Genomic DNA, 102,429 nt, shown 5'->3' with positions numbered 1-102,429 from the left:
TAAAAGTGCGTGTTTACATTTTTGGGCTTGTTTTAGGAGCAAGAATTTTACTAACGTGTTACAGAAAAGGTGGAAAAATATTATTAAAAAAATTTTAATTTGCTTAACGTTTACCGGGTATGTCTCAAAAACATTATATTTTATCTATATATTGCAAGCCTGGCTTCTGGAACGGACATTTTAAAAAATTTTGGATATACTGTATATAAGAAAATTACCAAGGTATTAAGTTTTTACAAGCAAGCCGAATCTTAATATCCCAACAATTTTGATTAAATTTTTGTTATATTAAAATGTTTTTTCGACTGTTCCTTGGGATATATGATATATCCGTTTAATATCAAATTAAAAGACCAAATGATCAAACACAACGAAGGTCGATTATTTTCCCATTTATTACGGTTACTCAAAGAATAAAGGGAAATACTAGATTCTAGATACATACTAGAAAATGTAACGGGTAAAAAAAATATTTAGACCTGATAAATCAAGAATATCAGAATTATGCTTGAGCGATCGTACCAGTTAGTGTATCTATTAGACAATGGCCAGGATATTTTTGGGCAACAAAATGTAGCGATTAATTAATTATTAGGGAACATCCGCAAACTAGGGGAGGTCGTTAATAAATAAGGTAAAAAGAAGCGGACCAAGGTGGCTCCCTTGTGGGACACCAGATGTGACTCTGAGAATAAAAGATAGAGAATTTTTAAAGTGGACCTGTTGCGTCCTGCCATTCAAATAGCTTAAAATCCAATTTAGAAGATCAACATGGAAACCTTATAGATCAAGTTTCCTTACTAGAAGGTAATGATCAACAGAGTCAAATGCTCTACTAAAGTCAGTGTAGATGACATCTCTTTGAAGATTTTGTTTTGAAACCCTGTATTACAAAAAAAGTTAGCTCCAAGAGGTTAGTGGTTGTTGATCTGCGTGAGGAGTGATGAGTGAGGAATGAGGAGTGATAACATTTTCAAAAAGTTTTGGGATAGCCGACTATTTAGAGATTCCTCAAAGGACTTCTTCCATATATGAGGGAACTGTGAAGATTTCAGAGATGAGGTAAACAGTTTCAGTAGAGGCTTCTACAAGGCTTCCGCGCAGAATCTGAGCACATAGCCAGAGATTCCATTGGGACCTGGCGAATAGACAGGTTTAACACGCTGAAGTTCGTTAAGCAGTGAGCTTTCGTTTATAGTGGGGCAAAATATTAGATTCGACTTAGATACCGCATAAGGGTATGGCTGTTCGGAATGAGGTAAAGTTGAATATGTTGTTTAAAAAAACTTGGCGAATAGATCGGCTATATGTTGATCCGATGATGTTACGAAATTATAAAACTGTTTCGCATCCTGTGCGAACTGGAATTTACAACGGTTTAAATAATTCCTTTAGAACTGAGCATTAAGCATGGTAAAGTTTAACCGAGCGCTTAAATATTTAGATAGGATGACTGGGATCCGGAATTTTTAAATTTTATAAAGTGTGGACTTTACATATCTCAGGTGTGTCAACTCTTTATTAAACCATGGATGCTTAGACCTATTTTTAATCTTAGCTTCGAACTCTTTTGCCTTCATACCATCCGGCCAAAATTCACCAGAGCCTATGGTGGAAAAAAACTAATTAGGGACAGATATCTTGAAAGATTAAATGACCCTATGGAAAGAGAAAGTACAATTTTTCCACTTGTATATTATCGGCTTTTGTTTTGTCTTGTATATATGACAATACATCCGACGATGTTTGATCAGGGGAAAGCCGAGAAACAAAAATTTGTTTCTTTAGTGGAACCACCGCGAGGGGTTTTGGCCCTGCATATTGTATTTCTGTAGCACCAACTTGTGCCGGTAGTCCAGACTCAATGTTCCCTTGTAGTAAACTAATCGGGACAGGTGGAATCACTGGTTGAGAAACAAGTGCAGACAATTCGGAATATTTAGCAATCCCAGGGTGGGCTCCCACCACAGCGGATTGGTCGGATTGCTCCGAATCTTTTTTAGCTGCCGTTTTGCAGATTTGCAGTTACCTACCTTTTTATAGCTTAAACTGTTCTTTTAGCGCGGAAAGAAGATCATTTACTTGTCGAAAACTATCTCTACCTACGCCAAAACTCTTGATCAGTTCCTTTTTAAGCCACCTTTAGTTTGGCGCATAAACGATTTCATCTCGTCTAACCACAAGGCAAGCATCACAACAGTAATTTAGATTTTGACCCTTTGCAAGGTCATCACTTGTTCGACCACTAAATCCAGCGCACTTAGTATGCACGATTCTATCAGATAGCCAACAAATCATTTTTGGCTGCTCAGGTTTTGTAACGCAGGAAAAGGAGAGTAAACAAAATACAAAGAAAAAAAAGAAAATGCAAAAGAGTTAGCTTATTTGTTTAAACTACTGCACAAATCACAAAGAATAACCCGCGAAGCTAACGGATCTTTAATAGTTATGTTTTCAAGAATAATAAAATAAATAAATAAAAGAAAATAAATAAATAAAATAAATAATAAAAGAAAATTATTAAAAACCTTGGCTGGTTTGACAAACACAAAAAATCGGAGCGAAAAAAAACACGACCGTTTGGTTTGAGGCTAGGAAGCCAGTATTGATTAGAGATTATTACAAATCAGGGATCCGGAGGATGTTGTCCCTCCCAAATTCCTATTTAAGCAGTTGGCTGTAAATATTGCCCAGTGATAAAAGGGAACCGGCCAATGCACTATGGTCCAGAATTCGTTTTTTTTGGCATAAAGTCTGAATTTTAATGTCAATATATCGTCCTTTTGCAATTATTTTCTAATAGAAAATTGATCATATAAATAAAAACCAAAAACAAAATTGACCGAAAGCTTCACTAAATCTTTTTATGAGCTTTTAAAGTTGAAGTGTTAAACAGCTGATTGAGAGAATGCAATTCCCGCCAAATTATTTGTTTACTTTTGCACGTAGTACGATCGTTAATACGCATCCAAAAATTATAGTAAAATATGGAAAATAAATTCCAAGGTATGATGTTTTTAACGTATGTAGGTGATACATGTATAGTTGTACTGTTTTTATGTTGTGTGACATCCGATTTATGTGTATCTTAACAGAAAATTTGAACGTGTCCCCTGTGTTTCGTGGAGTATAACTAATTTTCTGACAATTTCTGACAAAAGTTAAAAACGTCAGTTTGTACCATTAACTATTGTCTTTGACGGTAAAGTAATATCTTTTGCCCATTTTTGCTCGTTTTCTTAAAAATTTGATTTTATATAGGCAAGTTCGAGTTCAGACATAGCGACCTCCTGGACATTTGGAGGCGTAACAATAGGCAAATAAATTATGTTTCGGATTACGTTTATTCCGCAATCAACAACAATAATCAGGAATCGAAAAAGACAGAAGAGATTGAAAAAAAAATAGTAAATTTTGAATTATTTATTACAAGAAAACTGGCCGAGTGTAACAGACAACTAAGCCGATTTATTTCCAAATATACCAAGTGGATGGCCTCTAAGATAAGAATTCTTGTTAGTGATATTGAAAACACCAAAACACCCCAGCAAATGGGACGCCGAAACTTATATTACCAAAATGAAGGAGAAAGATTAAAAAGGAAAGGAAAAAGGAATAAACTTAACAAAAGAGACCGACTATCACATGCAAGGAAAAATAGTCGGATCAATAGGATGAGTGATATTTTCCACAGAGCGATTGATTCCTCGGACCCACTATTATCAACAATTTGTTTATAAGAAAAAGAGAAAAAAAATAGGAAACTTCCGAAGGCAGTATAAGTCTTTTGAAAATACAGTCTAATTTTTAACCTGATCCATGGGATTGGATTCACATTCTGATTTTGATTCGAGTTCAGATTCGGAAATTTATAATGTAGAACTAAAAGAAGAAGAGGGCGATTATTTTTAAAACAACAATAAACACACCTTAAAAAAAAAACAATGAAATTTTGTTGACTCCTGAGTCATACCAGTAGTTAATATGGGAGGCAAGAGAGGGCGTGGTCGCACAGACTCCAAATTTTGTGCGCAAACTATTTGTGATTTAACAACAAAATGTACAAAGTTTCAAGTCTGTAGCTCAATTTTTAGACTTTATGCCAAAAAAATCGAATTCTGGACCACAGTGCAATGGCTGATCGTCGTCATTCATTGCGAAATTTGGCCTCAGAGTGGTCGCAGAAAATTGGCAAAACTGTCAAGCGGGAATGGACGCGACTGCAGTTAAAAAATATTAGATATGGTTTCTAGTAAGTTTTGATATAACAAAACGCTTTGTTGAACCACAAATTAACATTTCTGACCTTAAAATTTGGTAACAAAAACCTTTGCCTAAACGGAGTAAATGTCTATTACAGGCTGATACATTATATTTGTTAAATTTCACAGCATTCGAATTAATAATGGTAATTTTTTTCATGTCTAAGTTTTCATTTTGATAATTTAATCATAATTTTCTTGTTGACAATAGAAAATTTTTTTTATCATCATAAAGAGATATTCTCTTTTCTTATTTAGACAAAATACATTGGCACACGTTATCTGTAGTAGTGTTGTAAATATCGTGTGTTTGTAACGGAACCTGAAGCGTTTTGACCCATATATACATTAGGGCGCGTCCAGCGAAGCACTTCCTCCCAGGCAGCGATGGGGTCTGCGGATACAGGAACGGCAGCTGCTGCCGGAGATGTTATCGCCCAGGAGGGCGCTACAACCGGCGTGCCGGCTAAGGATGTTGTGCTAAGTCTCCGTCCAGCGAAGCAACCTCTCTATGTTACTCTTTTTCTATAACTGCCTACCTTTAAATCCCATAAGGGAACATTTCGGTAAACAATATTAATGACCTTCGATTTGCTAGCTTAGAGTTCTAGCTTAGTATTTTTTTAGTACAGTCCAGTACGACCACTAGCTGGTCAACCAAGGCCTTTGGCTCGCCCACTTTCGTTTCCGCCAGCCAGCGGGTGCATATGTATTTTCGTGGTACTCGGCCGCGAGTAGCAAACTGCGTGTTCCGCAGTGTACCCGGCTATCAAGTAAGCTCTATATTAAGGCCGAGTTACAAGCCTTTGACGAGGAATTCGGGAATCCTGCCGACGCCGTCGTCGATGATTTACGTCAGAGCAGAAAGAGCAGAGTAGAAAGACGGGCATTATCCTACGGCAGAGACCGGGGACTACTTCCCCGGAACAAGACAGAACACACCAGCCGCATTCAAGGGAATTCCTTGAAATTTTCTTCCCACCTAGGTACCTCCAGCGGTTGCACGACCAACTAGTACGAAAGAAGACCGGCCAATGGCGCATGTGTGGACTATCGACTGCTGAACACGAAGTCAAGTGGTTACAGTGCAACGGGTTAAAATTAAAGTTACGGGAGGTCCGAGAAGAGCCACAGAAGTTCCCAAACTTTACCATCGAATACGGAGAACTCTATCGACACCTCGGACATCGCCCCGCCGACCAGGATTATATCTCCTGGAAGCTGTGTGTAGCAGCTGAGCATCGGGCCCGCATTCTACAGGAGTACCACGACGCGCATTCCGAATCGTGAGACGCCACGTGCGTCAATGCCTACCGTACAAGATCAAACAGCGGCAGCAAGCAGGAAGGATGCTCACCCGACAAGTCAGCGAACCGTTCGTCATCCTATGCACAGACTTCGTGGGACCTTTGCCCCGATCCAAGGAGGGAAATACTATGCTCCTCGTCTTATTCGCAAGTTTCAACAAACGGGTCGCATTAATATCCCTACGGAAAGTCACTTTGAAGCGCAGAGGAAACTCGTGTGCGATAACGGCACCCAGGTCACCAGGAAGGCGTTCCGAGACTTTTCTCCAAGAGATGGGGATAGAGCTTCAATTTACCGCTCGTTATGACCGAGCGCCACCGCAATAGGACACGAACCCACCGGACAGCGTCGAACTGGACCTCCGCAGGACGAGTACTATATCTTCGACCCTCTGCCAGACGACCCGCAGCACGGCTAAGACTCATATCAGGTCACCATGAAGACTAGTGGGGAAGGATCTGATTCGTTTTGCCCCCGAAAGTAATGAGGGATTGAGACGACCCTGGTTTAGGGCAACACAAATACACTTAACCCGCCATCACCCCCGCCGATTCCAATTAAATACTAACATTCCAGACACGATCATTTTTCCCACTATTATTATCATTGTTATTTTTAGTATCTGGTTAATATTACGTTAAGCACAAGGTTAAATAAATAAATAAAGCCAATATCAAGCCACGTGTTCCGCATTGTACCCGGCTATCAAGTAAGCTCTAGAATTAAGGCCGAATTACAAGCCTTTGATGAGGAATTCGGGCTTCCTGCCGACGGTCGTCGATGATTTACGTCAGAGCAGAAAGAGTAGAGTAGAAGGACGGGCATTGTCCTACGGCATAGACCTAGGACTACTTCCCGGGATATGATAGAACTCTGCTGACGAGCAGAGCCGACAAATGATTCCAAACCGGTCGCCTCTAGAATTAAGGCCGAATTACAAGCCTTTGATGAGGAATTCGGGCTTCCTGCCGACGGTCGTCGATGATTTACGTCAGAGCAGAAAGAGTAGAGTAGAAGGACGGGCATTGTCCTACGGCATAGACCTAGGACTACTTCCCGGGATATGATAGAACTCTGCTGACGAGCAGAGCCGACAAATGATTCCAAACCGGTCGCCTCCAAGGAAATTCCTTGAAATTTTCCTTCCACCTAGGTACCTTCAACGGTTGGACGACCAGATTCGGCGTCGCGAGCAGCTAGATTGGAAAATGTTAAGGGGCTATATGTTAGACCTTCGTATTATGATAAGGCATACCGGTTACGACTAAGTGCAAGATCTGAAAAGGCTTTATGAGAGCGTTGCCTCTGAATATCAAATGTACATCCGACCCAGCGCTGTCCGAACCATTGGGGAACTGGTCCGGGACTAGGCGCAGTAGCACAAATAAATATCCTCTTAGCACTTGTGTACATAGTCAGGTGGGTGCCTTACCAGAACATGGATGCATAGAGCCTTCACACAGCCCACATAGTCCCTTCTTAGACCTAGTAGGAAAGAAGACAATTGGCCATTAATGGCCGGCCAATGCTGAAAGCGAAATCAGTTCCGGACACGGAACTCGTATCAACAACATCCTCAAGAGACTGAGGAACGCGAAGTTCATTTCCACGTTAGATCTACGCAATGGGAACGGGCAAATACTTATGGCCGCTGATAGGCGAGAATGCACCGCTTTTATAGTTCCCGGTTGCGGATTCAAGTTCATAGCGGCCACGCAAATATGCTGTGTTTGCCGGCCATGCAGCGACGTTCATTTTATTTAGCCGTCCGTGGGCGTTAACTTTAGTTAACTTCTCCCCCTTCAAGATGTGTAGTCCGCCCTCGGCCGCCCTGATCTGAGCAATCGCCACATTTAACTGCCTTGCAGATCTTCTAGCCTTCTGGATACGGCAGACCACGACGCCGACACAAATGAGCAGGCAACAGATTGACACCGCAACGGGTAGCACTCGATGAGTGCGATCAGCGTCAATTTCCTCATGAACGTCCGAATTGTCTCCAGGTTCCGTTCATTAAGACAATGAAGACTTGTCACACATGGTGATGAGGTGCGTCCCGTGCACCCAGATCTCAGTGCTGTTGTCTACGTGCACCTTGGCTGATGACAATCCCGTCATCCACGTAGGTGTTGGGATGCAGGCTGCTTGGTTGCATTTCGCAGTGCGCCACGCCGCTAGTGTGAAGCTTTCTGGCACATGATCTACTCGATGACAACCGGCAAAAGACGGTGCTGTGCTATTCTTAACAGTGCGGACTTCGTTATCACACTCTGCGACAACATTGTCGGTGATTCGCAGCATGGCTCCTTGGTGGCTAACGGGGAAGATAGTAACTTTTTTGCAAGTAAACTTAATTTTAGGAAACTTAATTATGAAGTGCAATGAGGTACTGGACTGTAGGATTTTCAGAGACGACACAGACATAAGGTCCCCTATGGGGTGTTGGTGGGCTCCTCAAGCCAAACTGATTTTAAGCCTGCATGGTCGAGAATGTTTGAGCTAACGGTATTAAGTTTTACAAGTGTCACAGCCAAAATTAAATTTTGCAGCTCCATCATGAGCATTCTATTTCTCGCTAACAGCGCTTTATACAAATGGCTAACGACCCTCTTGTCGTTTTGAGAATTAAGTTGACTGAGGAGTTTAGTTGATTATTCTGGTTCTGAACTTTAGTGTTGATTTCTATCTGCCTATTGTTCGCGTCGACTTGTCCCGTTTCTAAGAACCTACTCCTCTCAAGATCGCTATCGTCTAGCGTACGGGCTACGACTTTCAGCATAGAACCGAGAAAGACTAGGCTCCTGGCCACCCTGTGTTGCGTGCCCAATGCATCCAACAGATCTCGGACGTGCGCCAAATCCACATTCAGCAAGTGCTTCATTTGTGACTGTGGGAACTTTTTCGTTAAGGCAATAGTTTCCTCCACCACGCGCGCGTATTCCGACAGATTTGCGGTGTGCCTCACGTAGGCAAACTCCTCCCATACCAAGATCCGTCCATCGACAATGGGGATGTATTTGGGGCGCGTGTAATCGGTCCCTTAATGAGGACTGTGGTCCCTATGTCCAATTCGACAGCTCTTTCTTCGCACAGAGGAGTAAGCTTGTTGCCGAGTCTTCGGTTGGATTTGACCAACACCTTCTCACCGACTTCAAATACCCTGTTTTGCCGAGAGGCGTTCTCTCTGGCCCTGAGCGCGGTTTGAGCCTTTTTGATTCTATTGTAAATTTCCTCCAGTGGCTCATCGGGGTGCGCTAAGACGATGTCAGCTGGCCTTCTTTTGACAACCGAGTAAATCGACTTATTGTATTGGACGGTGGCCAACATGATTAACTCTATAGCATAATTTTCGCCTCGGCGGAGCTCCCGTTAAATTACTGTCCGACCATTTCATCAATGTGGCCTACGCTTCATTCCAGGGGGGGAGGAGTTACCGAATTGACCATACAGTGTATACGTAATTCGGTACCACCCGCCAAGCCACAAAGAAGCATTGGACAGGATGTCAATTGCGACAGTTCGGATGAACAACTGGAACTGCCGCAACAGCATTTTCGCGGACACAATTTAGACAACATAAGCATTCTTGTAAACACTTGTAGCTTAAGCTCTTATGCGAGAAATAAGTTAAGTCCAGTTCAGTTTGGAAGACAGAACAGAAAAGGCCGATTGTCTTAAATAAAATTTGGTACTGGTAATTCGCGCGATGTGAATTTCATCAAAGATCAGCAGTTGGAGGCATGTACGTGAGACAGTGTTGTCCAGGACAAGATTTTAGAGATTCCTGCTGTGTGATTAAAGATAAAGCTTTCATATCCACTTTTCCGTGATTTCCTGAAAGGGAAGAACAGGACCTTGAGGATTTCAACATTACCGCAAGCCTTCTCCGAATCTACCAGGCACGATGATCCCGACCACCGAAGATCAAAGTTGAGCATGTCAGATGCGAGCATGCCCTTTGCATGCAGTCGGCAGGATTTTCCTTAGTGTTGTCATGATGACATGCATTGCGCGGAACAGCCACGACAATTTCGGATGTTATAATTGCTACAAACGTTTTTAGTTTCGATGGTTGATGAAATAGCCGAGATAGCACTCTATTGTTGAGTTGCAACAGCAGCCATAATCGAAACGATGAGTCATCCTAGAAGCAAAGCGCCGCATACTTCGAGTAGCGGAAGCGATTGTTGATTTAATGGAGGATTAGTTGTCTTAACTTCTCGGTTCCAAGTAGATTCACTAGAAACTATATACCCATAATCCTAAATCATTGTAGATCTAATTCTGAGTTGAATGACCCTTACAGAGTTTTATGTTCTGACTATAATAGACTTTATCCTATTATCTGTAATCTAGACTCTCTGCCGCTATTAAAGCAATCGATTTTATCTTTTCTATTACATAATTAGATCCTACTAATACTAATATTTAACATAGTTATTTCACATTATATTCATTTCCTCGTTCCTGTTCTTTTTTTTATATCGCGTCTATATCTTCTCGCGAATCGAGCCGTACGATACACGGCAGCGCCCCTCGGTCCGTTGGGCGGGAGGTGTGGCCGTGGGACCCGTGCGATAAAAAAAAAAAAAAAAAAAAAAATATAGTCAAACGGGTGTAGTGTCATCTTCCGTACTTTTCGACTGTAGATGGATGCATCCGAAAATTTGTGTAATTGAATGTAATCCTTTTTGTTGTGTGCAAAGCGTGGCAAATGTAGTTGGTGAAGAATATTAAGATCGTTGCGGCATTTGTTCCGCATGTAATAATTAAAATACAACGATGCAAATATGTACAAACCTGCAGTTGTTTTTGTTTGTTATTCGCACTTCTCTGTCTGCTTCAATACATTTCGTCATTTTCTTTTCGTAACTACCGTTTGTTTAAATTTCTGCTTACTCTCTTACCAAATATATGTATGTATATAGTGACGTATTTGTGTGGTCCAAACCGGCCACTTTAATTATTTCAAAGAAAACAGTAATGCACTTTAGTGATTTTCCATAATGTATCCCAGCTGCGCAGCATCCGTTTCTAATAAAGAATTCTTTGGCAGCGGCACTCAGCCGTTCTTGTAAACATCATAAAACCTGACCCCAAGCAGATTTGACTGCTCTTTTGATCTTTGATCTTTTAATCTTAAGAACGCAAGAGCGAGGCTCTCCCGAAATACAAATATCGTTCAAATACTGAGGCTTCTCCTCAATCCAATTTGCATTTGATTTTTAGTTTTAAGCTGATATCTGAATAAAGAAGTTCAACAAAAACCTTCGATAAATAATTCTTCTCGGCGTTGTTCTTGAGATAGTACCGCTCCTATACCAAAACCTGACGCATCCGTTGTCAAATCAAATGGTCTCTTAAAGTCTGGGTATGAAAGCAGAACGTCTTCCGATGCCAAGATTTCTCTCAACCTGTTGAACGTTTCTTTCTGTTCTTTGGTCATATCGATGTCGATTTTCCTTGACTGATATTTGCTTGCTTTTCCATTTTCTCCCTTTAGGATATTCGTTAAAGGCCTTGCGATTGTCGCAAAGTCTTTTATAAAGCACCTATAGTAGCTTGCTAGCCCCAGAAATGATCTGAGTTCGAAAAGCGTTTTAGGTAAAGGGAATTCTTTTATGGCTTTGACCTTTTCAGGTGAGGTTCGTAGACCCCCTTGCGACACTATGAACCCCAAGTATTCAACGCTCTTTTTAAAGAACTTTGATTTCTCTTGGGATACTCTCATGCCTGCCTCCAAGAGTTTTCTTAAAACCCAATCCACGTCCTTAACGTGGTCTTCCTTTGTTTTGGAGAATATTATGACGTCATCGACGTACACGTAGCATATATTTGAAATTCCATCTCTTAGGACGTCGTCAATGGCCCTTTGGAAAATGCTTGGGGCATTTTTAAGCCCAAATGGTAATCTACAAAATTCGTACTTGCCGTTGTTTATTGAAAATGCCGTCTTTTCTCTGTCTTTTTCTGCCAGCTCTATCTGGTGAAAGCCTGACTTAAGATCAAGTGTCGTAAAAAATTTTGACTCTCCCATATTTGACAGTATTGTCGAAATTGTTGGGATAGGGTATTTATCGTCAACCGTTCTCTGGTTTAGTTTCCTAAAATCGATAACTAGTCGTTTCTTTTTTACCACATTTTGGTCTGTTCCCTTTTTATGTACAACCCAGGTCGGGTTGTTGTAGGGAGATTCGGATGGCCTTATTTCGCCGTCCGCTAGAAGTTGTTTAACCTCCGCATTGACGAATTCGGTCACACCCATGGGATGCGGGTATGATTTTGAGTATACCGGCTCCCCATCTGTTTTAATTGTGGCGATAGTATTTATATTGAATGGTAATGCCTCGTCTGGGTCAGCGAAGGCTTTGTGATTTTTAACTATCATTTTATCGAACGAGTTTTTAATAGCAAGAGGAACGTCTCCATCGTCGATTTTAATGAAGTTAACGTTTTCCGCCCTAGCAAACTGGATCTTTTCAGTTCCGTTACTAGTATTTAAAACATTTCCAGTAAAATCAAGTTTCGCATTTACTTGTTTAAGTAAGTCGAGACCAATAATACCGTCAAAGTCTTTAAGATTGTTCAGAATAAAGAAGGGTGTCTTTACGTTAAACACCGAAACCATACATTTTTTATCGATTTTGGTAAAACCATGAATTGACTTTACAGTAAAGGGTTTTTCCGCTGCCACGACGCCTTTCAGCCCCGGGAGTGGAGTAATATAATTTTTTGAGGTGCCTGTATCTAGTAATAGTTTTATTTCTCCTCCTGCCACCGTACGTGTAATGTAAGGGAGCAGGGACTTTACCCTAAAAAATTGCAGGAGTCCTATGCATCCAGCTCGTCCTGTATTTCTATGGCGCTTGCCTAGGCAACGGAGTCATAATCTTCTTCGTCGGTGTTTTCTTCCGGCATGAAGTTGATTTTTTGCTGAGACCGTGCCGACCGCCCTCTTTGCCATGTTGTGGTTTGTTTGGACCGGAAGGAAGGGTCAACTTCCATTGGCTCTGGCGCCGGTTGGCTTTGGCCATTACCTGCACTGTTGTGTGGGCCTTGCTTAAAGGAACCGCTTTGATGGTTTGTTCCCTTTAGAGTTCTAACAAAATGAGGGTTCTTTTTAATCGCCCCCGAATTTTTGTTGGGTTCTCCGTATGACTGAGAACTTTTCCAACCTGTTTGTTATAGGCTCTATAGGCTCTTTCCTCGTTATGTCGGGCGAACGTGGCCGCGAAAATACTTCTGTCGTTACTTGACTCAGCTTCTTGAGCTAACGCCAATGCTGATGGCAAGTCCCGCGGTTGTGCCGGAAAAACGGCAATTTTTAATGATTTCTTTAAGCCAGATATGAACGCGTGTAAAGCGTCATCCCTGTGCTGCTCATTAAGGACGGCCGCTGCGGCTGCGTCGTGTGTCATTATTGTTTTGTTTGTAAAAAGCGTTAGCTTCCGTTCTATCTCATCATAGTATTTGAGTAGGGGTAACTCTCCCTGCCTTGACAAACTTAATTCTTGTTTTATTACGTGTGCCGGAGTTTTGTCCGCATACGTGAAGTCTAAGCGCGCTATTATGGCGTGAAAATTAAATACCGTGTTAAATGAGGCTAATACAGCAGACGCTGGGCCTCTTACTTTATTTTTTAGGATTCCGACGGCCTGATAATGTCGGCTGCTACCTTCGTAAGGCGCAAATATCTTGTAGGCTGCAGTGGCGGCCTGTCTCCAGGAAACATAATTTTCCTGCTTGCCGTCAAATTCTGGAACAGACTTGACCATATCGAGCTCACTACACACAATGTTTGGATTCAATTCGATTTCTTGGAATGTCTGGATTTTCGGTTTTTTATTTTTAAGTAAACTTAACTCCCCCATAATTGCGGTCAGTTTTGCTTCGAATAGTTCTTCCTGCCTTTGAAATGCGCAGGCTATGGCAGCCTCCATATTCGCAATTTGTTCCGCCTGCATTTCTGTTGCCCTACTGTTTGACGAAATTTCAATTCTATTTATTTCTGGCACTTTTCTATGTAAAAGTTCTAGGACTTCTTCGTCTGAGGAAATGTTCCCAGTATCCCTATACATGAGACAGTTCTTTATGTAAAAAATTTTGCGCGTGTTATAGAACTAAAACAAGAGTTTGTAGAATATTAATTATACGTATTTGTTGTATTTCTTAGCAAGAGTTGAATATCAAATTAATTTGTGGTTCGCTAAAATTTCAACTCCACAACTTGCTGGATATCATTTAGTTGGTTGGTGTATTTTTATTTACTATTCTTTATTTAAATTTTCTAACACATGAGACTGTATTTATTAGCGAACTTTTGGACAAAAAGCCTACTCACGTGTTAATAAATTAATTTTATTGTCGAGGTGTTTTGCCGACGGCTTTCCTTCGCCACCAGTTGCTGCTGCTGTCGTCGCTGCCGATGCCGCTTCTGCCTCTCTATTTGGTTAAGAATTTTCCGCTTGGTGAAAGTTGGGACCTTTTCCTCTCGGGTGGTTTTTTTTTTTTTGATTCGATCTGTCCAATTTATTTAATTTTTGGTGATTTTAATTTTTTCACTTTTTATCTTTTCACTTCGGGTGATTGTTTTTTTTTTTGTTCGCGAATTCCGTCTCGCGTGAGTCCGATTTCTTCGTTGGGCGCCAATTATAAGTCGTTTGTTTAGTTTGGTTATATTTATTTACCACTCTCCCGTTAGGGCGAGGGTCACAATATTTGGGTATTTATAATTACAAGGCGTAAGCCTCGGAGTATGATTTAAAACTAACTTAAGAATTCAGTCCCGGTTCAACTCCAGGCCTCTGGTCCGCAGCAGAACTGCTGGCAGAAGGCCAGGTCAGCACTTCTGCGTCAGCCCGATCACTCGCTCCGCGAGTGCTCCGTGCGTGCTCGGGGCAATTGCACCTGTAGTACGCGATCAGCAGTTTGTTTAGTGCGCGTGCAGACCACCGGATATGGCCTGCAATTCAGCAGTTTCACTCCGTGAGAACTGCTTGTGTTAACTTCTCCGCCTTTTAAGAGGTCGCCGTCCCGGTGACCCACTTGCTCCACATAACTGTTGTCTCCTGGCTTTGTGTGGCCCCTGGTCTTTAGGTGGTGGTAGCTCAACCAAATGGTGGAGCACAATAGGAAGCCAGCAAGTATGGCGAGGGAATTGCTGAGGAGGGACCCCAAGGTGAGTTTCTCTCTAAGAGTCCCGATGTGGTGAAGGTTCCTCAGACTTAGTTCGTGGAGGAGTGGAAGGCTTAACCTATTCTGATGAGCCGTGACGTTTACAACGGCGATGACCGACACAGCAGGTTTTTTATCTGAATTCCCTAGCTGATTAATGTACCAAGTCCCATTGAGGGCTACCTTTTCGGTGTATGTTACCAGGTAGGTACCCGACACTTTCTGGTCTTTCCCTTGGTTGTCGGTTATGGTCACGTTGGCATCATTCACAATGAGAGTGCCGTGATCTACAATGGTCACCGGATCCAGGTGGCCGGGAAGTGTAGAACAGTGTGCAAAGGCCCCGGAGATTATCTGCTGAGCGCAAGTGCCATTCTGCAGTTCTTTGCAGAAAGTGGCGCCGACCGTCGTCTTGCAGTTCCCGATGTTGATGTTCCGGGATCTGCATTCAGCCACCAGATTTCCGTCGTCGAAGTTCAAGATCTTGTTGTTGTGCTGGACCGGGAAGATTGTAATTTTCTTACATTTAATCTTAGGGTTAGGGAATTTAATTAAAAAGTGTAAAATTTCTGTGTTTTGGAATACGCTTATGCTAGATACTTCTAGTAGCTCTATTAGACTAATGTCAATGGGCTGTTTGTCTCTGAATTCGCCAATATCGGTTTCGTCTAAAATTGATGGACTTACAATGTTCAGTTTTGCTAGGGTTAAGCCCATAAGAATATTTTCTAAATCTGTAATAACAATTCTATTTTTAGCTAAAATGATCTCCAGTAAGTGTGTTTCTTTATTTGTTTCAGTTTTAGAAATTTGATTCATTGTTGTTGCAAGTTCATTCAATCGTGTTTGGAATTTGATATTTAATTCTGTTTGGCTTTCCTCTGTTTTTATTAACTGCTCTTGATTGAATTCTATTTCTTCCCAATCGTTAAAGTCGGGGGTACCGGCAATGACCTTCAGTGCCGTTCCGATCAATTTAAACTCCTAGCAGTCCTATGGTGGAATCTTAGAGTGGCTACTAATTTGCGAATGTGTGTCAAGTCCGTCATAATTACTGGTGTCCGGTGGTCGTCTGTAAATGTCCTTGTCATTTTCTCTGTCTGATCGGCGTAGTCCTCGTACGTTGTTATGTTTGTCGAGTGTTGCAAGTATCCGTACGATTCCCAGATGACGATTTCATTGTCCTCTATTGGGATGTAGTCTGCGTTCGTATAGTCGTTAAGTCGTACCGTCGCGTCTGTCTTAACAGCTATTAGTATAAGAATTAGAATGGGATACCGTAACCTAAAAAGATATAAAAAGATTGGAAACGGGGTAAGGACTCTTGCGAAGATGTTTATCGTAGATTGTCCTTGTGGACCACCCTCCCCTTTATTAGGACCGTGGTTCCAAGGTCTGCCTCTATGGTTTCTTCTGAACATAGTGGGGAAAGCTTGTTCCCTAATCGTTTGTTGGTTTTTAAGAACACCTTTTCGCCAACTTTATAGTCCTTGTAGGTTCTATTTTTATTTACTTGATCAAGGGTCTTTTCCTGTGCTTGTTTAATTTTTCTGCTGATTTTTCCTTCGAATACCGCAGACTTCGAGTGGATAATTTCTATCGGTTTTTCATTAGTTACTGAGTGAATTGAATTGTTGTACTTGTTGGTTGCCAACAGAATCAATTCGGTTGTGTCATTTAGGCCAGTTTCCAGCTTTAAGCATCTGGCTATTTCTGCCAGGGTACTGTGAAACCTTTCTACCTGACCGTTTGATGTGCTGTGCAGAGGAGGGGCGTTGGAAATGGTGATATTAAAATGATTTAGCAACATTGTCTTAATGGTCTCGGAATTTAAGGATCTTTCGTTATCGCAGTAAATGGTTCTTATTTTTGGAAAGAAATTTATTATGTGTAATAGGGGAGATTTTACGTCCACAATAGCCCTCGATGCGATGGTTTGCACTGTGGCAAATTTCGAAAATTTATCAATGCACGTAAGAAAAAGGGTTCCATCTGTTGTAAAGATGTCGATGTGGAGGATTTCCCCCACATAGGAAGGTATAGGTGTTTCTGCTACCGCTTGTTTGGATGGATGACGATTGTATTTAGCCATTGAGCAGGTCTTGCAGTTCAAAGTGGTTTCTGTTGCTAACCGTAGCATCTTAGGAAAAAAATAGTCCCTCAAGATTTGTTTTACGTTTTCTTGTGCTGCTCGGTGAGCTCTGTTGTGCTCTGTTATAACAATTTCTCTCTGCTCAGTTGCATCCGTTATGTCCTGCACAAAGCTTTTCGCATGCTTGAAAGTGGTGCTTGGGAACAATTCAACTAATCGGTGCTGGATAAATGCCAAGATCGGTAGGGAGCAATGTATTGCGTTAACTACTTCAGCATTTACCACGTCTTGTAATGCATTAAGAAGATTTTCTCGTTTAGAAATCCTTATTATGTGTCTCACCTTGCTTTTAAACAAGATGAATGTGTCTACCGAAAAACTGTTTCCTTCTTCGATTATTATTTGATTTCTGAAACAGTTTACCGGGTTGTCCGTTGTGTCAATAGTGTAAGTTAGCGACTGTTCGCTGTGTATCGTTGCTACATCCGACTGTTCGTCATTTAGAACGTTTATCTTTTGGCGAGACAGCGCGTCTGCAACAAGATTTTCTTTGCCTGGTTTGTAGACCAATTTGGCGCCGTGATCATCGATAATTCCCTTCCAGCGTTTTAGTTTCGCGTTATGGTTTTTATCCGAGATGGCAAAGGTAAGTGGTTGGTGATCGGTGAAGATCCGCAACCCTTTTACACCGTATAAGTAGTTTCGGAGGTTTTTCAGTGCCCAAACTATGGCGAGGAGCTCTCGCTCGTTGGTTGCATAATTTTTTTCACTATCTCTAAGGGCGCGTGATATCATTGTGATCGGGCGGCCGTCTTGAGATAGTACCGCTCCTAGACCAAAACCTGACGCATCCGTTGTCAAATCAAATGGTCTCTTAAAGTCTGGGTATGAAAGCAGAACGTCTTCCGATGCCAAGATTTCTCTCAACCTGTTGAACGTTTCTTTCTGTTCTTTGGTCATATCGATGTCGATTTTCCTTGACTGATATTTGCTTGCTTTTCCATTTTCTCCCTTTAGGATATTCGTTAAAGGCCTTGCGATTGTCGCAAAGTCTTTTATAAAGCACCTATAGTAGCTTGCTAGCCCCAGAAATGATCTGAGTTCGAAAAGCGTTTTAGGTAAAGGGAATTCTTTTATGGCTTTGACCTTTTCAGGTGAGGTTCGTAGACCCCCTTGCGACACTATGAACCCCAAGTATTCAACGCTCTTTTTAAAGAACTTTGATTTCTCTTGGGATACTCTCATGCCTGCCTCCAAGAGTTTTCTTAAAACCCAATCCACGTCCTTAACGTGGTCTTCCTTTGTTTTGGAGAATATTATGACGTCATCGACGTACACGTAGCATATATTTGAAATTCCATCTCTTAGGACGTCGTCAATGGCCCTTTGGAAAATGCTTGGGGCATTTTTAAGCCCAAATGGTAATCTACAAAATTCGTACTTGCCGTTGTTTATTGAAAATGCCGTCTTTTCTCTGTCTTTTTCTGCCAGCTCTATCTGGTGAAAGCCTGACTTAAGATCAAGTGTCGTAAAAAATTTTGACTCTCCCATATTTGACAGTATTGTCGAAATTGTTGGGATAGGGTATTTATCGTCAACCGTTCTCTGGTTTAGTTTCCTAAAATCGATAACTAGTCGTTTCTTTTTTACCACATTTTGGTCTGTTCCCTTTTTATGTACAACCCAGGTCGGGTTGTTGTAGGGAGATTCGGATGGCCTTATTTCGCCGTCCGCTAGAAGTTGTTTAACCTCCGCATTGACGAATTCGGTCACACCCATGGGATGCGGGTATGATTTTGAGTATACCGGCTCCCCATCTGTTTTAATTGTGGCGATAGTATTTATATTGAATGGTAATGCCTCGTCTGGGTCAGCGAAGGCTTTGTGATTTTTAACTATCATTTTATCGAACGAGTTTTTAATAGCAAGAGGAACGTCTCCATCGTCGATTTTAATGAAGTTAACGTTTTCCGCCCTAGCAAACTGGATCTTTTCAGTTCCGTTACTAGTATTTAAAACATTTCCAGTAAAATCAAGTTTCGCATTTACTTGTTTAAGTAAGTCGAGACCAATAATACCGTCAAAGTCTTTAAGATTGTTCAGAATAAAGAAGGGTGTCTTTACGTTAAACACCGAAACCATACATTTTTTATCGATTTTGGTAAAACCATGAATTGACTTTACAGTAAAGGGTTTTTCCGCTGCCACGACGCCTTTCAGCCCCGGGAGTGGAGTAATATAATTTTTTGAGGTGCCTGTATCTAGTAATAGTTTTATTTCTCCTCCTGCCACCGTACGTGTAATGTAAGGGAGCAGGGACTTTACCCTAAAAAATTGCAGGAGTCCTCTGCATCCAGCTCGTCCTGTATTTCTATGGCGCTTGCCTAGGCAACGGAGTCATAATCTTCTTCGTCGGTGTTTTCTTCCGGCATGAAGTTGATTTTTTGCTGAGACCGTGCCGACCGCCCTCTTTGCCATGTTGTGGTTTGTTTGGACCGGAAGGAAGGGTCAACTTCCATTGGCTCTGGCGCCGGTTGGCTTTGGCCATTACCTGCACTGTTGTGTGGGCCTTGCTTAAAGGAACCGCTTTGATGGTTTGTTCCCTTTAGAGTTCTAACAAAATGAGGGTTCTTTTTAATCGCCCCCGAATTTTTGTTGGGTTCTCCGTATGACTGAGAACTTTTCCAACCTGTTTGTTTCTGGTTGTTTGGCCTATAGGCTCTTTCCTCGTTATGTCGGGCGAACGTGGCCGCGAAAATACTTCTGTCGTTACTTGACTCAGCTTCTTGAGCTAACGCCAATGCTGATGGCAAGTCCCGCGGTTGTGCCGGAAAAACGGCAATTTTTAATGATTTCTTTAAGCCAGATATGAACGCGTGTAAAGCGTCATCCCTGTGCTGCTCATTAAGGACGGCCGCTGCGGCTGCGTCGTGTGTCATTATTGTTTTGTTTGTAAGAAGCGTTAGCTTCCGTTCTATCTCATCATAGTATTTGAGTAGGGGTAACTCTCCCTGCCTTGACAAACTTAATTCTTGTTTTATTACGTGTGCCGGAGTTTTGTCCGCATACGTGAAGTCTAAGCGCGCTATTATGGCGTGAAAATTAAATACCGTGTTAAATGAGGCTAATACAGCAGACGCTGGGCCTCTTACTTTATTTTTTAGGATTCCGACGGCCTGATAATGTCGGCTGCTACCTTCGTAAGGCGCAAATATCTTGTAGGCTGCAGTGGCGGCCTGTCTCCAGGAAACATAATTTTCCTGCTTGCCGTCAAATTCTGGAACAGACTTGACCATATCGAGCTCACTACACACAATGTTTGGATTCAATTCGATTTCTTGGAATGTCTGGATTTTCGGTTTTTTATTTTTAAGTAAACTTAACTCCCCCATAATTGCGGTCAGTTTTGCTTCGAATAGTTCTTCCTGCCTTTGAAATGCGCAGGCTATGGCAGCCTCCATATTCGCAATTTGTTCCGCCTGCATTTCTGTTGCCCTACTGTTTGACGAAATTTCAATTCTATTTATTTCTGGCACTTTTCTATGTAAAAGTTCTAGGACTTCTTCGTCTGAGGAAATGTTCCCAGTATCCCTATACATGAGACAGTTCTTTATGTAAAAAATTTTGCGCGTGTTGTAGAACTAAATCAAGAGTTTGTAGAATAATAATTATACGTATTTGTTGTATTTCTTAGCAAGAGTTGAATATCAAATTAATTTGTGGTTCGCTAAAATTTCAACTCCACAACTTGCTGGATATCATTTAGTTGGTTGGTGTATTTTTATTTACTATTCTTTATTTAAATTTTCTAACACATGAGACTGTATTTATTAGCGAACTTTTGGACAAAAAGCCTACTCACGTGTTAATAAATTAATTTTATTGTCGAGGTGTTTTGCCGACGGCTTTCCTTCGCCACCAGTTGCTGCTGCTGTCGTCGCTGCCGATGCCGCTTCTGCCTCTCTATTTGGTTAAGAATTTTCCGCTTGGTGAAAGTTGGGACCTTTTCCTCTCGGGTGGTTTTTTTTTTTTTGATTCGATCTGTCCAATTTATTTAATTTTTGGTGATTTTAATTTTTTCACTTTTTATCTTTTCACTTCGGGTGATTGTTTTTTTTTTGTTCGCGAATTCCGTCTCGCGTGAGTCCGATTTCTTCGTTGGGCGCCAATTATAAGTCGTTTGTTTAGTTTGGTTATATTTATTTACCACTCTCCCGTTAGGGCGAGGGTCACAATATTTGGGTATTTATAATTACAAGCCTCGGAGTATGATTTAAAACTAACTTAAGAATTCAGTCCCGGTTCAACTCCAGGCCTCTGGTCCGCAGCAGAACTGCTGGCAGAAGGCCAGGTCAGCACTTCTGCGTCAGCCCGATCACTCGCTCCGCGAGTGCTCCGTGCGGGCTCGGAGTACGCGATCAGCAGTTTGTTTAGTGCGCGTGCAGACCACCGGATATGGCCTCCAATTCAGCAGTTTCACTCCGTGAGAACTGCTTGTGTTAACTTATAGTATAGTATAGTAGTATAGTCATATGACTATACTAAGTAATTAAAGAAAATGCAAAGGAAATTATTATAGCTACTGTAATTTAAAACATAAATTTTCCAAAAAGAAGTCATTACATTAAGAAAAAAATATTTCTTAATAATAATACGTAACAGAAAATAAAAATTTATAAAAATAAATAAAAATATGAAAACTGTTTATTGCGAAAGTCATATATTGTGGCACGAAGTGCGGACACAAGCGCTCAACAATCATTGCCTTATTAATTTTTCACGCGTCACAAGCGGAATACTCTAATGACAAATATTCTAATATAAAGTCATGTTTGAAATTTATTTTGTGATATTATTTACATAGATTCGGATATAGCTATTTTTAAGCTATATTTAAATAATAATAACGTTACGGCAATGCAAAACAAAAATTTTTCAAATGGTGGCACCATGATCAAAAATAATATAGATTTAAAGTCTGAGAACTTCTAAGGTGAAGGGCATATTTTGTCAAATTTACAATGCATGAGCATGCGTGTGCACACATACAGTTGTCTGCTGTCATTGTATGCATAGGAAAGAGCTGTTCGCTGTAGAGCTCTCTCGCTCTTGAACAATTCGAGAGAGCCTTGAGCCACCTCTAGCGCCACGCCGAAAAAATCGTGTGCCAAAGATCGTATGGCGTTACGCATCTTGTTATTCTAGTGTCTGCACTATGTCGATAAAAATATAGCGTCGGCCAATGTAAGAAAATGGATATGCAGTATGTCAAGAAACTGTTTACACATTGTGAAATAAGTTGAATTTTTGACTTTAAAGGTGAAACTTAAGGGTTCTTTGCTTAGTTAAACGCATTTTTTATGAAATATAATTAAAAAATATTTATTTTACTTATAAATCAAAAAACAAATTAACAATATTAAATATACAAGAAAATAAACAACAAATTCCAAGTTTACACACTTTTGGCACTATCAAGAGCAATCGTTAAACATCGGGTATTTTCTTTTTTAAACATATTCAAAAGAGTACATAAAAAAACATTAAGGTAGAGCCAAAGACACTAGAATAAATAGATGCTTAACACCATACGATTTTCAAGAGCGAGAGAGCGGAGAGCTCTACATCCAGCAGCTTTCTTCTACGCATACAGTGACAGTTGACAAGTGAATTTGTTTTTTTGCTTCACAAGTGTTTAGACTTTAAGTCTATATTATTTTTGATCAATTGGCACCATATAAAAAATTCTTGTTTTGCATTGCCTTACCGGTATTATTATTTAAATATAACATAGAAATAGTAATAGCCGAATCTCTGTACAAAATATCACATAATAATATATATTAGAAATACATTTTTTAATATGTATTTTTATTTGTTGGAAAATTTATGTTTTGGATTACAACAGTAATAACAATTCCAGATAGCAACTTTATTTTAATGAAATATTGATGAACTTAATATTAATTATGTAAAAGATAGTGTTACCAGTACCCTGTTAAAGTTTTGCAACGAAATTGTTGAAAACTCCAAATGTGTATACAAAAAATTCTACTTATTTTACAGTGTGTAAACAGTTTCTTGACATACTGTATTTGATTCTTAGATCAAAATTGATTTTGTCCCGATAATCGTCTTCTAGCACAAGTACGCACTCATATGCACGTTCACGTTTATTGTTTTTACTCACACAAGAAAGCAGATTCTATTTTTAGATTTTTTACGCTCTCAGTTTTCGCGAGTGGAGAGAGGAACGTCACCAAAAAAAGTGCAAAGTGCAAAGCCAATGTATGGCCGTTACGCATCTTGTTATTCTACTGTCTTTGGTAGATCACTCTAAGAAGTCTTCCTATGAATGCTTCTATCAAGCTTCTTTATTGTGGAAGAAGAAATTGTTTCGTTGTGTGTGGATATTTCCATAAACAACATGACCATTCAGTGATAGTTACACTGTGACATGACAACTTGGATTCGCGGAAATCAACAATTAGGTTAATTAAAGTAGTTTCTATAATATATAATATTTAGCAAGGCCCATAATATCTTCATTGCTTTAATATTCCAAAATGCGTTCAGTGTGATATAGAGAAAACATATATATATATTTTTTTTCTGTATAATATTGTAGTTATGTGTTCACAGAAACAAAACATAAACTATTAAAAGTAATTTTTTAAATTAATTTTATTATATTGACACACAAGTTATACTTAAAATAATTTTAATTAAATTTTAATTGTCATCACTGAAGATATTTTCCAATAATATTGGGCTATTATCATCATCACCATATTCCTCAAAATCAAGTGCATCATTACCACTTGGTGGGACAAGAGCGCCGTTAAATACGTCTTCCAATTGGTCTTCTAACCCCATATTTGTGGCGATTCCGTAAAGTAAACGTAATAGTACAAGTCTAATAAAATTTGGGGTGCTAACATCGTTTTTTTGTCTACTCAGCTGCCTTGAATCTTCGGATATAATTTTGTTTTTTACAGTCGAAATCATATTAATATCCTTGCCTTGAATTAGATTCTGACTTAAACAACAACAAGTTATAATTGTAACTACAGTGATCCAGAAATATTTGAGCATAGTTTAAATGTAAAAGTTGTTATGTAGACTCAAGTTTAACCTCAAATGTTCCCATCTTAATTTTATGGGACAGCTTATATGTATACATTCATATGTGTACATATATATATATATATATATATCTATGTACATATATCACATAAATAAACCGGTTAAGAAATGCATGATGGTAAGGAAAGCTTCTTCGAAATATAAATGTACAAACAAATCTCGTAACAGTTCCGTCCACCAGCGATAGTTATTTGATCTGATAGTCTAGTTCCCCGACTATCAAATACCCGTTACTTAGCTAGTAGAAATGCAAACGCGAAATTTAATCATTTTTCTGGGATTTCGATATGTACATATTGTGGAATAAAATTAAAAATAACTTACAAATTTTTCAAAATTTTGGGCTTGGCAGTTTTAGTTGGTTTGTCGGAGTGGCAATTTTTTTTTGTGAAAATGCATACAAAGTTACAACGTTAAAAAAAATATGAAATGTCTATGTCTATGTCTCCAAAATCTGCATGCTCTTAGTGAACCCTCTAGCTTTTATAGTTCCTTAGATATCGATTTGGCTTTTGATCCTAATCAAGAATATATATACTGTTAAGGTTTTATAAGATATTTTAAATAAAGAAATTAAAAGCTATCGAAATATTTCCCATTCCAAAAACCACTAAAGAAATTAAATCCGATTATGCGGATATTACCGCAAGTTCATTCCAAAATCTGTAAAAATAGCGGAACCTTTCCCCGTATTTCTATAAAAGGAGAAATAATTAAAATAAAATAATAAATAATCATAAAAATAATCATAATAAATAATCATATAATAAATCTTTTGAAAAATTTAGAGCCCTTTACCCTATTCTCATTTGCCCCTATTTTTAAAATCATTTCAAGTTACTAGTGATGTCAGCAATTTTGCTATAGGAGCTGTAATATCCACAAGATAATAAACCAATTACAACGAAAAAAATTATTGTACAATAGAAAAACAATTATTAGAAATTGATGGGGCAACCACTTTTGTCCATGTTTTTATTGTAAACTTTAAAAAATTAAATTAAAATATTTGAAAGGAAAACTAAATTACGTAGCAAGCGCTTTATCACGCGTTAAAATTTAAAAAAAATATGATAAATGAAGAAGAAAATATTTCAACAGCAGCAACACAGTGCATCAGAAAGTACCGTAAATTATATTTAAATCACTTAAAAACCATTAAATAATTTTAATAGACAAATAGAATTTATAAAAGATTCCATAAACCAAGTAGACATATCAAAATATTTCACTAAAGTTAAAATCATAAAATACTAATACGACTACCAAAAGCAAAAGGCTTGTTAAGAAAATATTTTCTAAACCACAGTAGCGAAATTTACATACATAATAACAGTGACTTTTCCCACTTTCAAGATGCGTATCATTAAACTATTAACCCAAACAGTAACGTAACAATTTAAAAAGTATAATTAAACTAAAACTCTTACGCTGAATTCGAGAAATGTATTATTACACACTCATATCGAAAAAATAAAACGACTTTTTAAAGAAACTCATTATTATTAATTAATTCAAAATATCATTATTGATTGCGAAATCTGCAATCTTGCAAAAACAGAACATAGACCACCGAAAGTAATATTTGAAAAAATCCCAGACGTCATTAATTTTTATGCTATTGACAATGAACAATATTTATCCTGTATTGACGTCTACTCAAAATTAGCAAATTTTGAAAGTTTGGCTGAATAATGAAGGAATAATTATAACCACGAGCACAACAGGAGTAGCAGATGTAAAACGCCTTCACAAAACAATAAATTGAAAAATACGAATTATCAATACTAAAGATAATAGAGAAAATATGGAAACAAGAATAGAAACAATTTTATACTCATACAACCATAAAACTAAACATAATACAACCGGACAGATACCAGTTTAAATTCTACTTTACGCAGACACGCCTGCCTATCTATGACTCGCAGATAATAAAAAAAAATTAAATTAAAAAACTTACCGAGAACAGACAAAACCAGAGAGAATGCAAAAGTCGAGTTCCCCGACTATCAGATAGAGAACGCGAATATTTCTAGGATATCTAATTTAAAAATTGATCAAAAGGTTTATATGTTTTTATTGATATGTTTTTATTGGTTCTAGCTAGCGAAATTCTGCATAGATGCGATATGTATAGGTAACGAAAAGCGAATGTTAGAAAATTTGCATTGCGAACAGCAGAACGCTAAGCCAAAGAAGACTTTCCACGTTGGAATCGTGGCTTTCAACTGAATTCCTAAGGGGTAGCAGTCACAGCTTATTCACTGCCCGCTTCGTCAATCCAGATAGTGTCCTCAGCCTATCAACTCGACTACATCTCTTCATTATGCCGACTTGTAACTGCTGATGATGTCGTCATCAGCATCTTCCGCCACCAAAGCGGATGATATCTCGGCGAGAAAGTTTTCCAGTAGCCAGCAAAGTCAACAGGCCCGGCAGGTTTGACATTCCAAAGAACAGCCCAAGTGCTATCGTTCTGCAAACCAGATCACAGGGCCATAAATATGCGCCATGGATCCATAGGACAGTCCGCCTTCGTAAAACACTTTCTTCGGTACAATACGCTGTCATGTAAAAGGCTCTTTCTTCACCAACTGGGCTCCACTTTCTGGGATTCCTGGGGGAACGTATCCACCGGGGGCAGTTTGATTGACCAGCATGCAGTGCGGATACTGGTGCTGCGGATCCTGATGGGGATGTGGGTGTTGACGCGGGGAGGCTTCTGCTGCAAGGGCTGTTGTTGCATTGCGTGTCCTGGGATAGGCGGTGGCTTTGTAGATATCATGCCACCGAGTGACCCCTGGACCTCTTTTCGGCCCGCACCCTGTAATGCTGTATGTGGCATGGCGAAAAGTGACTTAATCATTTTACCGGATCCTACTTGTTGCAATTCTGGAGATGGAACGCTCCCTGTTGCGGCGGTGATTGCTGAACTCATCCGTGCTGTTGCGATTGCTGCTTCTGGGCTGATTCTGCTTATTCCGTTGTCTTGCGATATTCGCTCCGATTCAACGCTTTCCGTTGCGCCACTAGCACCCTGAGAATTTTCTTAATTATTTGTTGAATCTCAACGATCACATTATAAATTGCAGCCGCCTTGCGCTTTAATAATGTCACCCTGTTTGCGTCAGCGGTACAGGGCAGAAACAGCGACTCGAAATTCTGTTCAAGCAGCAAGATGTGCGCAAAGATGTATAAGCCGAAACTGCAGTTATTTGGCTATGTACACGCAAAAATATAACTCCTTACTTATATATTTATATGCGTAACAAACGGAGTTGCTTTCAATGTTCGCTGCATTTAATTTGTCTGCATTTAATACTTGAACAACGCACTCAGCAACAATTGGAATTAAAGCAAGGTAAAGCTTAAAACAGCTTTTCAAGTTTTGTACTATTTATTGTTTATGCACAAATCACGTCGGGGTTTTGATTATTTATTACATATTTGTAGCATTAAAAGTCGAGGTTTATGTAGTAATTTTGAACGATATATTGTTATTGGATTTAGCCAACGAGATTCTGCATGGATGTGTATGTGCTATACTCGTATCACTAAACAACGGTACTTGGTCTGCAATTCTGCTTGCGTTGGCGATTGAAATGTCGTGAGCGTTGAATAAACTTGTACATACGAGTACAAGCGATGACCAGTAGACAGCGATAATAGGAATTGCCGCCGAAACGCGATGGGCTGTTGAACTTAGGGAAGCGTGACCGTTACCAGACAAGGGTGAACCGGTGCCGTGCTCTAAAGGCAAATGTTGTAACCTCCTGTCCCTTGCTCTGTCCCGGCCGTTCCCGCCAAACGACTGTTCAGTTTCCACTAACGCTCCACGCAATTGCCGGGTTTACGCCACCAACCTCTGCTCTGACCGGTCGCGATGGTAACACGACTGCTCAGCTCCTACGAATGCTCCGGGCAACCGCTTTACCTCCTTGTTGACTTTCACGGCTGTAGCTCCCTTGCTGCGTCGCTTTTTTTTCGCCTGTCCCGCTACTGCCTCCTTCTCGACTGCGATGCGACAAAGTTGCTTCGAGTTGTTCGATTGTTTTCTCGTTCTTATCGACTTTCAGCGCTCAGCCTGCTTATATAGACCACCCTTAGCCATTATTCCTTGATGCCTCCAGATCCAAACTCCACGGCATTACTGTTTGCATCGTCCAAAGTTCAGCTTCGTATCGGCAGGCATGTACCCTCTTTTTAACTTCATTTTTTTCAGGTTCACTCGCGCTCTCCCCATTGAATTTCTCCAAACTCTGTTCCTTTAGACTCTCAATCTCCCATTGACCAGACTCTGTTTCTCCAAACTCTCTCTTTACAAATTCCGTTTCTATAAAATCCCTTTCTCCAAACCATCACTCTTGCAATGACGTTACTACGGGCTGATTTGTTGCGTAATTGACAACAGGTAGGCCCTCGTTCCGCAGTTGACATCTGCGTTTGTGCAGAGTTTTAACTCCTCACAGTAGGAACTTGCCTCCAGTGGCGTTCTAATGTAATTTCTTGAATTTCAGCAATTCGATTGCCGACAAAGTTCGATAATGTGGCCGAGTGATTCCAATATAGAACAATTAGAGAATCGCACCATAAGTACTAGATTGGCTCTCTGTCTGCGAAGATTGATTTAATATTTTGCTAGAGTTCTGCGTACAAATGTGCTCCACAAAATTCTACCTTTGATAGAGATAGTTTCTTGTTGGGAGCAACTCTGAATTTTGGCACATTTCAGTATGCGTGCGTAGATGCAGCAGCACTTATGGAGGCGTCACAGAAGCCGTGTATCTGAAGAGTGCGCTGCCTAGAGACGATATCGTGGTATCTCGACAGACTCCAATGACGCAAGCCACGCAAGAATATGTTGTCTGAATCAATTCTTGGTGAGAACGAAAACATGAATATGTCTCGTACTTGGTCCCATTTAAGGCCAATTGGCCATTCTGTAGAATAGCTGTAACTTCCCTTTTGATTTAATTTAGTTCCACTTCCGTATTCGCTCCACCAGGTAAGTCATTCACATAGAACGGCGATTTTATGGCTTTAGCCTCAGTTGTCAATATGTTCTCAATTTGAAGGTGCTCAATGATTGCAATGGCAAAGCTCCTCAAAGGATGTATTGGAAGCTGCGATCCTCGGCTGACACGTTGATATGGCGGAACATCTTAATAACATCAGCAGTCATACTTCGCATAGCGATGTATACGAAAACGATGGAAAAATGTACAACGATTTGTCTTAATTGTGGTAGGTCGGATCTATAAAAAATCGTTGAGCGATTTCAGGACGTGGCTGATGCATTAAAAACCACTCTAAGTTTAATTGAAGTGATATTAGGCTTGAGCACGCAGTGGTGAGTAATATAATTATGTGGAGTGTTTGACTGTGGATGACTTACGACACACATGTGTCCTAGGTCTTTACATATTCGGGCTTACCTTAGGCCTCTTTCAGAGTCTGCGATCAAGAGATAGGAATCTCGCCCTGGCAATGTCGAACGAGGCTCAGAAAACGGTATTTAACAATTTTAATGGCAGTCGAACTTCCAGTTTCGCTGCTCCGGCGTAAGTAAACTCTCACCCATGCTTCGAATCTATAGGTTGCTCCGTGACAGCCGAAGCCTTTGGGAGAACTTTTCGGATATAAAGTTCAATCGAGAACGTGAATCCAAAACAGGCACCAAGTATCTCTCTTCGAGTCCGGTTGCCTGTGCCTATCCATTTCCATTATCTTCTTCTCTTCTTAAAGAAATTTATTGGCTTTATGACTTTTTTGACGCCTGGCTCGAATTATGGCTGTCGCAAATTAATGTTGTCTCCTATCAAAATGCAGGTTAATTATATCCAAACCTCTCTTGGTTGATTATGGGATCTATGTCTGAGTAGCGCTTCTTACTCAACCTGAAGATCCATATCAACCTACTTTCGAGTGACAATCGACATAGTTACGGTAATAAAAGAGAAATCAGAAGTCAACCAAACGAATTCATTGTTTTCGCAAGGCCATTTTTCGGAGGTTAAATAATTTTATTGCGAAAGCCGGAATTAAATAATTTGTTAACCGTCAATCTCTAACATACCTCCAAACCAATTTCGTACCCTTCCTCGCTATTTCTTAAAAAAAACTACGGTAACATTAAATCAAGCAATAACCGATCTATTTGCCATGTTATTTCATAAACCAAATTGTTTACGGGGAAGACAACCAATATGCCACTCTTAGGGTTATATTTTGATTATATTAATGTATATTTATGCTCTGTTTTAGCAAGAGAAGAAAGAAGGGCGAGATGAGACCTATGCGCGCATGACTATGCGCTAGCGATGTTCTCCGAACATACTCCCCTTATTGAAAGGGTTACGGTTGCAACTATATTGGAATATATGGCCAGAACGGCTAGTTCGGCGATGGCTACTCTGATGTCGCCGTCCCCGCCGGATATGACTTCCTAGATGAGCCCAAGCTGCCATCTCAACGGTGGAATGTTGTCCTCCTTCAGCAAAACTATAGTAGAAGATGAGTGATGTCAGGCTCAGAAAATTTTTTGCTAATGGATATTTTAAAAATAATTGGTAAAACAAAAAAAAAAACCTCAAAATTTATGCGGTAACAAAAATAGCACTGTTTCTCGTATTTTGCTAAAACTAAATAAAAAAATAAAATAGGAGTTCAACAAATGGATTATATCTTAAGAACTATGTTTAAAGAATCTTAATATTTGGTTGCGTGACCATTGTAGGCAATGACAGCTGCGCATCCTCTTGGCATGGAGTCCACCAAGTCCTGGTACCGTTTTTGAGGAATTTTGCTCCATGAATCCTTGATCCTCGATCACCCATGAATCCAAAGTTCTTCGATATTGTTTGGTTTGGCTTCATAAACCTTTTTTTCACGTCCGCACAAAGTTTTTCGATTGGATTCAAATCGGGTGACTGAGCAGGCCATTTCATTACTCGGATCGATTTCTGCTCAAACCACTTTCGAGCCTTCCTCCTCGTGTTTTTTGGGTAGTTATCCTGTTGAAATGTCCAAAAAAAACGATATCTGTGTAAATGTGCTGATCCATGATGCCTTGAATCATATGAATCGGATCTACTCCATAGTATGAAAAGCCCATACCATGATGTTTGATCCCCCGTGCTTTACCGTCATAAAGGTGATGCGACGATTATTTTCAGTTCGTGGTGGACGCCGAACATAAGACCGAGAGCCTTTCCAACCAAAAAACACAATTTTGCTCTCAACTGACCATAAAAATGTGGCGCCACTTCTCCACAGGCCAGTCCTTGCGTATCTTGGCATATTCGATTCGCTTTGCCACATGCTTCGCAGTCAGAAGTGGGACTTTTCTGGGACTGCACACATTAAGGTTGTTTTGTCTTAAGTGTTTGCGAACTGTTTCTACGCTTGCAGCTATCTGAAGCTCCTTCTTCAGTTCCGTCGCTGGCTTAAAAGGCTCCTTCTTGCTTTGCCGATCCAAGCGCTTGATCTCCACGTTGGATGTTAAGAGGTTTCTTCCACGTGTTTCGTTCTTTTCTACAAACAGCAATGCATTGCGGATCATATTGCTTGAAAAACCAAAAAACCGTCCCATTTTAGCGTAGGTTTTACCTTCAGAGATCATGTTTTTAATCAAATTCCTTATTTCGACGGTAAAATGCTTTCCCCGACCCATAACTAGAGAATTTTTGGTCTTCTTTCGAAAAAAATTCAATTAAAACCTTTAATGCAACTCCTTTTTTCAAAAATTGTCGAAAAAAAACACAAAGCCATCACTCCTATTAATTTTATTCAGCAAAAACGTGGTCAGTGCTATTTTTGTTACCGCCTCATTTAGCGCCCTTTTGCAGAAAGTGCCCAAAAACAAAAAGAACCGTTACATTGAGAGACTAAAAATTTCTTGCTTACAGAGAAAACATATGGTACTTATTATTCATGCAATCGGACTTTAAAAAAGAAACATTCAATACCTTTTTTTAGGAAATCAACTTTCCACCTGCAGTAGTGCTATTATTTTAATCGCAGCTGTATATATAGCTCATGAGATCTCGACATTCATATGGACGGACAGACGGACAGACTGAAAGACGGACATGGCAGTATCGACTCGGCTTTTGATCCTGATCAATTATAAATGTACTTTATATGGTAGGAAACGCTGCCTTCTGTCTGTTACAAAACTATGTATGTATGTAACGAATATGGTATACCCTATATATAGTAAAGGGTGTAATTATTTATCCTCAGAAATTTTGGCTTGCGAAAACTATGAATTCGCGTGGTTAACTTCTCTGAATTTTTTTTATTACGCTAACTATGTTGATTTTCACCACTAAAGTAGGTTTATTTCTATTTTCAGATTGAGCAGGAGGTGCTACTCTGGACAAAAACAAACTTTCAGGACTTGTTACAAGACTTAGATCCAAAAATTGACCAAAACAGTTTCGTCAATAAATTCATGTCGTGCTATAAGGAAAATAGATAGATAAATAAATAGATAGATAGATAGATAAATAGATTTTCGACTTTCCTTCTGGGGAACACATTGGTATCTGTAAAAGGTATATTAAAATCATCTAGAACTACCAATTGGCCCCAATCAGACAGTCTATGTGAGACAGATTGGATAGCGGACAAATGATTTAGATATTCTGGGAATACAGAAGACTGCGGAATGCAGAAGACTGTACGTAATATAAACAGATCTATCAGAAAATGACATATTTCTCGAGCCGGCCAAGGGCACGAAGGTCGAACGGTAACGGGAAATGCACGAAGAGGACGCACCGTGAACTAACGGTATATGAGATGGACCTTGTACCCGAGCGGGCCGTGCTCAAAAGGGGAAATAACGGGATCCCTGCGCCCTATAAAGGGACGGCGCAAGTGCAGCCCGCGGCAGTCAGTCACAACACGCGAGGAGTCGTACGTACGCAAGAACAGTCCAGGAGAGTACCGGCGAGGTCAGGACGCGGCCGCGCAGTCGGAACGGAGTCTGAAGGCGGAGGAGTGGATTCAGTCAACCAGACCGCGCGTGAAAGGAAGTAGTGAGACGGAGCGTTGAAAGAAGGTGGTCGGGAGTGAGAACGCGCGGACAAGTAACGAAAGAATATACAGTGGAAGCGTCGGGCAGCAAGTGGCCCGCAGGAATTGAAGGACGAGCACTGCAAGGGAAGAGTGATTCTGGGAGTGGTGGAGAAAATCCTGGCGTGTCTGTGAGGGTCAGTGGAGTCAGTGGTCAGCAAAGGTGGTCCCAGGCCGAGCGTTGCCTCGCGCGTGGACGATACACCCTGCCCCATAACATCCTAATCCTGGCCGGGCCCACACGTCGTCCGTTGTCAAGGAGTACACAGGACAACGAAGGCAAGGCGTTGCAGGAGAAACGCCGCAAGAGCAGCGAGATCACCGGAGGAGTCAGCCATAATACAGTAGAATAAATCGACTATAATAAGAACCATCTGCTATTCCGTTGTCGGGCAATCACACAAATAATAAATTTGGTGGGACGAACGCTCAAACTCTCTGAGCTAGCCGTTTCAATTCGTAGCGAGCAGAAACAGAAAATCGATTCGTTACACATACCTGTATATTGTGTACATACCTGGGAAGATTTTGGAGTTAAGTATCTTCGTATCTAGCGTTCCTGGGGAAAGCTACTGCCGACGAAAACTCAAAAATTGCGATGTGGAAGGTCACGAAGAGATTCAAGAGGCTAGTTGCTTTCCAGTTCGTGGCCCAGATGGCACTTGGGCAAAATCACCTCAGGACAGAGCTGCGTTTGCCAGAAAGCCTGAGAAAAGATTTAAGCCGTTCGAGACAGCATCGCCAAGACGAGTACAACTGGTTGCTAAAACCCTAGAAGGCCCATTGGAGATAACTCTTCCTGTAAAGCCTATTAAACTCACGGAATTGAAAGATTATATCAAATCCCTTCGCAATAACAAGGTGAGAATCACATCGACAACTGCTACATTAAGCTGGTGCCCCATAAAGCTTTGTTATGCTTTGAACTGATTTTCAACTCTGCTCGTCGACTGGGACACCTCGCCAGCGCCTGGAAGAAGACGAATATCATTATGCTCCATAAAAGTAGCAAGCCAGCGTAGGAATTAGACTATCGCCCAATAAGCCTGATTTCAGCATTTGGCAAATTACTTGAGAGGTGCATCCTGAGAAGATTACTCAAGTCCCGAGTGGTCCAAAAAACTATCCCAAAGTTTCAGTTTGGTTTTAGACTCAGGCATGGCACACCTGAGCAGCTATACCGCGGAGTGAACTTTGTTCTGGAGGGTTTCCATGGAAAGGAGTACGTCGTTGGAGCTTATCTGAACATCCAGCAGGCTTTCAGCTCCTTTTGATTAAAAGCTCCCTGCACGTGCAAAGAGGGTCAAAGGAGGCGTACCCCTGGGAAGTGTGTTAGGTCCAACACTGTATAGGCTGCTTACGCACGACATGTCGCTTACAGATCCCAATGACATGCTAGTAAATAAATTGTGAAACCACCCGAACCAGTTGGCTCGAAAACTCCTGAAGAGGAGATGTGTAATGGGACTAAGGGCGAATAGCAGGCTTCACCGCATTCACCCTACAGATCTGCCAAGCTGATATATTAATTAATTAATAGACTCCCTATTTACGTTAAACGTAATATGTACATATGTAAATACTCGCTAGAAATTATAAATCTCTGTGGTATAAGTTATTAGGAATAATAACATTTGTGTAAACAAAAAAAAACATATATACCAGATTCGATGAAAAGAATGTAACAATCAAAAACAGGAGACGAAACGGGAAGCGTTTCCGACTATGTAAATAATATGTATATATTCTTGATCAGGATCAATTGCCGAGGCGATCTAGCCAGGCCCCCACTAACGCCACCAAACCGCCCAAAACTGCCACACCCACATTTTTGAAAATATTTTTGACATTTTTAAATTATTTTATTAGTTTTTTTTGTCCCGCCCTCTCTAACGCTCTAAAGCCGGTCTAAAATGACACGCTCACATTTTGGATATTTTTTTGTATATTTGTTCATAATTTTATTAGATTTGTAAATTTCTATCTATTTTCAAAAAAACTTTTTGCGACGCTCACTCTAACGCTCTAAACCTGCCAAACGCGATATATGAAAGAGTATATAAACGTGGAAATGTATAAATATTAGTACTATTTTATTATGTGTTAAAAAAGTTAGAATTGATTGCTTTAAGAGCGGCAGAGGCAAAATTACTGAGAATAGAATAAAGTCTATTATAGAAAGAACATAATACTCTGTAGGGGTCAATTCGGGACTATTAATATCACCACGATGGTGAATCGGTAAACCGATTCAGTGCAATCCGAGTGAACTACGTATTGTGGACTCCAAACAGGTGATCGGACGGACTAGCGAAATAAATAAGGCTTTGGTCATTTAAGGATCATCCAATATCTTTGACCACCTTTTTATAAAATCAATCACACCCCTGGCCTTATTGACAATGGTCCATATCTTGTCTGAAAACGTTAGTCTAGGGTCCAGAAGAACACGAAGATCATCAATCCATGTTATTATGTCCAAGGAGCAACCACTTTGAGTGTAAGTCGTGCGTATTGGGTTGGCACGACAAAAGGTCATAACTTTACACTTGGAGCCATTTAAATATAATACGTTATCACGACACCATATATATATATACTTTATATAGTCATTTCCATTATGGGACCGAGAGTTAGGATTTTCAACGAAAACAACTTTTAGATATATATATTGGCTTTTAATTATTACCCAGCCTCAGTTCAATAATATCCCCAATTTACATTTGAGGTTTAGCTGTTTTCGTTTGTTTGTTTTTCCTTATTTGGCTTGCATAAGGTAGCCTGCTTCACATGACCTTTAAATTTTTTTTTTTTTGCAACTCATATTAATTCCCTAGTTTTTTTCTTAAAAGATGGTAATAATTTCTTCTCTTTTTTTTGAGTTATTTGTTTGTGTGCATTAATAAATTTCTTTTTGTTATATGTTTTGGCTTGTACCACTACTCAGCTCCTCTTTTTAGTGCTTGTACTGCAAAACCACTCATTCCACTTTGTGCTCGAAGTTGGTTTCTGTTGGCAAAGTGCCGATTTGCATTCTCTCTGCTTACTCCTTCTCTCCTTTTCCTTATTATTTCCATCTATATGTCGGCTGACACATTTAAAACGGGTATTTTTTTCAAGTGCACACAAACTTTCGGCCTCTTCTTCTTTGTCTGATTGGCAAATTTACCAAATTTTTTTAGTTAATATTATTATTACCGATATTGTCACTCGTCGCCAATGTAATGACCCGATTATTTAGTAACGTAACACACTTTTTGGCTTTCGGTGGAAGTCAATTTATTACCAATATGTCTTGCCATTGACACAGCGCGTTCCTTGGTCGACTGCACTAGAGTAAACTGTCTGCTCCCTCTCACTCTCTCTTCACGCTTTTCCGATGCTTGATTGTTGGCAATGCCGGTCATCACTGGGATCTTGGGAAAAATTTATTTCAAAGGGTTCAAAGTTTATGTCATTGAATTGAGTTGATTAATTTTTATGGTTCTGAAATTATTACACGTTATTTCTTGGGTTTTTATTATTGGGTCATAATCCCAAAGATAACAACTTGATTTACTTTTATAATAGTATTTTAGATCTTAGTCTTCTCCGCTCGTAAGTTATATATGAAACGCAAACATATTAGAAAAATAGTTTAAAAAATTTTTTTGGTTTCACCGAATCTTTTTGTCATCATCCTTAAGTGTGGAGTGATCTTAAGACTTGTCATTGTTGGTGAGTTCCACGTCTGCAACAATATATGCAAGCTATACAACCTATAAATATAGCAATCTGTCCAAGTTAATAAACAAATTTCAAACTCCAATCTCAGCAGCATTGCCTTTGTCCTTGTCTTTGTCACCAACACTTAGGGCTGCCTTAGGCTGCTTGCCTTTGCCCTTCTTTGGCGCCAATACTTAGCACCCCGGTAAATAACCAAAATTAATCAATCAACTTTTTGCGCTTCAATCAAACTGCATCAGTCAGCAAATTTTAATTTCACAATGCATTGAAATAACTTCAACATAAAGCTTTTATCTGAAACAACTGAAAGTTGGATAAAGTTCGAATAAAAAGCTTCTGGGCGAGGTTGAGTGGATCAGGATTAAGGATTAGAAGATCAGTCTGAATCTGGACGAAATCGTGAACCACATAAAAACAAAGATAAGCTAGTAATTAAGTGTCTTGTAATAGTATAAGTGAAAAAGTCTATCACAGAATAAATAATAAATATGAGAACTATTTTTTAAATTATTAAATAGTGTTACTATATTATTTTAATTTGCATAATTAAATGTATATTTTTAAATTCTTTTTACAAAAACGTCAAACATTTCAGTGACCATATCCGCAACAAACGCACTAAAGTCAAATAGAGTTTTTAAAAATCTTGGGGAACTAAGTGAATTTATTAATTTTGTATTAATGCAGTCTTAAAATTTATTTATTTTGAACTATTGGCACTATTTTATTATTTATACCATATAAGTAATAATCCGAGTATTTCGACCGACATATATCAAAGAAAAATTTTACATCATTAATAATCTAGTAAAATAAATAAATAGAATAAAAATGGAATTTATTATGTTGAATTTCCCACACGTAAATATTGATAGATTTAGACAATCTTTGAAATAAAATAGCAATAAAACAACATTTAAATTTAACTTAAAGATATACTCCGTATCCTGCAGGAAAAATGCAAATAACATGGAATTTATACCGTTCCAATTTTTAACTCTGAAGATTATGAAAAAAATGATGCATATAGATGCATTCAGTGGGAGCTCTATATTACAAAAAATTTGCAATTCTTGTAAAATATTTTGGTGTACCTTTTTCAAAATTTCTAATATGCTAAAAATCTTGAAAAGAAATAAAATCGAATTTATCGGTCAGAGAATTTCCGACGATTCCTTATTGTTTACAGCGGTCTAGTTGTTTAACAAGTTAACATTCAACAATGTCGGTTATTGAAAATGTGCCGGTGAATACATTTCGGAATTATTTAAATATTTTAAATGATTCCTCTTCTAAAGATGAACTTAAGCTTAAAGCTACTCAAGAGCTGAGTGAACACTTTGAAATGATAATGCAAAGTCCGGCATATCCGTCGTTCTTAGAAAATTCTTTAAAAATATTTATGCGGATACTTCAGGATGGTGAACCTCAGTTTATTCAAGAAAACACAATGCAACACGTAAGTTTTTAAATTTAGCATTGTATAGTCTTAAATTAAGAAATTAATTAATACTTGTTTGTAATAACTGTCTATGAATTTTGACTTTAATATAGTTATATTTAAAAAAATGAAAATGTTTTGTGTTTACATTTGTAACTCCCAATAATCAGCACTTTTATGTTTGTATAATATAGTATATTTTAAATACTTATTTATGTTTAGCATATTACATATGTACGATAGAGAGAGCTACCGGTGCCCTAGGAACAATCTTTCAAAACTGAAAACCGCTGTTTCTGATATTCAAAACGACCGTGCATTGTGTTTATGCTAGGCAGCTACTTAGTTTTGCGCGGAGAATATAAATACATTGCCAGTAAAAGTATGTTTCAACGCAAAACTGATTGCAAAAAGAGTATATTTTTATTTTCGATATAAACTTCATTTAATTTTTAAATTTTAAACACATTTATTATTTATTATGTGCTTTCTTAGCTAGTATTATGTTTGGAAAACTTGAAACTAAAGAAATTGGTGTTTTGTGCAGCTTGCTGGCGGGGTAACATACGTCTAAAGCTCTGTAAACGTCATGCTTAATTTCAAGACTGGGCTAGCTAGCGATCCTGATCAGCTCAAGTTTCTTGACCCATTTTGTCACGCCTGCTCAGCACTGTCCTCAGAGAAAAGAATAAGCAGAGGGGTTCTTTCAATGCAAACAATCCATATTCGTTGTTTGTATACAATCAATATCCAAAGCGTTGTTACCGAAATAATGTAAACAAAAGGGCAGTAAACGTAAGATTTTCAACACCAGTTTAGGTCTTCAGCTGGGATCAAATGAATAAAGACGTGAAAACTACGTCTTCATTTTGTTTATTCTTAGCGTTGACCTTGAAAGGAATTGTAGTGTTAGTAACACCATACTTGAGAACACGATCCGCTGCGTACTTGAGCTGGCTTTAACGATTTCAAAAATTCTGGAGCGTGCAAAAACGTAAAATATGTATCTTTATATGTTAAGTGGACCGTTTTGCCAATTCCCTATCCCATAGGCTCGGAAATTTCTCGGCCCACGACATGCCTACTACACCGACATTGAAAAAAATTAGGAGTATAAATGGAATGCATTACACTTTCTTATTAATTCCTGGCACGTATTACATCAACACGATCTAATTCATCTAAAAGAAGAACTAAACTTATATTTTCAAAACAAGGCTGGCATGAGAATTAAGACACAACTAGTCTTCCTGGTGTGGTAGGATGGATAATCAAAAGGCCCCTGGACCGTGCAGTAGCATAGTTTACGTACGGTAGATATAAGAATTATATTGTCATCTCGGTCCATTTTATAAGCTAGCTTTAAGCAATAAGAATGTTTGTCTAGCTCACTCACACATGTACACACGGAGCATAAGAAAATGAGAACGCGCCAGACGGGGCAGTCGGTGGCGAGCATCTCAAAAGAAAGGTCGTTATAAAGGAAGTTTAATCAGACTGTAGCATCGTTTACACTGGGCTCTAAAAACGATTACGATAATATACTACTGGTTGAAACCTGGCTTAACACTAACTTTTGCCTGTTTGCCGCACTTACTGTAATACACTCATCAAACTGTTCGATAATGACTCCATTTCGGATCAGTTGGCGGTGGCTATATCTGGCACGGATTAGAAGCCGTTTAATCTGTCTTCCTATATTCACCCGGGAAGCGACGCTGCTACATATCAGGTCCACATGGACATTTTTTTATGGACAGTCCCATGAAATTATTGACATCTCAATTTCTTTGACCACCTTTTTATAAAAACTTATTGACAATAGTCGAAATATGATCTGAAAATGTTAGTTTACGGAACCACAGAAGAACCACAAGATTATCAAACCGTGTTATTCTGTCCAAGGAGCAACCACTTAAAGAGTAAGTCGCGTGTATTGGGTTGACACGACTAAACGTCATAACTTTACACTTGGTGCCATTTATGTTTTGTAGGCTATCATGGCACCATATTTGAAAGCTATCTAGATCGGATTTTAAGTCCAAATGACAAGAAATTACCTTATAATGAAGGCATAATTCGACATCGTCGGGGTACATAATTACACGCGAATGTTTTATTACTAAGGGAAGATCGTTAATAAATAGGGTAAAAATGAGCGGACCAAGGTGGCTCCCTTGTGGGACACCGGATGTGACCCGGAGAATACAAGTGAATTTCTCAAGATGACACACTGCAAAAGGTCAGTGGTTGTTGATCTGAGTTTCATAAAACCGTGCTGACATGGTAATGTAATTGACCTACAAAGGTCCTGCAAATGAAGAGTGAAAACATTTTCAAAAGCAAGTAGCCGATAATTAAAAGACTTCTGTCATCGCTTGCATCCAATTTATTACTTTTTTATGGAGAGTGATCACAGAGGGGGAACTGTGAGGATTCCAGGGATAAAATTAAGAGTTTCAGTAGAGGCTTGCTAAAGACTTCCGCACAGAATCTAAGTACATAGCCAGGAATTTCATCGGAACCTACAGGCTTAGACAGGCTTAACACTCTGGAGGTCGTAAAACAGTGATCTTTCGTTTCGAGTGGGACAAATTATGAAATTCTACTTTGATACCGCATAATAGTAACTCCGTGATTTGTGCATAAACAATATATGTGCAAATCATACAAGGCGGTTTTGAGCTTTAACTTTACTTAAATCGCTGTTGCTGCTGAGTGCTCTGTTGAATAACAATTTGTGTCTGGAATATTCAGACAAGATTAAAGGTAGTGAACATATGAGTGCATATACATACACAAGGAGTTATATTTTGCGCGTACAGAGCCAAATAACAGAAGCTGTCGCTAATTCCTCATTGGGCTCATCTTCCCGCCTAAACGGAATTTAGAATATCTGCTTCTGCCGTATAGTTATTGTTGATGATTCTCGTGACTCTAAAATACTTAGTTCAGGGGGAGATTTCAAAGCAGACTTCACAAATGCATCTGCACTCAATCTTTGCTGATTGCATTTCTCCGAGTGATTGTGGCCAACAGTGTACAGTTTGGTTCCGTTTCAATGCTTCCGGCGAGTCAGCCCAAATAGGAGGAGTATTTGGAATACCCAGCCTTCAAAAATTTAATCCCAACGTGGGATTCCATGGCGTATTTTCTGGAGCAGCAAGGTTCTGGAGACTATGGATTTTGCCATGACAAGCTAAGCCCCAGGAAATCAGGGGGAAAGTAATTCAACATCTGTGTTGCGTAGGTCCGACCGTCTTGCCACAAGTCTCAGCCCTTCAACATGTGGCTTCTGTAATGCTCCTGGGAGAGCCTTAAAAACATGATCCCTGCTGATCAATTAAAATAAGCAAAAAGACTGGTCATCAACTGGAAGTGCAACTCCAGCAATGGTCGTGCATGCGGATCTAAGCACCACACTCTTCTTCACATGGGTAACACAGCTTGAAGAAAAGCTTGCATCTGATTCGCATCTGCACTCCGCGTAACGTCTGCTACTCTTCTTGCTCAGGATCTTCAGTTTTTTCAGTTTTGATTCAGATGGTTCGTCGTTAAATATTTCAATGCGAACTCGAACGTCTTAATACTCGACCGACATCACTGATGTTATTGCCTCCAATATTACCTAATGTCAGCCCAAATAAAACATTTGATATCGCTATACACATAAATCTACTTATTATTTCTCGACATTTGGCTTATTAGCTCAACATTTGGTTTTTGAAAAAATATGTCAAATGTAGCGGATAGTTTTTTCAAAAAATATAGAGAATAGCGATAATAAGAGGCATCCGCCATACGGCTTAGGAGTAAACCAATTAAAGCTAAATATAAAATTATTAACCGCAGGAAGTTTACCTTGCGAAAACAATGAATTCGTTTGGTGGACTTTTCTGATTTTTCTTTTATTACGATACCTGTGACGATTGTCGTCACCTCGAACTTAGTATGCGATGGATCTTCAGGTTGATTAAGATGAGCTACACTGAACAAAAGCACACTTTCATGATTGTTGCAACACATAGATAAAATAATCGACGAAGAGAGTTTCGAATACAACTGACTGACTTGCGACAATGATATATTGGGCAAGCTGTCAATAAAGTCATGTTCTGCAATAGCGAGACTTGTAAGACACCACCAGGTACAAGGTGCCAGGTACAATAATAACACCTAAAGCTATTAATTGGTCACGTAACGTAAACGTAATTGGAACGTAACAGTACGTAAAATAAACACTTTCAGTAACTTTCAGGACTCGTCAAAAAGTAACTCCTCTGAAAATTAAGACTCCACCTCTCCGTCTGGTTAGACGATCATACCTTTATATTGTAAACATACCTGGGACTTTAATCAATATACCTCCGGCTTTAATCAAGTCTCTGTATACAATTTAGTTAGGGACAAAAAAAAAAAAGCCGGTAGTCCGGACTCAATATTCCACTGTGGTGGTAAAATAATCGGGAGAGGATCACTGGTTGAGAAACCATTACAGAAAAGTCGGAATCTCTGGCGATCCCAAACTGAACTCCCTGCCGATTTTAGTCACATTTGAGGTTTTTCAGAGATAGATAGCTGATCAGCTGTGGAGTCATGTTGACCACTTTCTAGAGGCTGCAAATTTAGCGCGGAAATGAATTCATCAGCTCGACAAAAACTATCTGCAGCCATGCAAAACTGCTGCTTAGTCGTTTCAAGCCACCTTAAGTTTGGCGGATAACCGATTAGGCAATCATCACAAAAGTATTTCACCTAGTGTACCATTTTATCACATAGCCAAAACGTCATTTCTTTCTGGTCAGGCTTTGTAATCCGTTTATTTTTATAGCACACAACATTTGTATCCATATTGTACGGTTGTACCGCAAAAGAGCAGTCTGTCCGCGTATAATTTAAGATTTTGTGCGGAAAAGCGAGAGAATGGATGCACAGTGCATTTTTTGTGCAAATAACAGTTGACAACGCATGAAAAACAGATTCAAGACAAGATAGAAAACTATATTCGAGTTCCCCGACTGTCAGATACCCATTACTCAGCTAGTGTGAATGCGACCGAGAAATGTGATCATTTTTCTGGGATATCGATTGATATTGGGGAATAAAATGAGAAACAAATTTTGAAATTGCTTAACAGTGTGGCAAAGAGTTGTTTGGCAGATCGATAGAAATCTACAAAACTAATAAAAACATGAACAAATATCACAAAATATTGCAAAGTGTGGGCGTGGCAGTTCTGGGCGGTTGGCGGGCCTTCTAGTGGACGTATTTTAAATAAGCAGCGATTTCTCTTATAACTTCAGATGTTGCAGGCAGAATTATTTTCTAGGGAGTGTATTATACTAATGTTTATATTCCCGAAATTATTAGGCCTTACAATGAACAATTGTGCCTGGTAATATGGGTCAGCAAACTTACCATGTCTTTAGAATCTATTTGCTTATTCCCAGCCTCCTAGCTTTTATAGTTCCTCAGATCCCGACGTTTACACCGATCCTTATATATAAATATAAAGGATATATATATTTTATATGGTCGGAAACGCTTCCTTCTACCTGTCACTTAATTTTTATCGAATGTAGTTTACCCTTTTACACTACGATTTATGGGTATAAAAGTGACTGTGCTATAGTAGAGTTTCCCTACTATTAGATACTCGTTACTCAGATAGTGGAAGTAAGAATGTGAAAAAATTAAAAAAAGATAAAAAATTGTAGTAATGACGGTTTTGGCACGCCCACTCTAACGCCAAATAGTCTCTCAAAATCTATCGATATCACAGAAAAATTATGAAATTTTGCGTTCTGATAGTCGGGGGAGTCAGCTAAAGCATTCTCTCTTGTTAATTCTAAAGAGGTGGGACAGCCGTAAATTGATTGCTCTTCTTCCTCTTCTGTGCTTAGGGTGTGGTGTTCATACCTGAAATGTTGGCAAAAAAAATTGATAAGAATATTATGGTGTTAGGTTGACTTTGATCCATTGATGAATGCTAAGGTCTCGGAATCATTTTCAATGTATCCACTCTTTTTTTAATTTTTTTTTTAATACATAAATACAATAAATAAAGTTTAAACCGCACAGCCACGTTCTAAAAATAGGTTGCTTAACATCGAAAAAAAATCTAAATGAAAAATAACACAAAAGTATTCTCATAACATTCCCATTTTAATTTCAGATACGTAAGCTGATTTTAGAGATGATTCATCGATTGCCTATAACGGAAAGCTTAAGGCAACATGTAAAGACAATAATAACAATGATGCTTAAAATACTTAAAACTGATAACGAAGAAAATGTTCTTGTATGTCTGCGTATTATAATTGAACTGCATAAGCATTTTCGACCATCATTTAATTCTGAAGTAAGTAAAGATTTTTTATAATACTCGATATTCAAAAATTCATATAACCTGTGTTGTAGGGTTCATTTTTATTGGTAAACAAAAAATGTTTTATTATTTAACAACCGAGACTGTATAGTCGAATTCCCCGACTACACAGCTAGTGGAAATACGAACGCAAAAATTCGGCATTACGATAGATGTAATGGATTAAATGAAAGAATTAAAAAAAATTTTCAAAAATGTGTTATATGGCGTTAGAAGAGGCGTGGTGGCCAGAGTGTTTTTGGTATTACCGGTAGAAATTGTCAAAACAAACAATAAAACGAAGAAAAATCAAAACAATGTTCAAATGTGCGGTTTGTGGGTGTTAGAGTGTGCGTGGCGATTTTTGTTTGGCAAGTCGATAGAAATTTACAAGACAAAGAAAAAAAAAAAAATATAAAAAAAATACTTCAAAATTGTAGGCGTGGCAGTTTTGGGCGGTTTGAGGGCGTTAGAGTGTCCGTGGCAAATAGTTATTCACCAAACTTGCGCAGCGTCTTTGTCTCTAGAATCTGTTTGGTGAATCTCAACCTTCTAGCTTTTATAGTTTTATAGTTCATACGTAAAGTCGGCCAGACGGACATGGCTAGATGACTGCTAATCCGACTTAATCTACATCTGAGAGCACAAAACAAAATCCACCACTTTTGTTGATCAACATACCACCCCCGAAAGCAGATGAGGTAACGTTCATAGGAGTACACCTCGACAGAAGACACACATGGCGCAGGCACATTGTCAGGTCTCGCAGGCGCCAGCAACACTTTAACTTATGTTTCCAATTATTGTCAACATTGTAGACACAATTAAGCTCTCCTCTATCTTGTACTCTCCCGCACCTTCTGCTGTTCGCAATGCAATTCCATTCATTCCATATTCATGCCCGCATCGATGCAGGATCTCGCTCGCTAAAACCAATAGCGTTTGATAAATCGTTTGTAATCACTACCCACAATTAGTCTTTTCATTGCTCATAATAGCTAATAAAAAGGCATATTAACATTTTGGTGACTCCGACGTGATTCTGTTTATAAACAATATAGTGCAAATCGTACAAATCTGTTTAAAGCTTTAACTTTAATTAATTCGCTGTTGTTGCTGAGTTCGTTGTTGGAATATTTTGATAAGGCAGTGAGCATTAAAAGTAACTCCGTCGGTTACGCAAGATTGCGTGTACATATAGAGTTATTTTTGTGCGCTTACGTACCCAAATAACGAAAGCTGCAGATAATTTTTCTTTGCGCTCGTCTTCACGCTTCAACCAAATTTCGAGTTGATGTTTCTGGTGTTTCGTTGCTGTTGCTATGGCTGCTGAAAATTCTGGAAATGTTACCGCGTGATGCAAACAGGGTGCCATTTTTAAGGCGCAAGGCAACTAAAATTTATAAAAGAGTGGAACGCTGAGCGGACTCCTTAGTAAGCTGTGGCGTAATTTGATAAGTCGCTTTTTCGTGTGAGGTTGGAGCTGATCAATGAGCTTCAGCAAAAATTAAAAAAAAAAATATCAACTAGCTCAAGGAACAGGACTTTGATGTAATTGAAAGTTATTTAAGTGAGATGTTTGATGACATTCTCGTAACTCTTAAACTATCATTTAGGGCGGGGGGAATTCCAAAAATTCGCTGGAGGCTATGCTGCTAACTGGCTAGACTTTTATTCTATGTTTACGACGATAATAGATAGCCATCCTGATCACACAAACGTATGAAAGCTGCAGCATTTCCGATGTCTCACGGACACTGCCTTGGAAACCATTCGCTCACTGGAAATTACGGATAGAAGTGGAAGTTTTACAGATTATCTAATCGGCATTTGGTTTTTCAGGCGCATGCCACTGAGATTCTGGGGCTATGAACTTTCCAGAGTGGTTCTGATTCAATTCTTCGTGAGCTGTCGGATAAATTCAAAACAGGATCATAAACGCTTCTCAGCACATATCACAAACTATTTAACGAATGTTACTCTGCGACTAAAAAACTATAATTGCAGGAAAAAACTTTTCCGATTTTTTTATTTTTTGAAAAGAAAAGATTTATGTTAATTAATAATAAAAACGCTAACAAAACCCTTTTTGATAATGCATTTAGTAGATGTATTCTTTTGAATATGTTAAGGAAATTCAAAACCCGAAGTCCGCCGATTGCTCATACTTGTAAAATCGTGCACATTCGGGTACAACCCAAACACTGTTGCCTACACACAGTCACACAGTCTGCAGAATAAGCATATTTTTAAGTTTTATTATAATTTTACAATGTCCTCATTTAAAATTATATGAAGAATATGAAGATGCACTATATTACAAATTAAAACAATATACAATTAAATAATCGCAACACTAATATGTAAAATAAATAGAATTTGAATTGACCTAATGATTACCATATTTGTTTTTGAGAAAAACACTGACCGATTATATTATAATTCTTGTAGTTTTGAATAAAAAAAATATTATTATTTTTGTGTTCTGGATTGCGAGTCCGAGCTTTGAACGTGGGAACGTGCCGATGGTGCGAGGGCTTAAGCAAGGAATGTTTAAATTAGGCAACGGATGTTTAGTCTACCAGTGACTTATTTAGAGTTTGGGTTTATTCCACTCAACCTTGCCTTGAGGATCATTTGACATTCTTGGAGTGTAGGGTGGTGTTTGGGTTGTACACCCAAACATTGTACATTGTACATGTACATGTGGTATGTGTATTATTGTGTAGGCATGTGCCAGTCGCTATATTTTTGATCACTATAGTAATGGAAGAAGGGCAGCAGAATTTAAAGAAAAGGTACTTACGAAAACCAAACGACGAAAAGGATGCTGTTGGTTTATTACGTTTCTATTCAGTTGTATTTTCAGTATTGAGCCGTCAAGATCGTCAGTGTTTTAAACAACGGAAATGACATATTACACATTGCTAATTGTAACATAAATGTAAATATGTAAACGGTATTTAATTATTTGCCAACACATATGTAAAAAAAAATATAATTAATGGCAATAATTTTTAAATAATATTTTAGTAGATCATATTGCAACGAAATTGACCAAAACTCTATATATGTAACGTCGTTTCGTAGATTCCGCCCTTATAGCACAAGTACGAACGCATATGTACCCATTATCTCGTTTATTTTTTTAACAAACAAGCAAGAAAGTGCATTCTATTTTTACCATTTAAAAGAAAAGGGTATACTAGATTCGTTGAAAAGTTTGAAACAGGCAGAAAGAAGCGTTTTCGACCATATAAAGTATATATATTTTTGATCAGAATATAGCTATTGATCTGATCTCTAAAAGCTAATATTATTAATATTAATATTAAGCATACAGATTCTAGAGACAAAGACGCATCGCAAGTTTGTTGACCCATGGTGACACGCCCTAAAGCCGCTAAAAACTGACACGCCCATATTTTCGAACCCTTTTTCGATATTTGTCTATAATTTTATTAGTCTTTTAAATTTCTATCGATTTGCCAAAACAGTTCTTGCCACACCCACACTTTGGAACAATTTTTAAATTTTTTCTCATTTTATTCCCCAATATCTTTTGATATCCCAGAAAAATTTTCGCATTCACACTAGCTGATTAACGGGTATCTAAAAGTCGGTGAACTCGACTATAGCATTCTCACTTGTTTTTGCCTAAACATTGTGTCATGAAAAAAGATAGCACCACCACCAAGCTTTGCGTCGATGTTCTGATGGCTGGTCTATTTTAATTAAGGAGGTGGTGTTCAATTGTATCATCCGTTTTGGAAGGAATTGTATCTTGTTTTGGTCGGCCCAGTAATCACAAACTTTAATATATTTATTCAGCTGTTGTGCAAGGAAAAGTTGTCCTGGGACAAAAGCCTTCCCTTGGAACACGATTCAGAAGGGCAAGATATATGCTGTAGTTATTTGCTGTAGTTGATGCCAGCATCAACTGTGGTGCTTCAATGGATCCGGGAGGAGACCTTAAGATTTAACGCGTTTGTAGCAAACCGACTGGGAATTTAGGAGTTGATCGGTAAATGGAATGGTGCTACATTCCCAATGCTCGATTGCTCTCGAGGAGCTCTTCCCAGCGAACTTAACGAGTTCCCTTTGTCGGCCCATGGACTGCCCTTTCTGAGTAACCCCATAACTGAATGACCACAAACAGTAGTAACGGAGAAGCCTTTACTACTCGTCGAAGAGCCTTGCTTGTAAAATATCGGTGCACTGATATTGTTGAACGTTCCAAATATGTGAATTCATGTGCTTCTTTGCAGGGTACGTTTGGAAACATTCATAAGTTATGCAAGCGAATTCGACATTCTGGTTTTTTATTCTGTAGAATACACACTGATTGAACTTAACTCAAAATACAATCGATATCTTACGTACCGCAGATTCTTATCCCTCTCATTGTGATAGCTCAAAATGCAGAAATTCTACCCGACAAAAATAATTTTGCTTTTACAGATTTAGTGTGCCGGACTTACATAAACATCGAAATCCTGTCACGATTATCTCTAACTTCTAACGAATCTAATTGAGACTTGACACCACCATTTACAACCTTTTACTCTTAATCTCCGGCTTCCTGAAGCTTGTTTTCTGTCTTTTAATCATAATTTTTAAACTTCTTATTTATATTTTAGATTCAACTTTTTTTGGGATTTGTTAAGGAAATCTATACAAGTCTTCCTAACCATCTTACATCTATATTTGAAACATCGAATGATATTTGGGTTACCGATTTAAAGGACTTAAATTTGGAAGTACTTTTATCCGAAGCATATTCTGTTAGAACTATCCATGTTGAAAAGGCACTGGATTCAAATTCTCAACAACAAATTGTAAGTATTTGTAGCTAATAACTGTAAATACACAAAATATATTAAAAAAAAAATGTTTCCACAACCACTTCTTAGTATGAGTATTTTGTAGAGCAGAACAAGAGAATATGACATAGTCGAGTTCCCCGACTACCAGCTAGTGTGAATGCGAACACGAAATTTCATACTTTTTCTCATTTTATTCAGAAAAATTACAAAATTTTGTGTTCGCATTCCCACAAGCTGTGTAACGGGCATCTGATAGTCGACTATATCATTCTCTTTATTTTCGTTGTAGTATCTCACTTAATTTAAGAAAAGTCCTATTTTGTAACAATATTTACTAATCCTTTGTTTTTCTTTTCAGTATAATCTCCTTCCTCGTGGAGTATTGTCTTTAAAAGTTTTACAGGAGCTACCTATAATAGTTGTACTAATGTATCAAATATATAAAAACGCTGTACATCAAGAAGTTTCTGAATTCATTCCTCTTATACTGACGACTATTAATTTGCAACCAACAGTAACACGAAGGTAATTATTAATTTTTTTTTCTCACGGGTCCCACGGCCACACCTCCCGCCCAACTGACCGAGGGGCGCTGCCGTGTATCGTACGGCTCGATTCGCGAGAAGATGATGATGTAATATACGGTTTGCATCCCAATGTAGGCGCCGCTAGGCAGTAAGAAGTTTTTTTTGGACCTATTCAATGTGGTATGAGTAAACTACGTATTGAGGACTCCAGACATGTGGTCCATACTAAAGGACGGATAAAGGTTTTGGTCGTGTTAGGATCAGCAAATTCCTTAGACCACCTTTTTATAAAACCAAGCACAGCCCTGGCCTTATTGACAATAGTCGAAATATGGTCAGAAAATTTTAGTTTAGGGTTTAGAAGAACACCAAAATCGTCAACCCGTGTTATTCTGTCCAAAGGGCACTCACTTAGAGTGTAAGTTGCGCGTATTGGGTTGACCCGACAAAAGGTCATAACTTTACGCTTGGAGCCATTTAAGTTTAATACGTTATCACGGCACCATATTTGAAAGCTGTATAGATCGGATTGTAAGTCCAAATGGCTCGAAATGTCCTTGCGCTGGAGGCATAATTTAACATCGTCTGCGCACATAAGTACACGCGAATGTTTTATTTCTAAGGGTAGGTCGTTAATAAATAAGGTAAAAAGAAGCGGACCAAGGTGGCTCCCTTGCGGGACACCAGATGCAAAGACACTAGAATAACAAGATGCGTAACGGCAATACCAAAGACACTAGAATAACAAGATGCGTAACGGCCATACAAATTTTTGGCACGCGATTTTTTGGCCGTTGCTCTAGAGGTGGCTCCAGGCTCTCTCGACTTTTTGTTCGAGAGAGAAAGAGCGGAGAGCGCTACATCAAACAGCTCTTTTCTACGCATACAGTGATAGCAGGCAACTGTATGTGTACACACGTATGCTCATGCATTGTAAATTTGACAAAATACGCCCTTCACCTTAGAAGTTCGTTGACTTTAAATCTATATTATTTTTGATTAATTGGCACCATGCGAAAAAATTCTTGTTTTGTCTTGCCTTAACGTTATTATAATTTAAATAAAGCTTAGAAATAGTAATAGCCGAATCTATGTACATCACAAAATAATTTTCGAAAATGACTTTATAATGGAATACTTGTCATTAGGGTATTCAGCTTGCGGCGAGAGAAAAATTAATAGGGCAATGATTGTTGAGTGCTTGTGTCCGTGCCTGACGATATGACTTTTGCAACGAACTGTTTTCATATTTTTATTTATTTTATTAATTTTTATTTTCTACTACGTATTATTATTTTTTATGAATTATTATTATAAATTATTATTATTTTTATTATTTATTAATAAAATTATTATTTTTTTTTATGAAATTAAAAAATAATTATTATTTTTATGAAATATTTATTTCTCAATGTTATGTCTTCTTTTTGCAAAATTTATGTTGCAAATTACAGTAGTTATAATAATTTCCTTTGTATTTGCTTTAATTATTTAGTATACTTATTAAGACATTTGACTTTTTTTTATTTTTTAAGATGCGCATTATATTCAGCTTTCAGTTAAATTTTTGTTTTTTGGTCTATTCCAATTTGATATTTTTAAAAAGCGCGCACTTTTGGGTGGGAAGAAAAGCGCGCCAAATTTTTTGTTTTTCCTTTTAAGTTGACTATACGCAGAGCTGATAAACAAAAAAAGCAAGCTCATAAATAAAAAAATTAGCTATATTTAAATAATTGGCGACTGAAAACTGGACGCAAAATATAAAATAAAAACAATAGTTAGAAAAATAACTTAATTGGGGAACATGGAAATGTTTTAATGTTAAACATTAAAATATTACAAGTCGACTTGAAGGCCTAATTAATATAGGACCCCATTACAATTGTAATGGCCTCCCCGTGGTGTTCCCTGGGTACCGAATATTACATATATTACAAATAATTAATTAACATAACCTAATATAAATAAAATAAAAATAAAATATAAATATGTAAACGGTAGCTAATTCGAACGATTTTAACAAACGAATTTAAAAAACTTTAAAATTATAATAGTCAGGGAATTTTTATTTTATTTCATCATATTGCTACGAAATTGGCCACAATTCCAAATATGTAAATTCGTTTCTTCGATCAGAATTGATTTCGGCCCGAAAATCGTCTTCTAGCACAACACACACACATATACGCGTTCTCGTCTCTTGTTTTTACTCACACAAGCAAGCAAATTCTATTTTTAGATTTCTTACGCTCTCAGCGTGAGCGAGCGGAAAGAGAGCAAATTTGGCCTTTACCAAAAAGTGGCTGCATAGTGCCAAACGAATGTATGGCCGTTACGCATCTTGTTATTCTAGTGTCTTTGGCAATACATTGGTTTATAGACGAGAACGTGTATATGGAGTTTTGGCAATATGATGAAAAAAATTAAAATTAATAATTCACGCCCTGACTATTAAATTCGTTTGTTAAGATCGCCGCTCGAATTAGCTACCCTTTACATATTTATATATATGTTGATAATTAATTATGTGTAATATATATGTCGCAGCGTTGGCATTTTCTTGCGCCTGATCTCCCATGTTGGCAAATAAACTTTTTGAGTGAAGCGAATACCAACCGGCGTGCGCAATCGTCTGCATGCAACTGCTCGCATTTTCTACGCATCGATCTATCCTTTACACACGCTAGCTGGACTACACTTGGCGACAGCGCGACAACGCCGTCGCCTCACTCGATTCGGTACTTTGGCGCCAGTCATATTCTACGTTGTAGTCAAATTCTAGGAATGACCTCACAATATACCAAACTAATTGCGCAGCTGCGTATTGCAAGCGCAGTGGTCTAACTATGGTAATAATGTGACAGACACATACTGTGGTCCAAATACCTTCGTAATGCGACATATACATATAACATTCATTATTTACATAAAACCATAATGAGAAAGCACTAGTTTTATTTGTGCACCTAATGCTCAAAAATACATTTTTTTATACACATTTGTTTTTTATTATTTTTAAAAATATTTAAAAAACTTTAATGTGTATGTTACAAATATTAAAAAAAAAGATCAGATGGTGAACAAAAATTCAAGAGAGCCTGGAGCCACCTCTAGAGACACTCTGAAAAAATCGTATGGTGTTACGCATCTTGTTATTATAGTGTCTTTGGCATATGTGATTTGGAGAATACAAGATAGAGAATTTTCAAAGAGGACCAGTTCCGTCCTGCCATTCATATAGCTTGAAATCCAATTTAGAAGATCAACAGGGAAACCTAATTTCCTTACTAGAAGGAACTATTATTAACAGAGTCAAATGCTTTACTAAAGTCAGTGTAGATGAAATCTGTTTAAAGATTATTTTTGAAACCCTGTATTACGAAAGAAGTTAGCTCCAAGAGGTTAGTGGTTGTAGATCTGCGTTTCATAAAACCGTGTTGACACGGTGATATGATTGATCTACAAAGGTGCTGCAAATGAGGAGTGATAACATTTTCGAAAACTTTAGGGATAGCCGACAATTCAGAGATTCCTTTGTAATTGCTTGCATACAGTTTGCTACCTTTTTTGAGAAGAGGAATCACAAATGACTCCTTTCATATATGAGGGAACTGTGAAGATGCCAGAGATATGGTAAACAGTTTCAGTGTGGGCTTGCACAAGGGTTCTGCAAAGAATCTGAGCACACAGCCAGGGATTCCGTCGGGACCTGGCGAATAGACAGGTTCAACACGCTGAAGATCGTTAAGTAGTGAGCTTTCGTTTATAGTGGGGCAAAATAGATTAAATTAAGTAAATTTCTATCGATTTGCAAAAAATTTTTTGCCTCGGCCAAAAAGCTTTTTGCAACGCCCGCTTTAACGCCCTAAAACCACCAAAAACTGTTAGGTCTACACCTTCTGCTTTTGCTGTTGTCTATACGGAAAAGGTTGTTTATAAGGCGTCTCGTTGTTTATGTTTGGTCTTTGGATCTTCGTGGGATTTATGAATGGATTAAAGGGGGTAACGAATATTTGATTGTGGTGATAGTTTTTGTTTTTATTTATATTAGTATATTGGTATATTTTGTTTATTTTGGAAATTTGGTCTTGCCTTCTTGCTGGGCAATTCGTCGTCATTCTTGAACAGTTTAAATGTCATGCCATTCTTTATTGTAGTTGACATTGCTGGCGTATAAACTGATGAAGTATTTTGGTTTAGTTATTTGGTTAAGGACACACAGGTTCTTGTGGCAGTTACCGATTGAGTCACATTTAACTGTAAAAACTACCGATTCACTTTGTTGCGGAATCAGCAACCGACACACCAATAGAGACATAAGTAATAGGCTAAGAATGGAATGGAATGAAAAGAATAAAGAACACTTCGTGGATAGAGAAGAGGCGAGGAAATTTTAATGTGCTCGAAATCAAAGCTGCTACATCGGATCGCATCAATGCTGCCACATAGGATCGAAACAATGCTCCCCATTAGATCGAAACAGTGCTGCCAAACCAAATTAATACAATAGAGCCACACAAGATCGTGTTATCGCTGGCAGAGATGGCAAATCGGAGGAAGCAGTTCCAAATAAGCAAACGTTGCTAGCAATGTCCAAGGAAATGGTTCCGATATTCGACGGTGCTTCTAACAACAAACTTAATGTCACATGGATCGCACAGCTCAACGCGGTCACAACGATGTTTAAGCTAGGTTACGATGTAATTCGCATGCTGGTGATGTCCAAGTTAATGGACCATGCTCAATAAATAATATCTCGACCCAAGTTTCAAAAGTGCAAATGGAAACCGTCAGAAGATTTTCCAAATACGTCAAAGAAAAAACGGTGCTGGCTACATAGATTCGGATGGACGATGAATCGACAAAATCAAAAAAAAAATAAAGACATTAAGTGAAATGAAAACATTCCTACAAATTACGTTGGCTTAAACGTTACCCCTTTATATATAATTGGAAAAATATTATGTTATGTCATTATCCATGAAGAAATACTACATTTTAAGTTATTAATTGTGACAAACAGATCAATGCCATAAGGAACAGGTTTGGGACGAGATTTTTTAAACATTTGTAACTTTAAGATAGTAAGAAAAATTATTGTCCAAGTTAATGGACCATGCTCAATAAATAATATCTCGACCCAAGTTTCAAAAGTGCAAATGGAAACCGTCAGAAGATTTTCCAAATACGTCAAAGAAAAAACGGTGCTGGCTACATAGATTCGGATGGACGATGAATCGACAAAATCAAAAAAAAAATAAAGACATTAAGTGAAATGAAAAGATTCCTACAAATTACGTTGGCTTAAACGTTACCCCTTTATATATAATTGGAAAAATATTATGTTATGTCATTATCCATGAAGAAATACTACATTTTAAGTTATTAATTGTGACAAACAGATCAATGCCATAAGGAACAGGTTTGGGACGAGATTTTTTAAACATTTGTAACTTTAAGATAGTAAGAAAAATTATTGTTAAAATAATAATAATTGAGAAAATTATGTAGCAAATGATAGAAATTGTGAAAAAGATTGTTCAAATGATCGATTTTCAGAAAAGGATTGTTCAAATAGAGATTCGGAAAATTATTGCTCAAATGATCTTGTTAGCATATTTGAAGATGACAGAGTAATAAATAATAACTAAAAATTTAATAATACGAAATACGTAAAATTTGAACGAAATTGTGGAAATGAGAGCAAGACATTTACTTATTATGACGACAACTTTGAGTTAGAAATACTATCAATTGAATACGAGAAGTGTGAAGGCAAAAGTCCAGAAGTCCCACCAATCAACTCAATTTTGACGAAACGAAACCATTCAACTACCCTCCAAGAAGATTATCATACGCAGAGAAAATGTAACATCAGAATTTGTTAGACGATTACATAAAAGACGGGATTATACGTGCAAACGAGTCAGAATATGCATTACCAATTGTTCTAGTTAGTTTATAATCAAACTACCCCTCTAATAGACGAACTTACCAAACCAGATTTGGTAAAAGAGGACAAGGTTCTCATTTACATGCATGATATTTTGATAGCAACAAAAGATAGTAAAAGTCATATACAAATATTTACAGAAGTGCCTAAGCGATTAGTAGATAACAAACTCGAATTAAGAATAGTCAAATTCTTTCAAAGCGAAATAAAGTATTTAGGATACGATATGTCATGAGCTGGTATTAAACAAGACTCAAGTAAGAAATTTTCTGGTATCGAAAAAAACGGATAAGTTCAGTTCCTTCTTGGATTATGCTCTTATTTTAGACGATTTTTCGAAAAAATAGAGATTCGGTGCGGCAGAGTTAAGTGTTTTAAAACATTAAAAGTGAATCTTCTAGAAGCCTCTATTTTAGCATTGTATAGAGTTCAAAATAGTGACAGATTGTAGTGCTTTTCCCCTAGCATTAAATAAAAAAGAATTAAGTCCAAGAATAGCCAGGTTGGCGCTTTCTCTACAAGATTATTAGTACATCTTAGAACATATGTAGGGTCGGTAATCTCATGCGTAATGGCATAGTTTATCGGAAGAAAGATAAGAAAGTTATCTTATTTTATGTACCGAGTGAAATGGGAAGTCTTGTTTTGTTTAATTATCATTATCAATTAGGACACGTTGGCATAGAAAAAATGGTAGAAGTGATTTCAAAGAGCTACTGGTTTCCCAAAATAAGAGAAAAATCTAGAAAGCAATATTAGCATTGAAAGACAATTTTAGGACGAAAATGTATTATTTCGGATAGCGGGACATGTATTACCTCTGGGGAATTTCAAGATTTATTAGAGAAAAATGAAATAAAACACATTAATATAGCTACCGGATCCCCACAGGCTAATGGTCAGGTCAAAGGGTTAACAGAAGCATAGGCACTATTATAGCTAAGTTGACTGAACCAGACAAAGGTCAGCATTGGGATACTGTTGTAGAAACGGTCGAATATGCGATTACCAATACAATGCAAAGATCAACTATCCAACATCCAAGTCAAGTTCTGTTTGGAGTAGATAAATAGAAGGATTACAAGAAATAAATAAAAAGAGTAAAGATATAAATTTGTAAAAAAAAAATAGAGAAAAGGATAGAAAAAACATCAATAAATTACAAGAATACAAAAAGTTACGAAGAAAAGAAAAGATCCTTATAAATACGAAAAAGAAGATTTGGTGATCAAGAAGTTTGACTCACACATAGGCGTATCTTAAAAGTAAATCCCTATGATCAAAGGACCATATAGAATAACAAAAGTTTTGCGCAACGATAGACTAGTCGTGGATGTCGTTGAAGGTTTCCAACAGTCTAGGCTTTCATAAAAGAGAGTTTGGGCAGCAGCAAAAATGCGTTCTCCCTGAGTTTAAAGCAAATGTACGCATCCCGCTTACTCTAGTATTAAGATCGTGCTTACGAACATTACTTCGTATGTCCCGTTCCGATGATCTGCAACCGACAAACCAATAGACAAAGGTAATAGGCTAAGAATGAAACGGAATGAAAAGAATAAAGAACACTTCGTTTGTGGATGGAGAAGCTTTACATGTTTGTTAACTTAACTTAAGATTTCTATTGATTAATGGTTTGTGTCTTTACTATGAGTCTTTTGAAGAGTGAAGCTTTTCAAAAGACTGGTTAAAGTTTTTCATATGTAGGATAAATATGTTACTATATATAGTAAATTATTTGTTATATTGTTGAGTCGAACTAATGTCCCGTCAGTGGACTAAGGACCACGCTAAGAAATACAGAATTATCAAAGAAATAGTTTTCTCGTATTCTTTTGATCTCAGCTTAAGACTATATATTAGTGACAAAAATCTTTCTTATACTGCCCTTTTGTTTGCATTATTTCTAGAGCGAGATCGCCCGCTAGGGATATTGATTCTATACAATGAGCTGGTGTGGATTGTGTGTTTTTTGCCACTCAGCATATTCTTATTTCTTTGGACAGTGCTAATTATGTGAATACGTCACTATATAGTTGTTAGTATAACTAGAAAAGGAAGCGGCCCCGCGAATACGCAGCTGTCTTAATGATGAGACTCCTTCCTCGCAGCGCTTCGCACCTTCTCACCCCGCGAGTACGCAGCAACTTACCGGAATGGGGACCTAGATAGACCCCTTTTATTCTGTCTCACAAAATAAATACTTTCTGTGGAGGATCCTGGACTGGCTGAGTATTTATCCTGGCCCGTTATTAGCATCCTTACAAATTATACCCGTAAGCGGGTATACTAAATTCGTTGAAAAGTATGTAACAGGTAGAAGGAAGCGTTTTCGACCATATAACGTATGTATATTCTTGATCAGGATCAATAGGCGAGGTGTTCTGACCCTGTCCGTCCGTCTATCCATCTGTATGTCTGTCCGTTTGTATGAACGTCGAGATCTCAGAAACTATAAAAACTAGAAGATTAATATTTCATATATTTAATTAGCCTTTCAAACTTCTATCGATCGAAATCGAAGGTGGAGCCAAAGTTTTAAACAAATAAACTACGATAGGTTGAGTGCTGATAAAAAAAAGAAAAACATAAAACTAAAATTTATTTTTAAAACATTTATTCTTTAAAATACATATTTGCAAAATACCAAGTAGTTCATTTAGCATTTAAGCTAAAATATTTATGAAAGAAATATTAAAAATATTGAAAAAAACATTTTTGGCTTTAATGTAATCCGTTTTTCAAAACTATCTTTTCAGAAATTCTCCTCAGAAAGAAATATATGTAGAATTCATGGGTGCACAAATTAAAACTCTGTCATTTTTGGCGTACATTGTCCGAATATTTCAGGTAAATTAATATTATTTATGTAAATGTTAAATGTATACATTAAAATTATACCTGTTACTCGTAGAGCAAAAGGGTATACTAAATTCCTTGAAAAGAATGTATCATGTATAAGAAAGCGTTTCCGGTCATATAAAGTATATATATTCTTGATCAGGATCAATAGCCAAGTCGAAGTGGCAATGTCCGTCTGTCTGGATTGAAATAATCATTCGAAAGCAAAAGACATAATGCAGCACAGCTGAATGTTGTTCGGCCTGAACATGTAACCGTTTCTTAACCTCTGTGAATGCAGCGATTGTCGTCTCCAGGCTGGCCTTGTTACCCAGCGACAATCTGACTTGGCATTGCTTACCAAAACAATGATGGAGTCTATCTAAAATTGTGGGTTAAAGGTGAGCATTATCATACTTAAGAGAACAGTGCTCACCTCCCGCATATCTGAAGCCCTGAGAGACGCACAGATTTTACAAGAATTGCCTAGTTAAGCTATGATTTTGTGCCCCATCTTAACTCGCACATAAATTGCAGCTATTCACTTGGTAAAACATCGCCTAGGTCCTAAACGAAAGTTCTCGCATGAAAGATTTCCGCAAGCACAGCAAATGGGCGTTTCAGCCTCCTACGAATAACCGCCATCAGAAGGTTCAGCTGCAATATGTTGTAGGTCTCGTATCGCCAGGAAAGACGTACAGCTTCCATTAAACGTTACCGTCCGGTTCTGTTCTCTACGACTTGCAACGGCTAGCTCAGAGAATTTTGATTTCCCGACTCAGGAGAAAACAGGGTTTTAAGTTTAACACTCGGTTTGGATTAGAATACTCGGTTTCTGCGTCGAGCCGTCATTCCTTCGTCGTCCCGCGTCGCACCGGCTCGAATGTGACCTAGGATGTTATGGTGGCGGGGCCGCAAGGTTATCCTCTGTTAGGTCGAACCAAAGCACTTCCCAGAACCAGCTTTGCCAACACCCGCGAAAGCTCCTGTCGCAAGACACCAGCCCATGACTCTAGACCCTTCTGACCGGGCCAGGTCCTTGCCCTCTTCCGTATCCTCGCTGGGTGGATACCCTCTTAGTTACTGCCCAGATGAAGTATAGGGGCCTTGTAATACGCATGGCAAATATCTGACAGTAAACGAGATATTAGACTTTCCAACGCCTCGATGATGAGTTTTCATACTCCTCACACTTCCTCTTCGGAACCACCTATATCTGGTGATAAAGACTTTCGTTATGGAAGCTGAAAGCGTACACCAGCTCACAATTGAACACCAAACTTCGTTTCATTTCACTTTGCTTTTTTCTTTTTTGAGCGTTTTCCGTTAAATTTTTTTAAGCGCTCTCGTATAGTATAGACCTCCCGTAGGTATAGACCTACTAAAATTCGATTGACGGAAAAAGTCAACGCAAACGGTGTTTTTTATGGTTTGGTTAGGCCTTTGATTGTAAGATCACGACAGTTATACTGTTCTTTGTAATTGATTTTAGAGCAGCAAAGGATTGTGAGGAGTCTTAAAACTCCCCACAAATTTGGGCGCAGGGGAGTGGCCAACAACAGCGAAGACGGCTGCGATGCAGAAAGAGTCAAGGACGGTCAGGTCAAACGGTACCGCGCTGGACCTTGAACGCCGGCAAAGCGGAGGGACCGTGAACTAACGGTACCGCTAACGGACCAAGGGGACGGAGGTCGACCGGTAACGGGACATGCACAAAGAGGACGCACAGGGAACTAACGGTACATGAGTTGGACCTTGTACCCTTGTACCAGTCAGTCACAATACGGGAGAAGCCGTACGTACGCGAGAATAGTCGATGAGAGTCGCGCGGTCAGGACGCGGCCGCGCAGTTGCGTAGTCGGAACGGAGTCTGAAGGCGGAGTAGTGGATTCAGTCAACCAGACCGCGCGTGAAAGGAAGTAGTGAGATGGTGCGTTAAAAAAAGGGGTTCGGGAGTAAGAACGAGCGGGTAAGTAGGGAAAGAATAAACAGTGGAAGCGTTGGGCAGCGGGCAGTGGCCCGCAGGAAGTGAAGGACGATCACTGCAAGGGAAGAGTGATCCTGGGAGTGGAGGAAAAGATCCTGGCGTGTCTGAAAGGGTCAGTGAAGTCAGTGGTCAGCAAAGGTGGTCCCAGGCCGAGCGTTGCCTCGCCCGTGGACGATACAGCCTGACCCATAACATCCTAATCCCGGCCGGCCCGAAGGCAAGGCGTTCCAGGATAAACGCCACAGGAGCAGTGAGATCAGGAAGAGTCAGGCATAAAACAGTAGAATAAATCGATTATAATAAGAACCATCCGCTTTTCCTCGGTCGGGCAATCATACAAATCATAAATTTGGTGGGACGAACGCCCAAACTCTCTGAGCTAGCCGTTGCAATTCGTAGCGAGCAAAAATAGAAAAATCAGTTTGTTACAGGATACATTTGGGGTCATATAAAAAGAATGCACTTCATAATCAGTTATATCCATGTCCTCCATGCCCAACTGAAAATTTATTGAAAATAATAGTAAGAAATAATGTTTTTACGGTATACATTATTATAAGTGTATTTTATTGCTGCAAGGGTAAATAACTTCGGCTAGCTTTCTTTCATGCTTCGTGTTTATGAATGAAGCAGTCTCTCGTGCGCTTCCTTTATACATAGACTGCGGACGGCACTAATTTATATTTCGATAGTAAATATTAAATAAATTAATTTATTTTAATATATCTTACTTATTTTGTGTTATTTTAGGAAGTGGTAATAGCTAGTTATTATAAGTGTATTTTATTGCTGCAAGGGTAAATAACTTCGGCTAGCTTTCTTTCATGCTTCGTGTTTATGAATGAAGCAGTCTCTCGTGCGCTTCCTTTATACATAGACTGCGGACGGCACTAATTTATATTTCGATAGTAAATATTAAATAAATTAATTTATTTTAATATATCTTACTTATTTTGTGTTATTTTAGGAAGTGGTAATAGCTAGTTCATTATCTGTAACCAGCGGAATGCTCAACCTAATGAAAAATTGTCCCAAGGAAGCTGCTCATCTCAGAAAAGAACTTTTAATTGCTGCCCGTCATATATTTGCTACAGATTTACGTCAAAGTAAGTTTTAAAATAAAAGTTGCATAATTAAAACAGGAGATGAATGCGAAATTTCATCATTCTAAGATATCCATAGATATGGGGAAATAAAACGAGAAAAAAGGGCGCTTGCACTGCGCCTTTGTCTGTTTTATAGTTCGATCTCAAATGAACTATATTTTTATACACGTTACTCGTAGAGTAAAAGGGTATACTAGTTCGGTATAGTTTGTTGAAAAGTGTGTAACCGTCCTTCCATATAAGCGTCGAGATCTTAGGAACTATAAAAGCTAGAAGGTTGAGATGCAGACACCAGAGACATAGACGCAGCTCAAGTTTGTTGACCCATGTTGCCATGCCCAAAAACTGCCACGACCACACTTATGTAAAATGTTTTCATATTTTTTTCATATTTGTATTAGTCTTGTAAATTTTTATCGAATCGCAAAAAACCTTTTGCCACGCCCACTCTAACACCCTTACCTTTCGATATTTTTCTATATTTTTATAATAAGTCTTTTAGTATTCTTTCTTTTTTCCACGCTCACACTTTTGAACAATTTTTGAATATTTTTCATTCCCCAATATTTATCGAAATCTCAGAAAAATGATGAAATTTCGCGTTCGCTTTCCCACTAGCTGAGTAACGGATATTTAACAAACTGGACTAAAACATTTTCTCTTTGTTTTCAAAATTAGATTTTCCTAATATTAAAAATTTATATTACACAAGTACTGTTAGCTTTTTGGCATCTTAATTATCCAATTAAAACTCAGCCTGTTTTTGTTTTAATTATAAATTTGATTTCTTGCGAATTTGCGCTAAGAGTAGCGGCTACAACAAAAGAGGTATTTGACTGCGAAAAAGTTCGCCGAAATCTATGCTTAGCGATAAAGAAACGAAGAGTGAGTAAAAAAGAACGACCTACGCTGCCAGCTGATATACAATATACAATGCATAGAAAAACCCAAGAAAGAGCTGTTAATTCTGCGGAAACTTATGTTACCTTCTATTACTCTTTCAATGGTGGTAAAAATTTAATTTTAAATGTTTCGCTGATTCTTAAACCATTTGATGCAATCGAATTCTTACTGTTTTATTTACTCTTAAACTTTTTTTAGAATTTATTCCATCAATCGAACAATTGTTTGATGAGGATTTGCTTATTGGAAAAGGAGTTACATTGGATTCTATTCGGCCATTGGCGTATTCAACTTTAGCTGACCTAGCTCACCACGTTCGCCAAAGCCTAAATATAGACGTTTTAATAAAAGCAGTGAATCTGTTTTCAAAAAATGTTCATGATGAATCACTTGCTGTGGGAATACAAACCATGTCTTGCAAGCTTTTGTTAAATCTCGTTGATTGTTTACGTCATCACAGTGAAACAGAGCCCCAAAGATCAAAAGCGTTACTCTCAAAACTGTTAAAAGTGTTTGTAAAAAAATTTGAATCTATAGCAAAAATTCAGCTGCCATTAATAATTCAAAAGTGGTAAGTCGGTGCATATATTTTTACAGTAGCCTAAGAAATACATTGTAAATCCATAGTGGTGCTATCAATGATTTCTAAGGTTGACAGTAAGGTATTTATCTAACCTATTTAATTTTTGTAAGGATTTTAATGAGTTTTAGAAATGAAGTAATATAAGTGCAAATAGCTTAAGCAAAAAACTTAAACAGCATGTGAGTTTCCTGACAATTGGTCTGCTTACTACTCAAAAGCAAAGCCGGTCGGGCTTGGCTGGATCGACTCGGCTTTTTGATCCTGATCAAGAATATATATACTTTATGTAGTCGAACAACTCTTCTTCTACCTTTTACAAACTTTTCAGCGCATCTATCCACCCTATTACTAAAGACACTAGAGTAACAAGATGCGTAACGCCATGCGATTTTTTGGCACACGCTTTTTTTGCCGTGGCTCTAGAGGTGGCTCCAGTCTCTCGAATTTTTGTTGAAGAGCGAAAGAGCGGAGAGCGCGAACAGCTCTTTTTTTACGCATACAGTGATGGCAGACAACTGCATGTGTGCACACTGAGCATTCGTGTGCATTGTAAATTTGACAAAATAAACGAAATTAAAAAACTTTAAAATTATAATAGTTATATCATGTTGCTACGAAATTGGCCAAAATTCCAAATATGTAAATTCGTTTCTTCGATCAGAATTGATTTCGGCCCGAAAATCGTCTTCTATCACAAGTACGCACACATATGCACGTTCTCGTCTATCGTTTTTACACACACAAGCAAGCAAATTCTATTTTTAGACTTCTTACGCTCTCAGCGTAAGCGAGTGGACAGAGAACAATTTTGGCCGTCACCAAAAAAGTCGCTGCATAGTGACAAACCAATGTATGGCCGGTACGCAACTTCTTATTCTGGTTTCTTTGTTATTACCAAAGACATTAGAATAACAAGTCGAATTCATTGTAGTAAATCATGTTAATCATGATTTAGCTTAGCTTTTCGTAAAATTTGGCTAAAAAATAAAAATTTTAAAAATATATAAGCTGGGTCGAGAAAAACAATTGACCACAATTGAGTTCTTCTGAAAAACCACTAAAAAAAATCTTTTTGGATATCCGCCATTTTCTACTGGCAGTTTTTACTATTTAGAAAAAAGTTCGGATTAAAACGGGTTTTTATTGGGGCGCTTAATCTTTGAAATAAAAAAAATTTACCTGAATAAATTTTCGAAAATTTGTTTTTATTAAATAAACGCATTATTGCGAAGTGCGTGGAACTTCGATCGAACTGAAGACCCATTTTCATAACACTTTTTATGATTTGCACGTGCTGCTCGACACCTGCCATGTTGGTTTTTGACGAATAAATGAATATAACACACCTCAATTGACATCTGTCACTCAAACAACATTACCCCAATGAGCTTTTAAAGTTCGAGCGTCCTTATTGGATAAAAAATGAACAGCAATTATTTAAAAATAAATCGGAAAAGTTAAAACTTTATATCTTTTAGCTTTTATTATACTTTTTTAGTAACATTTGTTAAATAGTTTCTGATATGTAGTGAGAAGCGTTTATAATAGTTTTTTGTAAATGTATTTATATATTTATGAGGAGTAAAAGCCGAGTCGTCCTGGCCTGGTCCGTCTGTCTGTCCTGTCCGTATAAACGTTGAGATCTCAGGAATTATAAAAGCTAGAACTCATACAGATTCTAGAGACATAGACGCAGCGAAGGTTTTTTGCCCAATGCTGCCACGCCTTTTCTAACGCCCACAAACGGCTCATAACTGACACGCTCACACATTTGAAAATTTTTTAAATTTTTATTCGTTTTATTCTTCCCAATTTCTTTCGGTATGCCAAAAAAAACCTTGGCCACATCTTCAAAACGCCCAAAACGGTCACACAACAGTTTTAAACAATTTTTAAATGTTTTCTTATTTTATTCCCAAAATATCTATCGATATCCCAGAAATTTATGAAATTTCACGCTCGTATTCCTGATAGCTCGGTATCTGATAGTAGGGGAATTATAGTATTACATTCTCTCTTGTTTTTCTTTTGTTGTGCGCGGTACGCGTCACACTCTCCCATCCTTTTAGACACAACGTTTCAGTTCACCTACCATACAGTAGGTCCGTCAGTGACTAAAAACTTTTTTTTGTTTCCCGCACTGTTTGTCTTCCACCTTGCTTCCGCAGCTTATTACTGCGGTTATGCTCCATTTGACCCTTTGTACGATTTTGTGTCCCCGTTGTACACGCGCTTTGTTTTCTTGGTTGTTGGGTCCTTGACCGCAATGGTCACTTGTGAAGTAAATCATATTACCTTCTAGGGTCCGTCATACTTTGGTTTTCTGCATTTATTTTGCTGTCGCTTCTCCTGCTGCTCTTTTCTGTAGCTTCTCCTACTTATCTACTCTGTCTTGCAGCAGACCAGCTCGGCCAATCAATATCGCTTCCGCAGATTGTAATGTTTTTTCAGCTGCTGTGACGCTTCTTCCATATGTCCCATGGCCTCCTTCTGCACTCCCTGCATCCGTTTCCATCTACAGTATTCTCCATAAGCCCCGAGCCATCTGTCACCTTGTCGAATATCGTGCCTAGTGACCTTAGCTCCCTCGCCAATATCAACTGTTCTGGGCTAAACTGTGTGGCTACTGATGTACTGCTATTGTATGCCAGCATCCGCTCTGGTACATGCTCATTCCACTTTCTTTGCTCCTTAGTTCGAAGACGATGTTTTCACCGTTCGGTTCGTCCGTTACATTTCTTCATTGCGGACGAGATTATCTTTTCCTGGAATACCCGTAGGAACGCACCTGCCGTGGCCTGCCTTCTTGCCGCCAGTTCCAGCCATCTCGAAAACTTGTCGACGATCACCAAGAGGGTAGTCGATAGTCTTCTTTACAACTACTCTACTTGTGCTTTATTGGTTTGTCATCCTGAAGGTATACCTTGTTTTGCTAGCCCTGCTTATGTTCTTGAATACTGGTCTTTGTTTGTCCACGGCTCGTCCACTTCTTCTTGGTTCTCCTTCTGTTCGTCCTAACCACCCCCTGTTATCTGCAGATTTCCGCATCTCAGACCGCTGTGTCCCGTCAGGAAATCTATTCCCAGCTGTAACCTTCTCCAGAACTATGGACAATACTGTGGATGCTTTTCCTCCAAATCGGATTCTCGCCTCGAACATTCCCATCGTCCTTTGTCTGGATCTGTTGGCCAGGTTTATGTACTCAGGCTTCCTGCGCTTCCCAGCCCTGCTCTGCAACATTTGGTCGTTCTACTCTACCGTCGTAGAGTAAAAGGGTATACTAGATTCGCTGAAAAGTATGTAGCAGGCAGAAGGAAGCGTTTCCGACTATATAAATCGGATATATTCTTGATCAGGATCGATCTAGCCATGTCTGTCTGTCCGTCCGACTAACCGTCTGTCCGTATGAACGTCTAGATCTCTGGAACTATAAAAGCTAGAAGGTTGAGATTCAGCATACAGATTCTAGAGAAAAAGACGTAGCGCACGACTCTAACCATTTTTCGAAATTTTTCATAATTTTATTATTTGGTCATGCCCACTTTAACGCCCTTAAGCCGACAACCGGTTACGCCCACACTTTTGAACAATTTTTAAATTTTGTCTGATTTTATTCCCCAATATTTATCGATTTTTCAGAAAAATTATGAAATTTCGCGTTCGCATTCACACTAGCTGAGTAACAGGTTCCTGATAGTCAGGGAACTCGACTATTGCATTCTCTCTTGTTTTTATATATGTTTGTTGGTTACATTCATTATTTTTCTTTTGTTGTGCGCGGTACGCTTCACAAACTTACTAGCTTTTTCTTCACGTTCATAGGGACAACAGATCCTGTTTATTTAATGTACTAACGTTTGTTGGGTTTTTTTTTTCTTCTTTAAAGCAAAGGACACTCAATTTCTGGAGCTATAGTAAATTCATCTGGCAACGTTTCCATGTCACAAATTAACGCGCCAGATCTAAAAGACGTACGTATTAATGAATGTGATGGAAATCATACTAAGTGAGTTATGTTATTTTAGGACATATCCAACATCCAAGTATCTGCATCTGGATCACAATGGATTTATTCCGTAAATGTCGCTGAATTTCGAAGCTTAGTAAAAACTCTTGTTGGTGGAGTAAAAACAATAACTTGGGGTTTTTTTAACTCAAAGGTAAAAGAATTTATTTGGTTCGTTTTTTTTTTTTTAATATTTTTGTATAAAGTTTCAGCTAACTGACACAATTCTTGCCAGCCATGAAAAAATTTTTGGACCTGAAATTGTATGTTCTTATATCGACTTGGTTTACTATGCGATGGAGGCTTTAGATATATACACTATAAACGTTAATCCAAATCAACAGAGAACTTCTGGATTGATTTCGAGAAGTAAAGAAGAAAAAGAAGTCTTGGAGCACTTTAGTGGCATAGTAAGTAATATAACGGAATATATTTAGCTTGAAAATTTTTTTAACATTTATTGGTAGATGCTCAAATGTGATAATATCTTCCCTTTATACCCGTTACTCGTTTAGTAAAATGGTATACTAGATTCGCTGAAAAATATGAAACAGGTTGAAGGAAACGATCCCGCCCATATAAAGTATATACATTCTTGATCAGGATCATTAGTCGAGGCAATCTGGCCCTGTTGGTCCGTTTTCCAGTCCGTCCGTATATATATAAAGTATATATATTCTTGATCAGGATCATTAGTCGAGTCGATCTGGCCCTGTTGGTCCGTTTGCTGCCGCACCCTTTAGATCGGATTGTAAGTCTAAATGACAAGAAATGCATAATTTAACATCGTCTGCGTACAGAAGTTCACTTGAATGTTTTATTACTAAGAGAAGGTCGTTAATAAATGAGTTAAGATTAAGCGGACCAAATTGGCTTGGCTCCCGTGTGGGACACCTAATTGTGTGATTACCTGCAAAGGTGCTGCATTTAAAAAAAAACTTGGGAAAGGCGACGATTAACAGGTTCCTCTGTAATTGCTTGCATCCAATCTGTTACCTTTTGTGTAGAGACGAATCAGAAAGGACGCTTTCCATGAACTGTGAAGATTTCAGAGATAAGGTAAACATTTTAAGAAGAGACCTTCCCAAGTCTTCCGCACAGAATCTGCGCACACAGCACACAGAATAGACTGGCTTAACACGCTGAAGATCGTAAAGTATTGAGCTTCGGTTTGGTGGGACAAAATATTAGATTCGACTTAGATACCGCATAAGAGTATGGCTGTTCGGAATGAGGTAACGTAGAATACGTTGTTGGAAAGATCTTGGCAAAAAGATCGGCTACTGCCTGATCCGATGTTACCGTATTACTTTCAAAAAATAGCGATGAAGGGTACGAAATTGTTTTGCTCTTAGTGTTAACAAAAGTATAAAACTATTTCGGATCCTGTGCGAACTGAAACTAAAAAAGGTTTAAATGGTTCTTGGAGTGGGTTTTCCATGGCTGTTTGTAATGCTTCGGAGTAGGAGATGCACTAAATTTGTCTGCTTTGGCGAAAACTACGTCTGGCGTTGAATGACGCGTTTGGTTGACGCAAACCTATCGCTCGTCTCATGCGACTCTTTAGCTCCTTATAGACCGCATAGCCTCTGTAGTTTGCCGTATTTTTGCAGTTTGTGTGGTTCTTCCACGGTGATCCTTCAATGCTATAACAACTGCAGCTTGAAAAGTTGGTGTCCTTTGTTTTTTTATGGCTTTGATATCTATTTCGAGCTCGATCTTAAAGTGTGGTTGCGGAGCTTTGTTCCTGTTAAATATGTTGCTAACCATTTTTGCAGCAGAATCCCTTGTCTCTAAGGGCTATTTGAATCTCAGAGGGGCGACGTCGGGTTCGATTCCTTTTAGTACAAATAGTTTTCTTCTTTTATTTCCTCTTTCCTCTTCTTTTTTGTTTCCTCCAGATATTTGGACACAGTTCGAAAGTGTTCTTCGTATTTCGTTACCTTTGGTTTCGTGGATGTTTCCTTTAAGAAGCGGAACAATGGAAATTTTAGTCCCCGACCAGGGAAACAATTTTGTTGACTAGGTCAACAACGCCCATTCTAACGCACACAAACCCAAAACTGCCCCGCCCGCACTATTTTAATAGTCTTGTAAATTACCACTTACACTAGCTGTCGGTATCTGATAGTCGGGGAACTCAACTTTAGCATTACCTCTGGTTGGAGTTTTAATTAACGATTAATGTTTTTAAAATTATAGTTTGCGTTGTTTGTATAGTTTGTATTTGATTCTAAAAGCTCCAAAGCCTTGGCGAGTAAGCATTCGATTATATATATAAGCTCTTAGCAAGGGTCCTTTTTCTATGATAACCAAAGCTAAGCTTACATTATTTTAATTATATTTACTAATTGCTTCTTTTTATTTATTCAACAGTTTTTAATGATGCACTCCCAAAACTTTCAAGAAATATTTTCAACTACAATTAATTTCTTGGTGGAAAGGATCTACAAAAATCAGTCCTTACAAGTGATAGCGAACTCCTTTTTAGCAAATCCTACTACTTCACCTCTGTTTGCCACTGTGCTAGTGGAATATCTATTGAACAAAATGGAAGAAATGGGATCCAACTTGGAACGCTCCAACTTGTATCTGCGGTTATTCAAGTTGGTATTCGGCAGCGTAAGTCTTTTTCCGGTCGAAAATGAACAGATGTTGCGTCCACATCTCCATAAAATAGTCAATCGATCCATGGAATTGGCTTTGATATCGGAAGAGCCGTATAACTACTTTTTACTTCTGAGGGCATTGTTTAGATCGATTGGAGGAGGAAGCCATGACCTATTATACCAAGAGTTTCTGCCACTTTTACCAAACCTTTTAGAAGGATTAAATCGCCTGCAGAGTGGATTTCATAAACAGCACATGCGAGATCTTTTCGTGGAACTCTGCCTTACAGTTCCGGTCCGCTTGTCATCTTTACTGCCCTATTTACCAATGTTAATGGACCCTTTAGTTTCTGCGTTAAACGGATCTCCTACGTTAATAAGTCAGGTAATTACATATGTCTTTAAATTTTCAATTATTTTTTCATTATGTTTTGATACCGCTATAGTCGAGTTTCTCGACCGTTGCTTAGCTAGTGGAAATGTGAAAGCGATTATTAGATATTGAGGAATAATATGAAAAAAATGTGTTTTACATTGTAAGTGTAAGGAGATGCGCGGCCAAAGTTATTTTGGTATACTGATATACATTTAAAAGACATACAATAAATCGAAGGAAAATCAATACATTTTTCAAAAGTGTGGAAGTTTTGGCGTTAATTGGGCGTGGCATAAATTTTCTTTTTTGCAAATCGATAAAAATTTACAAGAATTGATAATAAAGTGAAAAAAACACACAATTTACCAAAAGTGTATGCGTGGCAGTTTTGGGTGGTTTTTGGGCATGCAAAATGAGTAAACAAACTTGAGCTGCGTCGCATGCTTAATCTCAACATTCTTGATTTTGTAGTTCCTGAGATCTCAAATTTATGGGAACGGACGGACACACGGACATGGCCAGATCGACTCGGCTGTTGATCCCAATCAAGAATTCTTTCTATGGTCTTCATACTTTTCAACTAATGTGACTAGACAAAGAGATAGATTGCGGAAGGGGAGAACTATATAGATAACGATGATATTGCTGCACAGGTGCAGTAAAGTTGAACTATGTCTCCAACGTTGGCATGCTTTCACATAACAATGCGGCTTGGAGACACGACAGGTATAATAATTTAAAATTTTGATTTGGCATTCAAAATAGAAAATTCAATATTGAAAACATTTTTTATGAAGGCTCATTAAATATGGAATGGTTGAAAATGTAGTGCTAGGCAGGTGTAGGTTTGGTAGGGTAATGGTGAATAAACCCTATTACCAGATTCAGTTCTATAACCGATACTAGTTTATTTGTAGTGATGCTGTTTTAATAGTTTAACCAATGACCAATAAATTCATATACTCTAGACTGGCTTAACACTCATATTACAGTTAAAAAAAAGTCTCATCCAAATATATCATTAAACATAAACATGTATAACATTTCATTTTGGATGTGTAGCCAGAAGTAATATTACTATACAAATACTTTTTATCGATTTATTTTTTTATATGATGATTCTATATATAATTTCTATTAGAGGTTTAAACGTTAATTAATTAAACAGAGCTTCAATTAATAGTCCGGTTACATATCGAAAGTCGTTCTTAACGTTAACAAACCTTTTGAGCAACCTTTTGAAAATATAATTTCCGATCTCTGAGCCTCGAACATCTCGAAAGACCTGGATTAGCTTTGGCAAGCGAATAGAGCTTGGTGTATGGAAACTGTCATCCACCAACCCCCTTTCAACTGTGACGAATGCGAGCAGTCAGCCGGTACCATAACCGATTACGACTCTATTATTATGTTTGCTACCTCGATTACTACCCAGCTAATCCTGGATTTGAAAACTTGAACGACCTGGCTTACCCTAGTTAGGCGGGCAGCGTCGGTCAGAAGATTTATACGTATATTATTTTTTTTATTTTATTTTTTTGCGCGCAGTCCCTTGTTTACACTTTCTACACAACCAACCGACCAACCGAGGGGCGCTGTCGTGTATTGTACGGCTCGATTAGCGAGAAGATAGATGCGTTATAGAAAAGAATAGAGTAACCGCGGAAATATATAAATATAAATAAATATTAGTAAGACTTAAAAATAAAAAAAAAGATAGTATTGATTGCTTTAAGAGTGTCTGTTTAGCTAATAAGAACCGCGTTTGCATTTCCATTAGCTGAGTAACGGATATCTGATAGTTGGAGAACTCAACTATAGCGCTTTCTCATTTGTTTTATTTTATTCCATTTTCTATGTATATGCTTGTTTTTTTAATAATGGAATATAATCAGGAAACTTTAAAAATTAAACAAATATTTTGAAATTTTAACAAAAAATATTTAATTTCCACAACTTTTTTTTAGGGCCTGCGAACATTAGAGCTTTGCGTTGACAATTTGCAACCAGACTTTTTGTATGATCATATACAACCAGTGAGAGCTGCTTTAATGCAAGCATTGTGGAAAACTTTAAGAAATCAGGATAACGCCGCCTTGGTTGCCTTTCGCGTTCTAGGAAAATTTGGTGGCGGCAATCGAAAAATGATGGTGGAGCCACAAGCTTTGTCATATATTGTAAACGACAAGCCTACCATTTCCATCGTAACTTATTTTCAGGAATACGAAACGCCAATAGATTTTCCTGTCGATGAGGCGATTAAGTCCGCCTTTCGAGCATTGGGATCAAATTCTACGGACCAGTTTTATAGGAGGCAAAGCTGGGAAGTAATCAGGTGCTTCTTAGCTGCTTTTATTAGTTTGGATGATGAAAAACATATGCTCCTGAAACTTTTTACACATGTAGATTTTGTTGAAAATAAAATTATGAATTGGTCTACGTTTCAACATAAAGTCGGAAACGAAACTGTACGAGAAACGCATCAGACAGCCCTCATAGGTATGTTGGTTGCATCAGCAACAAAGGACTTGCGTGATTCAGTGTGCCCAGTAATGGCTGCTGTTGTCAGGCATTATACTATGGTAGCTATTGCACAACAAGCCGGACCTTTTCCACAAAAGGGCTACCAAGCCACGCATGGAATCGACCCCATGATATTAATAGATGCTTTGGCCTCTTGCATGGGTCATGAAGAAAAGGAGTTATGCAAACCCGGAATAGCTTGTATGGGTATTATACTTGAAACTGCAACAAATATTATGGGTAATAAAGACAGAGCGTGTAAATTGCCCATAATACAGTATCTAGCTGAAAAAATGGTATCCTTATGCTATGATCGGCCATGGTACTCAAAAGTAGGCGGTTGCCAAGCTATTCAATTTTTATGCAAACATATGTCTTTGCGAGCCCTCTTTCAAAATCTCTTTAATTTTTTAAAAGCTTTCATGTTTGTATTAATGGACCTAGAGGGAGATGTTTCTAATGGTGCTATTGAAATAACAAAAAGTTATATGAAAAGCATGTTGGAAATTTGTTTAACACCAATAAACGACTGTTATAAAAATATAGATCTAAAAGATTTACAAGTCAAAGCCACTTATGAAGTTATTCACGAACTAGTGCGGCACATCACAAGCCCTAATACCATTGTTAGAGAAGAATCTATGATACTACTTAAACATATTGGTACAATACAATCCAAAACCGTTTCTGAAGTTATGGATCCGCATAAAGACGTTCTCGCTGACATTATACCGCCAAAGAAGCATTTATTGAGACATCAACCTGCAAATGCGCAAATCGGACTTATGGATGGCAATACATTCTGCACAACTTTGGAGCCACGACTTTTTACAATTGGTAAGCTAAATTAATTTAGTAAAAAGGATTTTTGTTTTTAATATTTATACCTGTTACTCGTCGAGTATAAGGGTATAGCAGATTCGTTCAAAGCGTTTCCGACTATATATAGTAAATATATTCTTGATCTAGCCCTGTCCGTCTGTCCGTTTAGATCTCAGGAACTATAGAAGCTAGAAAGCATACAGATTCTAAAGACAAAGACGCAGCGCAAGTTTTTTGACCCATGTTGCCTCACCCACTCGAACGCCCACAAACCGCACAAAACTACCACGCCCACACTTTTTAAAAGAAGGTTGATATTTTTTCACATTTTTATTAATCTTGTATATTTCTATCGATTTGCAAAAAAAAAAAAATTTCCCGCGCTGAGTAACGAGTATCTGATAGTCGGGGAACTCGACTATAGCATTATCTCTTGTATTTATTTGCACTTTGCAAATAATTAACTTAATTCTGAGTTTTCTTGTATGAAGACCAAGTTTAAAATTCTTTCTAACCTGCGATTTTATTTGATAATTTTCAGATTTGACGAATACCTACCACAAATTATTTTTTCACGAGTTACTAACACTAAGTGAAGCCGAAGATGCCACATTAGCAAAGTTGGACTGTTACAAAAACGTTCCGAATCTTATACCACTTAGGACTAGTGCGTTGCGAGCTTTAGCAGCATGCCACTATATAAGTGATATCGGATACAAAGAAAAAATAATAAATATAATTTTTAAAGTAATGGAAAGTGATAAATCAGAACTTCAGACAACTGCGTTTCTTTGCATGAAGCATTTTATAACTGGAGTTACTCTGGAAAAAGAAAAGGTATGCATTTTTAGGATATTTGAAATATTGCCAATTTCACAATAGACATCACAACCTTATAAAATGTTATCGTTTTTAAAAACATGTTCAAGTTTATGGCAACCGATGATAAAAGCGAAAGATTGAATTAAATGTTACCAAATAGTCTAGTTTCCTTAATTCTTAAATTCTGAAACGGTTCTAACAACTATTGCTGAGCTAAGCTTAAATATGTTCATTTTTTACAAACTCTATCCAAACTCTCTTTCTCCAAACTGATCTCTGCATTTGTACAGAATTATCCATTTCCTCATAATATATAAGTTAACGCAAGTTGCACTTGCATCAGGGTTCTCGGCACTCGCTGCCGCATACCTCACCTTGATATGACAACCAACATGCTGTGGTTCTCCAAATAATAGTCAAGATAGTTAAGAGGGTTCGAGTTTACATTTAGCTTTATTTTAAGATTCAGTTCGCGATCTGCTAGCGGTTCCGTTATGTGTCCGTTCGAGACTGCCTTGCTCTTCTCCCGTCCCGCTGCTTTTATATACGCTTCCCCCGTTGACCCCTCACCCTGAGTGCGACCAACGGCACTTGTTCCGAATGCACACATACACAAACATGTTACTAGACAGGCCCCGAGTCGCCTGCTGACGGGGCCCGAAAACACGAGAGCCGAGCGCTGGTGAGTCCGTAACTTACACAAACATGTTACTAGACAGGCCCCGAGTCGCCTGCTGACGGGGCCCGAAAACACGAGAGCCGAGCGCTGGTGAGACCTGACGAAGGGCGCAAGAAGAGGGTTCGTAACTTATATGATCAATATCAACAAAGTCGGAGAACTTGATTTGTATATTGTATATGATCACCGCTATTTGTGCTCTCCGGGTGATAAAAGGAATCGTGTATTTTTCTGCTTTAAGGCATTTTTCTTTACATTCATTATATAAGAATAATTACATTTTTATATTTTTTTCAGATACAATCTGCAATGCGCCCACTGCTCTTAAAATTGGGCGACCACAGAAATTTATCAATACCAGCAATAAAACGGCTATCTTACTTTACTCAGATCTTTCCTCAAATGTTCAATGAGAAGTTAAGCGAGCAAATTTTGCAACATTGCTCTAAAATTATGGAAATATTTGTTAGTGAATACAAATCCACAAGTCCAAACGTTAATTTTTTTGCATCATCGAAAGGTGGAGAATATGAACAGAAAATTGTCATACTAATCGAAATGTTTTTCTATATATCAGCATCAGTAAAATACATTGAAAAGCTGTGCCAACTTGTCTTAAAAACCGAGAAAAACCTAATGATTGAGGCATCGAGTCCATATCGAGAAGCCCTGATTAAGTTTCTTCAACGATTTCCAACAGAAACAGTGGATTTATTTTTAACGGAGTCTCTTATGATAGATCCGCAATGGAATCGTCTTTTTATATACTTGTTGAAACACGAAACGGGAGTATCATTTCGAGCAGTTATTAAAAGTAGTCGGTATAATAATTTAATACATTATTTAAATACACAGACAGAATTTCCAGAAGCACTCAAATATGAGATTCAGCACCAAGCCGTTTTAATAATTTTTACATTAATGGAATCAGACGATCAATGGATACCAACACGACAAGATATTGTTGACGCCCTTAAAAATTGTTGGCAGAATTATTTAAGTACATTAAGCTCTGAAGACGTTCTATGTGATCTATGGCATTTGATTGGAAAAATACTTTTGCATTATTTTTCTAACAATACAAATGACATTGAACTGCTGTTTCAATTATTAAGGGCTTTATGCTTTCGATTTATACCGGATGTCTATTTCCTGCGAGACTTCTTGCAACACACGGTAGCACAAAGTTTTACAGTTAACTGGAAACGAAACGCGTTCTTTTACTTTGTTGAAAACTTTAATAACAGCTTTTTTTCAGAAGAGCTAAAAGCGAAAATAATTACAGCAGTCATAATACCCTGTTTTGCTGTAAGTTTTGATAAAGGTGAAGGAAATAAACTAATTGGGGCTCCTCCGACCCCGTATCAAGAAGATGAAAAAAATATTGTGTCCGTTTTTATCAATAAGGTGTTTGACCCAGATAAACAATATGATGATGCAGTAAGAATTGCTCTGTTACAACTAGCATGCTTATTGGTAGAACGTGCATCTCAGCACATACATGACGGAGATGCTAATAATAAGCGCCAAGGTAACAAGCTTAGACGCCTCATGACCTTTGCCTGGCCCTGTTTGCTGAGTAAAAGTTCAGTGGACCCTACTGCACGATACCACGGTCACTTATTACTTTCGCATATAATCGCAAGATTGGCCATCCACAAGAAAATAGTTTTACAAGTATTTCATTCTTTGCTGAAAGGACATGCATTAGAGGCCAGATCTATTGTTAAGCAGGCACTTGATGTTCTAACGCCAGCTATGCCGTTGCGAATGGAGGATGGAAATACTATGCTAACACACTGGACAAAAAAAATTATAGTTGAGGAAGGTCACGCTATGCAGCAGTTATTTCATATTTTGCAGCTCATTATTCGTCATTATAAAGTATGAAAAAAATTGTTTTTTTTTAAAACAACAGTGTAATTAGTTAATTTTTATTGCAGGTGTATTTTCCGGTTCGACATCAACTAGTGCAACACTTGATTAACTATATGCAGCGCCTTGGGTTTCCTCCTACTGCATCTATCGAACATAAAAAACTTGCCGTGGACTTAGCAGAAGTTATTATAAAATGGGAGCTTCATCGTATTAAGGATGATCGAGAAACTAAAACAGATGGAACCGAAGAGGAGTTAATACAGGAAAGCTCAGTAAAACGATCAGGGATCGATTTTGTTGAAACTCGAAAAAAGTCATTCGATATTATAAGAGAAACAACAGTCCAAGGAAAGTAAAAAAATTATCGATTTGCCAAGTAACTTTTTGCTCACTCTAATGCCCTAAAACCACCCAAAACTGCCACGGCCATATTTTTGAAAAATTGTTGGATATTTGTACCCGTTACTCGTAGAGTAAAAGGGTATAATAGATTCGTTGAAAAGCATGTAACCGGCAGAAGAAAACGTTCCGGCTATAAAGTATATATATTTTTGATCAGGATCAATAGCTGAGTCGATCTAGCCATGTCCGTCTGTCCAACTTACCGTCCGTCCGTATAAACGTCGAGATCTTAGGAACTATAAAAGCTGGATGGTTGAGATTCAGCATACTGATTCTAGAGACAAATACGCAGCGCAAGTTTGTTGACCCATGTTGACACGCCCACTCTAAAGCCCACAAACCGCAAAAAACTGCAACGCCCACACTTTTGAAAAGTGGGTTGATAGATGTAGAAATCAAAATATATTTACTCACGCAGCAAATGGTGTAACAAGAGTTATTCATTTAAAATTAAAAATTCAATATATTTGTTAACTACTTGACTTGCCCCCAATCTTATTCATTTCATAATCTATTTAGCAAAAGTATCAAGTGGTATGATTATGAACATAATATAGATCCATATAAAGTACTGAAAGGAACAAACAACATAACCTTATAAGAACTGATAAAGAAATAATATATAATATTTTACTTTTTTATTTATACAGGAGTGGGATCACATACTAAGCCTGATGACATACTGCGATCAATAGACAAATCCTACTGTGATACGGTTTTAAATTTCTTGATACGTTTAGCATGTCAGGTTAATGACCCGCAAGCGCCAATACTTTCGCCAGGGGAAAGTTTGTCTCGAAGGTATGTATTTATGTTGTACCCATTTCTTATATTCATACCAGGAATGCCGCGCACAAATTTATTTAAACGTTAAGTACGATCACTACTGAATCATTGTCATCAATCTCATCACTAATAAATAAAAAGAAACAAAGAATTGACAGATTGTGTGCATATAAACGTCATTCTCATCCATCCTCTTCCTACCTTGCCTTATATTACAAACGATATATTGACTGTCCTGCTTAGCGTCGGTCCGACAATGCGATAGAGCGATAAAAATATAGTGTGAAACAGAATGGACGAGGCAATAATAAAAAAAAAATAAAATTATACCAGAGCTATTCAAGAACTGATTTTAAAAATTCGAATGCTCTAGCAAACCTTTAGGATCTACGGAGCTTAACAGGTTTGGATATCGATAACTTTTATTTTCGTATTTTAGTCTTTCACGTCTTTGTGTTTGGCGCTTTCTCGAGAGACTGTCTAACTGCAGATCGACAACGCTTTTTATGAACAAATGGCAACAGTGTTTCATTAAAATTACTTATCTAAGGCCTAAGTCTAGCCGGTTCTAAAACGCCTCTAAATTTTGAGTTAACTGGCAATTATCAATATCAACTACTTCGTATCGATCCTTATAATTGTCATTATCATATTAAAGTGCTCAGAAAGCTCATAAACTATAGTTCCATTTCAAACGAAATCACTAGGAGCTACTTGGGTCCTTCTATACACTGGGTTATTAATTTCATATTCCACTTAATTAAGTAATTTTTACCAATCGGACTAACTAGAAGATTCTGTTAATTTCCCTAGCATTGGTTTACATCAACCGGGACATGCTTTCTCTTTGAAATATGGAGTGCATGAAACGGAATACAATGCTTAGGAATACTATCCAAGGTTCTATTGTGTATAGATATCGGCACTGAATGAAATTCACAAAAGGCGCTTAATGAAATGATCAATATTAATTCTCAATGCTCGAAACCAATGCTCATATCCTTAACGCACTTATCTGCTGCCAAGTGTAATAGTTTTTCGTAAGATTTTCTAATTAGCTGTTCTTTCATGCAAGCAAGTATATACAAAAAATAAGAATCGTCCATGTTCTTTCGACATACTAGTTTTTTTTATTATTTTATTATTATTAATAATTAAAATTATGTTGAATTGGACAATAATTAAATGGGTTGGGGTGACATTTGGGGTGGAGGTCAAGCCTTCACAATTCGCTCAACAAGCCGGTGGCATTGCTCAGTTGTTCAATGGGAGAGTCTGAAAACAAACGGATGAGCAGGGATCAGTACGGCCTCGTACAGTACAAAAAGAGTTCTGCTCATAATACTCTTTTGAGTATTTTGGATAGGATTGCCAACAAACTAATCGGACGATAGGAGGTCAGATTGTGTTTAGATTTTTCAGGCTTGAGGAGGAAGTAGCCTCTGAAATCAGAGTGGGGGTAACATTTTCCGTGCTAATCCATCGATTCGATCGGGACTTGTTGAGATGCATTTTTTTTTTTTTTTCATATGAACAGCGAAATAGCCGGAATGGAGGTCAAGGGCAGCCAGGTTAAACGGGAAATAGTGGAACTTGGAGGCCAGCGGGAAGACCGTGCCAAGGGCACAGAGGTCGAACGGTAACGGTGAACTTTCGATACATTCGTTGGACTTTGTACCTGAATGGGCCGAGCGGGCGCAAAAAGGAATTAACGGGATCCCCGCGGCATATAAAGGGACGGCGCAAGCGAAGCTCTACGCCGTTAGTCGAGGAGAGTTTGTCTTTGGTTCATGTGGTAGTCGCACGGTTAGGACGCTGGCTCGGTCACCAGTCGGTCACTAAGAGATCAGCAAGTAAAAGCGGCAGTCAGTTGAAACGTAAAAGTGAGAACGGCAGTAAGCTAGAAATCGCAAGTAGGAACGCGCAGACAGTGAATAAGGAGTACGGGAGTAAGAACAGGTGGTCAGCCGTTTGAGAAACGTACGCGAATAACCAGTCTGTGTGCAGACTCGGGACAGCATAAGAGGGACGACGAAGGACTAACCCCGCACAACAGACGGCGAGGACTTGAGAAGTCCATTAGCGAAACGGGCTGACAATAAAGCTAATTTAATTTGAATCCCTGTCTTCTCCTAGTTCGGACAAACAAACAAACTCTCTGAGCAAGCCATTGAAATTCGTAGCCAGCAGAACCAAAGAAAACAGTTCGTTACAATATATACCTCATGAGGTTGGAAAGCTTCCTTCTCCCGGTTACATACTTTTCAACGAATCTAGTATACCCTTTTATTATACGAGTAACATGTATAATTCGATTATATTGTGGGTAACAAGTCCTAAAGATTTGTATACCCGTTACTTACAGAACTATTGATAAGGATCAATGGCCGAGTCGAACTATCCATGTCCTTCTATCCCTATGGACGCCTCGATCGCAGGAACTATAAAAGCTAGAATGTTGAGATTAAGCACGCAGCTTCCATAAATACAGAAGCTGCTGAAGTTTTTTTTTAACGTCCTCAAACCGCACAAAACTGCCACATTCACACTATTAAAAAATGTCTTGATTTTGATTGATTGATTTTCTTGTAAATTTTTATCGGTATACCAAAAACGCTTTGGCCGCGCCCCTTCTTACACATACAAAACATCTAACATCTATTGATACTCCAGAAAAATTATTAAATTTAGCGTTCGCATCTGCACTAGCTGAGTAACGGGTATCTGATAGTTTGGGGAAGTCGACTATAGCATTCTCTTGCTTGTGATTTAATTTACTAAACCAAGTTTTTTTATAATTATGATAGTAAAACCAACAACTTTATTTTCAGGTGCGTTATGCTATTAAAAATGGCGATGCGTCCCGAGATCTGGCCTCAACCATTTGATATTAAGCTTAATTGGCTTGATAAAGTTCTTGCTACAGTGGAAACTCCGCATCACAACTTAAACAACATATGTACTGGAATAGATTTTCTAACATTTTTAACTACTATACTAAATCCAGATCAGTTGGTGTCAATTATACGACCGGTTCAGCGAGGCCTGTCCTTGTGTATAATTCATCAAAATACACGAATAGTGCGGTTAATGCATATGTTTTTAACTCGAATAATGGGAATTTTTCCACCTGACGCCCAACATAAGCATGAAGATCTCGATCTATTATATAGCGCTGTTAGTAAAATGATCGCTGAGAACCTAACATTTTACGAAAAGAGTCCACAACCGAATGCTTCTTCGCTTTTTGGTACCTTAATGATTTTGAAAGCGTGCACTACAAATAATGCAAGTTATATTGATCGAATTTTAGTCCAGTTTATAAGGGTATTGAATCGTCTTACAAAGGATCACATAAACGCCATTGGTGGTAATACTGTTATTAGCCAATCTCCTGATTCAAATGCTTTACCTTTAGAACTCCTAGTTCTCTCTTTGGAATTAATCAAAAATAGGATCTTTGTAATGAGTGTGGAAATCAGAAAACTTTTCATTGGCACCATTTTGGTTAGTCTAATTGAAAAGAGCACGGAGGTAAAAATTATAAAATGTATAATTAAAATGCTCGATGAATGGATTAAAACGAAAGAGCCAAATGTTATGACCCAAGTTCCTTCTATTCGCGAAAAGTCTGCCTTGCTGGTAAAATTAATGCAAAACGTTGAAAAGAAATTCACTGATGAAATTGAGCTCAATATACAATTCTTGGAAATCATAAATTTTATATATAGAGATGAAATCCTTAAGCAAACTGAGTTAACAAACAAACTGGAGGGAGCTTTTTTAAACGGATTACGTTTTCAAAATCCAAACGTACGCTCCAAATTTTTTGAGATTTTAGACTCATCAATGCGGCGTAGACTTCACGATCGATTGTTATATATAATTTGTTCCCAAGCTTGGGACACAATTGGTTCCCATTATTGGATAAAACAATGCATTGAATTGCTTATTTTAACAGCCAATACAATGATGCAAATTCAATGTTCAAATGAACAATTTAAAATACCCAGCATTACTTCAGTCATTCCAGTAAATTCATCAGAAACACAGGAAAATTCCTTTGTATCCTTCTTATCCTCTCATTCCGAATCTTTTGATATTATACAATCTGTTGATGATAAAGACGACGTGTTTGATATCGATTTAACACTTGAGTTCACTGCTGATCGCAAAGAAGATTGTCAACAAATACTACCAAATCGACGTGTTACTCTGGTTGAACTAGTTTACAAGCAAGCTGAATTTTTAGAAGCAAACCGAAATATTAGGACCGACCAGATGCTTGTCGCCACATCCCAGCTATGTCATATTGATACACAGTTAGCTCAAAGCATATGGCTATCTATGTTTCCACGTATTTGGAGTATATTCACTGAAGATCAAAGGTGTAATATCACAAAAGAACTGGTTCCCTTTTTATCGTCTGGAACTAACGTTAATCAAAAAGACTGCTATCCAAGTACATTAAATACTTTTGTAGAGAGTTTAACCAAATGTGCGCCACCCATATATATTCCACCTAATTTATTAGCTTACCTAGGCAAATCTCATAACCTATGGCATAGAGCTATACTTGTTTTAGAAGATATGGCCGTTAATCAATCAATGCAATCCAAGGATAGTGATGGCGGTGAAAATCAATTCTCTGACGTGGATGTACAACAATCAAATAATATATTTGATTCACTTTCAAAAATGTATTCTTCGATGCATGAGGAAGATCTTTGGGCTGGCCTATGGCTTAAATTTGCACACTACCCGGAAACAAATATAGCTGTTTCTTATGAGCAAATGGGATTTTTTGAAGAAGCTCAAGGTGCCTATGATCTGGCAATGACCAAATTTAAACAAGATTTAAGTAACGGCGTAGTTAATACATATGTTAATAGTGAATTAATATTGTGGGAAAATCACTGGATGCGGTGTGCTAAGGAATTGAACCAATGGGACATTTTACTGGACTATGCCCAAACTAATAAGGACAAAAATATGTTTTTGATTCTGGAAAGTTCGTGGCGCGTACCTGATTGGAATTTGATGAAAATCGCGCTGGCTAAAACAGAACAATGCTATTTGAAACACTACGGCTTTAAAATCAACCTTTACAAAGGGTATTTGAGTATTCTCCACCAAGAAGAAAGACAAACAGGCAACATCGAACGATATGTTGAAATTGCATCCAGCTTATGTATTCGTGAGTGGCGTCGATTGCCGAACATAGTTTCACATATTCATTTGCCGTATCTTCAAGCATCACAACAAATTATGGAGCTTCATGAAGCAAGTCAAATCCACCAGGGACTAGCTCAATCGCGCAATAATTCACTCCACGATATGAAAGCTATCGTGAAAACATGGCGTAATCGTTTACCTATTATTTCTGATGACTTATCGCATTGGAGTGACATATTTACATGGAGACAACATCACTATCAAATAATAACACAACACCTAGAACAACAATCGGATCAAGGAAGTACAATGCTAGGAGTTCACGCCTCAGCACAAGCTATAATTTCTTTTGGAAAAATAGCTCGGAAACACAATTTGACTGGTGTTTGTCAGGAGACATTATCCAGGATATATACAATCCCGTCTGTTCCGATTGTGGATTGTTTTCAGGTAATTAAATCAAAAAATATGGAGTTCATATATTAATTAAGATTTGGAGTTCCCAAATTCATATCTGCAAATAGAGTGTGGTAGCGCACTGATCGTCCGACCGCATTTTGTTCTGAGAAATGCCCTAAATTTGCTTTTATTTTAGATTCGTTGAAAAGTATGTAACCAGCAAAAGGAAGCGTTTCTGACTATATAAAGTATATATATATGATATATACATGATCAGGATCAATAGCCGAGTCGATGTAGCCATGTCCGTCTGTATGAACTGAACGTCGAGATCTTAGGCATAAAAAACTTTCTAAAAAAAAAGGCTGAAAGGTTGAGATTTAGTATACACAAACCGCCGAAAACTGCCACGCCCAAATTTTTGAAAAATGGTATATGTGTTCATAATTTTTTTAGTCGCTTAAATTGCTACCGATTTGCTAAAAAACTTTGCCAACGGTTATCTGTTATTCGGGGAACTCGACTATAGCATTCTCTCTTGTTTATTTGTTTTTCGGAGAGGGTCTACTAGATTTCATTAAAAGTATTTATTACGTGAAGGGGCTTATTAATCTTTTTGTAATATTTTAATATTTTACGTTCATAATGTACTTAAGTATTCTATCAATATGCCAATATAATTTTACCCACCGACTTTTGCTTGTGCCCAATCTATAATAATTTCTTAAATTTGCAGAAAATTCGGCAGCAAGTTAAATGCTACCTGCAAATGCCATCAACATCTGGAAAAAATGAAATTAATGAAGCTTTGGAAGTAATCGAGTCCACCAATTTAAAATACTTCACTGGTGAAATGAACGCTGAATTTTATGCTCTAAAGGGGCTATTATTAGCACAAATAGGAAGATCAGAAGAGGCTGGAAAATCATTTAGTGCTGCTGCTCAGCTTCATGATGGCCTTACCAAAGCGTGGGCAATGTGGGGTGACTATATGGAACAAATATTTTTAAAAGAAAGGCAAATCGCATTAGCTGCCAATGCTTTAATTTGTTATTTGCATGCAAGCAGAAATCAAATTGAAAGCAAAACCCGAAAATATATTGCAAAAGTTCTGTGGTTTCTGTCTTATGATAATAGTACTAAAATCCTCATAAGTACTTTGGAAAAGTATGTGCCCGGCATTCCGCCCTCTTATTGGCTACCATGGATTCCTCAGTTGCTCTGTTGCTTAGAACAGTTCGAAGGGGATGTTATATTAAATCTCTTAAGCCAAGTAAGTAAAACAAATGTGTCATTTATGTATATTCCATTTTAGGATTAAGATCTCCAGTCAACTTAATATAGTTTCGTCCCCTTAATAGCTAGACTGTTTATGTTAGGCAAACATTTTTACGGCTTTTAAAACACATCATTGCGTTAAATTAAGAATTTTCGTTCAATTCCATTAAATTGATTGTCCCTGGACTGGCGTTGTTAAAGTTATGTTTGCGAAATTTATGCGATATTGTGGCATCGAATTTTTGCCATTTTCTATGGTATCGAGAATAGGCAAATAATCAATAACCCGTAGCATTATTAATATTCTTTATAATCACAACGATAGACAGTAGCAGGACAAGTAATGAAAAGAATGAGGAATAAGGAAACGTTTCCGACTATATAAAGTATATGTACATATAATACATATAATACATATAATATTCCCACGCCCACTCCCCAAAACAGCCATGCCCACACTTGTGAAAAGTGATTTTATTTTTTTTCATCTTGGTATTAGTCTTGTTTCTAATACGGTTCTATAAAATAATATAAGTTTGTACTAACCTGCATGTATTTCTAAAATATACAAATAATCTAACCTATTTTGTAATTAATTCAGATTGGACGCCTTTATCCTCAAGCGGTATATTTCCCGATTCGGACTTTATATTTGACTTTAAAAATCGAACAACGCGAAAAACATAAAACTGCTGAACAGGCTGTAAAAAGTTCATGCTCGGTAAGTATATTATTTTTAATTTGTACATTTTTTATGTTCAATAATCGTTTATGTACTTTAAAAGACAACAAACATATATTTTTAATTTATTCGCCATACGATTTTTTGGCACCCGATTTTTTCGGCGTGGCTCTAGAGGTGGCTCCAGGCTCACTCGAATTTTTGTTCAAGAGAGAGAGCGGAGATTTTTTATAATCTCAATCAATTGGCACTTGTAAAAAATTCTTGTTTTGCATTGCCCTAACGTTATTATTATTTAAATATAGCTTAAAAATAGTAATAGCCGAATCGATGTACATAATATCACAAAATCAATGTCAAAAATGACTTTATATTAGAATACTTGTCATTAGGGTATTCAGCTTGCGACGTGAGATAAATTAATAATTTAATTAAAAATTTTTAATTTAAAAAAAAAAATTTAATTAAAAATTAAAAATTTAAGTAATAAAAATTAATAAAATAAATAAAAATATGAAAACTGTTTATTGCATAGTCATATCTTGAGGCACGGAGTGCGGTCACAAGCACTCAACAATCATTGCCTTATTTATTTTTCACGGGTCGCAAGCTGAATACTCGAATGAAAAATATTCTAATATAAAGTCATTTTTGAAATTAATTTTATGTTATTATGTACATTGATTCGGCTAATTCTAATATTAATAATATTAATAATAATAACGTTAAGGCAATGCAAAACAAGAATTTTTCACAACTGATCAAAAATACATTGAACGTCTAAGAACTTCTTGAACCTCTTGAACTTCTAAGGTGATGGGCATATTTTGTCAAATTTGCAATGCATGAGCATACGTGTGCACACATACAGTTGTCTGCTATCACTGTATGCGTAGAAAAGAGCTGTTCGCTGTAGAGCTCTCCGCTCTCTCTCTCTTGAACAAAAATTCGAAAGAGCCTGGAGCCACCTCTGGAGACACGCTGAAAAAATCGTATGGTGTTTCGCATCTTGTTATTCTAGTGTCTTTGCTTTTACTTTACGGGTAAAGGGTATAATCATTAAAGTTTGGAACTACTATAGAAATTGGAAAGACCAAACAAAAAATTGTAAAAACATCATAACATTAATTTAAATTATCCGCGTGGCAATCTTGGGGGGACTTAGCGCGGTATAGTGTGCAACTCGTAATTTGTTGTATTTGGCATATCGATAATAAAACAAGAGAGATCGCTAAGCCCGATTTCGCAGAGTTTTAGATAACCGTAACTTAGCTAGTGGAAGAGAGAACGACAGTTTGTTGGAGTTTGAGGGAGTGTGACAAATCGATAGATACGTACACAGGTAATAAAAAAATTAAAAAATGTGAACTATAAAAAGTGTGGGTCGTTTGGGTGGTTTGTAGGCCTAATCTTAACTTTTTAGCTGTGATAATTCCTGAGATCTTGACGGACATGCCCAGACCGACTCGGTCCTAATCCTAATATAAATAAACTTTGTAGGGTCAGAAATGTCCTTATATCTGCTACATTTTTTCAACGAATTTAGTATATCCTTTGTTATACTTTCGGAAATTAACTTCTTCTTTACATACTTTTATCCTTTTACTCTAAAAGTAACGTGTATAACGAGAGAGAGTTCTTCTATACCCTACCCGTAAGTTTTCAAGTAGGAAGCTTTTAAAATTAAAGACCGGTTTGAGTAAATTTCTGTCTTAAATTGTGGTGACCCCTACTGTCAGCGTTTTAATGTGTACATATGTAGGTATTAAATATATATATGTACATAAATGCTTTGAAAATGTCCAAAAGATTTATTTTTCTAAATTATTTAAGATTAAGCCGTAAGATAACTAAATATTTTATTATTTTATTATTTTTAGACCATGGATGGAACTACTTTAAGTTTTGGAAGGGGAGCAAGTCACGGAAACATTTCATCAATAAATCCCATTAAAGCAACTCAGCCCATGTGGCGGTGCTCTAAGGTGATGCAATTACAGAGAGAAGTACATCCAACAATATTAAGTTCCTTGGAAGGAATTGTAGACCAAATGGTTTGGTTTAGAGAAAGCTGGACCGAGGAAGTTCTTCGACAACTACGCCAAGGCTTAATTAAATGCTATGCCATAGCCTTTGAAAAAAGGGACACTGTTCAACATTCAACCATAACCCCTCACACGTTGCATTTTGTCAAAAAGCTGGGTTCTACGTTTGGCATTGGAATTGAAAATGTTCCGGGATCAGTAACCTCCTCAATTTCGAATTCAGCAGCCTCGGAGTCTCTTGCTCGACGCGCCCAAGTTACTTTTCAAGATCCAGTATTTCAAAAAATGAAGGAGCAATTCACTAATGACTTCGATTTTTCAAAACCAGGTGCCATGAAATTGCACAACTTGATATCGAAACTAAAAACATGGATAAAAGTCCTTGAGACTAAAGTTAAAAAATTACCCACATCATTTTTGATAGAAGACAAGTGTAGGTTTTTATCAAACTTTAGTCAGAAGACAGCTGAGGTTGAACTTCCTGGAGAATTGTTAATTCCCTTATCATCTCATTATTATGTAAGAATCGCAAGATTCATGCCGCGTGTGGAAATTGTACAAAAAAATAATACGGCAGCGCGTAGGTTATACATAAGAGGTACTAACGGGAAAATATATCCGTACCTTGTAGTTCTTGATTCAGGTTTGGGAGATGCTCGCCGAGAAGAAAGAGTCCTGCAGTTGAAACGCATGTTGAATTACTATTTAGAAAAGCAAAAAGAGACAAGTCGAAGATTTCTGAACATAACAGTACCAAGGGTAGTCCCAATATCGCCACAAATGAGATTAGCAGAAGATAATCCAAACAGTATTTCATTGTTAAAAATATTTAAAAAATGCTGTCAAAGTATGCAGGTTGACTACGACATGCCAATAGTTAAGTATTATGATCGTCTTTCTGAAGTACAGGCACGAGGAACTCCAACTACACATACCCTACTGAGAGAAATATTTTCTGAAATTCAATGGACTATGGTGCCAAAAACATTACTAAAACATTGGGCTTTGAAAACATTTTTGGCGGCTACTGACTTTTGGCATTTCCGAAAAATGGTAAGCAATATGCATTTTTTAAGTAATTATATCATTATTATTATTATGACCAAAATCAATACAAAAAGGTTATTAAGCTAAGTTTTTTAATTCTCTGAAACATGTCGAGGTGAAATTCGAATGTCATCAGGATGAATATTGATTTTTTAGAGCAATGGTACAAAAAGTGCAACTAGTACGGCATTATTCAAACGGCACTTATCAAGTGGTATTTATCGGGTATATAAATGAAACAAGAAAGAATGCTATAGTCGAGTTCCCCGACTATCAGATACCCGTTACTCAGCTAGTGTGAATGCGAAGGTGAAATTTCATAACTTTTTTTTTGGGATATCGATATTGGTAAATAAAATGAGAAACCATTTGAAAATTGTTCCAAAGTGTTGGCTGACCGGTTCGGCAGCGTAAGGGCGTTAGAATGGGCGTGGAAAAAAGTGTTTTGTCTATTCGATAGAAATTTTCAAGACTATTAAAACTATAAAAAATTACCGAAAAGTTTTTTGAAAATGTGGGCGTGGCAGTTTTGGGCAGCTTTAGGGCGTAAGAGTGGCAAATATTTTTTTGCAAATCGATAGAAATTTCCAAGACTTATAAAATTATGAAAAAATATCGAAAAGTTTTTCAAAAATGTGGACGTGGCAGTTTTGGCCGGTCCTAAGGCGTTAGAGTGGGCGTGGCAAATATTTTTCTGGCAATAGATAAAAAATAACAAAACTAATAAAATATGAAAAATATCGAAAAGTTTTTCAAAAATGTGGCCGTGGCAGTTTTTGGCGGTTTGTGGGTTTCATTGTGGTCGTAGCAACATGGGCCAACAAACTTGCGCTGCGTCTTTGTCTCTAGAATCTGTATGCTGAATCTCAAGCTTCTAGCTTATATAGTTCCTGAGATCTCGAGGCTCATACGGACAGTCCGACAAGGCTGGATCGACTTGGCTATTACTCCTGATCAAGAATATATATACTTTATATAGTCGGAAACGCTTCCTTCTGTCTCTTACATACTTTTTAACGAATCTAGTATACTCTTTTACTCTACCAGTAACGGGAAAAAAAATTGTATTTTATAGGGTGGGCAAACGAAAAAAATTAATTATAATGTGCGACTCATATTCTTGATTCTCCTAAGCTAGAACTTAACATTCATTTCGGAGCTATTCCCTGATTATTCTCGTTTCTTTCGGACGGACGACCTTTGTGATGAATTTCCTTCAAAAATCAGCTAGCCAAACAACCTGTGGCGGGGTTCCTTTAAAATTCCCGTCTCCGTGAGCTATGGGCACCTACACTATATATAGCATAATCATGCCTAATATTTATTTTACGTGAGGCGTGTTATTTTAATAGAGACCGAAAATTGCTATTACCCCCTATATGCACTTCTACGAGGACGTTTGTTGTTTGTAGAAATCGCGTCTTAACCCACCCTACTTATGAGCCTGTGAGAGCTACCAAACATGATTAAAGTACGCTTTGTACTGTAAGGTAGACAGTTAGCCGTTCCTACTCCATAGGAATATTACCAAAATTCCAGATGTACCTACCACCTCGTGGTTTTTCTGCGTTGTGCCACAAACCCGTCAGTTTCGCATTTTTATACTCGGGAAACAGATTCAAGAAGAAGTGTTGCGATAACTGGTGTTAGGCCAGAGCTGCCAGATTCCCACCTATGTTAAGAAAATACTAAAATTTAACCAAGCCATTTTACTTTTAAAATCCGTTTGATTTAACTAACGGGCTCCTACAAGGTGGGCAAACGAAATAAATTATTTTTAAGAGTGGGCAAACGATAAAAATAATTTTTGAAGGATGGGCAAACGCTTTTATTTGAAATTGTTTGTTTTTAAGAGATGGGCTAAGGAAATTAGTTATTTTTAAGGGTGCGCAAACGTAAAATTTTTTTTTATGGTTTTACAAGGGTGGGCAAACGTTTGTTAATGATAATAAGCACTTCATTCTTTGAGTAGACCGAGATTGTCCTTATAGACACCTTTTAGCTTTATAGGCTAGTTACTTTAAACCAAATGGACTTACCTAGGAGTCGTATTACTTTAGAAATTCGGACGTTGGCTTATTTTGTGTAATAACGAGGTGTAAAGAAGGGGTTATTTATCCCTTCTCTGCTCCAGGAATTATTAAGCGACTTCGAGTTTGGTAAGGGAACAAATTTGAGCTATCCTCTACTATGGGTAGGATAATAGATTAAATAGATCAGCTGGAGTAAGGAAGAGGCTAGCTGGTCATGCATAGCCGCAGTGCGATTTCTGAAGCACAACCATCGACTAGCAAATCGATCAATATATTTGAAGTACTTACATTTTCTTGTATTTATGCAAAGTAATGTGAAGGTAAGAGTGTTGAGTGCCTACTCAAATATAATGAAAATAATGTCATTTTTTTTCTTCTAATATACAAGACAAAACAAGAACCGATAATATAAAGTTGAAAAGATTTCTTTTTTCAAGGTAACTATTCCTAATGAACTATTAGTCTGGTGATTTTTGGCCGGATAGTATATTGGTAAAAGAGTGCAAAGCTAATATTAAAAATAAGACCACACGTGACCTATCAAAATGCAAGAGTATCAAGCTACCTAAGCTAGCTAATTTCGGATTGCCTTTCCTTTGTCTTCCATAATATTGTGTTTACAGAGACTTGGTTAAAGTCGGAGATACTTAACTCTGAAGTTCCCCAGGTATGTACATAATAAACAGGCATAATCGTCCCTCCAGACGGGGAGGTGGAGTCTTAATGGCGGTCTACCATCTACACGCCAGATGAGTTACTTTTTGACGAGTCCCGTTATGCAGAATTCATATGCGTATATATGCATATAAGCTGTCATTTTCAGACAGATCTGTTTATAGCCCGTGCTTTTATATTCCGCCCACTGAATTGCCAGAATGCCTAAATCTTTTGCACGCCATCAAATCCGTTTCAAATAGACTGCCCGATAGGGCCAATTGGTAGTGCTAGGTGATTTTAATATACCCAATATACGAAATGTGGTCCCTAGAAGAAAAATCGAGTATTCTTCACCGTATCGCACAACATGACTTTATTGACGACTTGACTCTACTATCGTTGTCGCTAGTTAATTATATTCCAAACTCTCTTGGTCGATTTTTGAGCTCAGAGAGTTTGTGTGTTCGTCCCACCAAATTTATGATTTCAGTGATTGCACGACCAAGACAAGCAGAGGTTCTGATTAAAGTCGATTTATTGTACGCGTTGCTCCTGCCAGGTACTTCACCTCCACTCCCAGGATCACTCTTCACTTACAGTGCTCCTCCTTCCGTGTCCTGCCGGCCTCTTGCTGTCCGACACTTCCACAGTTTGCTCTTCACCAACTTCTCTGAGCGTTCTCACTCACGATCTCCTTCTTTTCACGTTCTGACTCACTGATTCCTTCCACGCGTGGTCTAGTTTACTAACTGTCCGATTGCGCGGCTGCGTCCTGACCGCGCTACTCGCGCCGGTACTCTCCTCGACTATCTTTGCGTTAAAACGGCTCCTTGCAGCTACAAGGTCCAACTAATGTACGGTTAGTTCACGGTGCGTCCTCTTTGTGCATGTCCAAAGTCCGCACCGTTACAGTTCGACCTCCGTGCCTATGGCCAGTTCGAGTCCAAAGTCCAGCGCGGTACCGTAGTTCACAATCTCTCCGCTTTGCCGGGGTCCAAGGTCCATTAATTACCGTTCGACCTTACCGCCCTTGACTCTCAGCATCGAAGCCGTCTTCGCTGTTGCTAGGCCGCTCCCCTGCATCCAGATTTGTGGTGAGTTTTAAGACTTCTCACAATTTAGTACAGCATTTGACTCTGTTAACCATTTTCTAGTAATGAAACTTGATTTATTAGGTTTACCTGTTGATCTTCTACATTGGATTTTAAGTTGTCTGAATGGCAGAACGCAGCGGGTCATCTTTAAAACTTCTCTTTCTTGTATTCTACGAGTAACCTCAGGAATCCCAAAAGGGAGCCACCATGGTCCGCTTTTATTGAGCTTTTTTGTATTAAAGACCTTCCTTCGTGTATTGTCAATAAGTCCGGAGGTGTGCTTGCTTTTATTGAAATGTGGTCAAAGGAATTTGATGATCCCTTCATGACCAAAGCCTTATTAATTTCGCTTGTCCGTCCGATTCTTGCGTGTGGATCATCTGTTTAAGTACACAATATGTACACTCGGACCACATTGAATCGGCTTTTTACTGTTTGCCTTGCGGTGCCTTAATTAGCATGCATATTCCAGTAGACTAAAGTTAATTAATTTACATACCCTTTATTTAGTACATTTTAAAATGTTCAATCATTTTCCGCTATACATAACATATACAAAACATTAATATGAAATATGTTTGAGCAAATATTAAAAATTTAAATAGAATCTTCACTTGTATATAATGAATAACCCTGAATAACCGCTACGATCCAAATGCATTACATTTAAGAAGAAACAGATTTTGGTGTTTTAGCTTCACGAAGTTCGCTTTTCGTCCGAAATATCGCAACCGACTAACTCGTAATGCAATTTTTGAGGTATTCATACCAACATGTGAAGTATATAGGTGGGCTTTGTAAATATCCTTTTTTTTCTAATACTGCAGATTTGATCAGTTTCGAAAGATTTCGTAATTCTTGGGTGCATATGTATTTACGCATGTATTAGATGAGCACATATTTTATTCTTCTAAGTCCACTACAACAGGTATATCGGATGTCTTCTTTATATTAAGGTGGCCTACCCTATACAGAATATACTTTTTTTCAAATGTTATCTTTTTAATTCAAGAACATCTCTTAACATGTTCTATTTATTTTTCAGCTTACCCTGCAGTTGGCTTTGGCATTCCTATGCGAACACGCTCTGAATCTTACTCGACTGAATGCGGATATGATGTACCTTCATCAAGACTCAGGACTAATGAACATATCTTATTTTAAGTTTGATGTAAATGATGATAAGTGTCAGCTTAATCAACACAGACCTGTTCCATTTCGCCTGACTCCGAATGTTGGTGAATTTATAACACATTTTGGAATAACTGGACCTTTATCTGCAGCAATTGTGGCAACAGCTCGGTGTTTTATTCAACCAAATTACAAATTATGCTCAATATTACAAACTATTTTAAGAGATGAAATAATAGCCCTGCAAAAAAAAGGTTTCAGAGAATGTAAACTGATCGAAGGCTCCGAAGACCGTTATTCCGAGGGAAATTGTATGGAGCACTCAGTAAACATTGTGAATTCAGCGGTGGATATCATAATGACGCGTTTCAATAAAATATCTTATTTTGATAGCATTGAAAATAAGAAGATTTCCGTACTCGTTCAATCGGCAACCAACATTGATAATCTTTGTCGCATGGATCCTGCTTGGCATCCCTGGCTATAATATTGCAAATGTTACTCTAAAAACCAAATAAAATGATATTTTGTATGAAAGCCACCAAGCAACCGTATAATAAATGATAACATTTGAAAGAAAAAACTTATCAATTTGACTAACCATTGCAGACATTAAACATTATTCAAGAGGGGTCGACCATAAAATATAAAAGGTCGGATAGTTAATTAAAAGTCCATAATTTAATTCATAAGGCAGATTCTCATAAGCAAATTTTATAATACTGATCTTGTCCTTTTAAAGGACTTGGGCCAAGGGATGGGCATTTGATGTTCAGTGGAGTCCACTTTGACAGCATAAGCTCGCCGTACTAGAAATGTTTCCCTGGTAGTTGGATCTCTCTCATCTCCAACATAACAAGGATAATTGTTAGAGAAGGTATTAAAAATACCACATTTAAGAGGCTGTAGTCGAGTTCCCGGACTATCATGTACCCGCCACTTAGCTAGTGATAATGCGAAGGCAAAAGTTTATAATTTTTTAGTATATCGATAGATATTAAGGAACAAAATGGGAAATAATTTTTCGAAATTGTTCAAAAGTGTGAGCGTGATCGGTTTGTGCCATCTGTAGGTGTTATGAGGTGCATGGCCAAAGTTTCTTTTGAAACCGAAAGAAATTGGGAAGACAAACAAGAAAACGAAACAAATTAAAAAAAAAAATTTTAAAGTGTGGGCGTTAGAGTGAGAGTGGCAAAAAGTTAGGATTGAATACCTCGGGCTTGTCTGCGTTCCGAATGTGGTCATCGGCTCCAGGGGAGGCAGAACCAATTCTGCTGAGCCATGGAAGATGATGGAAGATTTTCCTGCTTGACGACTACCATATCGTCGCCTCGGAGTCCTTTAAGATACTGAGTACTGGATCTGGAATTGAGGTAAGCCTCAATCTTAGAGAGAAGCGTCAGCTCCTCAAACGTGTACATATGGGCGGACGTAAATTTATAGAAAAAGGGTGAATCACCTTCATGGAAAATTACACTACCATATCCCTTCGTTATGAAACACGCTCTTACCGTGTAATTTTTAATTTCAGAAAGTCCGGCATAGTCATTGCCCGTGTAGGTCTTGGTCACCCTTGAGAAGGTGACTCTATCTGTCGGAAAATCAAAGTCTTTTTTTGTAAAATGTAAAATTCTTACACGGATTCACCACAGCTTTCACCAAACTCTTGATTTTAGGATTCCAATACTTTGATCGGATCAGGTGTACGATCCGTGATTACCGCCGTGAAGAGTAATCTGGTGAGCATATTGGGTGAGAAGGCGAGACAGTCTACAGTTATCGGATGGCGTTCATATACAATACGGCCTCTCGAGGCAGTGAGGGCATGCGGCCATTAAAAGGCACTTCAAAGGTTGTAAGCAGACGAGTCGGGATATTTTGCCCCATTTAGATATATATGGCCGCTGATGTAGATACCCGCTCCATAGGCTTTATTTAATGAGTCACTGAATCCGTGATGTTCTATGGTTACCTTAGGTTGATACCAGACCCATCTCCGATCGCTGATGCGGATAAGGTCCGAACACTCATCTAAAACGATTGTCACCTCTGCCTCTTTTCGGTGGGAAGCTTATAAGCCCAGTCTAAGTCCTGCAACCAAACACAACCCACCGATTAGGGACAAAACTTCTCGCTTTGTATTGGAGGGATCCAAAGCTTTATTATTATTTGTTGGACTTTACCCTCCACCGAATTCCGAGCGTCTTGGTCGTGCTTTCGGCATCGATGTCGAGGAACTCGCTATAAGGGAGGTGCTCGGCCGGGTAGTCTTTCAGTACGCCCTTGTGGTTTGATGTCCACTTTCTCCCGGAGGAACTTAGGGGTGCTTGCAACTCTCGAATGGAACCTTGTGTTTCGTTTGCGGAACTCACCCCCCGCCGTACATGTGCTGCTTTATGATGCGGTTGGCTTTGGAAATGGCACTTGAACGTCCTCTGCTGTTGCAGTCCTGGAATGGCGAGGAACGGGGCGCAGTTGACTCCAAAAGTAACTGTTTGCAAGAATTCTATGAAATGGAGTAAGCTTTGGGTGAACCCAGATCTGACGATACATTTTGTAATGTCCGCCTTAAAGACGTATTGAAAATAAAGCAACTTTAGGATCTGTATCGTTAGATTGGATTGTAGGACTGGACCAGCATGAAGGATATCGTTCAAGAGAGATTTTTGGACGAGATTGTTGTGGGAGGGGGCGAGGAGGCTGAGGCGCTCGTATTTTGGAAAATTGGGGGCTGCGATGCAGCAACGTATGGTGTCTCCATTACATGTAAAACAGCTCTGTGTGCTCGTACTGTAACATAGCTGATGGCCTCCCGAAAAACAATTTAGACATAGCTGCTTCTCATTGATGTAGTCAAAACGGACGTCAACTGCCATTTGGAAAAAGCGCACAATTTTACCGGATGGTTCTATTTGGAGCATAAGTCACACCCTTTCTGTTTAGTACTGACCTCTCGTCTCGAAGAATTGAAGGTTTTCTGAACTCCCTAAGTCGGTTTCATATCTTCGATGGCCTCCAATGTTGGAAAGGTTTTCATTTCTTCCCAAGCTGGAATTTCGGATTTGGACGTTAAGGATGGTCCCATAGGGAGACGGTCAGCTGTGGCCATTTGCTCGCGTACATGAAAACCAACAGACAATCCCTGCAGCAACAATCCCTGAATGCAGCTTCTTTAGAGCATGGCCAGATTCTTGGGGTATAGAATTCAAGGAGCTTGAGTTCGCTGTTGACTAAAGTAGTTTGTTTTGTAATCGATCTTGAAGCGCTTCCCACGCCGAAGCGAACCCCTCATTCGTAGCGTTGAAGCGTTGCTCTGTCAACAGTTTCGCCAATTTGTGCTGCGCATGACTCGTATACTTAGTAGCAGTAGTCATATTTCGCCTGGAGAAGAGGCAATGTGACCAGGGATCCTTCTATGGCAGTGAGGTCCGAGCATATTTCGTACTCTCTTTCCATTTTGTCCCATAGGTCGCGCACTTGTTTCAGACTGACTAGCAACGTATGTATGGACGGAGCTTGTTCAGGAGTGTTGATGGCTGTTCTGAAGAATCCACAAATTCAAATGTCAAAAGGATATGAACGGACGAAAAACGAAGGAAAGGAGGCCTGTACGCCCCAAATAAGTGGAAGAGAAAAAGAAATTTTAGTTGCGGGCGTCGAGACAAAGTCGAGTTTTCGTGCATTTCTGTACAGGGGTAACTCCAACTCTTGTTGCTTTTTTTAATTGTTTTGACAATGGATGAAACACGTCTCCATCGTTTTACTCCGTAGTCCAATCGAATGAGCGGCATAGCGAGCCGTGTTCAGTTCTCGACACGGGAGCATTAACGCTATTACCAGCTCGTCGTAGCGGCTGACAACAAACGAGAGCTCACCCGTGTCCCCGTCTTCCCGTCTCCTTGCGCTTGTAACGGCGATGGCAGCAGGCCGGGAAGCAGCGTGGGCGTAGCCGCCGGGCGTCCTCCAGCGATGAAAACGCTTGGATAATACGCCGGTTGCGGAAACAATTCGACTTGTAACACGGTGCATTGCCAGGTGAAACCGCACTTTCTTTTCTTTGGATTTCGTCCTTATAACTCTATGTAATAGTCACTGTTGATGTTCCTTCCTTCTTCAAGGTAATCGATGAGAATTATTCCACACGTGTTCCAAAATACAGCCGACTGTTATAAACGCTCGATTCTGATCGAACATATGCCCGATATACGGCTCGGTTCTAGCTAGGATGCAAGCTAGAAATTGATATTTAGCTTCATCCAAGCGAACTGTGGCCGAGGCGGCGATGGAATGAATGTGCTGACTGAAGGAATGAGGATGTTCGCCAACCGTCGAGGGCGATGGCTGCCTTCATCCTAGTGGATCATCAGGATGCCATCTGTATGCCAGTGAAGACCCTCACTACACATTATGGCGTATACTGCAGGCCAGCAGAACCCCATGTGGCTTAGCAAACTCATTCGTCATGCCGAGGAGCAAGATAACTACTGATTTGGTAAGATGCTGTCAGATTGGATGCAAGAGGCAAGAGTTGCCGCACTAAACCAGTTAACAGAGGTGTACACGATCAATAACTACAGAGCTCATAGTGACTTAACATACGAGGCAGCATCTATATGGGCGACATATGAGTGGAGAGTGGGAATTGAATGACCACAACACACACATCCACACATGCATCGTATGCTCACTGTGGGTATATAGAATGTCATCGTTGTAATCTCTCTTAAGCGCTCCAGCCTGTCCTGGTATCTACTCGAGAGCTGGTTTATTTCGTCAAATACCGTTGCGAGTTTCAGGGGTCTGTGCAGGGTGGTGTTTCGAACAAACCACTCGCAGCCGGAGATGAGTCTTGCTAGCTTATTTTGAATAGCCTGGATCCTTTTGATTTGGCAGTCACATGCCAAGCCCCAGATTGGGCACCCATACTTCCAGTTTGGTGCTAAAATTTGTTTGTAAATTGTCAGCTTGTTGGATAGCGACAATTTACTGCGCGAACAAAGTAGCCAGTAGTGCTTCGCCACCTTAGCACGTAGTCGCGTTCTAATGTCAGTCACATGCTTGGCAAATGTGAGTCTGCGATCCAGAAGCACACCAAGGTACGTTCGGCTGTGGTACGGGGGCTTCCTCGATGGGAACGACGGGCGGTGTCGTTCTCCGCTTTAAAGTATAGCAGACGTTGTTGGATTTACTGCTATTGATGCTAATGTTCCAACGTCTTGCCCATTCCGAGAACCGATCTGCAAAGTCCTGGATACCATCGGCTGCGTCGTGCTCGCATCAGGACCTATAGGTGACGCAAACGTCATCGGAAAATGTGGCCAGCATTGATTTACCGTAAAGGCTTACATCCGGCTGCGGCATGTCGTGGCTATACAGGCAGTAGAGCAGGGGGCCGAGGACAATCCCTTGTGGAACACCAGCTGCCACATTGTGCTCGGTGAAAATTGCTGAATGAAAGCGCACAGCGAACCTCCTTCCTTCTAGGTACGATTTTAGCAACCAAAAATATGGAGCAGGCAGCGTCTGCTTGATTTTTACTTGAAGTCCAATGTGCCACATTCGATCAAACGCTTCTCGAATGTCCAAGAAGAGGCTGTTACAATATTCCTTACTGTCGTAGGCAGTCAGAATTTGCTCGACGATGTAGCTGCTCGACAGTACAGTGGCCAGCACGAAAACCGAACTGGTGCTCAGGGGTAATCCCCTGGGCTTCCATAATCCTTACAATCCGGACAGCAATCAGTCTCTCAAACGCCTTCGAAATTGAAGGGAGGAGACTGATCGGCTGGTAGGAGGCGGGCTCCCTTTCCGGCTTGCCAGGTTTGTGGATCATGGAGATTATCCCGAGCTTCCACTGACAATTGCAACCTCACAATAGCGTTGAAAACCAACGTTATGTAGAGGATCGCTTGACTGGGCAGGGCCTTCAATGTGGCGTTTCAGATGACGTCATGTCCTGGTGCTTTGTTGCTTCTCTGTCGCACAATGACTTCCGCTACCTCGCAGGGTTCAAACGGCGTGTTTGGCAGATCCATTTGAAGCCCTTGGTTCAACTGGTCCTGAGTTTCTTCAACCTGTTGCAGACTGGCAAGCTTCAATGGTTGAAATCGATCGGCGAGGTGCGCAGCGAATACCTCCGCTTGTCCCAAGTCGGTCCGACGCCATGTCCCGTTGCTTCAGACTAAAGGCGCCTTCCTCGTGCAACGCCTTTTGATTGCGCGCGTGGCCTTCCACAGAGAATGCGTCGCTTCGCTTTCGACTCCATTAATGGCAAGCCTTTCGTCGAACCATGCGGATTTCTGCAGCACCAACGCGCATCGGAGCCTACTCAGCACTCGATTCCATTCCGTCTTGTCCAACGGGTGACGAGATCTCATCAGAAAACTGTTATCAAAGAATTATATAGACGAGGGAGAGTTATATAATAAATAATGAATTTGTTAAAGAAATAAGAAATAAATCCTTATTTTTTTTGTACTAAGGTGGCGCCTCATTAGTAATAAATAATTATAGCTGTAGCGAAAGTTCATCTGCTTTGGGAGGATCTGAGCTGTTGGGGTACGCTGTATGTTAACGGTTCTTGCTCTTCGGGGGGTGGTGGTAGTGTTTACCCAGACCTCGGACACGGACTACACATCATTATTAACAAGACATGAAATCGAGCGTGTTATAGGACATAGAGAAAGCTTTTTTGGCGGAGACACATATATTGTGGGGCTCGCGTAATGCCTGCCGCAAGATCCCTGGTGATCCCTTATATTCCTTACGACCGTTTCTTAACCGTCATTCGAGTCGGCAAAAAGCACAGAGACTTGAGATTATATGATTTAATTAGACAAAAATATAGAATATAAATGTACTGATTATGGATATTATTACGATTAAATTCAATTTTTTTAGATAGGTGGAGAAATAGATTATATACATATGTAATATATTTACTTTATAGTGTTACTTTATTGTTTAATGACAATTGTTTATAGTACACTTTATATTGTTTATTTACAATGCTTGCTTATTATTATTTAATTGTTTGATGACAATTGTTTAGCTCTAGTTGCATAAGTATATAGCGCGATTGAAAAACTCGTGACTGCATTCGTTCACCATTCTACTCCAACTGCTTCTTTTGTTTTTTCCGTTAATAAGCGTTGCAACTGCGCGTTACTCTCTTGCTCTCTGTTTCATCGTTCATTTTAGTTCCCTGGTCTGGTTCATTTCCCACAATCGGCCCTCCTGATACATCATTCGACCCGAATGAATTTTCCCACGGCTTCATATATTCTGCGACTGTCGCTTAATAGCTACTAAATCATCTATTTTATAAATTTTTTCACCTTTGCGCTTTAAATCGAAAACCCTTTTATTTTCTGTCTGCAACTGTTTTATGTTTTCGGAAGCTCTTGCGCGCACCAGCTCTCTCTCCTCATCCGAATCCTTCACTAAGGATTCCTTTATCAACAAATTAAGTTCTAGATAATTCGGAAGACGCATTTCAGTGCCAGTCAAGATTTTAAAAGGCGACACTAAAGTGCTTCTAGGCGGTGTACAATTGATTATTTGCTGCACTTTACTGACATGCTTATACCAGTCTCCTGCACTCCCATGACTTAACTTCGACAGCATCAACACTACTGTCTTATGAATTCTCTCAACCTGACCATTTGTGTTGTAATCACTAGATGCTGAATTTTCTGCTCCTCACAATAGAACTTAAATGTCTGTGCAGTGAACGCAGTTCCCCTATCAGAGATAATACGTAAGGAATTTCCAAAATTAATAGCCTGACGCTTTAGACAACTTACAACTTCCTCTGCTCCTGTGCTACGGGTGGGATACAACCATACAAATTTAGAAAAACCGTCGACTATAGCTAAAATGTGGTGGTAGCGCTTGCTCGTCATCTCCATTGGCCCAACATGGTCAATGTGATACGTCATCAACGGTCTATCTCCCTTTTCAATCGGGGTTTCTTCCCAGCTTTCGAATTAAATACAATACACTCCACACAACTGTCCACGACACGAACAACCTTTTCTTTAAGTTTTGGTATAAAGTAAGATTTCTCAACTAAATCTTGCGTTTTATTCGCAGCAAAATGTCCTTGCTTATGAGCAATTGTGATTACTTCATTTTCCATCTGTGACGGTACAACAACAAGGATCTTTAAAAAGTATTTGGTTTTCTATATAAAAATCTTCATACCCTTTGTTTTCTACAAGGCTTCTCACTACTTTCGTCCATTCATCGAGTAATTGTGCTTGTTTCAGCGATGTACTACTTTCAGCTGTTCAAACGCTACCTTCTGCAACACATCAAATTTAAACTTAGTATTTTGCCTTAACCGTCCGACAAAGGCTTAGCAGTCACTGCAAAGTCTTTGACAAATCTACGAAAATTCGACGTCAATCCTAAGAATCTTTGAACACCTTTTTTATCATTTGGCAACGGAAAATTAACGAGAGCACTTGTCTTCTCTCCAGAAGGCTTAATACTACCACACTCAACTATATACCCCAAAAAGTTAACTTTCTTTTGCAACACCTGACATTTCGACCACTGGCAACACTTAACACCTTCTCCAGCTTTACCAATCCTTCACACACATTTTTACTGGGCACAATCACATCGTCCATGTATACTACTACATCTCTACATTATG

General features: G+C 38.5%; 1 protein-coding gene and 2 long non-coding RNA genes across 20 annotated transcripts; 2 read left to right on the top strand and 1 right to left on the bottom strand.

Annotated features, from left to right (window-relative positions):
• The first annotated feature begins 22,852 nt into the window (after nucleotides 1-22,852).
• Nucleotides 22,853-32,498, top strand: LOC116800410. Of its 13 annotated transcripts, none has more exons than XR_004361343.1 (4): nucleotides 22,853-22,983; nucleotides 23,039-28,990; nucleotides 29,061-29,335; nucleotides 29,399-32,498. It is a non-coding gene; the product is annotated as an uncharacterized LOC116800410 (long non-coding RNA). The 13 variants fall into 13 exon arrangements; XR_004361345.1 differs by having other exon boundaries at nucleotides 22,853-28,396; nucleotides 28,503-28,990; XR_004361346.1 differs by having other exon boundaries at nucleotides 22,853-28,865; nucleotides 28,965-28,990.
• LOC116800411 lies at nucleotides 27,963-37,081 on the bottom strand. 2 transcript variants are annotated; one of them, XR_004361355.1, is made up of 2 exons: nucleotides 36,265-37,081; nucleotides 27,963-30,486 (listed from the first exon to the last, which is right to left on the bottom strand). It is a non-coding gene; the product is annotated as an uncharacterized LOC116800411 (long non-coding RNA). The 2 variants fall into 2 exon arrangements; XR_004361356.1 differs by having other exon boundaries at nucleotides 36,353-37,081.
• An 873-nt stretch (nucleotides 37,082-37,954) lies between these two features.
• Nucleotides 37,955-94,308, top strand: LOC6620407 (transcription-associated protein 1). Of its 5 annotated transcripts, XM_032717068.1 has the most exons (21): nucleotides 37,970-38,251; nucleotides 44,409-44,594; nucleotides 49,241-49,438; nucleotides 49,785-49,951; nucleotides 58,663-58,753; nucleotides 61,699-61,837; nucleotides 62,939-63,311; nucleotides 67,210-67,294; nucleotides 67,349-67,483; nucleotides 67,536-67,739; nucleotides 69,706-70,323; nucleotides 72,282-73,674; nucleotides 74,201-74,496; nucleotides 75,458-77,044; nucleotides 77,104-77,386; nucleotides 78,091-78,241; nucleotides 81,058-83,851; nucleotides 84,537-85,073; nucleotides 85,680-85,799; nucleotides 87,641-88,858; nucleotides 93,682-94,308. In XM_032717068.1, exons 1-21 carry the CDS (start codon nucleotides 38,015-38,017, stop codon nucleotides 94,252-94,254), a joined length of 11,385 nt encoding a protein of 3,794 aa, XP_032572959.1. In that variant the 5' UTR covers nucleotides 37,970-38,014; the 3' UTR covers nucleotides 94,255-94,308. The 5 variants fall into 5 exon arrangements, with proteins under 5 accessions (XP_032572962.1, XP_032572963.1, XP_032572960.1 ...); XM_032717069.1 differs by lacking the exons at nucleotides 61,699-61,837; nucleotides 62,939-63,311; nucleotides 67,210-67,294; ... (11 more) ...; nucleotides 87,641-88,858; nucleotides 93,682-94,308 and adding an exon at nucleotides 61,482-61,547 and having other exon boundaries at nucleotides 37,957-38,251; XM_032717070.1 differs by lacking the exons at nucleotides 58,663-58,753; nucleotides 62,939-63,311; nucleotides 67,210-67,294; ... (11 more) ...; nucleotides 87,641-88,858; nucleotides 93,682-94,308 and having other exon boundaries at nucleotides 37,957-38,251; nucleotides 61,699-61,791.
• The last annotated feature ends 8,121 nt before the right edge of the window (nucleotides 94,309-102,429 follow it).

Source organism: Drosophila sechellia, chromosome 2R (assembly GCF_004382195.2).
Source record: "Drosophila sechellia strain sech25 chromosome 2R, ASM438219v1, whole genome shotgun sequence".
Lineage (NCBI taxonomy): Eukaryota > Metazoa > Arthropoda > Insecta > Diptera > Drosophilidae > Drosophila > Drosophila sechellia.
Note: the sequence above shows the minus strand (reverse complement) of the source record. Positions and strands in the feature narration are given on the sequence as shown.

Coding starts and splice junctions, on each gene's coding strand:
- LOC6620407 (XM_032717068.1), top strand. CDS start 38,015: ATGTCGGTTATTGAAAATGTGCCGGTGAATACATTTCGGAATTATTTA. Junction 61,838..62,938: donor TGCTACAGATTTACGTCAAA/GTAAGTTTTAAA, acceptor AACTTTTTTTAG/AATTTATTCCATCAATCGAA. Junction 78,242..81,057: donor GGGGAAAGTTTGTCTCGAAG/GTATGTATTTAT, acceptor CTTTATTTTCAG/GTGCGTTATGCTATTAAAAA.